The sequence below is a fragment of the Patagioenas fasciata genome, chromosome 1 (genome assembly GCF_037038585.1).
Source record: "Patagioenas fasciata isolate bPatFas1 chromosome 1, bPatFas1.hap1, whole genome shotgun sequence".
NCBI lineage: Eukaryota > Metazoa > Chordata > Aves > Columbiformes > Columbidae > Patagioenas > Patagioenas fasciata.
This window is the reverse complement of record NC_092520.1, coordinates 146,559,154-146,703,332: the sequence shown is the minus strand read 5'-3', so window position 1 is coordinate 146,703,332 and position 144,179 is coordinate 146,559,154. Positions and strand designations below refer to the sequence as shown.

Here is a 144,179-nt window from a genome sequence, read left to right as displayed (position 1 = left end):
TTCCATCTTAAATCCTGAGACCCTCAATTAGCTATTCCCTCTCTTCTCCTCTGGTCTTTTGATGCTTCTACAACCATACAGACCCATCATCCTCATCATCTCTATTCTATACAATCGCTACATCTAAACTTTCCTTGGATCTCTGAGGAAACATTAATTAATTAATTAGTTTTATACATATACCTTTATAGTCAATTTTTCTCCCCTTTTTTTATAAATAGTCCGAACTAGGAATCTTACTTTTTGTTTCAAGCCAAAACATCAAAAGACCCTGATTGTCACAAAGGAAAACTCTTGCTGTCTTTTTACCTCAGTTATGCTTGCTCGATCTTTTGTGTGTATCCATAGGTACACATGTGTACAAGCCCTCACATGAAAATAAGCAAACCAAACTAGTGCTTCCAGAGAGCAATCAGATGTGGAGCCTGCAGATTTAATTTTCAGGCTTCAGTTGGTCCAGACTACTAAGTGACATCTCCAGTTGCATTCACTACAAACCTAACTCACTTTTGAAATTAGACAGTGATCTTCTGGAATCAAAAGATAGGCCTTCACAGCTGTCAGGAGCTGGTTTTTGCCACATTACATTTTGATGTTGATCCACATGGATTGTACTTGACGTTTTGCAAGTCTGGATGGTATGGTCAGGTCAGTGGTGCTGTTACTTGTGAAATTGCTGACCGTGTACTAACAGCCTTGCTGCAAATTCAGCCACGTGTTGTTAAAGTTTGTCTGAACCTGGAAATTATCTTCAGATGAAATACAGATGTTCCAGAAGAAGGTAAACATATGTGCCGAATTCCTTCTATTTCACACTATGCACCTTTGCATTCAGAGGTTGGCTATGAACTCAGGATAGCTTTCATCTGGTCAGCTCTTCACAGTTTCTTCAGCAGTGAAGGAGACAGAAACAGAAAGTTGGAGACAAAATGTTTTCAAGCCAATGAAGATTTTTTTCTCCAATAACAAAAAAAATGCAATATTCATTTCAAGGGATTTGTTTCGCCTTATTCCATTCAGGTTTCAGCCCAATCTTTTTCACTTTTTGGAAATAAATATTTCATTTTCTGTTATGAAATAATTTATATAATTACAAACTAACAACAAACATTAAGAAAATGAATCACTAGGAGTTTTCAGATGGAAAATGGCCTTATGCACCTGAGATTACATTTTCTCCGGAATCACAGGACCTGGAAAATTCTATATTGTTTGTTTGCATTCATTTCACTTTGGAAAGGAAGAAATTTTTATATTCCCCAAAATAATATTCTTTCACAACTATTCTTGCTTTCAGTTTCTTCCAGAGGACTCTGACCAGTTGTGAATGAGGAAGAGCATTTTCCAGAGCTGTCCATGAGTAACATCTATCCATATCCCAGAGCCAAAAGCAGGCTTATGTCTCTGAGCAATGACTTCCAAATCAGATTTAATTATTTTGGAAAAAAATGTTCCCTGATGCTGCCAGAAGCACCTATAAGAAAGGATGCTTGTCTGTATAGAAAGCTTCCTGAATCAAGGTTTTCATCTCCATCTGGATTATTAGTTTAATTCATCTGTAGCTGAAGATAATATTTACATTGACCTTATAGAGGTGTTACAAGGTTCACTTCATTTAAATTTGCCAAATGTCATGTCCTTTGAATCAAGATGGTACGGAATTATAAAGAATTTATTTTTAGTATTCAGAAGTTCATCTTTTAACCTGCCAAAACAGAGGAACAGTGCCTTTTTCTGTGCCCTCCACACTGCTGGACTCCGGTGAATCATGAGTAAAAATTATTTCCAGACTTTGCCTGAAGACATGGTAAAGATTGCATCACACCTCATGGAAATAACAGTATGTATGTTCTCAAGACCTGTTGGAGTAATTTTGAATCTGAATACTGTGTTCTGTGTTGAACAACTTCAAATCTGATTTTGCAGCTTTTCAAAATATTATGCTGTTTGAAAAGTCTTCCACTGGAATTGGCAGCTATGTAGCCCACTGAAATTTTGCTTTGTTTTCTTATTTCTGCTGATTTTTCTATTATTCCCCATGTTTGGAATCAGTAATTTTCAAAATTGCAGTTATGGAGTTTTCAAATGAAAGAAGCAAAACTGTAGAATCAACAAGAAAATAAAATAAAACAAGCAAAACCACAAACCAGCCATTCCCTGAAAAACTAAAACTAAAGCCAAAAAGGAGAATGTGCTAAGGCTTTAGAGTATCTGAAATGGAAAAATGCCTAAAGAGAAAATAGGAAAAGACTATTTAAGCTTCAGCTCTTTTTCTTCATTACATTTCAAGAATGCATCAGGTTAATTATTAAAATGAATGGTTCAGTGACTCAGCTTGCAGACCTCAACAGTTACAATTCAACAGCACAGAAAAGCGCTTCCTTCCACTATCTTTTTCTCTGCTACTTTACTACTACTGCTGCCATGTTTCAACTCTGTCTGTGTTACCAAAAATGGGAGTGTTATGGAGAAAAATGCCTGCAAACATTAACATTTCCTTTGCTACATCATGCAGGCCTGCTATGGAAAACACCACATTACCTGTTGCTAACTGTACTGGCCACACTGCAGAAAGTAGCTCCGTATGGAAAACCTGTAGACTTCATTGCTTCAAGCTGTCAGTACTTCTAGCTCAGGAAGACCCTGAGCTGAAGGTTGCCAGGATGACATGATTTGAAATAAGATCACTGTATTCTTGTCCATTTCTTACACTACTTGTCTGAGCATCCACTGGCCTCTACCAGCAACTTGGTAATGGGCAGGAGCACCAGAAGTAGAAACACTGTGTCAGGGATGAGTCAAGTTCAAACCTGGGACATGACCATCTCATTACCAGGATCACTTTGTTCTTCAATGCAAGTTAGTGTCTCTGTGTAGTATTGCACTGCACCAGACGGACACAGCAGTTTACTCAGAGCTAACTTGGCAATTGTGAATATGGAGCTGCACAGTACTGAAGGTGCACATGGATCCATAACTACACTGTTACGCTCTACTGACTGCTGAGGTGCCATGCAACTAAGGAGTTATTATCACCGATAAGGCATTTCAGGTAAAAAAAAAAAAAGGTAATGGAGGCATAGTTCAGAGAAGTGAAACATTTCATTTCAGTTGCTAAAATGTTGCTAATAAAATGTGATGACAGTTTCAGTGTTAATACTGGGTGCACTATCTCTGTGATCAGAAGAAAGTTTATTTTAAAGAATGGTGTTTATTCCTTCCATTGCCTGTCCTAGTCATTCAAGGCCAAACAAAAGATCATTTGTGTAGCATAGAGCTGTGCTTAATCCTACAAAGGGCTAAGCATTCTTGCAGCAGTGGACTTAATCACATGCTTAACTTTAAGCATGTCAATAGCCCCAGCGAAACTGGCAAGACTAATTATGTCCTCAAAGTTAAGCATGTGCTTAAGTGCACTTTTGGATCATAGCCAGAATACTCAGCACCTTGCAAAGCTGATATTTCAGTGACCAAATTTTGTTCTGCAAGAATTTATATTTAAGTAAAACAAAACAAAACAAAAAAGCCCTTCCATCTTTCTGGATGTATTATCAAATTGGATCCAGGCCAAAACTTTACCATTCCCACCAGCACATGCAGCTGTTTTCTTGAGAAAAGGGTGTAATTCCAACCCTGGATAAAAGTGTACATTTCAGTGCATTTACCATAAGCAGAAGTTTGCCATTTTTCACAGTAAAAGCAACTTCTCCTGGTTAGTGGTAGTTTCACTGTCTTCAGTGAAAACTGCCTCAATTTCCTATGGAATGTTTACAAGGAAGAACAGGAAACAGTTCCATTTTATTACACACCCAAAGTGTATTTCCCATTTCATCAAGCCTGGGAAGCATGCCTTTCAGTCCTGCAGGCTGATCTGTGCCAAGGAGAACACTGGTGGCAAGCTTTCAGGTACTGAAAAACTTATATCAAGGACTCAGTAAGCTTAACACAGGGATTCCAAGATGCAACTTTTATCTCCAGAGGAGACAGCACTGTGAGGTGCTACGAGGTAAACTGCCACTGGTGCAACTTCAGGTACTCTGACTGCAGGAAGAGAACTTACTGAAATAATGTAATTCTTGCAAATGCAGCGAAAGATGCTCCTCTGTCCTGGGATTGCCCCTTCCTTGGTGGTAGCTTCCAGATTCTGCAGCACAACATGACTGTACTTTGTGTTATCCAGTGCCTATGTAGTTTAAAAATCCACCTTATGGATCTGTAAAGAGTTATAATTTGCAGGCACAGACCGTTTTGCAATGAAAAATAGAGTAATATAAAGTGAATATACTTTAAATAAGATTCAAGCCCATTGACAGCTGTAGTATGAACATTACTATAGTTCCCCAACACATTGCTTTCCAGATTTGTCCCTAGCGCCTGAGTAAACTTCCTAATATGCCACAGTTAAAATGGCCACAGCACAGAGAAAAAGCAGTATTTGTTGCCATTGACATGAGACAAAGTGGAAGTCACTCTCTTTCCAGTAATCCACCTGCTAAAACACACCACTAGGGAGCTGGGATTCCCCACTACATGGCTTGCTATCTCCTTCAGAGTGAATCCAACCTTCAATTACTGCTCTGCCATCTTTTTTCTTTCACTCACATACCCATTTTTCCAACTGAACACCACAATTTTTCCTCAGATTCCTTAGATTCTCAGCTTTTTTCCTCCTGCTTGATGCCGCTGTTCCTGTTCCCTTATACCTCTGGAAGTGAATGTATGCCAGCAATCAGTTTCTGATAGGTGAAATAAGATAACTGCTCTTGTGGAGAGGAAATGAGAGTGGGCAGGGAAGCAGGAAAGAAGTCAGTCTCTTAGATTTGAGCTCTGTAGCCATCAGTGCATTTCTAGCAATGCCCTCCCAACTTGCTGGAACCTGTCAGTCTAGCCTTCCTATTATCACTTCTACTTTGAATTCCTGCTGGAATTTATGCATTTGCTGATTTCCCATTTACTGTTTGGTGAGGTTAATGAGGAGCAGCTGCAATACCTGTTCTAACTCCTTCATCTCACTTCCTTCTCCCTGCTCCCCTCTTTTAAAACCAGTCACAAATGTACAGCTGCTCTTGTTTGGAAACCCTACACAGAGCTTCCAAGCAATGTTTGTTAAACAGATCTTCAATTAGGTCTAAAATCCCCAGGTTTAGCTCTGGAAACACTCAACAGCCGAGTTTTCAGTTCAGTAACCTATCAACTGCACTTTTAAACCCCAATCTTCTTTAAACTCTCAGCACTGAAGGAGGTTTCACTTTCTATTAATACATCCACCTTTGCTAAATCACACAAGAGTGCATGAGATGACATTTTCTGCTTTCTAAGAGGCCAAAAGACTCCTTTGTTATAATATGTTCAGTCCTGCTTTTAATGCTTGCCACCTTCAGGTTCAAGTGACTTCAGAATTCACCCCTATCCATCATCTGAGTCATTATATTAGGCTCATCACAGTGGTACAGGAGAAATGAGGTCACTTTCCTGGAAGGACAGTAACTGTTGATTTATTTCATAAAAAAGAATAATCTGTAAGTACAGCAAACTGCACAATGGAGTGGGATAGTGTGAGTGCCTCCCTTCTGCTTGCTAGATATTCTTCTTCATTTTAAATGTCAGTGACTACGTTTTTCCCCCAGGAAATCCCTTTTGCTCATTTATTGCTTGTATGTGACAAGACTAAAAGGAAAATCTGAGGCTCATGTTTGTAAATGATTGTATTCAAGATTTTACTGTGTTGTACTGTGTAGCTGTGTCCAAGCATAGGTCTGCTCCAGTCCCATGTAAACAGGTTTAATCTTTTAAATATGGCATACAAATTCAAGCAGTCTGGAAAAAACAAAGCTTTGGCAGTGTTACAGAACATTGAGTGTAAAAGGCAAACTTACTGTAAGACAACATTCTTTGCACTATTTACTTTCACAAATGCCCACTGGCAAATATATTATTTTCCCATACATACATATATATATATATATATATATATACAGCCTAAAATGGTTTCCACAGCCCAAAAACTTGTTTATCTAAGTTGCATAGACTTTCTAGACATTCTAACACTGCTAATGTTGTTTCGAGCAAACTGTAAGGCTTTAATGGTTCCTCTGTTCTATTCAGTAGTAGAACAGTGACTAGTAATATGCAAGTTTGGAAAGGAACAGAAATCTAAAATCATGCTTTGTTGCAAGTAATATTTTCTTATAAGATTCAAAATGATCCTCCCCCTACACACATCAATGACTGTGTCCTCATACGAAGGAGGGTGAAACACTTGCAGTTCCTGGACAGCAGATCCACACAACATTTGAATGCCATGACATATCTGAAACATTCAAAACTTATTAAAAAAAAAAAAATATGGGAATCATCAAGATAAATGCCTGTTTACTTCCCACTGGAGGAATTTGAGACATTTCTGAGGAAATAGAGCTTAATAACAGTGCAAGATTTTTGCAGTCACTGTGATATGAACTCAGTCTTTTTTGAGAAATTGCATAGTCTGGAAAACTATCAGTGCAGTGAGAGACGATACATCTTTTCCTGTTCAGAAAATTGTGCTTCTTGGTATGTAAGAACTGCTGTATCACAGGGATATTTTAAGAGCAGAAGGGACCTTTAACAAATTTGTAGTAACAAAAGTCTATCTATTTTATTATGGAAAGGGCAACAGTAAATGGAATCAAACTTTTTAGAAGTCTTTAGAAGTCTTTAGAACTTTTTAGAAGTGTATTCCATGTGTGAACTTACTTTCTTCCCTTTCTTTATTAGCTAGATGCAGCCTTGAAGACTATAAAAGTTTATTATGGAATTAAAACAAACATGCATGCTTGTTACAGCATATTGTCATCTTCATGTCTAGACAGAAATGAGATATATGCATGCATCTTGAATCAAGATGAACATCTCTGACAAATTCAATAAAATTTTGGTGGCTTGCAGAAAAATTGCAGACAGGAGAGATCAACCTTACCATGCAAATTGTGGTATGAATTAGTTATTAAGCTCTCTCAAAAGTAATATATCTGAAAGGATTTCAATGCTATGCTGTGGGTTCACTCCACTTGAAAGCAAATTCACTTGACTGGGAGAAGGTGCTTTCCTTCACAGCCCTTGAGCCTTCTCAAGAAGAATATTCTCAAGGGCTGTGAAGGAAAGCACCTTCTCCATCACTAATGTCAACTGTGCTTGGATGTGACTCACAGCTTACCCCTTTCCAGGGCTTTTTCTTGTATTCTAGGTTAGATGGCTTCCCAACCAAATGAATTTGCTTCCAAGTGGAGTGATCCCACACCATAGCTCTGAAATCCTTTCAGATATATTGTCTAGAGCATGTAGGTGACAGAAAATTATTGTGACTCCCATTCACAAGGGTTAATATAGATCTGCCAATAATATCCTGCAGTGCTGACCATGGTAACCTCCAAGCTCTCTTTAAAAGCAAGCTGCAATCTCTGTTTTAACTCCCCACCTTGAAAATTGATGTATTATGCAGAGATGTATAAAGAAGAAATAAAAAATGTAAAACACTCAGATACTGCAGTGACAAAAGTGTCAAAAGTAACAAGCATTGATAAATATTTTTGAGAGAACTTAATAACTAATTCATACCACAATTTACATGGCAAGGTTGGCCTCTCCTGTCTGCAGTTTTTCTGCAAGCCACCAAAATTTTACTTGAATTTGTCAGAGATGTTCATCCTGAATCAAGATGCATGCATATATCTCATTTCTGTCTAGGACTTCACACAGTATCTTTTCATTCAAACCTGATAAATGACTACTCTTCCCTGTAAAAAGGCAGCTGGAGGATAAATATGGAGTTACAGTGGTACCTTGCATCTCTTTGCATACAGTAGCCCCTGCCTGAGGGGTTTCAAACTACATCTCCTACTTTCTGTGAGAATGCCTTAATCACCGGTCTATAAAGTGACTTTTGGCAAGTGAAAAGTCATCCAAGGCCCTCCTGTACTAGCTGTTCCATTCTGGTTCATAGCTCTGGAGGAAAGGAGACAAAGCGATAGTCTTGCCAATAGGCTGTGAGTTGCTTGGGAAAGGAGAACTCTCAGTTCCCTTGCTAGCTGATATTAGAAAGTTTCTTGTTACGCATTTTATCTAATATAAAATATAATCAGTAAGGTAATCTGAGCTCAGTGAATCTTGAGTTCTTTGTTATAGACTGGCATAACTTTGCTAAGAGTATTTTCCGTGTCCTTGAAAAACTATATACAGCTGAATGATTAAGATATTCTGCTCGGAAGTTGCAGTTAAGGGTCAAATGCTATAGAGCAAATGGTGAAATTCAGCTTGGATTTTCCACACCTGGAGGGAAGCTCTAAAGCACTAAGGTCCTGAACTGAAACAATAAGCAGCAGAAGTAACAAAATGTGTTTTGCTATAATGGTATGGTTACACCCTGTCACTACAGTGATTTCAGCTCTTCCCACTCTCTGTTCTGTTGCCTTTCAAAGCATTTCTGAACTTATTTGATAAATGCAAATTATCTTCTTTACTTTGAGATATGAACTGGAAAAATTTTAGTGGGATTAGGACTATCCACATCAGATCAGAGCAAGTACTGGTTCTTTTTCTGACTGAGAAGATGAATCACCTTTTTTTATTAGATGATCAAGTGTGCTCTAAAACCCTGGCTTATGTTAGAGAAATCTGAACAGAGGCTGGTCTTTTTCCTCATCAAAACTGGGGCTCAGATAGCACACTTGAAAATAACTTTTTAAAGTATTTAAGAACTGGTGAATAAATAAATATCAGAACAATAAAAAAAAATCAGAACAATTAGGTCTATGAATATATTAGAAAACTTGGAAAATATAATCTCATCTTAATTACAAACTATAAAACATCACCTCTTTGTGGTTATAAATAAGGGTGATGTTTGATCTTGGGTCTGAAAGAATATGGAATCTGCAGAAGACATGGTAGATGTCTGTTTTTCTTATTTATTTTTCTTCGCTTTTGCTATGACTAGTAAATCAGATCTGGTTCATTCTCAGGCTTGGTTCCTGTTCTCTTATTTTTTTACCAAATTTTCACTGTCTCTGCCAGCCTCTACAAAAGTCCTCAGAGACAGTTGGGGGTGGTTCACAATAAATATATAATCTTCAAATTGATACAAATGTGTGTGTACAGATGCGTGTATACATATGATCTGTCTCACTTCATAATTCTGAATCTCACTTTCACATTTCCTGAGTAACATCAGACCATTTGTAGGTACTCCAGTAGCAAAGGAGTGAGAATTTTGCAAGCCAAGGGAAGCTTCAGATACTGTATTTTATTCATGCAGTAAGGCTGTCATTAAACACTGTCAGTAGATTTCATTTCAAAAGTTGTTGTTATTCTGTGTCAGTAAAACTCTGGTGATGGGGAAATAATTTTTTTTTTTGTACTCAGTTGCTGAAAGGAATTTGGTCTGCTAGTGACTGAAGAACTAAAACTCAATATCTCAGGATGCTAATTGGATATGATTTCTAATCTGTCAGGCAACAGAAAAAATATATTTCCCATTGATTCTGGGACATCTATAAACGGACTTTTGCTATTTTAAGTAGTGCTGAACAATAACCATTCAAATTGTTCACTGTGTTAATTACCAGGCTAATATATGATACTGCCAGGCTGATGAACTGGAAGGATCTCACACCACAACTCTACGGTTCAAAAAAGTATCCCAGAAAGTGGAGGAAAACTCCAGATTATAACAGAATCCCCGGTGCAGAAAACAAGGAAAAATGATAAAACATGTGACCATCAAAGAGATGCTTCTGTAACTTAAGAAAAAAACCTGAAAGAATTGTATCATATGTTTTACAAAACAAATCAGCCTTTACATTGTGATTAAGAACTAAGACAGTTTGTGTTTGCGGATAGGGCCATCAAAAACATAGGCATACATTTTCATTCAAAGAAAGAGATAACTGAAGACTTAAACATGAGGTCATAGGAGTGAGAAGACCAGTAGAAGCTAAGGAAGAAGCAGAAGGATGGACTGCATGCCTTTCTAGGCATTCCCGACACTGATTAAGTGTCTGGTATTTTTTTCCAAATCTCATTAAAAGGGAGAATTTATCGTTGTACTAATAGACAACACATCTTTCAGTAGGCCGTGCCTTTTCTTAGATTTAAGTTACATTGCTGTATATTGATTTGTTGACTCTGGTTAGGATGTTCTTCTAAGCAATAAAATCTTGTTTGAATGGGTAGGAGTTGCTGCTTACCTCTACTAATCCTCAGATTTCAGTCATTATTGACATACAAGATTCAACCACTACTAGACAGAATGTGCTGTGACTGTCCACAGTAAGACATTTCAGTGGTTGTAAGACATATCCACTCCCACACAAACTTTTATCTTCTAGCGTAGTCTCCTTCCTTGAACCATGACCTGGAGGAACATGTCCTCTTCCACTGAATTCAGAGGGAACCTGCACTGACTAGTTTCTGATTCTAGCACTTGCTTTGATGTTAGTAACACCACTTCTTTTCATCCCTAATCAGACTATCTGGAGCAAGCTCACACCGACAGTGATGAGGGGCAACCTTTTGTTTCTTTGGCTTCTTTAGCACAGAGGGAATATTATCATTTACGTCTCCAAGGCACTGGTAGAACATCAGTACCTTCCCTGGCCAGAGGGAGGGAGAAACTGTGACTCAGATGTATATCTGAGTCACAGTCCTTTCAGCAAATGTTAGGGTGGTGCCGCTTTCATCACGCTCCTCTCAGAGCTGCACTTGTTCTCACAGCCTTGCTCACTCCCTGTCTGCATGACACTGTTCTCATGAGGGACTGGGGTGCCTGCCCTTGTGTACTCAATTTTAAAATTTGGACCGCATTCTCTAAGTTGTGGAGGAAATGTATAGTCATTTATTTGAAAGAAAAAATGTACCAAATAAATCCTTCTACGATATCCAAGTCAGCCCTTAATCTGAGGCTGGCTAGACTTCAGGCACTAAACAAACATCTCTGCATGCCAAATAATCATATTTCAAGTTGGAAAGAGAATGCCAGAGAGGAATTTCATTTAAAATTGACAGAAAATCCAAAAACATCAGAGAGTTGGAGATTTCCCAACTGTTCTTCTCTTTTCTTATGTTGGAAGTACAGAGTGACATAGTGACATTCTTGCACACAAAATAAAGACCAAGCAGGTGGTCAGTATAAAGAAAGTGGTCATCCTCACATCCTTTCTGCAGTGACATATACGACAGCTAACCTAGTTTTCATAGAAACTAAAGACAAGAACTCTTGCAATTACCCGTAAGATGTTATTTGCTTTTTAGGTCGAATAAAACTTAAAAACATCAAAAAGCTACAGGCCAGGCACACAGGACAGATATACTTCCTTGAAAAGTACAGTTTCTGTGGTATTCTTACAAGCAAAGCTGGGAAGAATTCAGATTCGGATCAGACATAAAAGTGTGAGAATTATCTTCGGTGTGAGAAGATGTTTTCATCTGCCATTGATCTCAAGGCATTGCAATACCTGTGTAGAGGCCTTTACTTCCAGCTTCTCTAGAGCCAAAGCAGATATAAGAGCCTGGAATGAATCTGGGCTTTTCATGAAGATTCAGAGATCTGATAGAAACAATAATTTTTCGTGGGCCTTCTGCAATTCAAAATTTGTGTTGTTCTGGTGGAGTTTGAGTTTATTTTACAGGAAATGTATTTATTTCTGCCTCAGAAGACTTCTGTGTGTGTTTTGAGATCTGAAGAAAAAACCTTTTCCACCAGGCAGCTTTCTAGCCACTCTTTCCCAAGCCTGTAGCATTGCATGGGGTTGTTGAGGCCCAAGTGCAGGATCCAGCACTTGGCCTTGTTGAACCTCAAGCAATAGGCCTCAGCCCACCGATTCAGTTGGTTCAAATCCCTCTATAAAGCCTTCCTACCATTGAGCAGTTCAACACTACCACTCAATGTGGTGTCAACTGCATCCTTACTCAGGGCGCACTTGATCCCCTTGTCTAGATAATTGATAAAGATAACAAACAGAACTGGATCCTACCTGGTCCTATAAACCTTTCTGTGTCTAAGTGGTGTAGCAGGTCACCAACCATATCCCCTTGGATTATGGGTGTTCATTGTTTGCTTCATTGAACTTTTTTTTTTCCCTTTGATTTTGCTGATTTTATTTAAAAAAAAAAAAAAAAAAAAGAAAAGAAAAGAAGAAAGATCAGATTTCTAAGAATCATTCTGCTGCATCATCATCTTCAGGGCCATTATGCGTGGCTTTTCATTTATGCAGTGCAACCACATTTATAATTAATTCATCCCTGAAGTGTGTAGTTATTTAACTATGCCCCCCTTTTTTATTTGAGTAATACTGGTTCTCATACTAGTAAGTATGTGTATTCTGAAAAAGAAGTAGAAACAGAATGAATCCATGTTTGGGCCATTTGAACCCAATAGAAACCATATTTTAAATGAGACTACCAAACTCCTGAATTTCTAAAGTCATCTGAAGAGTATTTTTAAAACCCCTAAGGGATGATATGAAATATTCATCTTACTGAAAGCAAATACAACATCCCATCAGTTACTTTGGAAATCTTGCTGGTGCACAGGAGAAGCACAAAAATAGCAGTGTTGGCTCTGAGTGTGCTGTCTTGTGTAGATGTCATCACACACCGCTGGGAGGGCAAGCTAGCTCAGCCCTGCAAGTTGTGTACCAACAACAGTGCAGCTCAGCGACATACCCATGGCACTTGTCTCACCACAGAGTTTGTTGAAGTGGGGTGCTGCCCTGCTGACATAGCCAAGTTGCTCCAGCTCTGGATGTCCATTAGTCAAAGACAGTTTAGGGGTTTCTGCAGGGCACTCAGCAGGAGGTGGAGACAAGATCCTGGTGCTGTGCAGGATTGTCACTGGTGTGTGTCACCAGAAACATCAGTTTTGACCATATAAGGATTCGGCTTTGGACAACACTTGAAACCCAGGAGCCTTGTCAAGCAACTGGTGAGACAAAATTCAAGGCAAGGGGGGTTGGCCAGACCTAGGAAGTCTGTATCAGATCACATTTGTATTCCCCCTAGTTCAATGACCCACTTCTGACTGCAGGCGGTGCTAGTTATTTCAAAAGAAATTAAACCATAGACTGTTGCAATATATCCCCAGGGGAAAGCTAATTTTATATTTATGACTTGTGTCTTGAACTGAAGATTTATATCTATTTGAATAAAAACTTGATAAACATTTAGGTTTTTGTACAAGACACTCTCCAGTCCCTGGGGAGAAGCATTTTGAAAAGCCCTGGAAGGGGTATAAGGGGGCCTCAGACAGATTGTTTAAGACTCAAACCTCAGGGATATGGGAGGAGCTTCTGCAAGAGCAAAGTCACTTTAGGTTTTGCAGACTTAGGCTAGAAACAGGACAACTTCCAGGGAGATGTGAAATTCACATCTTCTCCCGTGTTAAGTTAAAGGAAAATTTTCTTTTTCAGAAAGCATTTGCTCCACTCTGAAACCAAAGACTGATAACCACCTCAGTTCCCATGGGCACGAGGTACTCTGCACTTCCCAGCGAACACCCCGCAGCTTCCAATAATTTTAGTTCAGCAGTTCACTCCTCTCTGCCCTGTCAAGCCCCATCTGCTCCTGTAAGGCAGCAGACTTGACTAATCCACAGCTGGATGAATGGTGATGAGCCTCAGATGAATCCTCTAAACCTGCTTCCGCCTTCAGAACCACTCAGCTAACTAAAGATTTACTAGGCTGTCAGGGGAAAACAAGACATTCAGGAGACCCTCCTGATCCCATCCTCAATCTCATTAACTTTCTGCTTTCCCAAGTGCCCTGGTGGCTACATGTTAATGAAGAGCTGTAATTGGTAAATTAAATTGATTACACAACTGCTTGAATGAGGCAAATTGTCCATCTCTAGAGAAAAGGTATGATTTTCTATTGTGCATAAATCAAATGTAGGTCTCTTAAAAGCTCTAGGTAAGTAGAGAGCATTTCAAATGGACTACAAAGTGCTGGACAAAGCACTTGGCAGAAGGAAGGGCATGGACAAAAATGACCTTAGCAGCTCTTTTCTAGCTCCAGTTTCTGTGATTCTATGAATTTTAATTCTGTGTTGCACAATTTAATTACCACGTGCAAAGAGCTGCAGAAAATGGATAGCCATTTTCTTCTATAGGCAGATCTTTTCTGTCATACCTTAGCTGAAAGGGTACTTAACTGTTTCTACAGAAATGTGGATGTAAAATTGATTCGTGTCTGTCTGAAGGACTGTTCATGAGGGCATCACAGCTAGAAAAAGCTGCCAGAGCTAGTCCTAAAAAAAAAAAAAAATTATTGAAATAATTTGAATCCAGTCACCTTGTAAGTTTATTCACTATCTTATCCTTTAATCTTTTAATATATTAATTTGTCTGATAATGAAAAGGGAGTAAATTCCATTACCCATTTACTCCATTTATTATAGCCATTTAACTGATGCCTAGCTTTGCCTTTTCGTTCTTAGCTAGAGGATAAATGTGTTTCTGGGCTATTTTTGGAAGCAGGGAATAATGCCCTTTCCTTCTGAGATGCCCTTGCAACAGCATTAATATCGTATCTTCCCCTCTCGGCTATCCTTAAAGAGGTCCTCCAAGCATGATGTCACTTTTGTTCTGAACATTCTGGTTCTTTCATATTATGCAGTTGTTTCTGAAGCTGTAGTGACAGTATAGAGACAAGAAGGTCACAGTGTCTGACCAGGTCAGCAGGAGAGCACCTGAAGAGCGGCACAAAGGAATTCCACCCACTCCACCCAGTAAGTTAGCTTCGTTGGAGGTCCAGCTTAAATGCTCCTGTGCAAACTCATGTAGCATGGGGGATAAACAAGAGGACTTAGAGATGTGCACATACCTGTAGGGCTGTGATCTTACTGGCATCACAAAGGCATGGTGGGATGGCTTCTGTGACTGAACTGTTGGAATGGAGTGATACAGGTTCCCTAGGAAGGACAGACAGGGGATGCAGAGGAGTGGGTGTCACCATGCATATCAATGATCAACTGGAGCTCTACCTAGGAATGGATAAGAAGCCAATCAAGAGCTTATGGGTCAGAATTAAAGGGAAGGCAGGGCAGGTGACATAATAGTGAGGTCTGCTACAGACCATCTGACCAGGAAGACTGAGTGGATGATGCCCTCTATAGACAGATGGAAACAACCTTATGTTCACAAGCCCTGCTCTTCATGGTGGAATTCAGCTGCCCCACCATCTGCTGAAGGGAGGACACATCAGGACACAAACAATCCAGGACATCAAGGGCAACAAGAAAAGGTTCTATGTGAACCTCAGTGACAAAAGAAAGACTAGCGAAAACATGAGTCCTCTCTGGAAGGAAATAGGAGATCTGGTTAGCTGGGATATGGAAAAGGCTGAGGTACTCAAAGATTTTTTGCCTCAGTCTTCAGGGTCAAGTGCTATAGCCACACCACCCAAGTTGCAGAAGGCAAAGGCAAGGACTGGGAGAATGAAGAATCGACCACTGTAGGAGAAGATGAGGCTCAAGACCATCTAAGGAACCTGAAGGTGCAGAAATCCATGGAAACTGATGAGATGCATCTGTGGGTCCTGAGGGAACTGGCAGATGAAGTTGCTAAGCCACTGTCCATCATATCTGAGAAGTCTTGGCAGTCCAGTGAAGTTCCTACTGACTGGAAAAGTGGAAACATAACCCTCATTTTTAAAAATGGAAAAAAGGAAGACCTCAGGAAGTACAGGCCAGTCAGTCTCACTTCTGTGCCCAGCAAAATCATGGAGCAGATTCTCCTGGAAACTATGCTAAGGCACATGAAAAATAAGGAGGTGATTTGTGACAGTCAACATGACTTCACTAAGGGTAGATCATAGCTGAAAAGTCTGGTGGCCTTCTATGACAGGGTTACAGGTTTGTCAGACAAGGGAAGAGCAACTAATGTCATCTACCTGGACTAGTGCAAAGCATTTGACACTGTTCCACACAACATTTTTGTCTCTAAATCAGATAGACAAGGATTTGACAGATGGATCACTTGATGGATAAGGAATTGGATGGATGGTCAAATTCAAAGAGTTACTGTCAATTTCTAGATGTCCAAGTGCATACCAGTGATGAATGATGTTCCTCATGGGTTGGTAGTGGGACCGGCGCTGTTTAACATCTTCATCAGTGACATGGACAGTGGGACTGAGTGCACCCTCAGCAAGTCTGGTGATGACACCAAGCTGTGTGGTGCAGTTGACATGCTGGAGGGAAGTGATGCCATCCAGAGAGACCTTGACAGGCTTGATAAGTGGGCCCATGCAAACCTCATGAAGTTCATCAAAACCAAGTACAAGGTCCTGCACATGTGTTGGGGCAATCCCAAGCACAAATACAGACTGAGCAGAGAATGGATTGAGAGCAGCCCTGAGCAGGACTTGGGGGTGTTGGTTGATGAGAGTTTCAAAATGACCCAGCAATGTGTGATTGCAGCCCAGAAAGCCAATTGCATCCTTGGCTGTATCAAAAAAAGTGTCACCAGCAGGTAAAGGGATGTGATTCTCTCCCTCTACACTGCTCTTGTGAGACTTCACTGGGAGCATTGTGTTCAGCTCTGGCGTCACCAACATAAGAAGGACATGGACATGTTGGAGCTAGTCTAGAGGAGGACTGGAACACTTGTCCTATGAACACAAGCTAAAAGAGTTTGGGTTGTTCAGCCTGGAGAAGAGAAGGTTCTTGGGAGACCTTAGAGCAGTCTTCAAGTACCTAAAGGGGACCTACATGAAAGTTGGAGAGGGACTTTTTGCAAGGGCATGAAGTAGTAGGAGAAGGGGTAATGGCTTTAAACTGAAAGAGGGTAGGTTTATATTAGATATAAGGAAGAAGTTTTTCACCATGTGGGTAGTGATGCACTGGGATAAACTGCCCAGAGAAGTTGTGGATGTCACGTCTCTGGAAGTGTTCAAGGCCAGGCTGGATGGGACTTTGAACAACCTTATCTAGTGGAAGGTGTCCATGCCCATGACAGGAGGGTTGGAACTAGGCAATCTTTAAGGTCCCTTGCAACCCAAACCCTCCCATGATTCTATGATATAATTTTCTAAATTAGTCTGTACATTCATGACTTCATATTGTTTACAGTGTATTGTCTGTGTATCCCTTATGCTTTCTGTTTGCTACGTCAAGATTTTTTGATTTTTTTTTTTTATTTTTACTGGTTAAAAAATTTCAGATGTTTCTCTTTGCAGATGTTGCTTTTTGCTACTGTATATGTGGTCAACATCTGCCTTGTCCATTGTAGTGTTTCAAAAATGGCATATTCTAGGGCACAAATCTGATGTAGTCCATCTGCAGAGCTTTCATTCCTAGGCCAGCCAATGTTTCTGTTACAAGTGTCAGGTTTCTTGATTTAACATTTCTTGTGCATAAATACACATGCTATCCATGATTCTTACACTGCATCTATGCAGTTTCATCTATAAATTCTCTGTTATTGCAAGAATTAAAGAACTGGTGGTATCTTTGATCTTCTGGTAAATCATATTTTGGGGGTTTCGCCTATTCTTATTTTAAGTCCTCTGCAATATGAGTAGTGCTTGGTAATGGATGTTTAGGGTGCTATGTTCTTATCATCTGTGCCAGCTGTGAGATAGGTTTTACAGCCCAGATCATAGGCCCAATTATTATTTTTTCCAAGTGGATCAATTGCTTTTAAATGATTAAACTGTGCTCTGCAATGGATTCTTATATTGTTCTTCTGCTGGTAGTTACTTCTCTTGTCTGCATTGCATTGATTTATTTATGTAGTTTTTGATCTGGTATAAAACCTAAAGTGATCCTAGATATAAAGTCCCTTAATCTTCTGAGATCTTAAAAAACACTTAAGAATGGCAGATATCTGAGTTTTTAATCAGTATTAGGAGTTTAACTGCGTTTGATAATCCTAACAGAAATGATTAATTCAGCATGGTTCATTAGTCCATAAAGGTAACTTCCCCACCATCCATTATAACATGAATTTCAACAAGAGGATTAAGACAGTAAGCACCTCAGACTAACTCACAGGAAGACAGAGTGAATAGTTTTTGCAATGAGGCAACAAATAATCATTTGTATTCAAACGCTCTCACTTCTGGTGGACTAATTTATTCCAACTCCCTGGACCAGAAAGGAAAGCACTATGTTCTTTGAATGTGCTGAATAATGAATTCTTCCTAAAAAAACTTGGCATAACAGACAAACACTTTAGCCATGGGAAGGTAGCAGCAGAAAGGTGTTGAGACTTGCCTAAAGCCACACAGGGTGTTCGTGCCAGAGACAAGATTAAGATTTTGTAAGTCACTCATCAGCAATCTCACTTGACTTGGTATCTGGGAGTTACTGGCAAAGAAACTTGGCAAGTTTTATTGGTGCTCCTGCCATTGGCACTGAGGTAGGATCTAAAGACGTATACATATAGGATAAAGATTCTACCACGGCTTCCTTGTGTATGTAAAGACAAGAAGGACCTGGCAGAAAGGTGCAAAAACTTTAGGTAGAAGCTGTAGCATAGATTTCATGAAACTCTGAAGTAAGTTGTACTGTGGGGGACTATGGTTTGCTGAAAAATCACTATTAGCAGGGAGGTGGCCCTGCAATATTGTACTGCCACCACCCAGGGTTTTGGTTTTGGGTTTTTTGGTCAGAAAAAGGGTCTCCAGAGTCTATCTGAAAAAGGTAAAGTTTGCCAAGCGTCAGACATTCTTACTTTCTTTTGGGAAAGATCCAGAAACCTACTGGTTTAATAAGTTCTCTGGAGCAGGCTAATGACCATCATATCACACTTATCAATACAGTTCCTGTCTCTCATGCCACTCCCGTATTTGGGACTTCTGTGTCACAGTTGCCCTTCAGGAAGAGCCGGTTACCTGGCTTGCTGAACTGATTACTCAAATAATTCCTTCTAACAATAGTCCACGAGCCAAATAGACTCTGTTTTTTTTCTAATTACTTTATTTAACAATTGTGTGCCAGTTAAAATAACGAAGATAAGTATTTCTTAAATGGAGGGCCAGATCCATATATCCTCACACACATATAGCATATCACTCCTAGAATACCTGAAGAGAGTTATGAAGAGAGTGTAGGAAGATACAGCAAAACTCTTTTTTGCAGTTCTTAAAACTCCTAACAGCCTGTGGATTTTGATCAGTATCTTCAAGACAAAAAAGTTCCCTTTTCCATTCACTCTCCAGCATTTGGTAACAGTTCAGTACTTGTAGCTGAATAACATTTGCCATTTTTAAAGCCTGTTGCGATGACATTTGTCTCCCCACACTGTAGCATTTTGTTTTCTGCAGCTCCTTCTGTGGATGAATGGGCAAGGATGGACAGCAACAGTTAGTGTAACTACCAACAGTACCCAATGTTGTACCAGCATAACTTGAGGTTCATGGGGCACCATTCCAGCCACAAGGCTTTGAGACTTGCCAGTTTCATGCTGTTCAATGAATGATTTAGTTCTCAGTAACTGCAACATCTAAAACAATCTTCTCTAACCCAACTGGAATTCATAATTGGACACAGATGTATTCTCCCAGCTGCACAATTCCTACAAAAGCACTATTTAAAACTAATGGGTCAAAGTCATTTTCAGTGTAATTCCACTGAAATTGATGGTGTGAATCAGTCTGAAATTCATTAAGTAGTGCCCAGCTATGGGCATCAAAACCTGTGACGTGATACAGTAAATGGGAAATAGAGACAGCAAAGACAGTATAAGAGCAGAAAGTCTAAATGAGGAAAATCTAAGCCTACTTTACTCCAGGAGGGTTTGTCACACATATATTACAGATATATATATTATAATTGAATATATACAATGCTATTATACTGTTGTGCATACACATTCAGTGGATCTTTTTCTTCCTTTCAAAGGTTTCCAAAATGCAAACCTAGGAAATACTACAGATATGGCAGGTAGATTGGAAGTCACGTTAGTTTTCAAAATAATTACAAACGCTTTTGTGAAACAGATAGGTTTTTTTTTGGCTAGATTAGATGTAGAACCATAACAGAGATTTAAAAATATCAGGTAATCAGATAAAATTTCAAATATCACTTTCTTACCTCTACTTCAGCACCTATGCTTATTGTCAATATTTAGTTAATTGGGAACTAAGTGCATTTTATTCTGATGGCACCTACTCTGCACACTGACATGATGGGCATGTGGGAGAGAAAAATGGAGCCCTTTTAATCACTAAAATACTGCTCCAGTGAGAAAAACAACTGAAGCTCTAGAAAGTGCCAAGATTTGTGGCTCATACTCAGGGAATGTCAGAAGGTAAGCAGCAAATGACCCCAGGAGACATGGTGGGGACCAAGGGGAAATTGGACTTGTTGCCTTTTTTCAGAGTCATCCCACATGTGTGGGTGAGAAATCTCAGTGGCAATTCTTTGATGAAGTGATAAACTCACTGATCACTTATGATCACTAAAAGTCTGCTGTTAGCTTTCGTAAAACTGGAGCTGGCGAAGAGATTTAGAATTTCAGTGTAGTGAATTGCATTATACCTGCTCAGATTACTTGGAATTTTCAGTATTATGGAGTATTATATTTCTGCAAACTGCTGGTTATTAATTTTAGGAAAAATAACGAGAGCTACTCATTGACAGATGACTACAAGTTGCCACTTAAAACTTGAGGATAATGTTTGTACCTACAGTTGGGCGAATACTGCAGGATATTTTCAAAATTGTATTTTGATAAACCATTGTAGGAGCAACCATCTGTTCAAAGAAAGAAAGAATGAAAGAAAGGAAGAGACATAAATTTAATTGTTCAGATAAATGTCAGTGGATATATGCGTTGTTCTTTTGAAATTTATTTATTTTCCTGCTTCTAAGGTTTTCGTTGTCCAACTGGGTAAATTAAGTGCCCTGTTGCACAATAGAAAAAAAAAAAAAACACCAAACACTTAAACACAGCTCTAAGTAGAGATTTTGCTGGTAAGTAAATGCTTAGAAGAATTCTCAACATGTTCATTGAACAATTACGTGCAAATAAAGAGAGCCATAAAAAACAACATGTAAAAGGCTACATTTGTCCAAAAAAAAATGCTACAAGATTCACACACTTCTTTCCAAACATGATATTGCTCTGTTTGTAAAGGCTGTAGGGATCTTATGGGATCAAAGATATTACATAAGTCTGGGGATTTTAGTTAGAAGTAAAATTCTAAGAGTTTTTGTTTCAAGTGCTGCAATGTCTCAGTGACAGCACTAAGTAGAAAATCCGCCACACACAAAAACTCCAGGGCCCTCCCACAACAGTGTCACACAGAACCACAGTATTATTCTCACCATTATGTTTACTGTCTGGAATCTTGCCACACAGAACTGGGCAGACTTATCATTGCCTTAGTTTTGACCTCAGTAACAAAGGTATTTTCTATCACATACATGCTCAGTCCTACCAGTCAATCAACTGAACTAGCAGCATGCAAACTACTGGACCAGTTTGGAGCTCCAAGCTTATGCAGCTGCTCTATTGGATTTTTTTTTTTTCACACTGTTCATAAGTTGATCATTAAATTCTCCTGATCTGGGCCTTTCCTGATCCAGTTAAGCTGTCTAATCTAAGTCATATCATTACATTGCACTTTGTGTTGAACAAACCAGGGCTTTGGTTCAAATAAACATGGACCTTGAGGCTGACCATTCTGTAGAAGGTTTGTGAAGGCAGATGAAACACTGTAGGTTGAACTATTTATTTCTTTCATAGACTTTTGGGTTTTATGTAATCTACAGTGAAACACCAAACAAAGCTGAGCCCTGTGTGGAATCTCTACAAGCCAAATCTGGAAAATAATGCTTTTGAGACAAACATACCTCTGCTTTGATGCATTTAAAACCTACACACAGGCTGCTGTTTCACTTCGGATTCCTTTTTAGAAATGGAAATAAAGTCCCAAGTCTAGAGTGTTGCCTTTTTTCTAACTTCCATTATTTTTTATCTTTGGCTTGCATCTTCAGGGCTGGTATATACAGCATAATGGACTGTTCCCTCTGGGTATTCAGAAGTGGAATAGTTGACTACATAGGCAAGTTGGTAGTAGACAGGTTGTCACATTAGTCAAGATATGCTTGAGAATATAGAGGAAACAGACCAGAAAACTTGCCTCAGAGACATGTCATGGCTGTAAACCACTCAGTTTCTGTTGAATGTAGATCTCTGCCGAGTGTCTGCTTAGATGTTAGGTCCCATAATCTAGGCCTACCTTGAAAAGGGTTTGCAATTAGGAAAAATTTTATCATCCAACTGCCTTGTTTCTTCTAGTCTTTTCTTTTGCTGCTCCAGTCAAAGTTGGTTTTCATTTAAATGTGGTAAACATAACAAGCCCTTTCATGAAATGCTAGAGGTCAAGTACACTCCCCAACTTATTTAGTATATATTTCTTCATTTAAAAGAACAATAGCAAAACCGCAAACTGAAACCAAATAGCATCAAGCACTGGAAACAAAAAGGTGCTTATGGGATTGAAGTGCTGTGAAAACAAACCAAAACAAAACAAAAACCCAAACCAAACCAAGCCAAAACCAAACCAAACCATTTTATTTCACAAGGCATTCCGAAACACACATTTGATCTTCTGATTTCATTCTTTGGTGCCTGATATTTCAGCCATCCATCCTGAGTTTAATTCTGTGTGGTCCTACCAGTAAATCTGCAGTCTGTTCCTGATTGTACAGCTTATTTGCTGTGTGACATGGATTAAAGTACCTTGCGGTACCTAAAGACGCCTGAAAATTTAAAATGGCTGCAGAGGTGTATTTAAAAATATAGCTCGATACCAAAAGTCTTACACATGGAGAGTCTCCTTCTACTCAGAGTACCTAAATGGAAGATGGAATTGATCCACTTTGTCTTAATTGAACTTTGGGGCTTTGTGAAGATGTGAGATATGCTCTGAGACTGTCCAATGTGAGTTACTCTCCATCCACCCTTAGATATTGGAGGAAGAGCTGCCTGATCTGTGAACACCACTTCTGTGGATTCTGCATGAGAGGAGTCCTCACCTCTACTGAGCATGGAAGGCAGAAGGCACCCCCACTGACACCAAGCTTCTTACAGTATCACAGTTACTCTAAGATATTCTGCTCACTCTTTCTTTCTTCCTTCCTTCATTATCAATGCCTGAGCTCAGACCTGCACTTTGATTAAATATTTTATCAGGAATTCCTTTGCCTTAACCTTCCTCATTTCCAAGTCATAAGTATCATTTTTCAATATCATCAATATTTCTGTCTGCAGACTTATAATCTCACACTTCCAATCATTTCTTTTAAACAATAATTCTAAATAAAATATAGAATGCAGACCCCAAGATGGAGAAATAAAAATAAATCCAACCTCCTACACCACTAACTCCAGTCTTTTCTAGTTTTTTGCATCATAATATCTTTATCATATTTGGACTCTGTGTTGTGTCTTGTGATTTGCCCAATCTAAGTCTAAATATAGCATATTTATTTGTTTGAATTTTTATGTCCTAATATTTTTAGTAATACGTTTAATTTAATTTTTGTATTTAGAGGTCCCAGTTCTGGAATGTCCTTTATAACTATTTCAGTGGGAAGAACTGCTGGTCTGTGCTGTTTTCTCAGATCACAAGCCTCTAGCAGATATAGTTACCTCAGAAATTAAGAAAATAAATACACAAGACAAAGGAATTTTTTTTACTATCTTAACTGTTAATCAGCATGATTTACCTTGTTTAATGTTCTATAGTTTTAGTTTGTGAGGACTTGTATGCATTCCTATACTTTATATATTGAAGACACAGATATTTATGGGTTTCTGCTGTTCTGTACTTCTTAATAAAAAGACATCAATTCATAAACATCCATATTTCAAATTATAAAATACCTGAATTTAAAAACATACATTTATGCTTTTAAATAGAAATATAACTTTAAAAACAGAAGCATTTTAATTATCCAGAATGTTCCTTTACAATCAGCCCTAATGGCAATGAGAACATAAAAGACATTTAATCTAAGCCAATTGCAGTAGTTTGCTAAGCGAACATGTATGTTATATGCACAAAATCAAGAATCACACAGACTTTTTGAGTTAATGATGAGGAGACTGAGTGCACCCTCAGTAAGACTGCAGATGACACCACATTGGGTGGTAGTGTTGATCTGCTCGAGGGTAGGGATGCTCTACAGAGGCATCTGTACCAGCTGGATCAATGGCCTGAGGTCAATTGTTAGTGGTTCGACAAGGCCAAGTGCCGGGTCCCCCACTTGGGTCACAACAACCCTGTGCAGTGCTACAGGCTTGGGGAAGAGTGACTGGAAAGTTGCCTGATGGAAAAGGACCTAGGGGTGTTGATCAATAGCTGGCTGAACATGAGCCAGCAGTGTGCCCAAATGGCCAAGAATGCCAACAGCACCCTGGCTTGTATCAGGAATAGTGTGGCCAGCGGGACTAGGGAAGTGGTCATCCCCCTGTACTCAGTGCTGGTGAGACCCCACCTTGAATCCTGTGCTCAGTTTTGAGCCCCTCACTACAAGAAAGACATTGAGGTGCTGGAGAGAGTTCAGAGGAGGGCAATGAAGCTCATGAAGGGTCTGTAGCACAGGTCCTATGCAAAATAGCTGAGGAATCTGGGGTTGTTTAAGCAGCAGAAAAGGAGGCTTAAGGGAAACCTTATCACTCTCTCCAAGTACCTGAAAAGAGGTGGTAATGAGGTGGGTGTTTGTCTCTTTTCCTACGTAACAAGTGACAGGACAGCAGGAAATGGCCTCAAGTTGCACCAGGGGAGGTTTATCTTGGATATTTAGAAAAATTTCTTCACCAAAAGGGTTGTCAAGGAATAGAACAGGCTTCCCAGGTAAATGGTTTTGTTGAAAGACATGTAGGTGTACTGCTTAGAGATGTGGTTTCATGATGTACTTGCCAGTGTTAGGTTAATGGTTGAAGATCTTAAAGTCTTTTCCAACTTAAATGATTCTATGATTCTATGATCCTGTTCCTCTCTCTTGTTCATCAGGGTGAAAACTCATTAGTGAAAAATATATGTGTATCCCTGTAGTAGTTGATTCTAGACACCTAGTCTATCCCATAGCTGGCTATAGGATCCTTGAGTTTTCACAGTTACTAGCACCTGAGCAAGCAAAGCCCTAAGATCTGCAGCCTCACTCCAGCTCTCGGTACTCAGACCTGCTTACATACACACACATACAGGCAAGGCACACCACATATTGATTCAGTAACTGGCCTTGGACAATCTGTGTATCCAGTAGCTGACCTTTGGGTCCCCTTGTCTTCCAACTGCATCATGTAACAGACACACACATACACACACACGTGCAGCACATCTCTCTGCTAGCTTGTCCAGACCTAGTAGCTGGTGTTCCCAGGAGCTGCCTCTCAGGCTTTCTGGTATCTTCATTATCCTGCCCAGACTTATCGTCACTCCAGTACCTCCCCTGACATACATGCCCACAAAACAGGCATTTTCTCCTGTTACCAGCACCAGAGACAAATGGGACGCTGTGTCTCGTGGTGTCCTCTCCAGTGGCTGGTACTTAGGCCTCCATATACACATGTGCACACAGGATGGAGAGTCTCTTATCTAGGAAAATAGTTAGGAACAGACTTTACTACAATGAGACAGAATGTCATGACCAGGATCTGGATACCAGCAGACAAGTTTACTGACCAGCTACCTGTTTAAATGTGACATATGCTTTTATAATCTTTTCTATCTGTTTTCCTGTACTAGTTACCAAAGATCTCAAACCACCTCGATTCCTCCTTTTCCCCATCCCAAAAATGCTCTTCCTGGCATCCCATGATGTCTCACATACTCCTCTAATCCCCTCAGTCTGAAAGGTGACCAGGAAGAACATTGACTCATCTGGTGGGTCTCATATCTGGACAATGCAGCTGCAACAACTCTGCAACAACTCTGGAGTAGTTGGGTCAGGATGCACCATTGGCTCTGCTCAGGTTTAGGGTGTTCTCCACACATCATTGTTCACCTGTGGCCTGCATGCCTGTGACTTTGTCTCTCTTTGCCCACCTGATTTTCCTCGAACTTTTTTTTACTTGCAATTAGAAATAAGAAACATGAACATAGATAAAGTGGTAAATAGCACATTGACTGGGAACCTCATTTCTTGGGAAGCTCTATTTACAACAAGAAAAGCACAAAAGCTGTAACTGTAAATGGGATACAATTAATAAATTTGTGTGTCTGTGTGTGATAGTACTAAAGTAAACCTACATAGATTTAATAAAAATATTGAACACTGAAAAGAGAATTAGTAACTTAGTCTGAGAATATGTTGCATGTGGGCTTCAGTGTCACCTGATAATAGACTAAATAGCAGGTATCTTACTTTGAACCCACGTATAGCAAGTGCAGCTTTTAAAATTAGAATTCTGAAATAGTCAGCCTAATATTTCAGAGTCTCCCTTTCAGTTTGTGTAAAATTATGCCTGTATTTCTGTATTCATTGATAAGTATTAAAATGTACTGTTTTAATTTATGTGCCATCTATGCGTTTTCTCATTTGTTCAATTCACAGTATTTGTAAAGACTGAAGGAAATAGTTCAGAATGACAAGATACTGGGTTCTTGTTATGCTATGTTTTTTCCTGAAGAAGCAAAAATTGCCATAGCAAGCAGGATTACAGGTGACAGAGGTATTTAAAATGGAATTCAGGAAGGATGTGTGCAGGTATGCTTTTATGAGTTCCATTTCAATTAGATAAGTTCATATGCAGGATTATATTGTCTACAAAGTAGTACTTGCAAATCCTCACATTTCAGTGTTAGAAAGCCCCCACAACTCATTTCCTACCACACAATTATGATGAAAAGTTCTAAATATGGTTGGAATGCAATAGATGAGATGAATAATTTTTAACGGCTGCTTGCTATAGGTTAAGTGGGAGAACAACAGTTTTTCATGTTTTCCTTTGTAGATTTGCAGTGAAGAATTCCAGAGAAGGATATAGATTTAACAACAAACAGATGAAGTTGTTGGGACGTCTTGGTCTAATGATGCTTTTCATGATTTTTTTTTTTTTTTGATGGAGGAGTTTATTCCAGATCCTTATCCAAATATTTATTTGTTTGAGCAGTTTCCACAGTAATTGGCAATATGGGACTGCCATGCTGGGCCTGCCCTTAATTTGTAAAAATAAATCATAAGTTAGATGTCACTTTGTAGTTCCATGTAGAGAACTTATAACCAGATGGAGAATGTTAACAATATGATCATTTACTTTTTTTTTTTTTTTCATATAGTGGCAATCAAATTTTTTTCAAGGTTGACCAAAACCCCAAGACAACATAACAACATCAATACTGGTTAGTACAAGCCGATACGTTGTGTCTTCAGTGTTTCCGATGTGGAAATTTGCTTTTGGTGAACAGTACATCACAGAAGTCTTCAGATTGAATATACACACACACAGATTCTGTAGAGTTGGATATCTTTCCAATGTAAAGCTATTCCCTGTTGTTAATTTCCTGAAACTGTATGAGCATTTTTCCCAAAACCGGCAACAGGCACCAAGCCGAGCTGCCTGGAAGACAGGAATTTCCATCTTTATTAACATCTTAGAGGCTTCAGCATTTGTTTTGTCCTGCTGTTTTTGGAAGAAAAAGCACATTGGAACAAAAATTACACTGGAACAAAATATTCCCCTCTTAGGAAAAATAAGAAAAACCAGCCCTACTATTGCAAAACTTACTGAGGGACAGGCAGCACAACTGTGCCATCAAGGGAGACTGTGATTCAGACCCCTGCTTTGTCTCCTTTGACCACCTGGATGACTGCTGTGACTTCTGGGCTACAAAATCAACTCGCTGTCCTCATTAAGAGACTTAAAATTATTTACATACTACTGAAACCAATGCTAACCAAAACAAACAGCCTTTGTTGAAGTAGCAATTTCTAAATCTAATGAAATACCTCCACGATCTCAATAATTCGTAGTTTCTCACAACAGAACTGCAGGATCCATGAACCCTATATTTATACGGTAAAATAAGACAAACTTTATCCAATGCACTAAAAGCTAATAAAAAAAAAAAAAAAACAGCTCTTTTTAATCAGGATGAACTTTTCAATAACAGGTAAAGGATGAGAATATCCATTACTGGCAGAACATGTTCCATTAAATAATAGCTGTATTTCTGAGCTGATAGAGAGGATTTTTCCGGGCAACACACCTTTAAAATGTGCACCTGGAAAACTGACACTTGTAATTCTATTAGGTACTAAAACACACTGGCCTGATACAGATACTGATTTTATAGTTGATTACAATCTTGTTGCTCACATGTTGATTCCCTCTATGTTACATACACTGTAAAAAACCCCTCTCCTCCAGTAAATTTAACTACTATTTTCATCTAATTGAACTAAATTATTTGTCTAAATGGAATAATTTAAGACTTTTCAAAACTTTAAATTTCATGCTTTGACAGACCCAGTTAGATGATTTTTTTTTTTCAGTAACCAGTTGTGGTTTTTTTTCCAGCTATGCCTGCTGCACTACGAAGGTACTGTATTTCCCTGTTACACTTGCTTCTGTTTCTCCTCAGAGCATTAAGTTTATTCTTCAAGTTTAATTTCAGTTTCTGATTGTTAAAAACAAAAGTAAAATCTAGTGTTTGAAGCAAATTATGCTGCATCATCCTCCTGAAAGAGTCTTATGAAGTGTTTCCGTTGTTAGTAGTTGCCGTCACATGTAAGATAGATAGCAGAAAAGGCCATATAACTTGTCTTCTATGTAATTCTTGTGTACTTGGCTGCCTAAAATCTTCCAAAAAAATAAAATTAAAGCAATATGCCCATTCTGTGGGTGCTCCAAAGATGCTGTTCTCAACTGTCTCTCCTCCTGTTGCTGCATGTGACATTCTATTGCTTGGAAGGCACCCAGTCAACACCCTACTTTGACACTTGAAAAGGAGTATCTGCAAGATGGATTGGAAATAGTAGATCTGTGGATTTTTGAGGTGAATGAAAAGGGATATACCAGAAAGCACTGACATAAAGAATTCAAATTTAAAACTGATGAAAGGGCAGGGACATTTCAGCCAAAGTCCAGATCAGTTCTCTTTTTTTTTGTATATTCATTCTGCACAGTTGAAAAGAGTGAAAAACTGTGACAGAATTCTTTGTTATTCTCATGTTAGAAGGTGCAGCCCAGAACATACCCCATATGCAGCTATCTAGAGTAAAAATATATCAGACTTACAAAACTATTATACTTTAATGTTTACTAAAGCTCACTAAGCAAGTTATTAATAGAAGCATTCATTTTAAAAAATAATAATGAATACATATTCAAAAAAACCCACAGCTTGCACTGTTTATAGTTACTACGAAGGAAGAGCTCTAAATCTAATATAAATTTTGAAGTCACTTGTTTCTGGACATAAAATATTCAGAAAAATGAATAGTCAGACTAGTAATCAGTCAAGATAATGATAGTTTGCATGCACATATGTGCATGTAACTGGGAATACTGTATGTGAGGAAACAAAGAATTAGGCTTCTTTCACTTTAAAAATATTTTAAAATATTATAAAGTATTATTTTAAACAATGATAAAAAAAATCACTTGCTCTTTAGTGTAATTGAGATAAAAAAATAGGCTGCCATAGACTTTAAGAGGTCATCCCATCCATTCTCCTATCCTAGGCAGGATTACATGTAAGCAAACTTCAGTCTCATAACTCACCTGGCAAATGTTTGGCTAAATTGTCCTTTAAATCTTCAGTGAAAGACCCCATAGTTTCCTGAAGCAAGCTAATCTAGCACTTCACTATCTTGCCATTAAAAACCCTTTTTTACTAATGCTTACCCTAATTCTGTGGAGGCAATTCAACCGCATCATATCTTGTCCTGTTCATAGTGGCTATTATCATGTCCCTCCACATTCTTCCATTCCTTAGACTAAACAAACCTAACTCTTCCAATTTTTTCTCACAAGTAATGTTTTCTGGACCTCTAATAATTCTCATTGCTCACCTCTGGATTCTTGACAATTGATATAGACATTTTTTGAATAGTTTATCTGGCCTTAGCTGGACATAGTACCCCATATGAGACTTTATTCATGTGGAGAAGTAGTATTACTTCCAGTACTTTATTTAACACACACCCATTTATACAGCCTGATGAGTATTCTTTTTTTTTCTGCAGCAGCAGTAGCATAAATCTGCTAATTCACATTCAAATTCTGTTTTATAGGTTTATTGTCTAGTCATTTGTTCCACATCTTGTATTTGTCTCCTTGACTGTGCTTATCAAGATATAACACTTACTCTTCATCTTTTTCTTCTCATTGGGGTGTTTCTCCGAATTCTTGAATTAAAGAAAAGAGCAATTTCTGACTTCAAAAGATTAGATGCTCCAATCCGAAAGAGGAATTCTACATCAGTTTATAATGATGAACAGACAGAAAAAAAAAAAAAAAGAAAAAGTTGCCATATAAAATTAGATGCAGTTTTACTACTCCAAAGCTATCATTAACACAGTCTCTAATCTCTTTTTACAAATGGTGGCAATAAAGTGACCTCTGGTTCAAATAACTTCCTTCTGGCAACTCTGGAATTTTTATTTAATAAAAGGAATCAAAAACTTCTTTACCTGTCATTCCTAAATAAAAATAAAATAGTATGGGATCATTAAACAAATTAATTAATAGTAGGACTTCAGAGAAAGGTAAATGGATGCATGGGATTTCCAGTCTTGTCTAGAAAATTCAGGAAAAGCATTTTCTTCGCTTCCTATAAGTTTTTACAGTAAAAGTTTAAATACTCTTCAAATGAAAGTATGAAAAAAGTATGTATCTACAAAGAAATACTTTAGTCACAAGTCATCTTTTTTCCTAGGAGCATGAATCAGTCCATGATCAGCAGAATACCTGAAGCCTGATTCCCTGAAGCTCCAGGTTTTGTGGCTGAGGTCTCCTCTGAACAATAAATTCTGACCAAATCTTGTTTCAGGACTAGAGCACTAATATTGCCTTGCTGCCATGTTGCTGTTCTGGTATCTGATACTATAATTCAGCTTCTGCTTCAGACTTTCTCTGCTTTGGATCTTCTTCTGTCTCAGCCACCAATTTATTGAAATTTGCATTTTACTGTCTCTGAAAACTGAAGTTATCTGTCAGTTCTAGCTGAAATTGAGAAAGGGTTTCAAGATTATGAATAGAGATGACAATAACAGACATCAAAATCGAACTAGAAAGCCGGCTGGTGTTTATGCATTATCACACATCTTCCAACAGAACACAAACAGGCTTTCTAGAAATAAATGGGTCCAAAAAGAAGGTATTGCTAGAAAAGAAACTTTTTGAGCATCTGGATGTTAGACAAAACCAAGGAAAAGGCTCCTTTTGGCCGGAGAGAGTTTGAGTAAAACTTGTACGAACATTGAGACAAAGAGTAAAGTGAAAAGGGAAAATTTTTGCTTAACTGCAGTCAGCATCAGTGAAATTCTCTCTCCTAGTAAACTCTGAGAAAGGACAAAGACATTATAATGACGCTGTCATTTAAATAGCAGTGATAATAATGCAGAAGAACAGATACTTTGGAATTTGAGCTGGCCAAAACTTTCAAGTTTTCCATTTTATATAATTCACATATTTCTGTTACTATCTCTTCTTCATTTAGAGCTATTGAGAACTCTCATGTGTCAAAAGAAAACTGGAAAAACTGTGGAAAACACTGCGAAAATTTGTGAAATCTCAGCCTAGACGTTGTCTATAGTCACATATCTGAACAGTGAAGTAACAACCTGCTTGTCAATTTTCAGTTTTGATGTATTTTCTTTTTAAAAGTAAACAAATTACAGTTCTCCTCTCCTCCCTTCCAAAACAAAGAACTGACAGGGCTATAATTACATGTATTTCCACTTAAACATTTATTTCTGAGGAAAAGGATTCTTTTAAAAAGGGAGAGGCAATAAACTAACAAAAGTATCTCTGATCTGTTTTGAACTTGATTGTTAAATTGATATATTTTTCCTACCTTCTTGCTTTTCCAAGGTCCCCTCTCCTTCATTCGGAAATTCCTTGCATTGTTTCAACAGCAGTTCCTAGTTCATTAATTCAGGCTTAGGCACCCAGTTCTTTTAAAATGGGGTTCCCTCAATCATTTTCTGGTCATACAAGTAACCTTCTTCTCAAATAGTATATTTTTTTTCTCTCAGAAGCAAATCCACTAGTATTATATTTCCCTATCAGAGAACAAATATATGAATTACAAATTCTTCTTTCCCCCTCCCCAACAGCCCATTGATTTCATGCACACTTTCCCAGAAAATCCAGCAGCTTCACATTCTCCCTGCCCCCAAATCCATCACGTTTCCCATTCCCATAGCCTACTCCAGCCCATCTGAACACACCATGCTTCTTGTTCCCAAGGACTCAATAAACAACCCAGAAGTGGGGTATCTTCTCTAGCAGTTCTTCCATATAACAGCACCAGCATGACAGTGGCAGCAGATGGGCTGCCTTGCAAGCCTCTGCTAACAGCATGACGTGACAAACCAGTCTTCCTGTGGGGCTCTAATTTTTAGCTGCTTGGCAGGCTAGCAAGTGGGAGAATCCGACTTCCCTCCCTTCTGTACGGTAGAAAGGAAACAAAAGCCTTTCCCTCCCTCACTGATTTCGGTGAGAGGCAGTCTTAAGACCCTCACATTGTGCAGACAACGTAGGCTGCCCCATCCTCCTTTATTGAGCTGGAGAAGGTAAATGCTTCCTGCTGCTACATCACCTGCCTTCCCATATCATGCTGAAAATATGTTTCTCGATGTATACATCTACCTCTCTTGCTTCCAAACCATGGAAAAAAGGCAGATTGCTGTTCCTTTGTCTCAGTGATGAGCAAAGTATAGAGTGTGTGTGTATGAGGGTATGCGTGTGAAGCTCTTCAAATGTTTTGGAGAGGTTCTTTTTGAAAATAATAATGTTACCTTGACTGTAAGTAATTATTGAATTTCCAAGTATTCTGTTTCATTGTTTCTGTGTTGGATTTATTAGGTTCAGTTCTCTAAACATTCAAGAAAGTTTTAATGTTACTAATGTTATCATGTGGAAATCAGTTCAGGCAAGTTCATGCAAGTCAAAGAGAATATGTGTTAGGAAATTTGACTGCAAAAATAAAGGTTATTACAATGAAAGAGAAACTCTTTCATTTACCTACATAGCAGAAACAAAATAAAAATCATCATTTGCAATGTTATTTTGGGGAACAACTCCCAAAAGCTGTCCTTTAATACCATTTCAAAGTAATTAAAATAATTTTTTTATCATCAAAATATGACATAAGGAACTCCATAATAAGCCCAGGGTGCTGTATTCTGACAATAAATATAACTTAATTAGCATTTTCATCATTGTAACACTAAATACTTACAACACAAAAAATTGTTTTACTTAAAGTGATACCCTAAAGCATAAAATAACTGATTTCTCACAACAGCCAATCTATTACAAATACCAATTTGCTCTCTTATTTCTCTGCTTTGGAAACACACTCTAGTTCTGATAAACTGTCAGACTATAAATTAGTTACAAGCTAATCCTTGTAGATTGAAAACTCTGAAGACTTCTGTTTCCTTCTCCCTTGGCAAGAATTAAAAACTTCTTCCTTCACACAGCAAATCTCCTCTTCCCACATATTAGCTGTCAGAGCTGTGTTTCACTAGGCCTTTTATCTCGCAAATCCTAATTCTGTTTTTTTTTTTTTTTTTTTGACTGAAATCCATATGTACTGGCAAAAGCAGTAGTAAGAATACACATGTGCTTCTTCCTCCTGTCCTGCTCTTTCAAGGCACAAGGCACCTGGCTCTCCAATGTCCAGAAGTAGTTGGTTCCTTTCCTCATTTCCTGTACCATACAGGAGAGAACTAAAGGTCTTATGTTTATAAGTTTATATATACCTTGCATACATATAGGAAAAATGCTGCGATTCCTGTCAGATTGCTAATCCATGTCACCTCTTCCTCCATTGATCATTTTACCTCTATGCCCATTTCAGATGCTTCCTTGCTGCTATCCCACAGGAGAACAAACAGTAAAGAGGTGAGTTGCAGAGGCAGAACAGATGTGAAAAAAAAGTGGGGTGGGAGGGTGTTCTCCCTCAATGGGGCAATTACAGGAAAACCAGAATTATCTGTAGTTTTACATCATTACTTCATAGCTACTAGAAACCCCCTTGGTTTCTCAGTTGACACCTCTTTGCATCAATGAGGCTTAAAATTGTGACAGTCCACCTTCCACATGAAATCCACCTGTAAACATTGGTGTTTCTGCATGAAGTCTCATTATGTACAGATCCATGTAGCTGTATTATATGTGGATTCAAAACTCCCCTGTAAAAGTGATAATTGTGTTTCACACAGAATCACAGAATGTTAGGGATTGGAAGGGACCTCAAAAGATCTAGTCCAATCCTCCTGCTGGAACAGGAACACCTGGATGAGGTTACACAGGAAGGCATCCAGGCAGGAGACTCCACAACCTCCCTGGCCAGCCTGTTCCAGTGTTCTGTCACCCTCACTGAGAAGAAGTTTCTTCTCAAATTTAAACGGAACCTTTTGTGTTCCAGTTTGTACCCATCACCCCTTGTCCTATCATTGGTTGTCACTGAGAAGAGCCTGGCTCCATCCTCGTGATACTTACCCTTTATATATCTGTAAACATTAATGAGGTCACCCCTCAGTCTCCTCTCCTCCAAGATAAAGAGACCCATCTCCCTCAACCTTTCCTCATAAGAGAGATGCTCCACTCCCTTCATCATCTTAGTTGCCCTACGCTGGATTCTCTCCAGCAGTTCCCTGTCCTTCTTGAACTGAGGAGCCCAGAACTAGACACAATATTCCAGATGTGGTCTCACCAGGGCAGAGTAGAGAGGAAGGAGAACCTCTTTTGACCTACTAACCACCCCCCTTCTAATACACCCCAGGATGCCATTGGCCTTCCTGGTCACAAGGGCACAGTGCTGGCTCATGGTCATCCTACTGTCCACCAGGACCACCAGGTCCCTTTCCGCTACACTGCTCTCTAATAGGTCATTCCCCAACCTATACTGGAACCTGGGGTTGTTCCTACCCAGAGGTAGGACTCTACACTTTCCCTTGTTATATTTCATTAGATTTTTCCCTGCCCAACTCTCCAGCCTGTCCAGGTCTCGCTGGATGGCAGCACAACCTTCTGGCATATCAGCCACTCCTCCCAGCTTTGTGTCATCAGCAAACTTGCTGATAGTACACTCTATGCCCTCATCCAAATCATTGATGAATATATTGAATAATACAGCCTCCAGTACTGACCCCTGAGGCACTCCACTAGATACAGACCTCCAACTGGACTCCGCATCATTGACCACAACTCTCTGGCTTCTTCCCTTCAGCCGGTTCGCAGTCCACCTCACTACCCGATCATCCAGACTGCACTCCCTCAATTTAGCTGTGAGGATGCTGTGGGAGACTGTGTCAAATGCCTTATTCAAGTCAAGGTAATGGGCTTGCAAAAGTTTCTGCCAAATTCGTTGTATCCTGACTTCTGTGGTGTGAAATGTACAGCCATTCTTTGTACCATTATCTATCTCTGTTATCTTTGATGAGTTGAAGCTGAACGTTGAAAGTTTGCACCTGCTGTAGCTAACCTGAAGAGAGGTTCCAAAGCATCTTTCCAAATGGAACTCAATATACATGTTAAAAGAGGTGTCAAAGGTGACACCTCAGGTGGGAGGTTCTACCTTAGCTGATTCTAAATGCCAGTCCTGATGTGGAACCAGTCTTGCCTTGTGGCATTTTTTCCAGGCTCTTCAGTAATACTTTTGAAGAGGTTTGACATGGTGTTGAGACCATACTTCTTTCAGAATGGGTCTTCATGTCTAAGCTGACAATGGACCTTGCTGTAAGAAATTGCCTTGTGTCCTTCCTTCTGCACTGCAGCTTTAGAGCACCTCAAACCTCCATCTGGCTGCTCTGTCACATCAGAGCTGCTCTGTGGATGTGTCCTGCTACATGCAAAACAGGCTCTACAAACTGAGTGAACTCACTTGTTGATGTAAAGATGTTGACAGGGAAAATCTTCAGTTGCTCTTTTTAAAACACTATGGCTGTGCCAGAGCAGGAGCCTTACGATGGACCACAGTTTAATCCGTCTTTGAAATGTTGTTTTTAGTCCAGTTGTTTCTTATTAGAAAGTACTTTCATTTCTTCTTGCAATTTATCATCACTTTTGTTTGAAGATAGCGTTTAATAATACACTATTACCATCAACTTAAGACATCAACTTTTTTTCTATTGAAAAAAAAATGCTTGTGTTGAAATATACAGCATGATGTCTGAATCTTGAGGATACATTTTTAAAAGGAGCATTTTGTTTTCTGCATTTTTCTGTGCCAAAAATACATGCACCCTGATTTACAACACATATATTTATATATTTGCGTAAGTAAACATACTCAAATATTAACTCACAGACCTTTACAATGAGTGTTTAATGGTAAGTATGCTCCCTAGCACACTTTTGGCTCAGGTCAGCTATCCCTGGTGTGGTTCAGGGAGGGTTATGTAGGCAAAGAACTGCATTCAATAGGCATTTCAGATGCAGCCACCCTTGAGGCACGTAGACACAGTGTCAGGTCCTGGCACTTGACCTGTAAGCCAAGTCTGGGGCACCAGTTTGGGGCTGTTTTGTTACGTAGCACAGATGAAATCTACATTGCATGCAATGCATTTTTGTATTTCTCCTGTAAAAAATGACATATTGAGATAGATGACTCTGATTAAAGGAGCAATTTAAAACACATAAGTTATTCCTTCTTTCCTGCTCTATTCTCCTGGCAAATTGTACATTAGAAAGGAACGAGAAATTTTGAAAATGTCATTTTTCCATTTTTTGGTGAACAGCTGTCAAGAGAAACCCTTACTAGCTTTAAAAACACAAAACAGAAAAGTAGGGGTTTTTGTGTGGTTTTTTGTTTTTTGGTTGGTTTGTTTGTTTTTTTAAACAGTAGTATTAAAAGCAGAAATGGTCAAATAAAAGTAATCTAGTCGTTTAATTATTAATTTTTCCAAATAAAAAAGCGCCTTAGTAACAGGCTGTTACATGCAAATTGTAATTCAGGACGGATCCCCCTGGTAATTATATTTTTCTCATTACTTTTTTGACTCCACTTATTCCAATATTGAATGGAATACAAGACTACATGTTAATGATCAGTTGGCTACATTTTTTCTCTGCTCACTTTCAGAGATTTTTTAAGAGTCTACTTAACGTCCACAAAAAGACTTTTTAAATTTTTTTTTTCTCTAAAACAGTTTTATCTCAGTGGATAAGTAAGTTTTACCTTGTATAGAATACACAAATGCTAGGGAATATATTGAGTACAATTTAAAAAAAAAAAAAAAAAGTACTTTTGACAAAATCTCTTGAATGCAAGGCATAACCATATGCACAGCATTTTCTTCAAGAAATAACTTTAGAAAAAGAATTCCCCTGAGTCAAACTGCTTGGGTGGCAGGAAAGTCCTTTGGAAATGTGGTAATGACAAATTGTATGTGCTAAGTTTTCTTGTTTCTCTAGCTTTGGCCCTTGGTCTAATAAAAATATTATCTGTCCCTGCTGCAAGATCTGCTTCACTTAAGGTACTGATGTCATTATAAAAGCAGAACTGATATATACTGCATACTTCAATTAAAGACCATCACTGGCGAATTGATACGATGGCTGAGATGTGAATAATTTAGATTTCATTTAAACTATCTAATGTCTAAGTTTTTTAAACACTAATGGCTTTGAAATAAAAGAGTCAGCTAGTCCTATGAATATATCAGGCAGTCAGAATTTCTACTTCTGATTTCCTGTGATACTTAGTTATGCATTAAGATGTACGATGAGCTTAAGTAAAGGAGCTTTACCTTTGGCTTTAACTGGAAAAGAATAAAATTAGGGGATATCAGATAAAATTCTCAAGTGACACTAAAAGTTTGAATTCCTTTGAGTGTGGTTTGTGTGTTATCAATGTAAGAAACTATTATCTTGCTAAGATAATAGGTTCAGGTAGGATCTCTCAACAAAGCATATTTTATTAACGATTTTGCAAGACTGACTGTTCTACCTAAGGCAGACACCCAGAAAAAGGCTCAAGCCCTTGCCTATGTTCCCCTAGTCCCAGCTGCAAATTCCCTCCCATGTACTCCATTGGTTAGGTACTCCAGTGTTCACAGCCTATCCAACATTTCCTGGATGTCTTACCTTAGTTTACCTCTCTTACTACTCCAATTCTAACAACCCCCTACATTTATTTATTTACTTCTGTTTAAGGTATGGTTTCTTGGCTCTCTGGCTACTACCTGTCCCCCTACTTTAACCCTTAACCGTAGAAATCAGTTGGCACTAGTACATCTCCACAATTAGTACAAAGAGGCTTTGTTTTACATTTAAGATCTGATAGTCCGTATGTCTCTCAGTCTGAGGTTTCAGATTTACAGTTGCAAAAACAACGTTCTTAGTTTAATAGCTCCTTACAATCAAAACCTGTATCAGCCTAAATCAGTGCATCAATGTATACGTATGAGTATATCTGGGCAGTCCTCATTATTTCTGGAACCAAGGAAAACCTTTTAGATTTTCAGCCCCTGCTTCACAGTGAGGAATATGTGTATTCTCTGTGTTACTTGTCTATTATTCAGTTTAACTAACAACCCAGGTAAAAACACTTTTTTAAGACATTTATCCATTAGCCAGGATATTTATTGCTCAAAAAACGCAGCCAACCAAACAAAAAAAAAAAAAAAACAAACCAAAACACACCAAACAAAAAGAAAGAAAAACAAGAGTATTGCCAATAGTTCAGGACTTTTTACCAGAGAGGTAGGGTCTGATTAAATAAGTTTGAATTTCAGTGGCTGTCTTTCTGGGGTGTCAGTGTTTGAGTATGCTTCAGATTCTGCTTCTGCTTTAGTTTTGGAGACTTCCACTTTTTTAAAGAAAGATCATGCGTGCACCCATTCCTAACCCTCTGCTAGATCTCTTTTCCTTCATGGACACACAAATTAAGTTTAGGAGTTCTCAGATCAGTTGTTATATCTGTGTTTGCTGTGGCTTTTCTCCTCAGTCTGTGCTTTGTATGTAAAACAAAGGCTCATCTTTACAATGATTCCTACCTTCTGTTAACTGGTCCATAGAGGAACAGGCCACTTATTCTATCACCACTCACTTTCTCCTATTCCAATAAAAATTCATAGAGGAATAAAGCAAATAGTGCACACACTCTCCTGAGACTCACCACTTAGAGTTTTATATGTGCTGCCTGTTTTGTGGGATCTCCTCATTCACTGCAGACCTGCATGAAAATCAAGAAGCATTTAGCATGGTGGAAGCAAAGCGGTTGACTGCTACTGTTTGTTCATCATTTTCCTACATTCTGCTTCACACTAGTGGCATAGGTCTTCCATTTACTGCTTGTTAGGGTTGCACTTTCTCAACCATATATTTCAAGCATCAGTTTCACACACCAGATCCCTAAAGGTGCTTGATCAGATAATGTATAATCACTTTGTATGTTGCTCTCCAAGCAGTATGTGTCTTCACTAACTCAGGTCTGAAAAGTGAGCCAAGAATCCAACAGAACTACAGGCCTTACTCCAACTCCTGTCAAATTAATAAGGACTTATGTGGATGAGGATCAGGCCACTTTTGCAAACTGGTGAGTAAATTGAGAAGATTATGAAATGAATACATATAACTCCAAAAAGATTTAAAGCTATGGTTGATTTTATGCTTGTAGGCAGTCCTAAAGAAATCAATGGGATTATTCATGTACATAAAGTTAAATGCATCCATAAATCTTTGTGAAGCTCTGACCCAAGGGTCCAGTCTTACCTTTGTCTTCCATATGGATTTTACTACTAGAAGCAATTTCATTGAAAACTTAAATATACTCATGTGTAGGAGTATCTTGTATTCATGGTTGCATGTACTGGGTCCATCAGATGCTTAGATAATACACAGAGTGGCAGAAAAGAGATTTTTCTTTTTTTTCATTCTGATCACTTTCAGTATTTTAACCCCAACTACGTTTGAATACTCCTCTTTCTTTATATTTTAACCCTGAAAAGACAGAAAATACTCGTTAATACTAAGTTAATGTGTTTCTTCAGAAATCCTGATTCTACTACCCATGGTTCTTATATTTAGTTTATAATTAGATTATTAGTGATAATTTACTCTCCCCCTTATGTGTGTTTGGACTAGATCATATTTGAGTCTTTTATTATGGTTGGTTTAGTGTTCACTTTCCTGCAGGAATTTCCTTTCCCTTTACCTTGGAAAATGTGATCTACCCTCATAATAACTCCTTTAATTTTGACCCTTTGACACTCAGTGATGTATATTCAAGCATCTTCAATTAGAGGTAACTGGGCTGAACAGAGGGCTGACCTCATATTTTTACAGCTGTATCACAATATCTCCACCACAAGGTTTTCAAATTCTATTTGTTACTCTTAATCACTTCTCATAGAGATACATCAGAAAAACATTTTTTAATACTTATTGTGGGTCTCCTGAAGTTTACATATGTGGAGAGTCTCTGGCTGTGTGCTGTGAACAAGCCAGGGCTTGATGCGGCTGTGCTACACGGAAGGATTTCCCTGAGACACCAGAGACAAAAGGAATGTAAACAGAAGCCGCTCTGCTCTCGACCCAGGCTGCAGGAGGGGCGTTGCCGCTGCGCATGAAGAGTCTGTGAACAGTGCCCTGCAGCCAATCACCATAGTGGGGGGGGCATGAGTGACTGTGAGTGTAACCAATTGTAGCCTGCGCTTGCCGCATGGCCTTTTGGTATAGAGTATATAAGGCTTGGAAAAACGTGGTCTCGGGGACATTGATATTCAGTGTTGTTTAAGAGTTCATTAAAGAGTACGGATGGTAAATTCACATTGAATTAGACTCCTTACTCTCGCCCGGCCCGCCCGTTCGATCAAAGAGCTTATGCCGGCGTCTGGATTCGTCGAATTTGCTACCGCCACATTTGGTAGCAGAGGATGGTTCGTTAGCAGAGCATCACGCTTCGGATCTACATATGGTAGCAGAAAGATGGATCGTTAGCAAAGCATAATCGCTCCGGATCGAAATTACTGCGGTGAGCAGCGTTCATAAAAACGGAGCCAAGCCGGGGTGTGGGATAGTGTGCTTAGTCCGGTATCAAAAGACGGGCACCAGTCGAGCTGGCCACTCGCATCCTACGTTAAGACCGCGCTGATAAGATAATGGATATTGAAACAGCCGCGGCACTGCTGACGACTATTCTCTCTAAGAGAGGTATTGAATCGTCACAGGAAAAGCTAATCACATTGATTTTTTTAGCTCAGAAGTGGGGACACTTTGGGGAAGTTCCACTTTTGTTTTCCCCAACGGAATGGAGATCAGTGGGGGACACTATGTGGGACAAAACTATCAGAGGGGAAGAAGAAAAAGAAATTAAAGCTGTGAGAGAATTGTGGAAAACCGTATTAGAATCATTAGAAGTTATGAAATCGGAACAACGTGCCGCCTTAAGAGCCGCGGAGGCGCTTGTCCCAGAACAAACCTGGACTGATAAAACTTGTCCAAAAGAAAAGAGGGGCCTGTGGGCTACTCTGTGGGGTCTGCCTGCCGTTCGGGGTGGTCGCGGGGTCCCGGCTCAGCCAATACTTTCACAATCCGATCTGCAACGCGGATTAGAAACCGCGCGGCTCGTAAACAAAGAACCGGAAGTTTCCCCCTCCGAGTCTCTGGGGCAATGTCCCAAGAAGGCGGAAGTGCAACTAGTCGACTGTCCGGACGTGGGAGGCCCTGAGTGCCGCCCTCCTCCTACCGCTCCGCCTCTGCCCTGCCCCGAGCCGGACGCCCCACCTCCCTCCGAGAAAAGCGCCGGACCGGCCGCGGCGCAGCCGCCGGGGCCGGGGCCGCCTCAAACTTTGCCTCCGCAAGCACCCGCGGAAGTTTTTTGTGAGCCTCCTCCTACATCATTGGGCTCACCCCAAGCAGTAGAGCAGTTACTGCAAGTCATTACCAACAAGCTTGAACAACTTAACTTAAGAGTGTCAAATGTAGAGAAAAATAAGGAACAACTTGAGTTTCAAAAACCAGCGTGCCCTTCACAAACAATGCAATCAAAGGTGCCTATAGATTCTACTGACCAGCCGCAGCCCCGACGTGGCAGATGGTCAGGGGTCATCAAAGATGCCATTCTAGAAGGTGATTGGTCTCCAGCAAAATTAGCCCTACCGGTAATTCAAAATATGAACACTCAGACAGCGGTATGGGAACCACACGATTGGAAAATTTTGCAGCAAGCAAAACAAACAATCACCAACTATGGTATACGTTCAGAAGCGACCAGACAAATACTGCATTGGATTTTTACCGCTGACTTATTGTGTCCCATGGACTGTCAAAATTTAATGCGCCTATTATTAACTCCAGCGCAATTCCTCCTGTGGGAATCAGCTTGGTATCAACGAGCGCAGCAAGAAACAGCAAAACACACCAGTCCAAATGACCCATTAACCAATGTGGTACCTGATGCCTATACAGGTCGTGGACAGTATGCTACCATAGAAGTTCAACTGCGATTTACAGCTGAAATTCACCGAAAAGCTGCACAACTTGCCCTAGATGCCTTCTTAACCTTACCGGGACCATTAGCTCCCTCATTCAGCGGAATACGCCAAGGCACCACAGAAGATTTCTCACATTTTATTGACCGGCTACATAAGGGAGTAATGCAAAATCCGGACTTATCAGAAGAAATGAAAAATCAAATGTTTCGGCTGTTAGCTTTTGATAATGCAAATTCAAAGACTAAACAAATATTAGCAACTCTGCCACCAGGATCATCAGTAGAACAAATGCTGACACGAGTAGCCAGATCAGAAGAACACCGAAGTGCAGAGGTGATGGCTGCCGCTTTCGAAGGGGTCATGCAGAGATCTCTCCGACAAGTTAGCCAGCAAGTCTCATCTACAATGCAACCAGTTGTAGCAGCAGTTCAGCGATCAACAAATAAATTCTGTAAATCATCATACAATTCCTGTCATCGCTGTGGAAGTAAAGAACACGTCCGAACGAACTGTACTGCAGCAGTTTGGTGTGACAGATGCCAGTCTAACACTCATGCTACAAAAATTTGCCAGAGATCGGGAAACGGTCAAGTGAGCGCGAACGGAGTGCGCGTGAGGACACAAAGAACATCTCCGAACCTGTATCACAATCAGCGACCAACTGTGAACCAGGCTTCTTTCACCTCAACAAGCCAAGCACCGCAGGAAGCCTCGGAGTTGATGTGGAGACAGCAGTAGATATAACATTGACCAATACTGCAATTCATAGAATACCAACTAATGCTAAAGGACCTTTATTTCGACAAGATAGTCTCATTGGAGGCCTATTGATTGGCCGTTCTTCTGCTAGTATCAAAGGTCTTATAGTAATACCAGGTATAATTGATGCAGATTTCACAGGAACTGTTCAAATCCTGGCCTACACTCTGCATCCGCCAATTTTTATTCCTTCTGGGAGTAGAATAGCTCAGGTAGTAGCACTGGAAAACTGCCTACCAATGCTTCCAGGAGTTCCTCCAGCATCCTCAACACAAAGGCATGATAAAGGATTTGGATCGACCGGTCCTGCAGTTTGCTTCACCTCGTCAATGACTCAGCGTCCCATGTTACGTGTGCAACTATTTCAGTCTGATTCTACTGTTGTTGTAGAGGTAAATGCAATGCTTGATACTGGAGCTGATGTCTCCATCATTAGTCAATTCAAATGGCCACGAAATTGGAAACTTCAAAAATCAATCTCTTCCACTGTAGCTGGAGTAGGGGGTCAAACTACTCCAAATATAAGTGTTGATCCCATTTCCATTAGCTTCCCTGAAGGTCAATGTGTTACCCTTAGGGTGTATGTAATGGAATTGCCAAGCAGCCTTGAGGCGCTTATTGGCCGTGACGTCTTGGGGCAACTTGGTGCTGTGTTAACTACTTCACCTTTTCCTTAGTGGTCACTGGAAAGCAGTTGCCCAACCCTCCATTGACCTGGCTAACAGATAGCCCAGTTTGGGTTGACCAGTGGCCATTAACAGAAGAGCGACTGCAAAAGGCACGTGAATTAGTAGAAGAGCAATTAGTTGCAGGCCATATCAAGCCTTCTACTAGTCCATGGAATACCCCAATTTTTGTAATACCAAAAAAGAGTGGAAGGTGGCGATTATTACATGACTTGCGAAAGGTAAATGATCAAATGCAAGCCATGGGTGCTTTACAACCTGGATTACCATCACCTGTAATGTTACCAGAAAATTGGCATATTCTAATTATAGATTTAAAGGATTGTTTCTTTACCATTCCTTTACATGAACAAGATACACAGCGTTTTGCATTTACACTGCCTTCAGTAAACAAAGCGGAACCAGCTAAAAGGTATGAGTGGGTAGTGCTACCGCAAGGTATGAAAAATTCTCCTACACTGTGCCAAATGTATGTTGCATGGGCACTTCAACCTATTCGTGCATCATGGAAACAAACAATTATTTATCATTATATGGATGATATTCTGTTCTGTCAACAAGCTGAGTTCACAGAAAGTTCCATAGTCCAAATTACAATCAAACTCAAAGAAAAGGGGTTGGTTATAGCTCCAGAGAAAGTTCAAAAGTCTGCACCTTGGAAATACCTTGGTTGGTCCATTTGTGATGCACAGATTCGTCCACAAAAAATTGAATTACATACTGATTTACAAACATTAAATGATGTCCAAAAATTGTTAGGGGACATACAATGGATTAGAAATTGCGTAGGCATTACTAACAATGATATAGCACCTCTTACTTCACTTCTAAAAGGAGGTGATCCAGCTAAGAAAATAAGCTTAGAGTCCGTGCATCTCAAATGTCTTTCTGATATTATACAAAAAGTACAGACAAATTGGTCTAGCCGAAGACTTTCTGATCGACCAATTTCCCTCCTTATTAGCAATCTAGAACATCCGTGTGCAATCATCTGCCAGTGGCAAAACAAAAACGGGGAATTCCCCATAGATGTTGCTACAGATTCTTCCTTTTGTGCCACTGTCAGATCAAAAACAGAAAATGATTTGCGATTATTAGAGTGGATTTTTCTCAGTGTCCAACCAAAATTCAGTATTCAAACGAGACCAGAAGCAATTGGAGAATTGATTCGAAAAGGAAGATCTCGAATATTAGAAATTAGCGGTCAGGAACCAGATGACATCAGTATTCCGATAAATGGAGCCGATTTAGAATGGTGGCTGAGACATTCGATGCCTATACAGAATGCATTATTAGGATTTATAGGCAAGGTACATTCACGACAACCAAAAGGTAAACTATGGCAATTCCTTAGAACAAATCAGTGGTTAGAGAGAAGCAAAGTAAAAGCAAAACCTGTTGAAGGCCTTACAGTATATACAGATGCAGGAAAACGAAGACACCAGGCAGCATGTGTCTGGCAAGAGAATAGTCAATGGAAACAGCATTTAATTGAAGGTTCAAAAGAGGATTCATTGCAGACTTTAGAGCTCACGGCAGTAATATGGGCCTTAAATAATTGGCTGAAATTTGCTTTAAATGTTGTCACAGATTCTTTGTATGTAGCAGGTGTAATACCCAGAATGGAAAATGCCCTGTTAAGACAATCGAATAATCCTCGATTAGGAAAATTGTTTGTACAATTGAGAGCTATTTTAAATCAAAGAAAAGAACCCTGTTGTGTGATTCACATCCGCAGTCATCAATGGAATCTTGGTCTAGGTGAAGGAAATCAAATTGCAGATAGTTTAGTAAGTTCAGTACAGCACATGCCTCCAACAGATAAATTCCAACAAGCGAGACAAAGTCATGAGAGCTTTCATCAGAATGCCAGAGGTCTCCAAAGACAATTCGATTTAACTTTAAATGAAGCAAGAAGTATTGTACAGGCATGTCCTCAGTGTGGAAGCCAGATGTTAGGTATAGGAATCGGTGTCAATCCTCGAGGTTTAAAAGCCTTAGAAGTATGGCAAATGGATGTGACACATGTGCCAGAATTTGGAAGACTTAAATATGTGCATGTCACAATTGATACTTTTTCAAAAATGATATGGGCTACTGCTTTACCAGGGGAAAAAGCACTACATGTATGTAAACATCTTACAGCTTGTTTTGCTGTAATGGGTGTCCCAGAAAAGATTAAGACAGACAATGGCCCTGCCTATGTTAGCCAGAAAGTTAGAACTTTTCTAATGAAATGGGGAGTGAAACACGTTACAGGTATACCTCATTCCCCAACAGGCCAAGGAATCATCGAGAGAGCACATCAAATGATTAAAGGGTATTTGAGCAAACAGAAGCAGGAAGAGTCAGATTGTCAACAGCGTTTAGCAAAGGTGTTGTTTACCTTGAATTATTTATGTCTAACTGGAGATCATGAGGAGCCTCCTGTGATCATTCATCATTATCAGATCAGACTAGGAAGGAAAAACACTTTACCGGAATTCATGGTGAGATATCGTGATCCCACCACTGGATTGTGGAAGGGACCAGTACCTGTTATTTTTAATGGTAGAGGGTATATGTGTCTCTCCACAGATCAAGGTCCATTGTGGGTTCCAAGCCGAGCAGTAAAGCCGGAGTTGAAACAAACTCAACCAAATCAACTCCCTGCAGCAGAACCTTCGGAGGTCACAGAGTGAGGTGTAACCTTTGCATTGATTTAGCTGTGACATGTATGCGTACTATAGTTATATAAGTAGATCTTTAAACACCACTACCTCTTGAGTAAGTTTATCAACACCCAGCACATCGTTTGTTATAAGTTGAGTATCTTTAAACCAAAGTTCTTGGAATTTGTTTAATCAATCCATTGCGATATTTAAACGGCAATGGAATACCTCAGGTTTATTGCAAAGTGCACTGTTTACGTTGATTGTTGTTGTTATTTATATGTTATGTATAAGTTGTTTTTTATCACATATCAAAGAAGGATTAGTACACACAGCTAATCAATCCTGGCTTGTCCAAAAAGAAAAAAAAAAAGGAGGAATTGTGGAGAGTCTCTGGCTGTGTGCTGTGAACAAGCCAGGGCTTGATGCGGCTGTGCTACACGGAAGGATTTCCCTGAGACACCAGAGACAAAAGGAATGTAAACAGAAGCCGCTCTGCTCTCGACCCAGGCTGCAGGAGGGGCGTTGCCGCTGCGCATGAAGAGTCTGTGAACAGTGCCCTGCAGCCAATCACCATAGTGGGGGGGGCATGAGTGACTGTGAGTGTAACCAATTGTAGCCTGCGCTTGCCGCATGGCCTTTTGGTATAGAGTATATAAGGCTTGGAAAAACGTGGTCTCGGGGACATTGATATTCAGTGTTGTTTAAGAGTTCATTAAAGAGTACGGATGGTAAATTCACATTGAATTAGACTCCTTACTCTCGCCCGGCCCGCCCGTTCGATCAAAGAGCTTATGCCGGCGTCTGGATTCGTCGAATTTGCTACCGCCACATACATACATCTCCCCTAAAATTCTACAATTCCCACTATATTTATTAATTCTACCTATCTTCAAAGAATTAAATGGATTCTGATCACCCTCCTTTGAAGGACTGTTATCTGAAAATTTTCTGTCTTCAACACACTAATTCTGTAAACCTGAAAGATAATTTCATAGCTTCTTCATCAACACCAATTCCCTACTCTGACACTGAGTCTTAACACTGTATAGTACTACAGACTTCAGTAAAATCATGCTGATATGGAAACTTTGTAAAAGTAGAGGAGAAGACTGCATCAATTTAAACATATGGTTTGAAACCATGATTCTAGTTTTTCTTCAGGAATTACACAAAAATGGCATATATTAACTAACAGCAGCAGAATTATATTGGTCCTATGCCCTGTATAAGGTCAGAGTCAGTCCCTACATAATATGGTCAGACAGATGGAAGCTGAAAAAAATGTGCCAATCACTGTATATAACTATGAAAAACAGGTAGCAGCTGTAACCTGAATTTAATCTGTTGATAGACCCCTATATGTGCTTCGGCATATAGTGTCCACAATGTTTTAATAAAATAATATATTCTTTTCAGACTTACCTAAGTTTGACTTTGGTAACATTACTCACCACTTAGTAATACTTTCATCCACCAGGTTTACTCTGGCAAGGAAGCTCCTAGCTATTCTCCCCCATGAAGGCTGTGCTTGCACTGCACTTGCTGTGTTGCAACAACTCGGGGTTGTTACACTTTACAGTTGATTTAATATGTTTTAAAATCTGTTCACTAGCTTGAATTTTCCTGATACTTCTTATCTATATGCATGTGGATGAAAACTGAGCTACCTAGCAATGGTTTCCTGAGGCACAAACTCCACAAAACTCTCTGGATGGTCTACTGCCTTCCCTGTCACTTATTTTTGCTCACCTGGGGCTCAGCAAGGCAACCACTGTCATGCCCAGTCTGTTTCAGCTCTTCAGTGTTCATTTCAGCTACTGCACAGTCCACATCATTTAGGAGATGTCATGCTAAAAGGCAAGTTTGCATTATAAATTCCCAGAAGAAACAAACTGGAAACAACATTTATAGCAAGCTTATGTAAGGGTGTTCCCAGACAAAGTACTAGGCATAATGCCCCTCAGGGTGAACAAGCCACAAGGAGAAGTGGTCTACACCTATCCTGGACTCATACACATTTCAGGGTGGCTTTGCTTCAGCAAGCTCTAGTCTGGTCCCATGGGCTGAATTTGTAGCTGTCATGCAGCAAGTGTGCTCCTGGGTTGCTTCTTCCAATTTAAATTTGTCCCAAAGGAATGTGCTTTATGTATTTGGTGAAAACTCTAAGCAACAAACCACAGCATACTGTTAAATTTACTGAGACCAAGCTTCCCTGGACCACGTACCATAACGTAAGTAAGAGAGGGCAAAGTGTGGGGCACATAGAAATTGGAAAATGGCTGTCTTCCCACTGAACACTTCAGATGCCCAAATTATTGCTAGTTTTGAAGAACAGTATTCCTTTCTGATTTAAAAAAAAAAAAAAAAGAGGGAGAGAGGGACAGAGAGAAATTGAACAAACTGATCAGTGACAAAACCCCTGGCCCTTTGTAAATCCACAGTTCAGTTTGGCAGTTCAAATCACACAGTTCAGCAAAACTCAAGCCCATAAATGCTAGGAAATTCAGACTGATGCTACACAGTTGCCATTTTGCATTTACTCTCTCTCGGTCTTGGTATTGCCCAGACAGTTGGGCACATGATCACAAAGAAGGGACTTAGTATGCAGCACCTTCAATATGGTAATGCAAAACTGTTGTTTGAAAGAAATGTGGTGAGCTGAATTTGCTGTACACTTTGAGCACATTCTCCAAAAAAGAGCTTCTTCATTTTAACACTCTTTCTTCCAGGCTTCCATCTTCACTTGCTCTTTATGTTCCACTGCCTCACAGCTGACAACATCCCTGTTAAAATAATCATGGGCATCACTACTGAAATAGGCACCAACATAACATCAAAACACAGTAAGCTGAACTTCTTGAAGAGCACATGCACCTGTTTCTTTTCATTCAGTAGCAGTGACGGACTTCTAGACATGACTCCAAATAAAATTCTATCACAATCCAAGTACTGTCAGTGTTCTGCAACTAATGCCTCCCTTTGCCATTAGTCAGTTTATACTTCGTGAATGCATTGGGATACATGTAGACAGTTTCTAGTAAGAATTATAGGTTCTAGATTGGAAGAACAGAGTTATGGTTCATGGAATGTTTAATGGGTATAATATTGTAATTCCCTGTCTTCAGAAGGTAATTTGAATTGCTCTGTTTAGTCCTTAAATTAGTATGAAAGAAAGAAGGGAGGGAGTTTGTTTACTTCTTCAGAGAAAAAACTTCTTAGCAGTAAGAAAGACTGTGGAAGAGACACTAGGATTTAGGAGAAGACACTGTGCTTTTCAGAGAAGGTACCTTAATATTTGGTTCTGCTACAGTCTTTTTGTAGCTTGCATCATTTACCTTCATCAAGTCATCCAGACATTCAGGGTCACCATGGCCTATCTTCTGTCTGTTATGCTTGCTGCTCACAAGAAAATATAATTTCGATCCCTGACAGTTAGTCCATCATAGTTCAAAATTTGTTTCAGAATTTCAGTGAAGTTTTAATCTAACAAAACAAAGACTCTGAAAATTACCAAATAAGAAACAGTCTGATGCTTCACCTGGGTAATACCAAATGCTTTCTTCCAAAAATAATCAGTATAAGCACATTAAGATCTGCATTAATCTCATGTAACTCCAGACATACAGGAATGGCATTTAGGGGACACTGACTGCCAATAATTGTTCTACAGCTGATGGAGAGGATATCTAAAGAGGCAGCTCATCCTATTTTTCTGGAATGAATTAATATGTTCCTGGAGGTGTTACTTCTTTAACCACAAGGGTGTCTAGATATCTAACATTGACTGGTTACCTGTAAGATATCAATGTGAAATAATGTACAAGCTACACCAAAAGACCCGAAAACTTCATGAAATGAAACATAACTAGAAAATAAAACCATCAAACAAGAAAATGAAGGGGTTTTGTCTAGATTTGAAATGCCATGGACATGCTTATTTTTCAAAAAATAAATGCTGTTTTTTCTTCAGTCAGGCTGCCAGAAAAGTGTTTGACAAGATATTTTAGCCAGTTGTAGTCATAGCCATTTATGCTGGCTTGACAAAAGTCTCTGATATTTTCCTGCTTAGTGTTTGAAGAGTGCCTAGTCCCAGGAGAGCTATTGTTTAGCATGGTTTCTAAGGCACTATGGTCATTCAGACAGTGACGACTAATTTACAAGCTGTGGACTTACAAATTTATAAGTTCCATGAGAACGAGTTTTACAACGTACAGAAGCTTACAAGCACAGAAGAGACTACTTCCTATGTTCTGTACAGACCCTATCACCAGAGGGGCTAAGTCTTTAGCCAAGTCTATAGTATGCCATCAGTAATTGCCTCAACCTCATCATGGTAGTGACAGGCAACTTAGAAATCAAGGAGAGAGTTGAGTAGCTTGCACACAGGCAATATAGCCTGCATTAGCTTTTCTTGCTACCTGTTGTGAGTATTCTGTAGACATTGAGTGTCTTCAGGAGCTCATGGGCAGGGATATGTCAGTAATACAGTCTAGGAAGCTTTGTTCACTTGATCCTCTACTAACCTTCTGGACTCCAGTGCAGACATGAACAGTACCACAGCAAATTTCTATCATGCTTCCAGTACCCTGGACATATCACAGCTTGGAGCAGCACGGCCCACTCTAATAAGTAATGGGGTACAGGGAAGTGAGAATGGAGGAACCCAGATGCTCACAGACAGATCCAAAAAAAGAACTTTTCAATACCTTGAAAGTCTCTAGTGCTCTGGAAATCACCCAAGGCACCAGAGAAGGGAAGGTCTTTCTTAATCCACTTTGGGAATTGAAACTGAGAATTAAACAAAGGACTAAGCCTAATCTGCCAGAGCTTTGGGATAAAGGACATAATACTTTGAAGTGTCAAAGTGCAAATATGTACTGGAATACTCTACAGTATGTCTGGTCCACTCTTTCTCGTCTGAAAAGGCTGGAAGCCCTTGGTGTTTCCTTTGGTTGCTCCAATACTTCTCCATGTCCAGAATGATCTTGAGGGCAGGCCAAGATCAGACAATCTGCTGGAGAGGGTGATTTTGCAAACCAGAGTACTTTCTGCAAAAGTAACTCTGTAAAAATGTCTGTAAAAATTGCTCACTCCTCAAATCCAACCACCAGTGTATAAGCAAGAGCAAAATAGCCAACTACACACCATAAGATATGAAGTATAGCAGCATCACATCACTTTTGAATTTGAAACTGCTTAGAGCTGCTAGTAGCCCTTATTCCATGTTCCTTAGGCACAGTGATGTTGGAGTTGCTTTTCCAAATATTAGATAAATGCTTGCTTTCTTTTGTTGGTCAAAATAAAAGCAGGACAATAATGCAGCCAAAGCTAATACAAGGTCTTTGTGGACTTCAGTTTATGCAGTACTTGCTTTTAGCAACTGAGAAGACCTGTAAACCTTACCTAGAAAGCTTGCCTAGGAGGAAAGATTTCAAAGAATACTGTTCGCTTGCAACTTCCTCAGACAAGGCTGGCTGCTGTTTACCCTGTGGATGTAAAATAAGTTTAGGCATTGCCTTACAAATAGGACTAACAGTGATGTGCATTACATTGTGTGTCTAATATGATTTCTCCAAAGTTCAGAAGCTGGATTCTGATTCAGAAGTCAATGGAAAAATGTCATGGATGTCTGCAAATGCAAGCACATGCTACCTGAAGAGAATATGAGTTTTTCTAGTTGTATGTGAAAAATTCCAGTCAGCAACAAAATTAATACATTCCAGTGACAAAAGAAGCAAGTATCAGTTCAGTGATTTAAGACAATAAGGAAACCCACAATAAATACAATACACCTGAGAGGAAAAAGTAGTTTCATCAGCTAAAAAGGACAGCGACAACAATTCTATTGGTTGGTGGTGATGATGTACAAAAAGTTTGAAGTAATAATACGCTTTAATCACTTCTCTGATTATGTTGCCATCTCAGTTTGGATTCGGTGTGTAATTTAAGCATCTAATATTGACAACTTTATAAACTCAACATAAATCGGCATAGGCTTACTGACTTCAAAGCAGCAAAATTGATTTACATGAACCAAGGTGCCAGCCTAGCCTTTTTAAATGTATTCACTTAACTATTCCTGCATATCTCCAGCTTTTGACTGCCTATCTGTGTTACATAAAAAATAGCTTTCAAGCCCCCAAATAAAGGTTTATTGAAAGTAAAATGGAAAGGTTTATTAACTTAGAGATTGAATCTGCAGATGTTAACCACAGAATATCCAAACAAAATCAACAGAACTTCATCAATTCGGAACAGTGAAAAGTCTGACAAGCAGGGACCTCTTTACCTCTTTCTTAAAAATGTTCTTTTTTTTAATTTTTTTTTTCCATTGAACAGTGTTTTTGGCTTCTGTTTCTACTTCTTTCTTTAAATATAAGTTGTATGAGTACTACAAGTAGCGAACTCTGTTATGTTAGAGAGATTAAACTTCTTTTTATTTTTTTTTTTTTATTCGAAGTACAAAGGCTGAAGTGCTAAGCTTTACGAGGCCTATAATAGGTCCTTGGCCTGAAAAATAGTAAGTAATAGAAATAATTAATAATCATTTAATACCAAGCACTTATGTCATGCCTTTCATCTGAGGAAGTCAAACCACTTTATAAACAGCAGTGAATTAATAAAGGAATGTTTTGCCAGAGGCAAAAAAATGAAACAAGAAACCATCCCTCTACTCCCTGATGCCTCTTGAACTCCACAAAGTCAATAATTCCGCGAGTGAGAATTATACTGCTTTTTAGTGCTTATATCTTAGCACTTCTGGAAACTTGGATCATGTTGTTCCTCTACACAAAGTCTCTCAGTATGTAAGGACCCACATGGCAGAACTGATTCAAGTAAATGTCAGACCTCCGTAATTTTCTTTTGTTCATTTTTCTGTTGTGCCATTGAATATCAGGGAAGGAGATAAAAATCTCTGATGCACTGATTTGTTACTGGTTTGCTCCCTTTTTTTTTTTTTCTTTTAATTGCACACAGGTAAATATAACAATTTCATGCTCATGAAGAAGTAGGGGACAATGGGAGAAACATTCTGCATTTACTGTGAAGTTTCCATTAGGGGAAATTCTTCAGACTAGACAAATATTTCCTGTGAGTGTTACTGGCACTGCTGGTCTGATCTTTGAACAGGAGAATGGCTCAGGTGGCCTCTTGAAGTCTCTTTCAGATTCTGCTTTCTAGGAATCAGCTTTCAGGACAATAGCAAATTTTGTATTCAAGGTCAAACTCAACACAATGACTCTAGAGGCTGTACTCCTCCAGTTTCACAGTGCCGAAGTACAGGAAACTTAGATGGTAAGTCATTAGAGAGAAATTTTGAGAGATCTGCACCTTTTTATCATGAAAGTGCTTAAAAACACCAGAAACACTTTTTAAAATGTTGAACAAGTTTATATTCAATTACAAAGAAGAACAGTGTCTAAGTTTTTTTTTAAACTAAGTATAGTTAATAGTTTAATAGCAAGACTCTAAACATACTGTGACTGTGCACCTCCCAGGCACAATCAGTAGAGTATTCAGCACATTTTGTTCAATATCTTGGCAAACACAAATAACTCATACCTGGGAAGATGTACCAGACTCACATTATGATATTTCGTTCTTGCACAGGCAGAAATACAAATCCACCAGTTTCACAGAAATATGACTATATTGCTCTTAGTTCAAGTGAAGTGAATTTTGCTTCCTTGCATTCTCTATATGTAGCGAAGGCTCTTTGAGGGGCAGGCAGTGATCATCCTGGTAATGCAAGTGAAACTTAGGTGCAGTTTTCACTGGAGACAATATACACCAAAAGTGTTGCAGGCACCTAATCATACTGTTAGATTTTTCTCTTGAGAACAAATATCTAAATGATGCCTAATAAGCCACTGTGCTGAAGCTGAGGCAGGGTGTGAGTATACTCACTGCTCATTGTATCTGATCTATGTTAGATACACCACATAATTTAGAAAAGAAGAACAAAAGGAATAGCACAAGAGAATCTGGACATTGCCCTTATTGTTCAGCCACATGGGGAAAAGTAGGACATGATATTAAGCTACTTTGGTAAATATACAGGATTCAATTAACTGACTGACTCCAGTCCTTTTCCTCCACTCTGCTTTGAGGAGGACAATGTGGCAAGAGATTAACCGAAACCTGTGACTGTGGAGTGTGTGCTTAACCTGTCAGACACCAAGACAGTCTTGTGTAGCCTGCATGAGGCAAAGTGTTTAAATAAATGCCACTCATTTCACCCTAGGCTCTCTGTCTGACTAGAGGACAGAATAATAGCAAAAAACAACTTAGAATATATAAGACAAACAGTTGATCTGAGTCATCTTTTGGGAGAGTCTTTTATTCTTTTAAGTGACCATGGAAGAATTCTGAGATGACCAGCTTCCTATTTTATATTCTTGAATGAAGGAGATGCCCTAAGTATAAAATCAACTTTATTGCTGCAAACATGATGTATGACAAATTTGCTTCTGTATTATTAAAAGAATGAACTAGATACAAAGATTAATGTTTGCTCCCAGATTTTATGAAAAGCTTTTAGCCTCCACAAACTTGGGACACCAAGCTGCTCACAACACATGGAACCAGGCCTATGATAACATACTTGTATTTTAGGGAGTTTCCAGTCCCCAGATCAAGCCTACTCTTTTTAGAGTCTTTTATCAGCTTACAAAAGAAAGGTGAATTGAAAGCTGTATTTTTAGAATATTTTACCCTGTTCAGAAAGCTAAATGTGCTTTCTTATTTGCCACTTTGTGCTGTGCTGCATGCCATACACAGACATTCATTAAATTGCAGGTACAAACCTCAGTGGGGCAGAATTTTTTTCTCCTTACTTGTGAGAAGTGAGGCCCTGATCCTCTTTTTCAAGTACACTAGCTCTTGACATATAAACTAAAGACAAACCTGTTTAGACATTGATAGCCCACAGACTGTGAAATGTTAATAGAATGTTTCCATTCAACAGTAGATCACATGCTTTTTATCTAAATAATTTCCATCTTACGTAGCTTCTCAGCACATTGAGTTTTTCCTTCAACTGATTCTAAGAACTACTTGACTGTTATTACTAGCACTTTTTATTTACAATGCATGAATCCCAGCACTTCCTACCTGCTCAGAGATAGTAGCTTTTTCAAAAATCCTTCTAATTATGCTGACACATCCATATTTGCAATATAAACTTCTATTTTTTATTTCCTCTGCCTTTGCATGCCTCACAGTTGGCACATTTGAGCTGAACTGTCAAGGCTAAGACGTATTCTAGACTGCCATTACTTTCCGTGAGTAATGGGTAAAGTTAATAAGGGAATTGCTCAAGAAAACTAACTATATATATATATATATATATATATATAAATATTTAAGGGATTTTAATTTTGTGTAAAAACTACATGATAAAAATTTATTTTGGCAGGCATGGCAAGAATCCCTTGTAACTTGAACCTGAAGATGCATTTACCTTTTCCTTTGAGTGGCCATGCTGAAAACAGTAAGAAGATTTTCAGATCTAAATGTCAGTGTTATCAGAATACATAACTTGTACAAAGCCACTTTTTTAATAAAAGAAAAAACTCTCTAGATAAGACAAAACCAAAATTTAGGAATGTATAAACAAAACACCCTTGGCCAACTCCAGTTCTTTGTGTAGTTGTCTCCTTCCAAATACTATTTTTCACAAATGCTTCTCAGACATGGATTCTAAGGTGCATTCTGTCCTGTTTTCAGAATTGTCCTTGTCTTTTGCCAATTGCATGTTCAATGTTGATAGAAACCATCCATTAGCTAGACCCATGTATGACCACAAGTCTCCAGAGTCTTGTTCCCTCTTTTAATTGCACTGAAACCTATAAATTTCTGTACAACTACAGAGCTTCAAGAAAACAGGAAAAACATTCCTGCCATTGCTTATAACCTGAAAAAGGTGCTTTGCTGAGTTTGTGTGGGTTTGTGTGGGTTTGAATCTCTTACGTCGAGTCAGGTCTTGGAAACAGGTCTTTGGCTTCCTGAGTCAATGTGCTAGTCACCTGTCTGTAAAAACTGAATCCCATACCACCGCCTTTGATTGACATAAAAATTTGAGAACAGACCATCCACTCCTGTCAGTGTTTGGAAATGTGGGGTGTGAGATCCACACTGCATGTTAACTACAACTTAGTAGTTCTCTGATGGGGCAACTCCAGCTCCATGTAGGCCAGCCATGTGTTGAGGGTGTCCAGGAGATCCACACAAGTTGGCATCTGGACACCTACACCTGCTTAGGGTAGTTGTGTTTCACCACAGCCAGATGAGGTTAGACAAATACACAAAGGCATCTCTGCTGATATCACCCTTGTAAGCACAGAATATGTTTTCTAGCAGTTCTATTCCTCCTTCTGGCTCTGGGCCCCAAAAAAACACTCTTCATGCCACAGAAAGATAATTTTATTCTGCCATTGATAAGTGGGGTTTTAGTTGGTTGGTTGGTTGTGTGTTTGGTTTTTGTTTGTTTGTTTGTGGGTTTTTGTCTTTATTTGTGGGGTTTATTTTGTTTGTTTGTTTGGTTTTGTTTTCCCCAAGAATTCTAAAGCCTACGGGTCAGGAAGTGAACAGAAGTGAATAGAGGTAAGATCTGAAGTAGAGTATGCAGAGTACAAGATAGCTCTCATTGAAAGACAGCCTTAACATCACCCAGACAGAACTGGCCTTGAATTGACTAAAGAAAAAAAGATATTTTAACTCCCCTCCAAATCTTCTTCAAGGTTCTTACTCAGCAAAGCACTGAAGCACACCAACAAACTTAGGGTTGCACTTGATCCCATTGACTTCACTGGGATTATTCAGGTGCTTTATACTATGCATATGGTTGAATACTTTGATGGATTGACACTTAATACCTCTTAAGCATTTTAAGAGCTCATAAAATGATATTCTGAACTGGTGGGAAATAGAGTGTACAAATATCTTCTCTTCCATGAAAAGCAACCTCAAATGATTTTTTAAATTTTCTCCCTCCTCCCTAAAAGATGTTAAACTACTTTAGTTAATCTAAACTGCTCCGTTAATCCTGAAGTAAGTGATTTGGCTTCCAGTTTGGATAATTAACCATCTCAAAATCTCAATTAAATTCGATTTTTAATGAAAATGCCTCTCAAAAAGCCAAAAAGTTGCCTATTAAAGCAATCTTAGCATCAAATAAAATTTTTAAAAAATTATTTAATTTTCTTAACTGGAAACTAACTATTATGTATTATATTATTTATATGTTACTGTTTATTATATTTCAAGGAAAAAATACCTTCTTTGACATATTTTTGTATGTAGTCTGCATTCTAATAAATAGTAATTTATTTAATGTTATTTAAATACCATATAAACAAATATTTTCCCCATACATGCAGATATTTACAAAAACAGAGGCTGTCTTTTTAATCTTTTTGGACTGTTTGGATGGCTTTTAGAATTCCATCTGCCACTTCAGTCTCTACAAAAGAATTAAAACCTTTTTGTAGTATAATTATTATGACAATATTACCTATTGTTCATGGACATTCAGATTAAAATTGTTTTTTTATGAATTTACAATGGCATTTTTTGAACTATAAAATTACTCAGTCTGCAAAATAACACTGGTATTACAGATACAGAATATGTTTTATCAGTTTTTTGCTCATTCAAGTGATCTCACTGAGGTTAGAAGGGACTATTCATACAAATAAAAACTCACAGTACGTAGCTTTTATGTGTAAAGCACATATAAATCGGTATATTAATGTGAAGAGCTAGGGAGGCTATTTGAGGTGAGTGGAGGATTAGTAATAAGGCTGATCTACTAGACTTTTTTTTTTCCCCTTGTGTCAACAAGTTAGATAATTTCAGCATAGGTTCACAAATGATCCAGAAGTGAGAAGGTTGGCTGGGAGAAATGTTGAAATGAAATTTTGATAAATGCAAAGTCATGTACATGTGAAAAAATATATTCAGGATTGATAAATCAAGATAGGCTCTTCCTCAGTGTGGCTGATTTCCTGTGCTCCTGACCCCCGTAGGATGACACTGGGAGCATTAACTTGAAAACATTAGAGAACATTGAGAAGGAAAGAGAAATCTTTATTGTGCTACTGTATATGCATCTGATATACTGTGCACAGTTAAGGTCGCTGCACCTCGGGAGGAACTCCACAAGGACATGGACAGATCTGGAGAAGGCTGGCAAATGCCTTCCACATGTGTAAAGACTGAAGAGACTACAACTCCTCATCTCGGAGAATGAATGTCAGAAGGAAGCTGTGATTGAGATTTATAAAGTAATGAATGATGTGAATAAGGTGACGGGGGAATGATAATTAATTATTTCTTGTAGAACAAGAACTCAGAAATACAAGAGGTAGGATTCAAATGAAAAATAGTAAATGTTTTTGCACATAATACAAAATCAAATCACAGAATTCAGTATCAGAGAGGATTATGTACACCAAATATTTAGACACACTTAAACAGGTACAAGAGAAATTCTTGGAGATTAGGCAGATAGTAAACACTGTCTTAAGCTGTAAGCTTCAGATCTGGAAGATTTTATTAATGATTGTAAGATAATACAGCATCTCAGAGTACAGATTACTGTGCACATCCCTGTACTTAAGGTCTTTCTCTGTATATCTGGCCAGATTACTATTTGGTCTCTGCTAGCACATCATATCTCATGTTTCATTATTATCTATCATCTAATATCCATTAGCCAAAGTACAACTTCTAAGCTTAGCTGATGCTTGAAGACCGGTTACCTAGTTTTAGAGAGAATATATTTTATTTGGTCAGGAATAACATATATCCTTTTATAGATTTAATTTAATCTCTAAAATATTCCATAAAACCTTGTATGAAAATATCTTATTAGGTAAATCCTCCTTTCTGATAATGTATCTGTCGTCATAGGATTTTTAGGTTAAATCATTATGCAATAGATGGACAATTAATATATCTTTCCTGCAAGATAAAGTTGTGATTCGGGAAATTGCTTCCTCAATATATAAAGTTACTATTAACAGTGATACATCAGAAATTAAGTCTGCCATTTCATAGACTATCACTCAGATGGTTAGCAAAAGAAAAGTCATTGCCATGTTAAACTCTAAAAAAATAAAAATAGCTAAACAATTAGATTGTAAACTGAAAGACCTGAAGTCTGTTCAGCAGAAATTGCCTAGTATTAGAATCTGAAAACAAATGAACAAAACCAAACCACAAAAAAACCTAACAACCAGACAACCAACAACAAAAAAACACCGGGGGGCAGGAGGGGAGGCGTAGGGTAGTGTGGGGGGTGGGAGGGGGCAGAACCACCACTCAAAATAATTGTATTCCAGACTGAACAGGCTGAACAGGAACTCACTTTTCTGCATGGTTGTGCTTTGATAAGTGATGTGAATGATGCTCAGCTTCATTTTCTTTTAAAAGACCCAAGATAGGTGTAACAGTAAAGAATCTCGTAAGAGTACTGCAGCTTCTGATCTAGTAGTATATGATCTGGTATTTTCAGTATCATTGTGCACAACTGGGGCCACCACACAATTAAAGATAGTAAATCTGTCCGGGAACACCAACAGCCTGGGCTTACCTAAACAGAAGAAGAACTATGTCTCCTGACAAATTGGGATCTAAGGAAGATCTTCAGCAGGTTCATTATGTGCCTGCAAAACTGCTATTCTAAACAGCTGCAGGCACAAAACTGCATGTGCAAAAATGGAAGGAAAATTAAGAAGTTTTTAAAAAATAAAAATGAAGATGCTGAGACAGGCTCAGGCCATTTGATGCTCCCTAGCATTGTACAAATCATTTTGAACAAAACCCATACTTGTACTGGGAGTGCTTCGCTGGCATAAAACCAGCATCTTGCAGCTATGCGAGAAAGAAAATAGATTTTTGATGGAGAGGACAAGCATAGGAAGAATTCATTTGTATGTCACATTCTAGGTTATATGACAAGGTTTGGTAACAATTGCCTAGATGACCTCCAAAGTCAAGCTGAGTTAGAACTGGTCAAATGAATTAGGAATATGAAACAAAGCCACAGAAGAAGCTTACGTAAAAACTGATTGAGATTTCGAGCCAAACTATGACCCTTTGTAAAGTACTTACAATGTATTTGAAAGTCACAAGAAAATAAAAATACACCAAGAAGCAACATATTGTAAGAAAAAAGAATTTAACATTTTTAAATGATGTGAATATAATTAGTGTTATAAACTATTTCCCAGTTTCTGAATTATTCAAGGAATGTCACTTCCATTACCATTTATTTATTTATTTTGTGAAAAACACATTGAAATGTAATATGTCAAATCTAGCAGATATGTTCATTTCACACATGCAAAATTTACAAAACCTGGTGACAACTTGCACAATTATTTATCTTTACTTATATAAGTAATCCTAAGGAGTTTGAGGGAATTACTTTAAGGAGTGAAGTTAAGCCCTGTATGTTTGGATGGGAGAGGAAAATTTTAAACATCCTGCACATAAGGTAAGATACCATTGCTCACAGCAATCCTTAGGAAAATTAGTCATCTCAGTCTGTTTTTCCTAATGTATTCCAGCTGCACAGCATTTAGATATATTTACAAAGTTGCAGTTAGGCTCCTTTGTTGGTTGTTGGAACCTCAGTATAAAAACGGAGACAAACTGGAAGGAGTTCAGAGGGAAAAAATCACATTGATCAGGGGACTGAAGGAACTGACACATAGTGAAGAGAGAGCTAGCTTGGCTAAGTCAGGGGGAAGGACTGCCTGAAAACACAGAATTTACCAAACGGAGAAAGAAGCATAATTCAAGATGCTCTAACTGAGGGGAGCATTCCACAGAAACAGAAGTCAGTTAGGTTTTCTATTGCTCTGACTTTGTTATCCAGTGATATCCAAGGTCTTTCAGACATACAATTTGAATAAATACTTATTTCCTAATTTTGGGTGAAATTTCTTTGCAAAAAAACTTGCAATGATGTATCATTCAATTAAGAAGTGAAACCTCCTATTTTCTTTGTGACTATCAAAAAATCTGTCTTAGCAACTGAATTTCAGATAATTTTATCTTTTTTTTCCTCTCAGTTTTATGCTTTTCCATGTACAGTCTGCATCAAAAAAATTGCATTTGGGGAGAAAAAAAGGCAAATCAGAAAAAGGCAAAACAAGAAAAGTCAAGCTGTTTTTTCTTCAGGTTAAACAGATTAGTAGAGATATGCATTTAAACATATACACTCACACACAAAGTGAAACAGGAACTTTAGAAAGACACTAGAAATGATATGACAAAACCAACTTTGTACTGCTTTCAGTATAATACTTTTTATTTCAATGAGATTTTCCAGTTTTTGTAGAATCAATTTTTGTTCTACCCCTGACGTTATACAAGCAGAGTTGCACAGCTGTGCAACTGAAGCTGACAAAGAGCAGGTTCAGACTGTTTAGTCCCAGGTCTTCGTCAGCTGTGATGGGCAAAGGACTCAGCACATTACTGATTACCCTGCACATGAAGGGATGTGCACACACTTCCTTCACAAGACAAGCAAAGCTTTCCTGTACCGTAATTCCACATGATGTCCAACATCTAGGAAGCAATACAGTATATACAGCTGGATTCATTTTCCTTCCCACACTATACTGCCCAGCAAGCAGTAAGAAAATACTAAAATACAAGGAGACTCTAGTAATCACATTCTGTGAGTGTCTGATATTGACATTTAACTTGGTTTATGCAGACCAGTGCTGTATTTTCTCCTAACCATGAGCAGAAGCTGCACTACCAGCCAGCAGAATGGCTTAAACTGCCATAGGAAACCATGACTTAATTTTGTTATGAGGTGTAAGTCTATAAGACCAAATTCACCGTTCAGTATTTTTGAGAACCGCTTGTTCCTTGAAAAACATGTGGTCCAGTAATAACTCAGACAACAGCATGCACAACAAAAATAAAAAGAAAAAATGCAAATTAGGTCTAAAAATCCAAAATAGTTTATTTAAAAAGGTGTCCGCCTTTTGCTTAAAATGGAGGTGCTCAAGCAGTGATTTTATTGTTTTGAAGCACATAAAGCCTCTTCTTTAAAATGTAATTAATAGGGAGTAACCTAATGTATCTCCAATACAGTATTCTCAGCCTCTCTCACCCCTCAGCTCCCCCTCCCCATGGCTAAGTGGATCTTTACAGCTCCAGAAGAACTTTGGTTGTTATGTCGTAGGTGGTCAGGTTAATGGAAAAATCAAAGCCTGATATATGACCAGAGGGCACAGGAGTGACGCTGGCCAAGAACTTCCTCCAGCTGCAGACAAGCAGTTCAAGCCAGCAGGAATTCCTCCCTGCGGCTGAACGTCAGGACTGAACTCTTCCCTGGGAAGCACCTTGCATAAGCCACTAGCCTGATGATATGGCTGTTTCATTACAGCTTTGCAGCATTTACAGAGTATTTAATGACTTTCCTGCGTCCTGTCCCTATTTTAAGATTTGTTTAATCATTTGTGTCTCTACTTCTAATGGGGATTTCAGTTTCAAATGGGCTTAAAGCCAGAGATGTAATGGAGGACACAATATATTTCTTCCTGAAAGATGACATGGGAGGAGGAGAAGAGGAGAGTGCAGAAGGAGTAAGGAGGAGGGTTAACATGTGGGAAAAAATGTGTTCTTAAGATTAGGGCTAATTGAACAGCAACAGGAGAAGATAGATGAGGCCCCTGGGCAATTAGCAGACTAGGCAATATTAATAAAAGAGTATCTTAGAGGAGCCCTTCAGCAGAGATAAAACAGCTCTGGTGGAGGAGCTGAAAAGAAGAGCTATGGAGAGTGATATGGGAGGGAATTGAGATGCACAGAGCAGCCATTAAATCAAAATAGCTAGACTTGCAGCATTAGAGCTAAGTAAAGCAAAAGATGATGCTTGATAGACAGGGTGGTCCTTCTGAGCTTTAGAAGGATGCAGCTCAGGAGGGCTTAGCTTCCTAGAAATGAGCAGTTTCTAACACGTTGGGCCAAAATACAGTGATAATGGTAGATTCAGAGTCAGTATTGAGTCCCTTTACTAAGCAGTTATTTCAGTAGCGTTTGTGCCTGCTGCACTCCGCTGGTTACTGGCACAAATGACCCATCCTACAAGAAAGAAGAGGTGAAAGACTGATGAAAGGTTGACAGGTAACTTCTGGAGTAGTCTTTTGTTGGTTTTGGTTGTGGGTTTTTTGTTTGTTTTTTGTTTGTTTGTTTGTTTTGGTTGGTTGGTTGGTTGATTTGGTTTTGCTTAGTTTTAGTTTTGTTTGGTTTTGCTTTTAAATTTGTAATTCCCTTTATTTAGAACCATAGAAAAGAAGATTGAAAGGGATTTTTCAGAGTCACTGACCCCTAACTAGTGTAGTTTCAGGGAACATCATATAATCTTGGCAACAAACCCATAGAACTCCACCCTAAAACCAGTTTGGATTATTGCCTCACTTCCCCTTTGCTCCTTCTGAAAGTTTGTTGCAAGAACCTCTGTGCTTGAAAACTTAGGAATGCTTGTGAAATTTCCAACCTAGATGTATTCCTGTCTAGGTTATACTTGTTTGTTCTTGTGCCAATATTTTAATTTAGTTTAATCACTCTTCTCCTTCCCTGGTGTTTACTTAATTGCTTTTATCTACTTGATTTAAGAGCTTGTTAGGAAGTGGGTTTAACTGCCTTTTAGTTTGTTTCTAACTAGATCATACAATGCCCCAAGGGGTTTGGTAGGGGCTTTCTGTTCTTCTTAATCCTGTGAGCCATTCTTCTATCAGGGATGGTTTTGACGTAATCAGAAACAGTCATGGTGTCACTGCTTGGACCATGTTACTCAACCAAGAGTATTCTGTTCTCTAAAACCCATTTCCATTTACAGCTGTGAAAATTCAGAATGCAGTCTCATTGGTGTCTATGGAGTCCCATCAAAATGATGCTAAGACATTTTTCAATTTAGAGCAACTGAACTATTAATACTTCTTGGTCCAAAGAATAATTAACAGGTCTAATTAACAGAATAATTTGAACAGGACACTGTTCAAATGGCTATGGATATTATTAAAATATGACTGAGGTATAAGTAAATTGTTAGTTTTCAAGAGATACTCTCAGAAACAAAATATATATTCTTGATAATATTCTTGCACCTATTTAAACATGTCTATAAATTAATATACACTTAGATCTTTTAGTGTGTACAAGAACGCCTTGCTCTTTTCTCTCTCCAACATGTTGCCATTTCTTTACCAAGCAGGCTTTGTACCAGAGAATAAATGCTGTCCCTCCTATTCACTCATATTTTGAAGTGTAATTCCAACAGCTAAATGGAGATGACTATGTATTTGCACTGTGAGTACCTAAAGCAACAGTAGTTCAATGGAAGAGTTTTACAGGTGGGAAGCATCACACCAGTGATGTGTCTGCAAGGCTGATGTTAGAGCACCTCCCTGCACAATAAATCCCTGGTTGCCTCCTCTTTTCTGGGACCCTGCAGCCTGACTGTGCTTGGCTGAGCAGTACAAACAGGTAAGAGATAGCTGCAGGTTTTCCACATACCTGTTTTGCTACTTCTGAGCCAGTAGACAGCATATGTGTTTGATTTATTTAATGAATGGAGAACTGATTTTAACACAGAGAAAATCACCAAAGAATGAATTTATGGGGTCTCTGAGAATACCACACATGTTGGCAGGAATTAATGGTGAGAGTTAATGTTGTGGCAGCAGTAAAGGTATAAGGAAGGTATACTTGTGGACTTTCTGTGACTTCTGAGTAGAGGAGAAACAGAGTTGAGAATGTGCCAGCAACAGAAATGGCTCAACTGGTAATAGCTTGCAAGCATCTCCTTGAGTCCACAATGTTGTGAAAAGCAAAATATGGAGACTTGGATAAAAAGTCCAGCATTTTCTGACAGCAGCCTTTCCCTCTGTTTGGATATAACATGAAAAACTGAGTCATAAAGGACTGAAACTATACAGTGCAACTTTGTGCCCATTTTTGGCTACATCTTGAATTACAAGAATTACAATGACTTCTTAGAAAGGAAAGCCTTGCCTTTCTGCTAATACGCTGTAATATTCCTGGAAGGGAGCCAGTGTGTCAATTTAAGTACCCCCTCAAAGTGTGAGGGACTGTGATATTTCCAAGTCACAATGCCAGCTCAAACCCTTCTGGAATGTGTGCCAAAGTCTTTCCACTGAGAAGAATGCCTCACATTAAGCGTGTCATCCTTGGGCTGGTCCTCAGCTCCCTCTCCAGCCCTGGAGTCTCAGCTTTAACCTTCCTTCCTGTATCCCATTTCTCAGCCCCGTGGAAACAAACGCAGTGGAAACAGCCCCCATCCTCTTTTTACACATTAACGTGAAATGAAAAATTCTCATATCTGGTTGTTTAAGAAGAACAAGGGAATCCTGCATGGGAAATTTTAATGCCACATTTTTTTCATAACCTGGATGCTGTCAAGTGTGTGCAGATCATACTCATCAGTATAGCTTGGAATTTGTAGGTGTCTAAGGACACCTTGCAGTGATGTTCTCAACTATGCAAAGGTTCAGATTTGAGATGTCTTGATGGAAAGCAGCAGAAATTTAGTCTGGGTACAACTCGTTTCTGGAAGACTTGCTGAGACAGGATATCTTTGTCCACAAGACCATCTCCAGGCTTGTGCTTCTTCCATTGATATATCAGGTATTTAGAAACCCAGCCAACCATCATGCACTTGCAGTTTAATGGGAAAAAAAAAAAAAAACCAGCCCATTTTAAGGCCTGACTGATTGAAACTCAAGCCCCTGGATATGTTTTCAAATGATGCTGAAATTTTTATGAAGTCATAACGCCAACCATTGATGAAGTCTGATTTGAACATCAAGAAATTTTATCTACTTTGTATTTGTTTTGTTTGGGTTTGGTTTTCATTTGTTTGTTTGTTTGTTTGTTTGTTTGTGGTTTGTTTTGTTTTGTTTTGTTTTAATGCAGCAGGATTTAGTCTGTATCTTGACTTCTTTGAACCTCAACTGTTTTCCATTTTTTCAAAAACATTGGAACCAAGATGGGTGTGTGTGTCAGAATAAAAGGAAAGAAAGCACAAAAGCAACATCAGAAAGGAGATTTTACGCTTTTTGTGTACAAAGGGGAACAGCAACTGCCCTTCCAGATCACAGAGGAGGAAAGATGGAAATGCACATAGAAAAGAAGCAAAAGCAACCAAATGAATTCACTGTCACAACTGATTTTTCTACAGTCTCCTAATACCTGAGCTGATCCTTGGCCATTGTCATTACAGATGCTGCTAATTTCCCTGACATCCTGAATGTCTGTTATAGTTAGAAGATGAAGTTTAGAATCTTTTCACTCACAATTAATTTTAAGTTACTTTTTCAGTACTAGAGTGAGAAAAAACAACACAACACCACCACCACCACCACAAACAAAAATAACAGCCTAAATAATTAAAAGGCAATTACTAAGAACAATAGGTTTTTTAGAAAATACATTTTAACTTAGTTTACAATTTCAGGAGCAAAACTTTTAATATTTTTCTTTGACAATGCTGTGAGGTCAGTAATTCCAGAAGAGAAGAAAACCTTAATCATTTTTTAATCTAGATCTTTCTTTTTAAAACAGATTTGAGCAGGAAATTATTTTTCCATTCCTACACATCAGTGTAAAAACAAACAAACAAACAGACAAAAAACCAAACAAACAACTAAACAAAAAAAAAATCCCAAATCCCTTCTTCTAATAGAGGAGAATTTCAGCTATTTTTAGATTAAGGTGAACTGCATTACTCACTGACTTCAATTTAGGATACTTATTTGAAACACAGAAGACCTTCATCTGAACTCTCTGTATCTCCCAGACTCAAGGAGGGTCCCCTAACTAATGGACTATAGGCTATATTACATGTTTTCATTGTTTTGATTGCATTCCTGTTTTATCCTTAAAGATAGTCACCAGTAAACTGTTTTTTTAACTCTGAACGTTGAAATGTTCATCATATCTCACCATTCTAGGCTTAGGCAATGATATTGTAAAGAACTCCTGTTTGAAAGTAGAGTATACAGTTGTAGGATCAAGGTTTCTAGCATACATAGAGAAACAACACCTGTTTCCTTGGGCAGTTTCAGCAGCCTTGCTGCCAGATCATAGATTTGAAAAGAAATGCAGGATACCACAACTTAATGTCAATGGGAAATTCGCAGGACTTCATGTTGGTGTGAAATTTTAGATAGGTAGAAGTCTTCTAGGAAAACGGGTCTAATAATCCTAATCTTGCAAAAAGTAACAGTTTAATGACTCATTTCCCACTCCCCAGGGTACCCACATACACACCGTGACACAGAGTGATTACTTTCACCATGAGTATACATGTTCTGAGATCCAAAAGGTGAGATCCACAATGGTCAACACCGCGATGTTTCACCCTATACTTGACCATAATCTCATTTAAAAACACACATACCGTATATACACTGTCATATAGTTCACACATTCACAGAACTCACAGCATTTTTACCACCTCTGTTGAAAGAGCTGTGAAATCCAGGCAAGTTGCATTGCGCTTTTCTTTTTTGTTTTGTTATGCAGTACATCACTTTTCTTTTACAGCTAACATGCTAATATCAACATTTCTGCCTACTTAGGTATTTGGAGGTTGTTTCATTTGGTTGGTTGCTTGGTTGGTTGGGTTTTTTTTGCTTTAATTAAGAGTACGGTGAAGGAGGTCTTCCACTGTTGTGATAGAATAGTGCCACTGATTTAAATAGCCTTTTGAGACTGAATTATGATCTAGAGTTTAGTGTATGTTTACTCTTTTAGCTGGATGTGGGGTAAATTAACACAACTTGATTTCTGTAATTGCTTAATCTCATAGAAAGGGAATGGATTAGGCTGAGAAAGAATATATGTATATATAACTAAGAAAGAATAAATATATGTGTACATAATTTAAATGTAATCTATATCTGATAAATGTTTTTATTTTAAATAAATATAATAAATGACAATATGAATGAACTATCAATACATTTGAATTTGTTAATATTTCAATTTAATTATTAATAATATTTAAGTTTATTAATATTCATATTTAATGTTTTATATCCAGAAAGTTGCTTATTTGTTAATTTTTGTAGCACTTCAAAAAAAAAAAAAGTATTTGCGCTGACTTTACAACTGGGAGAAACTAGTCAGAATACCACAGATCAAAATTTGGAAACCCACACAGACACAACAGGCTGACCATGAATAACCTTGGCATGTCTTTTTGTCGAACTTTCCTCAGGCATAATTTGTGGTCTAGTGATAAAATTGAAAAGTTATGTATTGTCAACTAACTCTCTTTGCTTAGAGAGAAAAAAAAGTCTTCCTTAATGACTATTTCCTCTTCCTAAGGAAAAACTGGTGGGGACTCATCCCTCAAACATAATGTAGTCTCAGAATTAGGGCCTGTGCAGTTGAGGGTCTGGGATAGTCTTTTCTTTTCTTTGCAAGTGAGAAGAGTAAGTTGCGTGGAGCATCCATAAAGAAACTCTGAGTCCATTTCCCTCACATTTCCTTTGTTCCTATGCTAGCTTTAACCTTAGGTTGTCATGGACATCTTGTAGTTCCTCCAGAGAGAGTCAAGCTCTCTTCTCAATTATGCTGGTGAAAATCCAGAGACTGCTTTAGAAGTATCCTGGGCTTTAATCTTTGTTTGGCCTTGGCTAGCATGGGAACTGATCCCATACGATGCTGGGTCCTGCTATTAAAATTCAAGGTCTTGGTTGTGACTTTATGCATACTACTTTTGCACTACCACAGACCCATTGGTTTAATTGAGTTTGCTACTGGTTTACACCTGCTAGGGACCTTTGCATGGCCAGAACAACAGCTGAATGAAGTGACCTCCATGGAGGACTGGGCCTGCGGTTTGTTTTGAGAAACCGATATGGGGCTGGAAAGCTGGAGTGGTGATTGCACAAACCACTCACGTGCTTCAGCACCGTCCGCTGTGCCAACAACAACAGTGCAACACGCTTTCAGAATCAAACCTGCTCGTGGAAGCTGGAGATGAGCAGAGGCAGCAGTCAATGAGCAGGACTCCTGCCAGCTTCCAACCAGCACAGTCGTTTTGCTCTTTTTTAATTCACTCAGTAGCCAGATTATGCTTGTCTCTGGTATTGGGTGCAATTAAGAACTGTCACAGGAAATCAATGGAAATATTTTGAGAGCTTTGGCACCATCCCCGCTGGCAGCAGAAACCATCCACTCGGTGTTATCTCGTTCCTTTGTTCATCCCCATGACGTTTCCCAACTCCTCCCAGCTCCTAATTTAATTTTACCGCTGAATAATGTACTGCAGCTTATTCAATTGTGTCTTCAGTTTTAAAATCAGACACCTTGCATTTCCTTACTTATATCAATTAATGGACTTGAGACACAGTTATTGTAGGGGGAAGAGTCAGGAATACAAATAGTATAGATAATATAGATGGATAGAATTAAACACAGTTATCTTTAATAACTATACACATATGTATTTGCTTTAATAACAAGAGATAAATGTATACATACATAAGATTCCAATTAGTACTGTCTAGAAAAATGAATGCTTTAAAACATATAAATGCTTGCTGAGGACCATACAACACTTAGTTCTTTGTCACTGAAGGATGTGATAGAAATGGAAATGAACCTTTGAAAAACACAACTAAATTTATATGCCTTACCGCTCACTGCTAAAAGAAGGCCGAAGTCATTACAGTAACAATGAAAAGGAGTTCAGAGGCCAGCATGTTGGAAAAGCAAAGATGATAAGACCAGATTTTCACCTGCAATAAATCAATATGCCTTTGATTGAATCAACAGAGGTTCTTTAATTCCGTGCTCTTCCTGTGAAGTAATCAAGTGTTTCTTTGTAAAAAAAATCCAATGCATTTAGGGAGGGAAAAGATTAGATAGTTTTTTATTTAGAGAACACAAACAAAAAAGCATAAATTTTAATGTTATAAATTCTTGTAGCTCCAATGAAAAAATAAAAAAGAAACAGCTGCCTACACATGCTGTTGATCTAACACAGCTTAGCACCTTTCTAAAACATTTTCTAATGTCTCCAAGCACTGAATTGAAGTTTTCTAATTTTGTTTTAAGTACATAGGAGAAAAAAACCTAAGAGGGGAATGTAAAGATCTGTGGACTAAGAAGAAGAATCCAAGTTTTAGACAAAGACGAAAGAGTCAAATACTGAAATTTAACTTATGGCTATATTGAAACTATTCAGAAATTGCAAAACACTTTATGTGTAAAACTCTGTAAATTTTTGAAATGATCCTAAAAAGGGATAAAAACAAATATATATGGAGGAATGCATCAGAATTACTACTATTTGTAAGTTTTAAGAGAGTATATGGTTTTATAAAGGCCATATTTATAAGATTTGCTTTACACTTTTTACAGAGACAAAACAGAACTCACCATCTCTCATGCACCTAACTAGAAACTAGAGGCACATAAATGGCATTTATTGTGCCTTAGATCCTGTTCAAAACTGAAATTCATATGCTAATATTGCAAAAATATTTGTCCTACATTGACACACAAAGCCAAAATATCACTTTTTTCATATTTATTTGTCATTCAACTTTTTGGCCAAATAGAAATAGTCCTGATCAAATTCTTTGGGAACATATTAATATTTCTTTTCAACTTTGTTCAGCACAATCTCTCTTCACTCAAAATCACCTTAGAATTCACAGGAATTGTATTTTAGAGTCTTCCTTCCAACATTCTTTTACAGTCTTAGGTTGAACACTGTTTCCTGAGATACACTTTGCTCCTCTGATATATGCGAACAACACTTTTTAAGCCTTGGGCTAAATGCAATCCATCACACAATGAGTTTGGCCTGCATGGGAAACAGGTATTATGAGATAACCTGAACTGCAGTTCCCAGGAATATTGTAGAAGAAAGGCAGAGCCTTATTATTGTGAAACTACCCCAAAAGAAACAATTCTGCTTGAAAAATATTTTAGAGTAACTAATATCAACCCAAAAGGAGTTTCTTACTTCCCCTCACCCCACCTCCCGCGAACAAGCAAAAAGTTTGGGGAAAACTCTAACTTCCTTCCTAAAAAGGAATACTGTGGTTTTCATGGAAACTCAGACTACTAGTCCAGGGCAGCAGTCCAATTTACACTGCGACCACTTCTACATCACTCTTCTAATGAAGAGGAGATATGACTTGAGCAAGAAATTACCTTGGATTCACCAGTTTTATTCATTCTGTTTTCAGCTGTAGGTAAAGCAATTTTATTCTCAGTGGGTTTTAAACACTTTGACACTAACTTTGGAGGATAAAGAGAGTTTCTGTACTGCCTAAACCTGATAAAGAAACCATTTAACCTCTCTGCTTGTCACAAAGCAGTTAAAGGATCAGTACACATACTCAATTCTCACAAAGCTGGAAGACTTTCTTAATCATATCTAGTGGAAGAAAAAGACTTTTTTGCTTCATGTTGTTCAGCCAACAACCCAGACCAAAAGCAAGGACATTTCTCAACAGGACAGCCACCCGCCAGCAAAGGATTGCAATGTTTATCCACCTCCCTGGGGGCTGAAGTGTGCTTTTCCGCTCTTGTTATGTTAACCCCTAATACCAAATGTTAGTCTCGCCTGGCTTGTGTATGACATTAGCAGGCTCAGGGGAGTTAAAAAAAAGAATTGGCTCTTTACGGTGAAAAAACAAACACAGTCCATTTGTGCATACTTTCAGATGTTGTCTTGTGATCACTGAATATTTATCTGGCTGTGTTGTCTCAGTCATATCCATCCACAATACAGCAGGTCCAGTACTTAAGTCTGCGTTTGCAAAGTTGTTGACATTTTGTTTGAATAGTAGATATGGAGTGCCCAGGAAGAGACTTGCCATTACCATTCTGCTCACTTACAAGGAAGCGAGTTCAGAAAAATCACTGTATAAGCCAGCAAACCCCAACTCTACTTTGGTAGAAGTTATTAACAAAATATTCAGGATCAGATTTCCTATGTCATTTGTACTGCAGTATGCCAGAAGAGGATTGTCAGAGAGTCTTAATGTTTTCATGCATGTTTTTATTACAATAAACACAGAAATATTATATAAGGTAAGTATTGCAGTAACATGTCATTTTCTGATTCTTTAGTTTAAGATACTCACTGAACATTTTTTTTAATATCTGTTCCATATTGATTTTACTGATACCTTGGTTTTAAAATGGACTTTGAGAACTGAATCCTTTCAAGTACAAATGTTTCAAAACTGAAATAATTTTTAAAGTAGAGATTTCAGTGTTGTGTTTTTTTATTGTTTTTTTTGTTGTTGTTGGTGGTGGTTTTTTTTTACTTTGTTTTGATTTGGTTTGGTTTTTTTAATACGACCTAAACCTATATTTTTTCCTCAGATACTTTTTGTTTGTTCGTTTGTTTGTTTTTTAATCACAGAAACAAGATTGTTGTATGTTTTTGTTAAAACACGGTGACAAAATGGACACCTTTTGAGACACTGGAAAGATTCAGTACCAGCACCAACTGTTCATAATAATCTGGGACTAGTAGCAAAGGACTATGTTTTCATGTCAGAGCTAGAATATGGATGCATTTTAGAGTATAGAGGGTGACTATTCAATAGTAGCTTTTAACAACTGACCTGAGTAGGTGATAGTGTGAAATAATTGCAAAAGTGATTGTGCCTCAGGCCATTGTAGAAGCAAAGTCCTGTCTCATCACCTCCTCTGCCTGTTGTCATGATTTTGTAGACCAAGTGTGCACAGAGTTAATTTTGTTTCCCTCAATTCCTCTAACTGCAGTTATTCTTGTGCTTTTCAGTACTCTTTACTTCTCCAGCTAGCTTTTTTGTTCACTTGTCTTCTTGTTGCCTCCCACTTCTTACACACTATCACTGTACTTCACTTTTTTTTCACACGAAACCCAGAATCAGTCTTATGAAAAGGTAAGTGATGTGTTAAGTATTTGTTTGGGACCACATAATATGTGTTACACACAAAATTCCACATGTACAGAGAGCAAGGAGGTGACATTTTTCTATAAACAGGGGTCAATGATAGTAGTCTGCACACTAAGCAGCAGTTGCAATGATAGACCAGCACTTTAGAAAGATGTTGCTGTAGATCACACAGTATTGGCGTATCCAGCTCGTTTCTGTTGGGAGATGAAAAAGAGTAATGAACTGAAAAACAGCCAGGAGATTTTAGCCCAAGGCACAAATTATGTGCAAGCTGAAATTCATAAGAGTGGTGTGCACTGTAGGCACCCTAAAGACATGCAAACAACCCCACCAAGTATCTGGGCAGAGAAGACCTCTCTGTTGACACATAGTAGTGTAACTTCTTAATCAACTCATACTTAAATGAAAACCCCAGACTTTGGATCTTTTTTCTTTCAAAGGGACAGCATGACTTCCTTCTTTTCCTGTCCCCCCAAATCAATCTATGCATCCCGCACTGTGACACTGACATTAATTGCTAAACAAGCTCCACATTAGTCAGGGGTGTTTTAACAGCACAAGCCATTTATGTGTGAGCAGGGACATGCCTAACTGTCTTTTAATAAGTAACCCAAGGATAATTCTGTAGAAGTTTTGAATGTTCTTCATTCTATTAAGCTGATTCAGAATACCATCCCTGGGAAAAACACAGTGAAGCATGGAAATTTCCTTAAAGAACTTCAGATGGGACTGCAACAGAAATGACATGTGGCATTTCTCTCACTGTGGAGTAAGGCATGTTGCATGGTTATTTTTTTCCAAGTGAAACAATTACAACTTGCTGCAGGTATCACATCACAGGACGAAAGCCTGTGTGTGAGAGTAGGACTTAAAGTTGCATTGCATGCTAGGAAATCTTTTGGTTCTAGCTGGGCATTTTTAGCAGGATTTTCTGAAATTTAATCACTTGCTCAGTCAGAACCCAGATCTGCTGTCTTTTTAGATACCATACAACACCCATTCCTTTCCTGAGGTATTTAAAAAAATAGAAGTCTCTGTATGGAAGAAGGGGAGAGGTTGCAAAAAATTAAGGAAGATACAGGGAAGGTATCAAGTTAAGATGAAGAAAGTGAGCTAGCCACCGAGTATGTGAAGTTTGGTATGACAAATTTAGATGTGTGATTACTTGTTTAACATTCTGGGCCTAGACCAGTATAGTCCTGTTTCCATAAAGAAATCAGGGATTCCTGGAGTTTTGCTTTATTTGGAATTGATAGGATCCAAAATACTTGCCATTATCAGCTGCATTCTGAGTGCAACACTGACTGGTGAGTTGCTGCAAGAATAATATCTAATTTCAGAAGAGCTAGACATGCAAAAAAGTTTCATTTGTTCTCAGGATAAAAATTTCATCTTATTCACTTCTTGATGTCTAGGCAGAGAGCATGATAATTAAGGGAAAGCCAAGATGCGTACTTAGGCTATATGTACTGTAATAAAAGCTGACCTTAATACCTTTAGATTGCAACTACTTACATTTCAAGGCATTGTACAGCAGAATTATATCATGCTTTATAGTAAAAGCAAAGCCTGAAGGGATAGAGCCTGTCTTTAGCAAATACCACTGGCTGCTTAGAGAAGCCATCCATGTTGGGGAATTACCTTCAGAAGGAATTCCTCAGCAAGGAGAAGAGGCATTGAATTAAACACTAAAGCAAAGATGAAAATCAAACACAGCACGTGTATTAGAGAGAACATACATGCAATAAATTTATAGCAATTGTAAAGCCCCATAAAATTTCCTATTATTGCTTTTGTGACCAAGCTTGCATGACTCATGAATTAGGCTTTGCCAGATGTGGACAATAGTGTGACCATGCCCATCTTGCTGTAATAAACACTCTTTGTTTTCCTCTGCTTAACACGTGGTTTCTTCATTTTCCTTCCTTGCGGGGCATTAATCTCTGTTGCTATTCTGGTCCTTGTGGTGCTTGATAAAGAAATGGCTCATCTGCAGAACTGGAATGAGACACATGACAGAACAAAACATGTGAGCAGGAACCTTTTATACAGTCACAGACATGGGTCAAACAGCGATGATATTTGGGGAGAGAGATTTGCCACAACCATGTAACAGAACATTATTTGGAATAAGCTGCTTTAGAGGGCAGAGAGAAGTACTATTCAGAGTTAGTTAGTTATGAACTAAGAACTTAAACTTAACTTCAGGCATGGAAAACCAGAAGCACAATCAGCCTCAACTGTCAGTAGTATTATTCAACCAAAAGAACATGCTGGATTTTTCCACCCAGCCTCTTTTTTTAGCTCCTCCTCCTCTGATTAGAGCTGGGGTTAAAAACCTAGCAATGCCACACCATGAAGCCTTCAGACTGAGAAGCAATTATAATTTTAAAATCATTTATGTCTTTGCTTCTTTCCTTATTTCCCCTGATTTCTTATAGACTGAATTTTTCCCTCGTCTCCTTCCAAACTAAAATGGGGAAGGAAGGATTTTTCTGTTTACTTGGTTAAAAAAGAGACACATGACAATGAAATAAGGTATTCTCTTTCTTTGAATTGAGATCAAAAGAGGCTCTGAGCATACAAAAAAATGCCTGTTCATACAGTTCCTAAGGAGTACTCTTCACTGCAAGTCTAGTGCAACCTCGATGAGCTGTTTTCATGGGTGTCTCTCACATTGCATGCAGACCAGAAGCACATACCTTGATTGAGCTCAACACGACGTGGTGCCTCCAGGCTCTGGTCCTTGGAGCCCCACATGTCCCAGAGGGCAATCTGTGTCTATGCTAGAAGCTGCCTTTGTGAGCTTGCTTTCTATACAGATAGCAGATCTAAGATTGAGAACAGGCTCTGGACTTGTGTGATGCTATTGAAGCCCATACCACTTGCTCAGTCTGGACTCTTCCTATATCACACCTGAATGAATTCATATTGGGGTCCTGCTCCTACAGTGCATGGAAGACCCTCTTGAAATCACTGCTTACATCTAATACCAATAAACTAAACGTACCTGGGCACTGAGGTCAACGACCATGGAGCAGCCCACGTCCATGCTAACAACCTGCTTACAAGAGGGTAGGGGCAGGCTGATGGCATGCTGGGGGTGGTCCTAGAATGGCCCAGCTGCCAGACCTGCCTGGTAGCTGCTGGGGAGACCATCATTTGAAACAGTCCCAGTTCAAGCTGGGAACTTCCAAACAGTTGACTAGTACACAGACAGTCGCAGTGAGATTGAACTTAATGCTATAGACAGATGCATTAAATGTGTTATCTGTAGACTCTGAAACAGTACTTAGGCAGCTAGATGAGTGTGCAGCCTAAGTTTGGGAAATATCTTATTTAAAAAAAAAAAAAAAAAAAGGCCAGAATTGAGAGCGAGCGTAGTTTGGCCCAAAACTGTTTAAACCCCCCCCACCTGTACATCTGCATTAGCTCAAACAGGACATTCAGTTTTAGGCTGCCTGAAAATTGATCCATGCTGTGTTTGCTGCCCTGCCCCTCTTGCAGCAGATGTGATTTCACACTAAGCTTTTAGAGAATTAAAATATAGAAGCTCAGCCAAATGGACATCAGTATCTATCAGATAAAAAGTTTGAATAAAAATTGCTTTAATTCAAATAAAAGTAAGGTCAGAAAACACAAATACCAACTACAGAGTATACGAGCTAATGCTCATAAATGTCCCACTCACTTCAAAAGGCAAATACAGATATTAAACACACCTGGTCAACTGTACTTTGGATCCAGACTTTTCCTGTTTTAGCAAACATAATCCCAGGAAAAAACAAAAACAAAAACAAAAACAACAACAAAAACAAACACACAAAAAAAACCAACCAACCAAACAAAAAAATAACAAACAAAAAAACCACACAAAAAAACCCCAAACAAACCCTAAAATATATATTAGTTTATGAAAAATGTAATTGCCCAATTGTATTACACTAATTTTTGTTGCTGCTTACAGGCGAATGAGCAAGGCTGGGGAGCACTTCTTTTCATGGAGTGTTTTACTATTTTACCTTCCCTTCTTTGCTTTGTCTTATTTTATATTTCTTCCAGTAGGAGAAACTGACAAATGAGAAGAATATCTGTATTTGACACCAAGATGGGGAATGTAAGCACAAATGTCAGGACACATTTCTCAGTGGCTGGAGTATTATCAGATATATTGCTTGGAACTGTGCCTTTCAGTGATGAGTTACCTGCTTGAGCTTAATAGACACAACTGATGCCATGTTGGCAAACCATCAGTGCTCTGAGGCCCTTCACTTTGGAACTGCTTGACTTAGTGATTGATATTGTTATTTTTATTTTTACCTTTCAATTTGGAAAAAAAAATATATTTGTCTTCTCCTTTTACTTCATTTTCTTTCAACTTGTTTCAAATAGTATAGTTCCACTGGACCTCAAAGATACAGAAGCATCAAGTCCAGGAGGGAAAAATAGTATAGATGTTTGCCTCCCTGCTGGGGAAATTTCGGTGTATACTACTATTGTTTGAATAAGCAGTTCTGCTGTGTGTAGCATTCAATTCTCCCAGTAATAATGTCCATTAGTGTCTCAAACCAAAGCACATAGATATCTAAAAGAAACTTCCCGAAGGATTTCACAGGGGAGTTTTCTTCAAGAACTAGGCCAGAGCACTAAGTACATGATGTTTCAGAGAATATTTGTTTTTAAAGATGATGTAAGTCATACAGTCATGGAAAAAATGAGCTGACTACCTAGACCTACGCTTGCTCTAGTGCAGGATCAATTAGAGCCTTGTGGGTCCTGACAGATTTCTTTACCATGTTTGTGTGAACCTTCAATGCGGCAGGTAACACAGCAGCCCCAAGCAACTAATTCTGGAGCTTGGGCTGTCAAGTTTTTACTCACATCTAGCTTGAACCTGTCTTGCTGCAACTTACCATTTCTTGTCCCAGTCATTCAGGGTGTGAGCTGGTCTCTTCTGTGCGGAAGCTTTTTATGAGCTTGAAGTATTCAATCAGAACACCTCTTTTCTTTGGTGGGCAATTCCAATTTTTTTGTTTTAATCATATGTTATGTTTTTAACTATATTACACATATGATCATTGTTTCTCTCATTTTCCAGATCTTCTCTGAGTTGAACTTGGTCAGAATTGGATCCTACATCCTAGCTGATGTTTTAATAGAGGACTTTATGTGTCTTGCAGGTTAAGGTACTTCTTCGTATGTCTCAGTGTGGAATTTATCTTTCTTACAAAAGAATGATGCTATGATTCCAGACATTTTCTTCCTCATATAGTATCATTAAAAACTGAAGATGCCTCTTTCTGGTTCCAGTGTAAGTACTGGAACCAAACTTCTTCATGTAGCTCTAATTTGAGTTTTTTTCTTTACATTTATCTAAGTAAGAATTTTTTCTTTTTCTTTTTTTTTTTTTGGTAGATAGTTGTGCAAGTTCTGTTCAACTAATTTGGAAATCATAACAAATGACTGGAGGCTGAAAGTATGCCTATTATTTAGACTAAGAATTTTTTTTTTCTTTCCAGAAATGGTACCTATCATCAACGAACCTTTTTCAGCTGAAAAAAAAAATTAATTATTCCTGCAATAAAGACTGTCTCCAGGAAAATTAGATACCATCAGAAAAAGACAAATATTACACAAGTTCAAAATTTGTGCTAAACTGATAAGTGATGTAACACATCAGTATAGTAGAGAAGATTTGCAATGATCCATAGCCCTATTGCCGAAACACAGCTATTTGCTGGCAACTTGGAGTCCCCTCCTGTGTATTACTTAATATGTAGCTTTATTTTGAGATATGGGATAGATTCCTAGATTTAATTACACAGGGAAAGCTAGAAATGAGAAGTATTTGTAAAATACTTAAATCTGTGGTTATGTTGTGTTTGTGTAAAATATTTCTTATAAGAAAATGTCAGTAGTTGCACTTAGTAAGTATAAAATAGACCGTAAGATATTATTTTAATTAATACTATATTTATAATCCCATTTCATCTCTCTGATAATTCTCAGATAAGAAAACAGGTTTACAGGTGAACTACATGAAAGCTAACTCTGTAAACTACATTGCTTTTAGGGATAGCTCTGAAGAACAATGACTCCAAGGGTGTGACCCTAATTCATGGTTATTGCCCTGCATTTCTTCTGTCCTGCCTGTTGGCATGTCTACAGCTCTGGGTACACATCTTTCACTATGTCATCTTCGATGTGTCATGTTAATTGTTATGACAGATTGTAATTATTTTAAGCATTTATCAAATTACTTTTTAACGAAAAAGGAAAAACTGCAGAATACAACATTCCAATAAAACTGTATCAGAACAAAATTTGACCTTGTTTGTGAATCTTACTTGGAATTTCTCTTTAATACTTCTCATTTCACTAGCCTGGGTGAAAGAATGTAAGGAGAACTCAAATCTGAGCACACATGGTTGCTCAAGTTCAGCATTAATGCAAGTGTATGGAAGAGCCATGTCAATTAGGTTTCAGCAATTCTTGCAGCTCTGAAATGGTACCATTGTTATTCTTAAAATAATATTTAAACAATGTTTAAATAAATAATTTCTAGAAGAACCTATTCTATCCCACTACCATTTTTATCAATTAAAGAGAACCATATCTGGAATAATTTTTACTTTTAAGAAAATATTTACAACACCTGCCATGGAAAAATCTTTTCTAGAGACATTGTCACATCCTTTATTAAATTCTAGAAACTTGGATAAAAGTGATTTTGATGTTTGAAAGGCAAACAGCCTCTTGAATTGAAGTTCTTAGTTAAACAAAAAGTTCAGACCTGATCTTCTGCTTCCATTTCTTCTTCTTTGTCTTTACATAAAAACTACCATCTCATAAATGCAGGACCATATCTCTGGAACATATTTACATCTCAGGTAAGTGTGTTTGTCAATGTGTATCAAAACCAGCATAGGAACAGCGCAAACTTGCTGAAGCACACGTGGTATCCCTGCGGGCATTCCCCCTTTCGGTATCTATTCGAGATTTCAACCACAAAGTGGTGCTGTTGCTGAAGCTAACGGTTAATGGGGAAGACCAGTTCCCTGTTTTCATAATGACCCAAGGCATGCATTAAACCCAATTAAATTGTCATTCATTTGCATACTCACATGCATATCTTCTCTATAAATATTAATTTTTTTAACATCAAAGGCAATAACAGTGGTATCTGTTAATGTGTAGAGAAAAATATAGGTCTTCAAAGTATATAAAATGTTACATATTTTGAAGTCTGATCAAGTGCCTAATTAATGAGATCAATGTCTAGTAATTATTCTAATTAAAATCCACAGAATTTAAAGATTACTTCCTACAGCACGCTTTGAGCAATATTTCAAATTCTTCAAGATAGAACAGAAACTTGTTAAAACTAACTTTTTTTTTTTTTCCTTTCCATGTCAGAATCTCAGATCCAGGGGCTACATGCAAAATAAGGTGATTACTTAGGACATTTATTTTTTCTCATAAAAAACTCAGAAACAAGCTTAAAGTGTAAAAAAAAAAAAAAAAAATCCACTTGTGCTAAGGGTTAGTACTAAAAAAACAACAACAACAACCAACCAACCAAACAAACCAAAACAACAAAAATCCACAACCAGAATAACAGATGAAGATGTTAAATTATCTAGAAAAGAAACCAGCTTCAGAACAACAGAAACATCTTCAGAGGAAAGGTTGGAAAACTGCAAGGACCAAACATATCTCCATTTTCTATATCTGTGAAAACACCCTGTCTACAATGCTTTTTACAGTGCACACATATTTGGCAAGATTAAGGTGTCCAATCTCAAATTACAAGGCGTCTGATTGCCCACAGACCCAGACACGAGTACAGGACAAAACCCCTCAACTTCTGCAAACTGCCTGGCTCCAATAAGGTAGGCAGCCCCTCTGCCTAGGACATTTACTTGTAGCTTAGGTTTTGGTTTTGTTTTGTTTTGTTTTTTCTTTTCTTTTCTTCTACTAGCTGCAAATGCAAAGTTCCCGGGCTTGGTCTGCCTTCAGATGCTTAACCCTTTGCCTACCTCTCCAGAAGCATTCACCAGCCACAAGAAAATTTTCTATTCCTAGCACTGTTTTTCTACTTCAGGAGATTAAAAGCTGAGTCATATTTTAGGCATTTCTTAGATCTGACTATGGTGCTGGGAGAGACAGGATTTAATTCTGATTCCCTCCTCTTAGCTGAAAAAGCTCTGAAAAGGATGGAAAATGCATTCAGCCAAATGAGGAAGATAAAACCACTCCAGAGTTATTCAAGATTTGAGTGGTTTTTTGATTGACAAAGCAGCAAGTTTTAGTAGAAAATTCATAAGAGGCAACGGTGGAAGACGACTCTTTCTGCATCTGGACAGTAAGAGGGAATAAGGGACTCGAGTAGAATTTATGAGACAGATACAATTTGTAGAGTTTAGAAGTCCCTAAATAGGATTATTTTATGGTTGAAAAAAGGTCAGATAAAGGAAAACCACAACAAACAGCACCAACTGTGTTTAATCCACAGTGGAAAATATTTCAGTAAAACAGTGACAACTATCTAGGTAGAAGATAGCACAATGATTTGACAGTATGAGAGGGCTAATCATCATTACACAGGGAGTGGAAAGAGGAAAAATTCCTTGGTTAAATAACAAAATAAAAAACTTCATGAGTTAGCAAAGGAAATATTCTTTGAGGAAACAATCTGGTGACTCTTAAGACTTGAAGAGTTGTATTGTATCTTATATGACCATGTTCTTATGGTTATGGCTAGCTCAATTATGCTTGAATCAAATAGAAAAGAAAGATGACTTAAGCATGTAAATTTAGAGGGAGACTTAGAGGCATGCAGCTAAATTTATCAACCATCTCTGTGAGCGATCATTCTAAATAAAAAGTTTGGAAACCAGTCACTGCTGGTTGCTGATGAACTTTCCATGTTTTTGGCACTCACCATCCTTTGCTTAATGGACTAATCTGCAAATCAAAACAGGAGGAATATCTGGACACAAATCCATCCTAAGGTCTGTTCTTAACAAAGGATACTTCTCCTGAAAATTATTTTTGTATTGTGAGGGGTAACTTGCTTGATGGAAATGCTAACCAAAAAACAAAATGTATCTAAGATTTTGAAACAATAAAGAAAAAAAAAGGAAAGTAAAAAAGAGGAGCCAGAACAGAGAGAGAGCAGAGCAGAGAGCAGAGGCTTATGAAATTCTAGTTCTGTGTCTCTATTTCACCTGTTTTACATGTCCTATAATGACTTCTGAATATGGGTAAGAATAGCAACACATGCTGGCAGTTTGACCAAAGGGTGTGTGTGTGCATGTGTGTGAGTGTGCATGTGGGAGGCAGAGAGAGTATGGGGGTGGGAGGGGAGGAGGGGGGGAGTGGATGGACCATTAGAGTGCAAACACAGAGACATTCCTGCAATAAAATACTTGTCTTCTGAGAATCACAGTCCGGAAGAGATGGTTATGATTTAACAAAAGAATTCTCTAAAATGTTCCCTGGTGCTAATACTGTTCTTAATAATACGAAAAGATTTTGCCAGGATGAGGAATAAAATCACCAATTGGATTCAAAAAAGAAAATAGGCACATGATGGGATTTTAGAGCACACGGGAAAAAATGACCTTTATGATAACTTTGTCATTTTCAATAATATGCCTCATTCTCTGAAATTCCCTAACCAGGCAAGGTTATTATAAATGGTAGGTAGGGAAAGCAGAGTGTGGCAATAAAGGGGTTAATCTACAGAGCACAGAGCCATCTGGCTGAGCTGGTTTGTTATAATCGAGCAGATTATGTTCACGGGACTCAGAGTTTAAGGCTCCTCTCCCATAGAGCAACTCTGCACAAACCAAGCAGACCAACTTTGGGACTTTGAATGAACATATTTACATCCACCTTTCTCTTCATGTCGACTTTTCTGGAAACATTCACACGGATGCCATGGTTACTCCTACCACGGTAAGGGAAATTTGACGTTTTCTAATAGGGTCCTAAGAGGGCGGGGAGGGGGGGGGGGAGAGGAGTCCCTTAAAGAAGTATAATGGGGAGGAGAGGGGGGTCTTGTAAGCGGTAGATCTGTCCCAAATGTTGCCTTTTCCATTGTGCCTCTTCCTTTACTCACCCGTACTTGCCCTATAGCTTGCTTTAGTCCTGAGGTTTCTCTCTCCTCTTCCTCTGCACAATATTGTTTAGGTCCCTGGCAAGAAAACATCAGAGGAAAAATATGAGGTGCTACAGGAATCTGATTTGAGAGGCAAAAGCAAAGGAGACTTTTGGTTTTATTTTAAGAGGGAAACCAGCAACTTCAGATATAACAAAAGCGGTTGCAAATCTAAAGCGTGGATTGCAAGAACCAGCCTCAGCATACATAGCATGCTTGCCCTCAGGGAAAGTTAGAGCCCATGACAAGCAAAGTCAAAATTCCCAATTTCTAGACCTTGACTGTTTCAAGTAATAAACTTCACTGGAGCTTTCTTTTATTTTGTGTACCAGACACTGGAAACCCTATTCATGACCTTCAAATCAATCCCTGTTCTTCTCAAACCCAAACACTAAATTCTCTTGGAGGAACTGGAGATCAAAGGATTCTCTGCACATCTGTGTCTAGGTGAAAAAGATACACTCGCTCTGTGCTAGGATGGCAGGAAAACTATTCTTACGCTGCAATTTCCAGTGTTTGGTAAGTGCCTTCTAGGAATGCAGCACACAACTAATCAACACAGGCGCAGATATAGAGAGCAAAATAGAAAGCTGTTTCTCATCTAAACAGCTGAAATGCAGCTTAAAGCGTCAGTTACTGGCGAGTCCTTATGGAGACACCAAACTGCTATTAGCCAAGAGGGGAAAAAGTCCTTGAATGGTTTAGATAGTTTTCTGATCAGTTCTTAATCCTTCATTAAAATAAGCAGGAAAGCTCTGTGTTGGTCCTATATCTTGAACTATAAATATGCAGTGTCCAGAGAGATGGGTATTTTGGATTGAACAGGGCAGCTATGCACACATTCTCTGGTTCCTATATTGCAAAACTAGTTATTTAGAGATGACTCTGTGTGTGTGAGGGTGGTTGCTTCCCCCTCCCCCGCCTTTTTAAATAGACAGAGATGTGTGCTGTATGGTCCAGTCAATTGTTATGAGCTACAACCTTTCAGAAAGCACTCTTTGCTCTTAGGCTCATGTGATTTGTTGCATGAGGAGTGCAAATGGTATGTTAATTTTACCTTTACATTGTGTCTTCAGGAAAATACCCAGACAAATAGGAGAGACATTCTCAGGCACAGAAATACCTGATCTGTGCAAGCCTGTAAGTGGGGGAGTGGTGCAAGAAACACCTATAAATAAGATGTAAGAATGAGGAAAATCTAATAATAGTTAAAAAAAGAAAACCTCACTTTGTGGGAAGGCAGACAAAACAGTAGAGAATGGAAGAGAGTTCGGCATGGTTCCAGCTGCTAGTAGTAAAAAGTCTGGTCTTAGATACACGTGTCAGTACCAGGAGCTCTGAGCATGGCAGGGGGAGGGAAACTAGACACAATTGCAGGTGGTGGACCCAAAATATAGGGAGAAGAGGATATACCAGCAGAGCCAAGAGAGGAGTGTCTTATGTAGAATTGTGTTATGTGTCGAGGTATGCAATACATGTAGATTAAGGATTTTTTGTTGTTGTTGTTCCCAGGGAAAGAAGAACTAAATGGCACATAGAAAGAAAAATATAAGGAGTTTGGAGGGAAAGTGTTATATACGAATAATAATCTCCTATGCATTATATTAAGTGTTGTGTATTGAGGTAATAAGGGCAGGTGAGCCATGCAAAGGTGGTCAGGTTAAAATGGGGACTGCTACAGGTCAACTGTAACAAGAGGATGTCTGTGGGTGGAAAAAGAAGGGGGATTGGAAAAGGTGCAGACTGGAAGCTGGGTGAGGATATGAAAGGGACATACAAGGATGCTGGGGTGTGCAAGGAGGAGGTAGAGTATGGAGTAGGAGTGAAGGGAGCAAGGTGAAAGCACAGGGCACAAAGGATGTTTGGAGGAGGAAAAAAAATGTGAAGTGTTGTCTATTTGGAGAAAGGTATGGAAAATAATCAGCTACATGATGCTTGTGGGGGATGTCTAAAAGAGACACCTTTGATTCTGTCAAGAAATAGATACGAGGAAGTATTTGTGAGGAAGGTGTTAGAGTATGAAAGGAAAGGCTTGCATGGTGATGGAAACACATGCCAAGAAGAGGAATGCAGAGGAAAAAATGAGCTGGATGGAGATAGGGTGTGGTGATGGGAAAAGGGTATAGGGACTCATAAAGGTATGTGAGGGGGTAGTTGCTTAAAAAAAATTTTAGAAGAGACTGGACGCCTGCTGCAACATGCTGCCTGGTTGCAAGGGAGGAATAGAACTGGGGAAAAAGCCACTTGAAGGTAGTGTGAGGAAATGCAAAATAGTAAAAATCATGGGTGCAGTGTGAACTGTGACAGGAATATAAAGATGTGGCACGTCTCGAGAAGTATGAGAATGGGGAAAACGACGAATACAGAAGGCATGAGGATGCCTAGGAAAAAGGTGGTTTGAGGAGGCTTAGGGCAAGAGGACACAGAGTGAGAGGAAATTTAGTTTTGTATTGTTTTGTAGGCAAACAGAAAAAGTAGTCCAGAGGTGCAGGAGTGGCTTGATGAGTGGAAACAGAGGATGCCTTCTTACTGAGTAACTGGGATAACACAGGGAAAGAACAGGCATTACGTTATAGGGAAGAAGTTCAGGAAAACAATGGAAAGTAGGGAATAATGGGGGGGTATGGGGAGAGGAGAACAGAGAACACAGAGGAAAATAAGTGATTTTCTGTTAAGAGAGACGTAACAAATGTGCTTGTATCTCTGTGGCAGGTACTGGCTAAGTGAAGCAGCAGAAGGGAATGGAACAAACGTGCTAAAGGAGAAATGACTAAAGATATAAAGAGATAGGACGAGAAGGAATGGGAGGAATAACTACCTGGAGAGCCATATAAGCCACATGGCTCTACTTAGGTCAAAATAATATAGTGTAAAGTGTGTGGGGACGTGGGTGCAGTTGGGAACTATAGGGCATGAAGTGGAAGTGAATAAGAATGACAGTTCACGTTACAAGGGGTTAGAAGCTTAGCATAGATTGACATACAATGGTGTGTAAGCGAGAAAAATACCTGTCAGATTATGCCTGCTTGCAAGGGCTGTGGAAGGGAAGGTGAAAGGAGTGAAAAGTTGTGTCTGATAAGAGAGAGTTGTACACATAGCATGCTCAAAGTAAATGAGGGAAGTACAGGTAAGGATTGCAGATCTGGGAGTGGGGCCTGGGAGAAAAACAGCTTATGGGGGAGGAACAAGTGATGAGGAGTGGGAAAATGTTTATGATGGCTTAAGCCATCTGTAGTTATTTGCCTCTTAGTTTAAAGGAGGCTGTCTAAGTGTGCAAGGGGCCATACACGTATGCATAGGATGACAGCAGGTTGGGAGTTAAATGTAAAGGGAAAGAAAGTGGGAGGCACAGGTAAATGCATATAGTCAGTGAGGACAGGTGCACAGATATATGAGATATTGGGTTTGTGTGTGGGTAAGGGACAGGTGTGTTCAGTGAGTATTTTGCTTACGTGACTGGCAGAGTTGTAGAGAGAGACGTGATGAAAACAATTCAGCTGGTCTGCAGGAAGAAGCTGAAGTCCTTGAGGGGTATGGAAGAGTCCTGGATTGTTGTAACTGTCTGTGTGGAAATTACAATCATGCACCCAGGAAACCATGCTGATGTGTAAGATAGCTATTGGAGGCCAACTGGAAAATCATGTGTCCACTGTGATTGTGGCACAACCTTCTGTGTTGAAATAAGTTATGTAAGACACACAACAGAGGTGAGTTTCGAGAGTGCTAAGAAGCAATGTTTGTGTTGAGCAGGAGGGTAGGGAGAAATGACTAACTGAGAAAATGGTTTGGTGTGTGGGTAGCGATAGGACCAAACATGTGCTAGATGTGCTTGCCTTCTGCATGACATGCACAGCAATGTAGACTCTCTTTCAGAGATTTTTCTGGCTTTTTCTAAAGAAATATTGAATAATCCTGAGAAAATCCCAGGACGTCTAACTAAAATAGTTACACTGGCTTCACTTGGAGGCATATCAATGCACCTTATTTTCATACCTTAAAACTTGAGTATGCTACTGCTGACACAAAATGACCAAGAGATTCCTCTAGGACCAGTTAACAGGGCTACTAGGTAGTTAACATGGCTACTAAGTAGTTAACAGGACTGTTGGATGAACAATCATTGGGTTGAAGTACACATAGGGAGCACAGGTATCAGTCAAAGGAAACGAGAAAGTACTAGCTTTCTTCATGGCTTGAAGTGGTACTGGAGTAATGTGCAGCTGACTGAAGGCTGAAAACATAAGGTACATCTTAGGTGTGAGAGAGAAACAATCAAAACAATCGCATATACTGACAACATATGTTCTTCAAATCTGTTCTCTAAACGTCTTCAGATTGTCCAACTTGCCTTGGGCTTTTGTGTCTTCTTAAGTACTGTCCTACATTGAGTAGGAAAGTGCTCAATTCCATCCATAGCTGGTTAGAAAATTGTGAGTAATCCTGTGAGACTTTCAGTGGGAGTAGACAGTTCTACCACACTGAACTGCTAGCCGTGAAGGCTGAACCCTCTGGGCCCAGACCTTATATAGCATCAGTCACATGAAAGTTAATGGATCCCTTTTTGGTTTATTCTGGGGATCGAGTCCTGCCAAAAAAATAAGTAGCCTGTAAAATGCTTAGCTAATAAGCAGTTAGTGTTTGTGTGGCTATGGGCTGTGTTGGAAACCTGTTGTACTACTTTATGCACTGGTTTCCCACTGCAGAGTCTAGTTCAAACTCTTCAGCAGGATAATTTTTCATGATGGTGCTTGGAGCTGGTTGCAGTCAGCAGAAAGCCCCTTTCTTCTCTGGTGGTGGTGAACGTCCCACCATGACAGATTACGGGAGGTAGGGACAGTGAAGTGATTGTCCATGAGAGGGAGACACGTGATTGCAGCCAGTGGTCCTGGCCATTGGGATTCAGCTGGTCTGAAACCACAGACTGGACCCTGCTTAGTCCACTGTCACCAGCATAGCCCAGGGTAATGCCCTTGCCTCTGGCCACTCTACTTCCTCCCCAGCTAAACACTGAGAAATAAAAATCAAACAGTGGCATCAACCTGTTGGCTGACTGGGAAAAGAGAAATGGACTGATGGGTACAAATAGAGCTGTATTGTTGCAGGCAGGGGTTCATAACATGAGCAACTGAGCTGTGTTGAAGAACATGGGGTATTTGTACCCACCTGGACTCTGTTGTAGACATGACACAGCTGGAGAAACATGTTTGCAAGTGGTGGAACATCTGAGTGTCCCTGCAGATGCTTCCTAGTTTGAGACCATGTGTGTCTTCTCATGGTGACTAGGAGCAGACAACAGAAAGAAGCAGTGTGTGAGTAGGGATGACAGAGGTGGATGGCAGCTGTTTCTGTGTGGGAGACAACCACTGCTGTTTATACGTCTGTCAGGGAATAAGATGTTTTCTGAGGGCACAGATGTGATGTGCATGTGAAGAGAGAAGTAGTAAGGATGCATATGGAGGAGTTTAAAGATTGTGAAATGGGTACTAGAGAGAATATATAGAGACAAGTTCCTGATTGTATCATGAGCCGTAAGTCCATAGGGGAAGTGGACTCGTCTGCAGAAAACCTCAAGGAAGATCATACTTCCCAAGGAATTAAAAGAAAAACATACTCAAGCATCCAGTTCAGTTAAGATTCTCCTCTCTCCTTCACATGGTACAAACATCTTACTGAATGAGCAAATTAAGCAAGGTGGCCCTTTACTTTGGGGCAGCAGACATTTGGAAAGATGAGAACAAAACCATATACTCCTCCCTCTCTTATCTTTCCCTACTTCTCTCTCTTCTTCACCTCTTCACACAGAGCACAAGGCTCTTTCCCAATTTGGCTTCTAAGTTTGGGTTTGAAATTTTCCTCTGTGGAAATGTGCAATAGAGATATGTATGAATGAGGACACTGGTGTGTTGGGGAAGGCTGTGTGTCTGTATGTGTTGAAACAAAGTTCGTTGGTGGTCATCAAGAGCTCAGAGAATTAATGTATTGATTGCATTTCAATGCACATGGAAAGGATAGCAGGTAATACCACGCTTCCATCAGACGGTGCTGGGAAACTGGTGTGCATGACTCATTGCCACTCTGCCTGTACTTCAGAGGGAGTCACCACCTGCCTAGCCATGTAAATATACAGATTCCACAGAATAACCTCCATTTGTGTTATCTATTACAAACCTGTACCAGAAGTGATGAAAACATTATTGGAGGACTGTATCCTGCAGGATAAAATTTGCAACACTCCTCCAACGTTTTCTATGCTTCAGCTGCCTGTGTTGCCCATAATGGAACCACAGCAATAAACGTGCTGCTTCTCAGTTGCTCTTTCATACCTTCTAGCAATAAATTCCTTTATTTTGGGTTTGTCCCTGCAATAGATTTTACATGTTTTATCTTACATTAGCTGAGTTAGCATGAGAGAAAGTGTTAATCTTGTTAATTCAGAAAAAAAATATTTCTAGGCTATGCCCTATAAAAATTCACCCACATTTGCCGGAAGTCTAAATCAATATCATCAGAGGTAACTGGCAGTTAACTGAAGAGTTACAGAAGGAAGAAGTACATTGTACTCTACATGAATGTTTAAAGTCTCATCTACATTCAGAAGTGAATTCAGGTTGTGAGCGTGAAATTTAAATCCAGCAGCTGCTTCTGAATAGCTTTATGGTTAGACAACTTCTAAGATAGCATCCTCTCTTGTGGCCTCTGCCTTAACCAGGAGGTGGACAATCACACTCGCAAGATGAAAGCAGCTTTTGTCCTCTTGAGAGATGGGATTTGAACAGTATTTAGTTTCTGCTACAAACCAAGATCAGATGTTATGACTTCTAGTTATCAAGTACAGACCTCATAAATCAGATGAAGACATTTAACCAGTTTTCCCAGTAGGATGTATTTGAAGTTAACTTGTAGTACAACTGGATGCTGAGATCTGTGATGAGCTTGGTTTCAGAAATACTAAATAATAATGATAAAACTGATGCTTTAGGGGAATAAAGTAGTGTATAGTCAGTTAAATCAAAAAAAATGTTCCTTAGACGCAAAGGCTACAGCAAAATTGTTTAAGAAAGGCTTTGGAAGAATGTGGAAACGTCTGTGTGTCCTCTCATTACCATTCCCCACACTTTCCTAACCACTCTTAGCACATAAGTGTTATGCACAAAAGCAAACTCCAAGGTAGCTGCAAAAATAAAGTCCACTGACACCATCTTAGAGAAATGACTCTGCTTTGGATTAGGTAACAAAACCACGATCATGAAGAGGGGCATGTTATTTGATGTGTTGGAGGTCTTTCCTGTATTTGTACATTCAAAAGTTAGAAAATATTTATTAAGTTCACTGTTTTCAGCTCCTATGATAAAAGTACAAAACTATTTCCTCCACTCTTTTCTCAAGGTACTTGCACAGTCTTATTTTGCATTATGAACTTTCCAAATGGATGATGCAGAAAACTCCATAACATAAAAAAAAAAGAAATCTTCCTGAAAGGACAGATTTTCTTTGCTGTTTATTGATATTTGCAGTGGGAACTTAGATACTCCAACATCTTGAGCAACTTTGCTTGATCGTTACTGTTTACTAAATATATTCCTCAAATACTTGACATGAGCTACCTCTTGTTTAGTCCCATCTTTGTTTTACAGAGTGCATATTATTTTTTTTCTTTAGGATTTTTCCTCTATTTTTTTTATTTACACTTTTTTTCAGACTTCTCTCAGTTTCATCCATATCTTTGTGGCACTAGAACGTTCAGGAATAAAGCTGACATTCCAAAAGCAGGAGACTTCTTTAATCTCTTTATCTGCCTTCTGTAATTATACTGACTTTTTACACTCTCTTGTTCTATCTTCTCTTTCTCTCTTCTACTGTAAGAGAATGTCTGTGTAATAATCCACAACTGATTTATTTTTTAAGTCATGGCTAGCTAATTTTCGATATTATGTCTTTCCAGCTTCCTCCGTGACATTCAATATATGTGTTTTGAATTGATTTTCCCTAGATGTATTATCTTAGGCTTTTCCCCTCTGAGTCTCTTATTTTCTGCCCATTTTTCTAACCACTCTCTGTCCTGTAAAACAATTTTTTTCTAGCCTTTCCATCCTTTCTACCCATTTGCAGCCCTTTCCTTCTCTACTGCTCTATTTTTCCACAGCTTTACCACTTAATGCTTTCAGATTGCTCAAAGGCACAACTGAAAAGAGTGGTACATCACCTGACAGTATCCCAACCTTGATAGTCATCATTTACCAGCATGCTGGTTTATGGATCACATCCAGTTTTGAGGCCTGATTTGTTTTTTCAGAGTAGATGGGAGACATGTATAAGCTGAAGGTATATATGTGTGTGGATGATTGCATGTGTGTGTTTGAACGGCAGAAGAACAGTCAATATGTGACTGTGTTGCGAGAACACTGCATCCTATTTCTTTGTCCTCCTCTTTCTGGACTTCCTAGCACTGTCCTTGACTTCCCTTTAGGCCATGTAAGACTGACAAATAATCACCCTTTGTTGCATTGACCAACTCATTACCCCTCTTGGAATTTTTCTACAAACTGGTGCCCCCTTTCCTGTCAGGGAGTCAGGCATCTTGTCATCATATTGGCATGCTGAGTAACTCCTTCTTCACCTCAGCTCTGCCACGCACACAAGTGGTATCTGTTCAGGGGCCGGGATCCCTCTTGGTGCTCCTACCCCGTCCTTCCTGACCACCATGGATCCCACCCACTTGCTGTCTACTTCCAGTTGTCTCTTAAGCACCAGTTTATTTTGAAACACAGGAAAAACAGCAGACTTAGACTGTAAGGAGTGAGATCCCTCCAGACTTCAGGCAAAATAAACTTATTTCAAAAAAAATACAGAAAAGAAGTTTTCATCTGATAAGAAATGCATGTTATTAAAATATCTCCTGTTCACAGGGACTACCTAGCAACTTCTTCAGACATATGCAAAGTTGAAAGCAATTCTAGTTTAAAACTCCTTGGCACTGAGGGCTATCAGATTTTTTAAACTGATGGCCCTAAGGCCCAGAAAACAGGATTTTCAAAAATGGAGTTGACACTTATTTTTCAGAAGTGAATGGAAGTTTTAACATCAACAATAGAAGTACAACTAATCCAGTACTATGAGGATCTGAAAGTTCTACAACTGGAACTCTTTTAAATGTTATCACCCTTGTAAATAAGAATATGAATACTTGTACTTTACACATCTGTGTGTTAAAGAAGAGTCACCCTTTCTACTTGGGGATGTGTGGTGAGTACCACCATCTGCCAAACACATCCATCAGTTCTGTGTGGCACTTGCACATAAAGCAGCCTACATGAAGCAAGCTTTGCATGCCAGTGCTTGACACTATATCCTGGCCCTGCTTTATTTATTGATATAGGTGCCACCTGGAAATCAGTCCTGGAGAGACTGTGTATTAGTGGTATAGAGTGGCTGGTGTAGTCTGGCTGCTTCTGTTAATAGGCATGATTTGCAACAGACAATCTTACAGAGTAAAATCCTTTCTGAGAGAGGTGGCAAACATCTCACCATATCAGAACACATTTAGGAAGTAATATCTTAATGTATTTTTCCTTCTAGATGGACTCTATGTGTACTTCGAAAAAACTTCAAATCCATTTATTAACACAAAAGCTACTCATGAAGCAATTTGGAAAGAGATTTTATTTTTCTGCTGAGAGGTTGTATTTTCTGTATTCAAACTGCTTTTATAAGTCTGAAACACTCAAAACAATGTTTAGCTTTTCTGTTGAAAGAGTAACTATTATAAGCTCTGAGAAAAACAAAACAATCTAAATAATACTACAAGATGATCTGAGAAAAAAATGTGGTCTCCGTTGGAAGAGTTTACATTTTGGGGAAACAGATAAGTTTTTAAAGTCCATGGAAATATTCTGATTTTTCTATTTTTTTCCATCTTTCCTCTACTAGGAAATCTTCCTGTTCATTTTGCCTTTTTTCTCATAGTTTTTTTTCATTTGCTTCATTCCTCTCAAATAAAAGCTGGTGAATTTTCAGTGTTTGCTGTCCTTTGAACAACCATTAAGCAAATCTGATTGTTTTAGTTGTTCTTTGGTTAGTTCATTTGTTTATCATAGTAGAATAGAATATTTTTCTATGCTGGTTCAGATTGTGCCTTTACTGACTCAGCCACTGATGACAGGTTTGACATAGTATCATATAGAGTCATAGAATCATACAATCATAGAATCAGAATCATAGAACCATAGAATCATAGAATCATAGAATGGTTTGGGTTGCAAGGGACCTTAAAGGTCATCTGGTTCCACCTCCTTTGCTATAGGCAGGGACAACAAACACTAGACTAGGTTGCTCAAAGCCCCATCCAACCTGGCCTTGAGCACTTCCAGAGATGTGACATCCACAGCTTCTCTGGGCAGCCTGTTCCAGTGCCTCACTACTCTCATAATGAGTTATTTCTATCCTCTTTCAGTTTAAAGGCATTTCCCCTTGTCCTATCACTACATGCCTTTGCAAAAAGTCCAACTCCAGCTTTCTTGTAGGTCCCCTTTAGGTACAGGAAGGCTGCTCTAAGGTTTCCCTAGAGCCTTCTCTTCTCCAGGTTGAACAATCCAACCTCTCTCAGCCTGTCTTCATAGGAGAGGTACTTCATCCCTCTGATCATCTTTGCGGACTTGCTTCAACAATTCCATGTCTTACTTATGTTGTGGTCCCAGAGCTGAATGTAGTACTCCAAGTGGGGTCTCATGAGAATGGTGTAGAGGGGCAGAATCACTTCCCTTGCCTTGCTGGTCACAGTTATTTTGATGCAACCCAGGATATGGTTAGCTTTCTGGGCTCAAGTGCACAATGTTGGGTCATATTGAACTTCTCATTGACCAGCACCCCCAAGTCCTTCTCCTCAGGGCTGCTCTCAATCCATTGTCAACCCAGCCCATATTTTTGCTTGGGATTGATCTGACCCATGGTCAGGACCTTGTGCTTGGTCATGGCATTCACCACATGGGCCTACTTATCAAGTCTGTCAAGATTCATCTGGATGCCATCCCTTCCCTCCAGTGTGTTGCCCACACCACACAGCTTGGTGTTGCTAACAAACTTGCTGAGGGTGCATCCAATTCCACTGTCTATGTTGTTGAAAAAGATGTTAAATCGCATTGATCCCAATACTTATCCATGCGGAACCCCACTCGTCACTGGTCTCTACTAGGACATTGGGTCATTGGCTGCAAGTCTTCAAGTTTGACCATCCATCCAATTCCCTATCCACCAAGTGGTCCATCTGTCAAATCCTTGTCTTTTTAATTTAGAGAGAAGGATGTTGTATGAGATAGTGTCAAATGCTTTGCACTAGTCCAGGCAGATGGTGTCAGTCACTCTTCCGTTATCCGACATTCTGTAACCCTTTTGTAAAATACCACCAGTTTTGTCAATCATGATTTGCCCTTAATGAAGCCAAGCTGGCTGTCACCAATCACCTCCTTATTTTCCATGTGCCTCAGCATAGCCTCCAGTAGGATCATCTCCATGATCTTGCTGGGCACAGAGGTGAGACTGACTGGCCCGTATTTCCCTGGTTCTTCCTTTTTTCCCTTTTCAAAAATGAGGGTTATGTTTCCCCTTTTCCAGTCAGTAGGAACTTCACTGGACTGCCAAGACTTCTCAGATATGATGGACAGTGGCTTAGCAGCTTCATCTGCCAGTTCCCTCAGGACCCACAGATGCATCTCATCAGACCCCGTGGACTTGTGCACCTTCAGGTTCCTTAGACGATCTCGAGCCTGATCTTCTCCTACAGTGGTCGATCCTTCATTCTCCCAGTCCTTGCCTCTGCCTTCTGCAATTTGGATGGTGTGGCTAGAGCTCTTGGCGGCAAACACTGAAGTAAAGAAGTCCTTGAGTACCTCAACCTTCTCCAGGCTCTCCCATTTTGTTCCAGAGAGGACCCACTTTTTCCCTAGTCTTCCTTTTATTATTGGTGTACCTATAGAAGCTTTTCTTGTTGCCGTTGGTCATAATTAATTTCATGAGGACTTTCTCTTTCCTAACCTGGTCCCTGTCTGCTCAGACAATTTCTCTGCATGTAGACACTAGTACCACCACTGAAATCAATGCATTTATTTCTGATTTTCATAAAAGCAGGAGTCCCCAGATGAGCAAATGTGGAAATCCACCTGATTGTGGGCCAAATTTTGACCTCTCTTGCATCCAGGCAATTCTACAAAATTTAGTAAGACTGTAACCAAACATTAAATTTGAGACTTAATCTTTAGTTCTGGGATATTTTTTGTCAGTGGTGGTGGTGTGTTTGTTTTTTAACCATGGATGCACATCCAAAGCATTTTAGTATGTTGAATCATAGAAATCAGAGAGGGGAAAAGAGCATGCTCTTATTAGATGACTGGTATACTTAATTAGAAAAATTGTTGCAAATCCATTTCTTTGCTGGAATTTGCCAATTTCTCAGAAACAAACTATTCCCTTGTTCTACTAAACCTCAACTAAGTCCCCCTGGACACCAAAGTTTAAAAACCTGTCAGGTTTCTCCCTTTTTCAAAACCCTGTCTCCTTGTTGACTCTTCTGTTGGCTACTAGACACACCAGCCATCTACAGACCAGGACACTAATGTTTGCAGCTGCAGGGACAAAGCCAGTGAAGCCTGTTGACCTGGAGCACCCAGGATATGATTCTGTCCCCTCACAAGGGACTCTGAAAGCTGCAGGGCTTGGGAGATCAAGTAAAATTCCTCAGAATTGGAGATTTAAAACCAACAAAATCCACCTCCTACTACAGTCCAATATCTCCTAATATGGTCTGTGATCCTAAGAATCGTGTGAGCCAGACAGCATATTCTTCAAAGCTCTGTCATGTCTAATTTTAAAATGATCAAGTGACTGGGCATCCATCACTCCACTTAAAATCTTCATACCATCCCCCATTCAACTTAAGTGCCACTCATTACTACAGTATTGAGTGCTTTTCCATGTAAAAGTTGTTACGACACAGTCCTGTGGCAGTAGGACAGCTGGCAAGAGACAATTTTAGAGTAGAATTTTGGTTTCAATTTTATTTTCTCATTAGTTAACTTCAAGTGGTCATTTTTATGATGTTATTCTTTGAGAAAGAAGTGAAAATAAAGAGCATAACTGTTGAAAATAACAGCTATATTTTAATAAATAGTGTTAGAGAACAGCTCTCTTTTTTTTTTTTTTCCTAGAGAAAAGTTTAGCAGATCCTCACAAAGATAATTGAGGTATGTCTATTGCCAGTCAGCAACCTGGACAGAGATCTAGAAAGTAACTTTATACATATTGACATGCCTATTCAATACAACATTTGCTCAAGGAGAGTCTCCTGATCCTCCAATCAATTAGCAAATCTGCACCAGGATAAGCAACCTTATTTCTGCTTGGATGGCATTGTAAATCTCTCCAGACACGAACCGCCTGAAGACACTCTGTAGGGTGGTGTTAAGACATCCTGATGTGTAAAGAGGTTCAGGTGGAGTGTAAGAGACAGAATTTTATGTGCCAGCAGGTTGCAGAGCCTGCAGCATGAACACAGGCTCTACCACATAGAAGAAAGCCACTTGCTCTGCCATGTCCCTGCAAACATACTGAGGCTTCTCTCAGGCAATCAGACTGTTTGATGGGACATGTGAACTAAGCTACCACTTTTTTCCAGTTCCCTTAGGACAACCTGCTCTTTTAAGATGATTGGACTCAGAAATTTCCTTGGTCCTCAAAGGGAACTGTGCCAAATCATTGGCAAGAGAAAGATAGAGACAGCTTCTTGTTGTTTCAGATATTCAAATGTTTGCACACACAAGTACCACAGCCTTCCTTCAGACAAGTCCATAAATTTGATTATTTTAATTTTTATTCATAAATATCCCTAGCAACTTGTTTATCATAAATGCATTCTGAATTTTCTCCTGGTTAACTGATATTTTCTGTAACACATGCAAACTTATAGACTAGAAAGTAGAATGAAAAAATATTTTCTGGTTACCTGGCAGGTTTCCATTGATGGATTTAACTTTGTTTTTTTCTGTCTTTTCCCTTCCATCAGCTTCTCTCATTCTCCTCCTGGATCTTCTTGAATAGTCAGTTTCTAGCTCTGGAGATAACTAGCTTAGCAGAGGCCTAATTTTGACCCCACTTACATGGAAAAAGCCTAATGGACCCCCAGGGAATAAGTTCATCTTGAGGCAAATTTAGACCAGAGTCAAGACCTGAGAGTGAAACAGAGAAACTAATGCAAATAATGGGGGAAATAAGAGTGGCTGTTCTGCATAACAAGTTTTCTTAATGTAGAAACAGTTTTCCAAATCTGAACTGGTAAAACTTCATCAGTAGTTCTGCTCTGACCTGTCCACTGCTAGGTGGCTTCAAATGTTATCTAATTACAAATCTGATACCACTCTTGTTTATTTACTTGCTTGTTTGTTTTGTTTACTCTTTTTGAAATTATGTGCTGATGTAATGACTCCAGGTCTTTCAATTTTTCTGTCCATGAATTTCATTCAGATGAATTATCTTAGGCAAAACTTGAAAAATGAAACCCGGAATTTTACCTTTGATCTGAAGCAAATAATCGTAGGTGCCATCACCAGCCTTTCACAGGAACATGGTCCAGAATGAAGGTCTTGAAAAAAATCTCAAAGATCCCTCTAAAAGCCATTAAATGTTTTAGTTATTTATTTTTTTCCTTCCTTTTTCTTACTGAAAAGGAACCGATGGGAACAGAAGTAAATTCTGCCATCTGGAAAGACTGAAGGATTAGTATGAAAAGGGCCGGGTGTCAAGCTTGTTCAGCACCAGCCCATCTTTGCTAATTATCAACATCAAAACCTAGTCTCAACAAGGACTAAATTACACTAAACATAAATGATTTTGGAAAGCCATTTTTTCAGTATCTTTTTTGTCATCTAAGTGTTCAACTATTTTGAAAACTACAGAGTTATGCATGGAAACACAAAAGAAATTCTTTTGAATTTTTATCACAGGAAATTCTCAGCCTTGCTGTTTCCTATACTACATTTAATACTGCAGTCTGGATTCCAGTTAAAGTCCGTTAGCTGTGTCATAATATTTTAATATTATGCTAATTATAATGTATTTATGGGTAATTTGGATCTTGTTCTTACAACAATTTGTGATGGAAATATAACTCCTATGAAACTTGTGAGAAAGCAGAAGCCTAAAATCCACAATAGCTCTCTTCAGTCTCTTGATGGTGTCTGACCCACTGATATTTCTGCTTTAGATATTGGAAATTACCTGTTTATATGTAATGCATATATATATATGTATGTATTATACATATATATGTGTACATGTATACATATGTATGTGCATATATATAGGTGCACTGATTGTACACAGAACAAGACGGAAGATGTCCTGTTCCTTATCTTAGTAGATTTTTCTTTTCTTTACATTACCATTATGAGAATTCACAATGCCTTTTGTTTTAATCTTATGGTTGAATAAGTAGGTATTCTTGCTTCAAACTTTCCACTGAAGGACATTTAAGCAAATGGTATACCTTCTCTAATAAGATCAGTAATACAGATCCCCCTAAATGTTTTTCCCAAGAATACACAAATAAAGTATCTGTGGCAACCTTGGACGATGGATTTAATTTGTGGAAAATCACCATCATTGGTAGTGTGAATTCCATTTTTCTAAAGCTTTTTTTGTTTGTGTTTTGGTCGTCTTACACTCCTTTGAGGTAAACATATCACACCTGTGTCTCACTTTTTCCACTTGTGTGTGCTTAATTCTCTTAAAAAAATAAAAATACAGTATCTCTTTACCTAAACTTAGGGACAAGCTTGGAATAAAACACCTTCACATAACACCATAATAGTCTTTGATATTTTCCCAACATTTCAGGTTTCTCTTTAACTTGGGCACAAAACCAAAATGTTTATGTCAGAAAGTTTTCATTTGGATTCAAGGTAATGATCCAGATAATATGTTAAAGCTATTCAGCAGTTCCAACCAACACTTCTTCTCCACAGTCATGCAGAATGCATGTATACACACTCAGTTTCTTGGTAAATACCTTTAGTTCTATTTTGCCATCTTTTACAGAACAATTCTTTCCAAAAGCTGGAGCTGCATAAGTTGGTACTTTTTTCCATGCATAATGCAATCCTTCATGCTACTTTTACAAGCTGGTTCTAATTGCCTTTTGTCAATTTTTGCTTGTAGTCCTCAATTCTATCCTGTGTCTGCATGTTCCTATAAGCTTGTGGTTTGGTAACCCAGTCAGCTGTGGTCTCCTGCCTTCCCTCCAAAATATGCAATTTGTTTTGTTTATGATGTGTGGGGTTTTGTTTTGTTTGTTTGTTTGTTTTTGTTTGTTTTGGGGGGTGTTTGTGTTGTTGTTGTTGTTGTTGTTGTTGTTGTTGTTGTTGTTGTTGTTGTTGTTTTCTTCCTAAACAGGAATTTCTGACTTTTTAACTTCTCAGTTTGACACCTTTATGTCCCTCACTATCTGAGCAGACAGGGTTCACAATCTCCCCTGAAATTGCTTTTTTAATTCAAAACTTTTTAAATATGTTGTGTAAAAAAGTTTTGTTCCCATTGTTTTTTATTTTTTTTTCTTTATATGATTCTGAAACCTTTCAATATATCCTTCATTTTTTATCACAGTCTGGTAACTGTCTTGACCTTTCTCTCTTAATACCACAGTATTCAGCAAATCTCAGGCCTCTAGACATCTTGTTACTCATATTCTTTTTCACTAGTGTTCCTTATTTTTGTGAGGAGACAAGTTCTTGCTTGAATCTCTTCCGCTTGACTTCAGCAAAGGTTAGGCTATTTGGAGACCTTTGATGTCTCCATTTTCTGACTCATCATCTTCTTTCTGCTCTTGGTATTCTACATATATCCTTTTTTTTTTTTTCCCTCTAATTTTTCCTCCTGCTACAATATTCTGTGTCTTGATGTTGGTTAGACAGAACTCAGACAAGAAAAGGAACTAAAGGAAAAGGCACCTCTGCATCCCTCTCCCAGAAAGATAGAAACTGAAACTAGTATTTGATTATTAAAATCAATATTTTTGAAAACATTTAGAGGCATAGAAAAAAAGGTGGCTGCTTGAGATTTCCAAACTACATCTTCAGACTGCAACCCTACAGTCATGATTCACCAAACAGTTTGATCTGAGGGATGTTACTAAACCAGTTCTTGGAGGTGGTATCCTTCAGGGGATTCTGCCCAGAAACAAAAACCATGTCTGTGAATAAAATTGCTACAATAGCAAGATGAGTACACAGAGAACTGTTGCATATTTTGTTATTGAGTTTATGGAAACAAAATGTGTTGACTTTGTTAAGAAGATACAAAGATAGAAATATCTCATTTGATGCAAATCACATGGACTGAAATGTTTACTGTTAGCATCTAAGGTTTAATGGTGAAAATGAGAAAAATCTTGCCAAATATCTGATGGAATATCTGATGGAGAATATCTGATGGAGAACACACATTGTACACAGAGCATGTTTTATGTAAGGAGAATGAGAATTTTTCAGCCAGTTCCATTTCTAGTATTGCTGACTGCACCTGGCTGCCCAACCTTAACCTCTAGTACATAGTTCAGTCTGTATTAATCCACACCACATCACTGACAGGCAGTGTGGTTGTATTGCTGCAAATAGTATCTTTGCTGTAGTTGTGGAGGAGAGTCAATGAGCTTCTCAAAGTCAGACTCATAAATTCACCTTCTATGAATGTCGCCTGTGTTATTTTCTTTGGTGATAGGGGGCAGGAAATATATGGAAAATTCCCCCCTCTCACTGTTTTTGCATTGAAGAGTGCTGTAGATGATACTGGCATCAGCTGTACCATCACTGTGTTATCTTACCATATTTAGAACATGTGGAGACAATCCAGTGGTGAAAACAGCAATGGCTGGTCTAAATTAGTGTTTCCCTCATTGTTGGCACTGCTAGAATTGCTTCCTCTCTCCGCTACATTAGGAGTTTTTTTGTGCTTTCAAGAAAATCATCTTCTTTCTGAGACATGTAACTGTGTCTGAAATAATTGATGCCATTTCAGTATAAAGTGAAAAAACAAAGCCAGAGCAAATGTCTGCCAATTTCAACCCTTTAAAGTTGCTGTCAGTTAAAATCAAAACAATTAAACAGTTAACAGGAAGGGATTTTTATTTGGTTTGGTGTTTTGGTTTGGTTTGATTTTGTTTGTTTGGTTGGTTTGGTTTGGATTGTTCCTTTTTTTGAGGGAAAGGTTGTGAACTTTGTTGGGAGATTAATGGTTCATATCAACAGCACACTGATGCAGTATCACAATTTATATCAAAAGTACGGTTCTAAGAACAAATGTGAAAAAATGCATCTTTCACAGTTCCTCTCCAACTGAATGGGTTTTTCCAATTAACATAATTTCTTTAATATATTTATCATTTTCTTTATTTCTTGGCAGAACCAAATTTTCAAGAGAGTAACTCCTGCATTTATAAAGGTGATTGCAATCACGTTTTTTAAGCAGACACAGTTCTTACTGATACTCCCACCTTTCTTTGCTTCTCAGACATGTCCACATTTAATTTATGTCTCTAATTTCATATTTCATCTAAGAATGCAAACAGGTGGAAGATTTTATACGTGCAGACACCTCTTCATCTAGAAGGGAAAAAGACTTGCTTGGTTTCAAATTCAGTGTCCCACTGCAACATATGCTAGAGAAACGGAATTTGCAATAGGAAAGCGAGCTGCAAAATTTAGAATATATGTCTCACTGATAAAAACAAAGAAACACCCTTCATAAAATTATTCTAGCCAGTTATAGGGAAAGACACGTCTCAGTAGCAAAGGTTTGATACTTCCAGCTGTCCTGAATTAAATTATATTGAAATGTGTTCTGAATACATGACCTTGATGTTATTCAATAGCTTTCCAAACAGAAGACATGTAGAACTTCATGAGACGATGATTTAACCATTTTGTTTACTTATCTTCTAGTTTCATGAGAGGCTTTTAACAACTCTGGCCCTTATTATATTCCCTCCTAGATGTCATCATTCATACAAATTTAGTATAATAGTTATGTCTTCAGAATTAGAATAATTTATCCACAATCAAAATTGTGTCCATTTTTCTTCAAACTTTTTCTTGGCAATATCGAATTCTCATGAAGTCAAAGCTCTTGTTCATGTAAAAAAAAACAGAAACAAAACCAAACAAAATTTTTTTTTCAAATGTTTTATTAGAGCCTAAAGTATGAATTTAAAGCAAGCTATGAATTTACCAGCATGTTTACGTATTCATAATCTGATTCTGGTATATGGGTGTCTGATTTTGAGTTTAACACAAATTATTTTCCAAGTAACAAAGACTGAATTAAAACAAGTAATTTGCTACATGAATGAAGCCTGGTTTCTTATGAACTTGTGTCTCGTGCCCGTATTCCTTCCCTGAGCTTCATTCCCTTTCATTCAGCAATGCCTCAGCTTCTTCCTACTCTCCTACTCTCACCTCCCTGTCCTATAAGCAAGTACACAGTGTTTTATCTCTTTTCCATGTTCTCTGACTACCAGATTGGCAGGAGTCAGCATGTGCTTTAGCTATTTTAGAGCACTACGTATGCTAATGCACAGCCTAAAAGCTACTGAACTTGCAACACTTCACTCTTTTATGAGTGAGACAGTCACTAACCTGAGTGTCTTCTTCCACCAGTTATCATGAATCTTGTAGTAACTTGGAGAATTTTGTACCTCTGGAAAATTTGGTTAAAATAAACTTGCAAATTTAGAAATCACTGGGAGGGATTAGCAGGCAAAGCAATAATGCAAATTGTTTTCCTTAATAAAACAGGCTAAAAAGGCATAGTGGAAGCGCACAGAGTGGCTTGCAGGGTAAAGCAATACCTATACTGATAAAGAATATTTCTCTTCCACTAAATATTTTTATGTTTATTTTGTGATAAAACATAATTTTTAACAATTATTTAGGATCAACTGGGGTTTAGTCCAGACTGTGTCTGTGTTGGGAAATTCTGAAAGAGCAGTCACTTCTTAATTCCTTTTCTGTTTTCTGATTGTTACCTGCCTCAAAATAATTCAAAGATGGCTTTACCCTCTAGTTCACAAACAACGTCAGTCTATTTTCCTGTTTCATTTTATTTATTGTACATCACCGTACTGGAAGCATTTGTTCACAGCCTAGACCAAGTGCTTCAGTGCTGGCGACCCAGCTCATACTGTTGTCTTATTTAGTGCGTCTGCAACCCAGTGAATTCAAAGGCTTATAGTGGTGCTGAATATTGCCCTGTGTCCTGGTACTGGTAAAGAAATATACTTGTCTGACTTCCTGATCAGTGTAGCTGTTTCAGAGGGATCATCAGTCCCTGAGAGTTCATAGTCATGCTATTGGAGAAAACTGGGAACAAAGCTTTCAGGTCCTTTCCCCTACAACAAGCAGCAACTTGCACTAGCATACAGCTTTAAGTTAGTGTATTCCTATTATCACATGATTGTAGATGACCGTGCATGTGAAAAATGCAAGCCTTCTCACTGGACATGGGTATGCCTCCAAAAGAAAAAGGTACTACCTGAGAGGCAGCACTTTGCATCACATTACAGTGTGAGATCTTGTCATAGCACTTCATCTGCCAGACAAATGCCAGCTAAATATCCAATATAACTGGGTGAGAGCCTTCAAGTCATGGACTGAAGACATAGTTGACAGATTGTGTTCACTACAGAAGCAGTCTCAGATTCTTTAAAAAGAACTGGATCAACTTGTTAATGTGTTTTTAGATCCCTAAGTTCTATTAGTATCAACTCACTGGGATATGGATTTTCATAATGAACTCTTGCATTACAAACATTTTGGGGTGGGAATTTGTCAGGCTGTAGTCTGCCAATGTCACATCCCCACAAATGCATTCATATCCAAACCATTTTGCATTAACTCTTTAAGGAAGATTTCAGGAGCTGTATTTAGGAATGCATTGCTAGAACCTAGGTATTGCATGTTTTAATACTCGTCCATTGCCTCTTATTCACAACACTTTACTAAAACCTATCACAGCCTTCTGTCAGTCAGTCAGTCAGCCAGTCAGTCATTCTTGTTTCTTTTATTCTTTGGGTAGGTTGATTTATTTTCTTTATATTTCTCCATTAATTTGTTATATACTCAGCTTTGAGGGTATAAGCTGATTCACTCAGATGAACAGAAAATTTTTGAGTTATTTCAGTTGGAACAGACTTCACCTTTCATGCATCAATCGCAAGACTCTCTTTAGCTTCCATCTCTAAATATGAATATGATATGATCTTTCTTGGTTTTTAAATAGAAAAATGCCATTTATACTGACTTGTATAGTTTCAGATTATAGGTGGTATATCTATTTCTAAATAAATAAATAAATAAATAAATAACACAGTGAGAGAACAGAAACATTTTTTATTGAACAGAAAAAAAAAAACTATCAAAATAATTTTGCCAGTGTTCAGTAAACATTTTTGTTTGCCTTTCCATAATCATTTCTTCAAGTTTGTTCAGTTTTAAAGGAATTTTGGACTTTGAGTCCAGAGTTTGCGAATTTGTAAAATTTAGTATCTTCATGGGGACTTCTTGAAAGTGGAGTGTCTGTTGGAGAGGATGGGACAAACCCATTCCATACGTGAGTGATGCATCTAGCAGCATAGTCTGACATTTAAGCAGTTCATATCTAACCAAAGCAAAAGATAGGGTAAGCAGGGCTGTCACTTCAGGGAGGCACCAAAAAGGACATATGCTAGAGCAGTTGCCCTTCTCCAAAAGTAGCGTGTGGAGATCTCTGGGAACACAGAAGTCTTTGCTAGCAGCAACTGGAAGGAACCCAAAGAAAGAAGGGTGACGGGTTGTCAAATCAGGCTCCAAAGCGTCTTGCTGTGACTCTGACCAAGTGTTTACAACAAACTGTTCAGGAATGAGTTCTAGCTCAAAAAAAAAAAAAAACAAAACACTCTCTTAGTGGAGGTTATTTGACATGCCTGCCTGAATAACAAATACACTGGGGTGGGAACAGAGGTGTTCTAATCCACCTAAAATGAGTTCTCAAAGGCTGAAACTCACATCTTACAGAGAGTCAGTGATGGGCACTTCCACCACATTGGTTGCGCTTACGGTCTTTTATTCCCAAAGTTTAGCCTGAGCCCAGACTCGTCATTAGTCTTCTAACAGAGTGAGTTTCAGACAGAAGAAGGGAAATTCATTGAATATATTCCTTTTTTGGACATATTAATTCCGTTCTCCACACCTTAATGCTCTGCATTGTTTCAATAATTTCTTGGCCGTGTGTGGTGGTGCCAGCAGTATCTATATTTGTGCAAATACCCATGAAACATGGCTTGTTATGCATAGTTTGGCAGTTCGATATAGGTAGTCTGCCAAAATGAGACAGGAGCCTTATCAGGAGACAGGAAATTCTCAAGCAAATTTGGGAGTTGACTTTTGAGTTAAGAGTGTTGACAGGAACAGATCCCTCTGTCTGGCAACTATCAATTCTTCTCCTTATAGCTGCAGAGCAAATTCAAGAGTCTTCAGATTTTGGCTTGGTAAGAGGCGTGTTCCAGACTTGGTTGTTCAGAGCCATTCTAGCTCTTCAGTTCTGGTTCTGACTTCAGCCCAAAATTGCAAGGGTCATATTCCCATGCTCCAGAAATCTTAGAGAAACATCTGTTGCTCGTGAAAAATTTCCACTCAAATTGGTAGAAATTTCAAAGCACATCTGACAAGATTGTGACATTGTCAAACCAGAATATAATTTCAACACTAGACTGCATTTAATCCATATCTAAAACACTGCCCAGGAAGTATTAGTGGTGCTGCTGCAAGGCAGCAGACTGTTTTCCCTCTCAGGTATCTGTGGGCTTTTTTGTCTTTTCGTCATCCATGCATCACTTGGCTCTGCCAGATAATAAAGTAGATGTGATCAACTCTAGCCATGAGGATACTCCTGCCTTTGTGTTAGTGTCTGGTATGATTGCTTCAGCACCAGACAGTACATTCAGACGTCAGTATGAGTATGATTGGACACAAGGTGAATGACAGTTTTTCTTGAAGTGGAAAACTAGTCAATTTTCTACTAAATTATTCTGTCCCTATTGGCAGTTTGTTATTTCCACAGACTTGGCTCATAAATATTGGATGTCTGCCTAGCTGGGAAATTGCATTTCCATTTTCAACACCTGCTATGTGCTAGACTTCTATGAGAAGGCTAGCTAGTTTTCTGCAATGATGGGATACTTACAGTTAGTATTATTACCCATGACTATTGTTAAAAAATTGTTAATGCTCATCCCAGTTTTACCTTTCCTCACAGACGGCTTCAGTTTGCTATGAATTTTGAAGTATGTTTGGGATTCTTATTTGTCTTTTGTTGTTCTTATGATGTAACCAGGTAACCATCTCATGCAGACATAAAAGATTCTACACTCTTCCTTATAAAACCAGGATATTATTTCCTTGGCCAATATCTCTCTCCACATCCAATGTTTAATTGTGTTTGTTAGTGGTTGTTTAGCAAGGCATTTGCATTTCATGGCTCTGTATGTATAGTAGCTGCAGAGAATTCAGCAGATCCACTGAGGTGTTATGCAAACAGAGGACATTTCTGATAATTGTAATTATACACGGTTGAACATACAATTATTCATGGAAGCTCTGAAACCATCATTATATATTTTATTTACCAGATCTCAACAACTATTTTAGTAAAACAGACAGATCCAGGGCTAAATCTATGCTCTGTCAGGCTGGCAAACCTGGATTTCTGCCTGTACGCAACACGGGTACAGAATCAGTACGACATCTTGGGCTATTCTTACACAATGATGCATAAATATGTAAATGCTGAACTATTTCCCCTTAGCCTTGCCAGAGCACACTCAGTGTCCCCTTAGTGCTATACACCATGGATATATTCTTCCCTGTCTTTTACTTACCTTTAACCTCAGGCTGAGATCTGTGAGGACTACACAGGGGCATTCCCTCACAGCCTCAGTAGCCTCATCTGGATAAACAGATGCACACAGGCATGTATTATATCATTAACAGATCAGTGCATACCTTGTAGCCTAATGCAGCCTGAAATGCTGTTTTCATTTGCCATAGTTTAGGAAATCCAGCAAACTTAAAATGGTTGTTTTGATTGTTAGGTTTGGAGATTTTTTTAAGGATCTGTTATCTTTTGCTTCCCAGTGAGTTTACAAAGGCAGTGAATTCAGAAATAGACATCTATGCATAACTTGAAATAACATATCACAACATCTCTGTGCAAGTTGTTTCATCTATTAACCATAAATTTGCAAACACGTTCTCATACATGAGACACACTCTTGCAATAGCCTTAGAGTTCTCAAAAAAATAAAAAGATCTAGTCAAGAAAATTGCACACACTCATAAATGGACATGAAGAGATCACCTTTGTCTTCCTCACAGACTCCTCCCTGTAAATAAGTATCTGTTTATTTATCCTGTTCTCAGTGGCCTTCACTGATGAAAACAGTCCATGTTTTTTAAGCAATCTGTTGTTGTGCCATAACATCCATAGGTGTTAGAAGGGCATCCTGTGCAAGTCTGATCCTTCAAGCTAAGCAGTACTGACCTTGCTTCACTGTCATGTAACACGGTCAAAAATCTGTTCTGGCAATTTGTGTTCATCATCAGTGGAGGAAACCTACATGGCAAGATCTGTAAAACATGAGCTATGTCTTCTCTTACGTAAAATACCTTGTCAATGACATATACATATGCCATTAAGCTATACAGAAGGAAGACTAGCTACAGGCTGTCCATTGTAATCTCACAGGCCTTCATTTTCATAAACAAATAGGGACAAATTCACTTTTCTTAATGTCTTAAGAGCCATTTGAAATGCCTAAAAAAATCCATGCAAAGCTTGTCCTAGACCCAAGACCTTCTAGAGCAGTGTGCCTTATTGGAGGCTACACAAAATTCCTTTGGGCATTTCAAATGGGAATAGACACCAGTGGGTGAGCACCTGAGTAAGTGCCTTAGCTCCCTGTGACAGTTACAAGGCATATGGTCTTCACCAAAGTGTCTTTTGTGCTGAGAGGATTCTGTAAATATCTACACTGATTATCATGTTTTCTTGGTTCATATATTATTTTTTCCTTATGAAATAGCCACTTAGAAACACAGGTATAAGTACAGATTTTAGTCTGTAATCAGGTTATATTTGTAACAGGATTTGGCTGGAAAAATAACACAAGTATGCTGGAGAGGTCATTACTATCTCTTTCTGTATCTTGTAATCCCTTATTCTCAATTGTAATGTTCAGCTTCTTCCTCAGGTACGTGTTTGAGGTTCTTCTCCATTTCTCAAGGCTTTGGTAGTGTTAGTATCGATAGCACTGTGCAAAGCCTCACCTGTTAATTCTCACATTTGCATCATGTAGGAAAGGCTTTTCATCCATATAGTACAACTGTGGGAAATGGAGGCACAGAGTTAAAATGACTAATGAGTACAGTGGCAGTAGATTCCTGTACTTAATGGATTTGTTGGTACAGCCTTCAAGTAAGGATTTAGCTTACAGCTGGTGGTAGAATAAAGATGAAAATGCAATTTCCTGCCTCCCAGACTGAGTGAAATACACCTGGGAATGAACAGGACTAGAAACACAATTGTCTGGAGTCCTTGAAATGGAGGCTGGGTGGCGTATAAGTTTTGCTGTGGTGTTTTCCATAGGACCACATTTATCTGCTGTGTTCATTCCTCTGGACTATGCTAAAGGTTATCACTGTTCTAGCTTTTATACTGGTTTCAAACATTTATGCATTAATCAGCAGAGATATGGCACTGAACATTTCCTTGGAACTTCTGCATATTTACTGTCTTGCGTGACATATGTATATATCATTACTGGATGTTGATAAGAACAAAAAAGAAGGAAATATTTAACAGACGCAAACAAGCACTATACTTAGCATATGATTTATAAGTTTAAAAAGGAGTCCAAATGCTAGTGGTAGGAGCCTTGTAAACTGCATATGCAGTATTCCGTTCTACATCATCACTGAAAAATGAAAAATTAAACATTACTTCCATTTACTTAGGCTACAATTAATATCTTCAGTGCTTTATGAATTACTGAGATGTGCTTTCATGCCAAACTGAAAGCAAAAAATAAAAACTCTAAACACCCACAAGAAAACTCAAGTGTCCCCACTTTACAAGACTTTTCAGGTTGGAGACCAACATGTACTTATGCCATCATAGTGTAGTCTGGTCCAAGACGAGACAAAATGAAGCTTTGCAGAGTACATGGGAGCAAATTAGTTTGTTGGGGAAGTCCTTTGCAGGTCACTCCTGGAAGACAAAGAAAGTGATCTCCATTCTCAACCCTCTCCGAAATAATCACTTAGCAGCATTTCTGAAGGTTGGGTCAAGTGGTCTCAGTAGGAGATGGAACCGATAGAAACACTTTCCAGTGTCAGATTTCTCTATGACAGCTAAACATGGTGGTTTAAATGCAGAACAGCAATGAAGGAGATGAAAAGGCAGTTTTCATTTAAAAGGAAACCATAAATAGAGAGAACATTCCGTCAGAGAAAGCAGAGCAAAGAAGTAATCCATTTTTTCTGCCCACTCATAAAGTGAAAACATCAGGACCCCATAGACCAATCCAAATGAAGTTAATGCAGAGATTCCTAAGGACTTTGGTGAACTTTGGAGTTACACTGAACTCCTGATGTTTCATGGACAGGTTGCTGGCATGTAGGTAGGAGGGATCCAGTCCTGTCCACCTTATTCCAGAAATAAGGCAAGCAGGTGATTACAGACCTACGGGGTGATGCTGTGCTTGTCCCATGAAAAAAGATAGGTTGGTTTTTGTGGTGGTGGCAGTTTTGTTTCTCTCTCCCTTTCACAATGACTGTGAACTGAAAAGCAGGCATAGAAAACAAGACAACGCTGTTTAGGCAGACAGAAATCAGGAGGTAGAACAAGCTATGCTAGCTGGTGAAGTTATGGTGCTTGGAGAGACACAAAGCATTGCTGAGATGGAGTGTTTACAGAAAAAATCCTGTGGCTCATATTTGTATTATGTATTTATAAATTCCTGGAACTCAATTTTATAGGGTTTTTGATTAATGGCTGTACTGCAGTTCAGCTCCAAGCCTATTGAACTTACTGTACTGGAACTGAGCAAGACATATACTAGTCAAATATGAACACTTCTACTAGGCTGTGATTTAAAGGTGGTTCATTGCTCAAAGGCATTGCTGTGGAGGTTCTGTTTATTGTACATGTAGAGCTCAAAGCTAAAGGAGGGTTCTCAGAAGCCTTCTTAAAATCAACATCAGATATGTGTTTGTTTTGGATACCTTAATTGCAAAAGAGGTGAAGAACTATGAAAAATGCTGTGATTTCCCCATCACTTCTACAATAAAGTGGGTGCAGCTCATGTTGATGTACGGATTCTTCCTAATTATATATTTCTGTCACTACAATCACACTATCTTCCAGGAGCATGGCCAAATGCTTGATTTTCTTATGCTGGTGGTGTATGCCAAGTGTTCCCACACTGTGGTATTTGACATTAGCACTGTTTCTTCCACACTTCAAAGAAGACATCTGTGGTTATGGCTGGCAAATGCCGACTTAATTGTTGATTATCATAATAATGTAGTAAAAGTAGTCTCATTCTGTTGAGGTGAGACCCACTTCATTAAATACAGGCCTTATGGCTACTACAATTTCTGAGGTGGAACTTGATGCCTGTAATCTCTTAGTGTGCCAACTGGAGTCAAATGAAGGCAATGTCATTAAAAAAAAAAAAAAAGAGAGAAATCTGAAGATTTGCTAACATTGAGAGAAATTTCTACAGTCCCTTGGGTTATGGTCTTCTCAGACAATGCAGCTTTTAGCTGCAAGATGGAATCACATTAGAAGGTGGAAACTCTTTGATTCCAGAGCTGGTATGTGAGAGTAGAATCACTGGGATAGGTGACCCACCATCTTACAATCACTTCTTGTGAGAAGTAAAACAGAAGATTTGCAATCATGGTTGATAATACAAATCATTAGAAAACACAAGGAACATTTGTATTCCCTTTGAAAGCACAGGTGTTAAGGCAATTAAATTGGTTTCATTTCACTTGTTTCTGAGTATAACATAAATATGAAGCTGCATGTGAAATTTGGAAGCACTCATACTCTCTCTGTTAAGAGAATAGTCTCTTATTCCATACACTGTGTAACAACTGCAGCAAAAACCATTACACAGAGTAAATCCTGGAAAACTGAATTTGTAAGTAAAAAATCATACTGAAGGATTGTTTCTAAGAAAGATTTTCTCCTTTAGTAGTTTGGTTTTGTGTTTTCTAAAAACACAAAATAGTTGCAATGATGCTGGCTTATTAAATAGCCCTGGTCTAAACAAATGAAGAGGTATAGAATTGCTGAAATTCATTTAATTACAATTTTGCAGCATAATGGACTTGACATGAAGACAAGGCTTAGTCTGTTTTTAATGAAAATGTTACGAGTTGTTATGACTGCTTGAATTTGGATGAATGTCCTTTGTTAAGTCCAGAATATTATACACAGATATTTAACATGATCTATTTATGGCAGAATTACATCCCTTTTTGTTTTGTTTGTACTGTGTTTCTTCAGTACTCATTTTCAGTTAACTTCATTTTACTTAGGTCTTCTTATTTTCTTTGAGCTTTGCAAGGCATCGTGACTATCCTTTCTTACTCAGGGCACTATTTTGAAAGATAATGGTTTGGAGTGGCTCCTGTGTTTCTTGTTAAAGAGAACTTTAATTCTTGTCTGTTGCAGTTCTTGGTTTCCATATGGTTCAAATATAAAACAGCAATTTTCTTGCTATGCCACACTGTCTCTTGCACTGTTGTGATGGTTTAGTCACAACTAACGGCTGTCAAGCAAATGAGATTCGGATTTTTTATTTCAAAAGTCCTTGCTGTATGATTTAAGGGTGAAAAGTGGGTCAGCCACCAGTCACACATTGCAACAGACAGTCAAGCTCCAACAGGAGTGACAGGACAGTCATAAAGTTGCCATTTTAATGGGAGAACACTGGTAAAAAAAGTAACAGTCTGAGTATGTTAACTCTGGAGAATAAGGAGTGATGTTTTAAAAAAGAAAGGCAAAGACTTCAAGAGTGTGTTCATATATCTATAAAATGTCAAGGTTTTACATTCCCAGGCTTCCCAAGCTTTCAAAGTAGGAATGGTGTGAGGTAGCGTGAGCTAGCATAAGTCTATTTGAAAGTGCTAGAAGTTAAGAGTTGAGCCTAAGGATTTGGATGAATGTGATATGCAGAAGACCATTCACACTGGATAGTTACCTTATTCACAGACTGGTGATCCATGCCATCTTGGATGTAGACATGTCTGGGAGTATTAGGACCAAAAGTGTGAAGGAACCATGAGTGACCTCACTCTTCAACTCCCAGAACTAACATCTCTTTGACACAATGCTTAGATGAATGATGTAAGGTGATGACAGCCCCCACTGTTTGGTATAGCTGTGGGTATAGCGGCTTTAGAGGATAAACTCTGGTTTCCAGTATCCTGGCATACTGTATTACTGAAAATATGAAGGATTAGGGAATACCAGAGGGATCATGTATTTTCATCCTGACTCATTAAGTAATTTTGAGTAAGTATTCCCAAAGGCTTCCCCAGTGTTTCTCACAGCTTTATCAGTCCAATTCCATCTCACCGAAATGAGACAGACAGACTCCCACTGACTTCTTTTGGAGCTGGTTTGGCCCTGAAATATGCTGCATACAGTATATACCACTATTCAGTTAGAAGCCTGAAAAGAGCTATAAGCGTGTTAACGAAGTGCATGGATGCTCATTAACTGGAATTCCTTTTGGATAAATTGCACGCATTTTGTGGTTCAGGTTTCTGGCTGTCAGATTATAGGCCAATCACCAATATGAAAGGCATAAAATATTAACAAAGCACAGGATCACAGCCCCCGATTATGTAATGTATTCAGTGTGAAAGTAGAACAAGGACAGTCTGCCTTTAGGACCAGTGAAACTATGACAACTTTACAGTATTCATATTTGTAATTCACTTCTGCATGTCCACTTATTAGAACGATGCCTTTTTTCTTCACTAATATACTGTAATTCTAGCAACTAGAAGACAGTTTCGTGCTTTCTCTTGTGAATTTAGTGTGAAAATCAGAGGAAGGAACTTTGAAACACATTGCAGTGAATCTATACACTAACCAAGAAACATTTTTGTTTTTTGCAGAACAAAACTGTTAGCAGAAGGTAGTTCTACATGAACTTCATGTACTAAACCTCATATTCCTGTGGTTTATCTGTGCAGAGAAAATCATACTGTATTCAGTTTTTATCAATTCTGCATTCCAGGAAAACTGCGTCTTTGTCAGATAACACAGTAGCAGGACTTGTCCAGATGGTAGATGCAGAACATAAAGACAGAGCACTCTTCTCACTAATACTCCCCGAATATCTATACTATTTTAAAATATTAAGTCATTTTTCAAAGGGTATCAAAGGACAGGGGCTCTAACTTTATTCTTAGTTCCCAGAGTGTTACAGAGCTCTTTGATAATCAATTCTGCGATATGCAAAGGCACCAAAAGACTTTTGGCAACTGAAGGAGTGAGCACCTTTAGACAAGTTTGAAAATCCTACTCATGATGCTGTTTTTTCCTCTTTGTTTCCAGAGATTATGACTCACTGAAAGGAACTGAACAGGTTTATATTCTTTCTTGAACTCACATTTTGACTAAGCAATCACTATGAGGTTTCACTATGTGTAGGGGATGCAAATCCACAAAAATCTTCACTGATATTATTGTAATCATCACAAATATTTTCTCATCAATAACAAAAAAGAGTTAATACACATTGTTTCTAGTGCTTGCATGTGGTCATGTAAGTATTTTTTGAGAATTAAGACAATCACATTTTGATTTAGTCGAAATTGATTCAATATGGCCTTATGTAAAATCAAATAAGTATCTGTGATCAGAAATTAGTATCTGGAAAACTCTTATTAGCAAAATCAGTATCATGGTTTACATAAACAAGCCCAAATACATTATCTATCATACCATAAGCAAAAAACACTTAGTATCCCTCTGGAGGTGAGGGGTTAGTGGGTTCACACCTTTCCCAAGCACTGTTCAGGCTACTCACAGACCATTTGATCGCTATCTACAAAAATCATGAGTCTACCAGGTCTGCGTCTAGCAAGATGTTTTATAGCTTATTCATGTAAATCTTTATTACAGATTTTCTGCAGCTAGGAAAATAGTGGCAAGCAACAACCTAGCTTTCTCTAGGCTTTATTTTTAGTTTTTGTGACTCAGATAAGCACAGTTGAGACAAATGTCTAAATGTATTTTTGCCTACACATGAATAAATGTAGGGAACCTTGGGTACAAGAGCTGTCTTCATCTGCCACAGCAGTTCCCACGACAAATACAGTCTGCCCGTTTTTACAGTGTACTCAACAGTATCATTGAGATAAAGCTAATCAGTACTATCACTCCCATTTCACAGGTAGAAAAGTTGCTTTAGAAAGCTACATTCTTCTTTTACTTCAGAACCACTAAAAGCACTCTAGCTACCCAAGGTCAAAAACAAACAAACAAAAAAAGTCAACTCTTCTAGGAGTCGACTTCAGCAAATACATCTCAGCCTAAAACGAATATGTTTTGTGTTTACTGATATAACATTGTGGCAACTACATATCCATCAGTAATATCACAGTAAAAAAAAATGAAGTTAATTTTAGCAGTGTGAACAAGTCCTTAATGTCTTTCCCAAACTTATAAAGGCAATTCCCAAGGGACTTAGGAACTGAACACCGGTTAGTGACCTTAACCACTGGACACTGATTACTGAATAGTTGAACACTGAGAAGAAATTCTGCAAAAATTTCTGGGAACTGCTAGCTTTCAGTTGGCATCAGTAGTACTTGAAGTCATGAGGATTTGGAAAGCCGCTAACATTGTCTGTGTGATGCTGAAGGCCAGTTCTGATAAGAGTGTAGCTGCTTCTTTGCAACATTTTTTCTAAAACTGTGTGAAAAGACAGATTTTAACTTTATCGTACCTTTTTCGTTTTGTCATGGTAGATTTTTAATTGTTATTGCTATTACAATAACATCTGGAGGCCTTCATCAGGATCTGGCCTCACTGCCCCAAGAGTGTGTAAGATGCAACTTCTCTGAGTTATAGTGAATGAGACCCCGCAGACTTCATCATGTAAGAGGAGAGGAAGTGGGGACATGCTTCTGGCATCTGGGACTGGCAGGCAACCAAGATGCTCTGGGATTGTCCGATGGGCACATGTCCAGTCAGGAGAAGGGCCATAGCACTAGACTGCAGCTGAAAATAAAATCTTCTCCTAAGGCTGCTTTCACACGCAACTCCATAAGGTGAAATACTCAGCTGCAATGCAGGCACATGACGTTTCTTCTGCTCTGTGACCTCAGCTAATCTAGCGTGTAGGTTCACAGAGCAGGATATAGGCCACAGGGGTGTTCAATAAAGACAGAAGGTTTGGCCTTCCCTGCTCGGGAGTGATAGGAGCCTCATGCTTACTGCTCAGGATCTGACAGAGCTCATGTACAGACATGAAGACATCAGTCTCCATCTCACAAAGCTCAAAATCTGACAGAAAAGATTTAATACACAACTTAAGAAAACAAGGCAGGGAAGGGGAAGGTCTGATGAGAGAAGAGGGTATATTTATGTGTGTAGCTGGGTGCTCAATTCACAGACGTGCCCTCAGGCAGTCTACACCAGCAAACACAGCACTAAGCTGTACTTGTAAATATATATTTTTGCTTACTCAAACTGTAAACAGTGATGACAGCTGAGAGAAGAGCAAAGATGTGTAGGAGGGAGGAGAGGGGAGATTTTTAAAAATATCTTATGAAGAAATAAATTTGTTAATATCAGAACTGCTGAAAAAGTGCACTGGCATTAAACCATAAAACAGCTCCTGCATGACACATGCTGACAATCAAGGTTTGTTGATTTTTTTTCGCTGTATTATATTGTTCTACAAAGCATTGGAACATTTTCAGTTAAGGACCAGATCCTCACAATGATGCAAGCCAGATTAAAGACAGTGATGCTATGCTACAGAAGATCTGGCCATCTATGCAAAATTCAGATGCCAGTAAATTAGACATAAAGTGCTCCCAAGGCTTTTAAATACTTTTCCCTTGTGTCTTTCAGACAATACTGTTCATTCTTATGATTCCACTGTAATGATAGTATCCCTCAGTTCATTGACTTGCTAGCATCTAGCAATCAGATGAGATTCTCACTTTGTAACAACCACACCATACATCTCTGTCTTCCCAGATTCCTGAAAACATTTTGAATCAGGAAAGTCCAATCAATTAAATTCAAACTGTGTGGAAGGAAAGTCTGTTCACTTCAAACAATTAAACAATTTGAGTTTCTAAACATAATTTTTGTTGTTTATTTCTTTTAAAGTTCAAGTCAAGCAATCTGTTTTGATCTGTTGAACTCAAAGTATTTTCAGATGGTCAGCTTGTAAACTTTTTGACATTGAATCATGCTTTTACTTACTGAATTAATGACTTTTAACTCTTTGAGACTCCCGGAGATTTTGGGATTCTTCTCCTCAATTTTAAATAGCACTTCAAAGCCCATTTCATTTTATCTTTGTAACTGAAACACGCTCCAGTGATTTAAAGCATTTTTGACCATTTGCAGTCCCAGGACTTAGTTTTATGAAGAAGTTACCTCTTGCTTTGTTTATCTGTCCTATGTGTTTACTTTTGTTTCCTTCTCTATTACAATTCTACTCAATATAGGTTTCTTCACTCTCCTCATCAGCAGAGTATGTGACTGCACTTTGTCTTGGTGGGATTTTTTGAAATTTTTTTGTATTTCAAATGCATATTCTGCCCTTTTTATGCTAAACAATACTGGTCTGTGAAGTAATCCTTTTTCTGGGCTGAGAGAGTCCTGCAGTATATGCAGAAATGTTAACATTAGAATAGATATTTCTATTGAGTGTGAAGAGAGGATTTCTCAGCCCTTCATGAAGGGCTTTGCATCGAATGTATTATACAAACTAATCAAGATAATGATATAGAACAGAAATACGCAAAAAGCAGTTTGTCCAGGGTCTGATTATTACACCGTTCAAGCTGGAATGAAAGTGTTAAATCAAAGCATAGGTTCTCCATGGCATGCTGATTTCAAAACTGAGATTTTGACACAAACTTCAACTTCATGATCTTTATTTATGCCAGAGAGCCAATTTGCACTTTAATGCAAGATGAGCACTATTCCTGAACACTACAGATGTAGTACGTCTGAAATTATGTTTGAGGGGTGCCATCCTCTCATTGCCAGAAAAATTCTAATGCAAGTAACTAAGATCCTTACACCAATTTCTTGTGCACACCTTACACAGCACCATTGCAGTTTTGAAATGCTCTAAATGCATATACCTCAACTCAAGAATTCCAGTAGATGTATAAACCTCAATTGCTCCCTGCTAATTTGCTTCATTTTCTGCATTCAAAGCCTGATCTCCTTTGTCCACTGGGGCTAAGGTTTCAGAAACTTCTCTGGAGTCAGACAGTACCTGCTTAGCAACACAGGAAGAGGGGCCTATATCTTGTAGCTCCTATCCCTCCTGCTGGAAGTCGTTCTGCGGAGATGGCAAAAAAGGACTATTGGTGGAGTAGACATCAGGAAAAACTGGGGCCATGGCAGAGAGAATGAAATAGCAATTGTGCCCTACAGAGACACAGTGGATACAACAAAGATAATAGGGTAAAAACCATAAGTTTGCCTCCATGTCTCATCAAAAATTTGCCCATCTCACCCAGTTTCTGGCAATCTCTGTACTACATGAGGCTTATGTAGTAATACAGTCTGTGAGTCTGTTCATAAATCCCTCTCACAAAGTTCAGAGCACAGCCATTGTTGAGAGAGAATCTTAAGGTGTTTGGCTTTTACAAAAGTCATAGAAACAGATAGCCAGAAAGAGAATATGGGAGTACAATGTTAATGCTACCACCGAGGGAAGTCCAGCCAAGAAAGAGAAACTTCTAGACTTTGGTTCCAGACAATCCACACAGCACAAAAATTTAAGAAAAATTTCAGTTGCAGTTTGACTTTTTTAGAAGATGAAATAATCCAACCACAAAACACTAAGTTATATTAAAAGAAACTTCATTATTGATACTACTCAAGGAAGTGTACTACTGCAGATTGATTTTAGTCACAGAGAGCTCAATGTGCAATATCTGAGTAAGTCCAAACCCAGAAGCTGCTCTGGCTACTGCTTACATTGTCTCATTTCAGTCTAACTCTCTGTCACACCACAGACCTCCTCTGGGCCTTGGACAGGTCAACTTGCCTCTTTGCCAGACAGTTTTTCACCTGTAAAACAAGAATAATTGAAGCACAGTTCAACTCCATGGGAATATCATGAAAATAAATACTACAAAGATACCAGATCACAAGTTTTATAAAGTTGAGGAAAACAGAAGGGGTTGTCTAGAGCCACTATTATGCCAGGTGCGTCTACCAACAAGGCCCTCTAATGAGAAGAGAGGAGAGGACATGACAAGAAAAAGGATTTTGCTGCAGACAGAGCCGTGCCCTTTCCCAAGTATAAGCCACATAATGCAAGGACTTTGTAACAGCATATCTATGTAAGTACTGTAGAGCTAGAGCTTGTTTTACAGAGCTTTTTTCTTGTAAAAACAAAAGAATTGTGCAGGAAAAACTCTAGTTTTCATCTGGCTCGGGACTACAGTTGAGTGTTTGCCAGACTGACTCCATCAGGCCAGTATTCCTTGTAGGCAACAACCACCAGAGGCATGATCATGTTTTGTACGGATATAGCTACCTTCCACAAGCAAAGCAGACTAAAGGAATAAAAATCTATTTTTGCCAGACGAAATTCATAGAGTCTTCTCCCCATATAGCTGTGTTGATGGCAAGAAGAATTAGTGCAGTCCCTAACTGATCCTTCTGTAAAACAGTGCATCTTTGAGATAGGCTCAGTCAAAATTTCATAGTTGAACTGTTGCAACTTTTCAATGTGATCCATTTTAAAAATGTTTGATCTTTTTTCCACCTGTAGAACAAGCACAAGCTAAACTGATAACAAGCAGATTAATCCACTGAAAAGACATTGCATCAGGATTACAGATTTGAATGTGTGAAGAATACCAACATTGGGAGAACAGAATCAGAAAGAGAGGGGACCCCTCTTCTGTCACTTGTGATTGGTTTGAATAAGCTTAATTGCATCAGCTGCAGTGAAGTTTTCTTCAGTGTAAGCTGGTGCTAGAGAGAGAGGTGAGGCACAGGGAACAGCAAGAATCCACAGTGAGAATTTTTGAATTAGCTAGTGAATGGAACAGCCTGGACGATTTTTAAGTGCATACATTTCTTACACAGAAGAGTGATGGGAATGCATAAAGAAAATAATGCCTGTGAAGATGTTACATGCAATTTATTCCAAGAAAAATGTATCAAAGGGAGCATTTGCCCAGAAAGAAATTTATGTTGTCTGCAAAGCATAAAAAATACTTGGGAAGCCACTGTCAAAAAACAAAAAAACCAAAACAAAACAAAACCAAACAAACCAACAAACAAACAAACAAATAAACAAAAAAAAAACCACAACCAAAACCCTCTCTTTGGCATCTACTCCAGAGAATAACAACCAAGAAAAAGGGAGGTAATAAGATTCTGTGTTGCATTAATTTAAAAATTCACTTGAATGAAAGCAAGTAGTATAATAATGATCTGAGTCAGAGAGTACTGTTCAATTAGATGTAGCATTTCAGGGAATTCATAATAGCAACACTTAAAAAGAAAGACTTGGGCTTATTTTTATGGAAAGAGGAAAAAATGCTGTGGTGAGTTAAATGACATTTATAGAATAGGAGGGTCTGATCAAGCTGATCCAGATTCATCCTCCACAGCACTAAGACCTTAAAATTAGGTCACAGGGATGAAAGGAAAATTTAGTCTAAGCTTTCATAAAAAGGCTATGTGACATATGGAACACGTTACCCTAAAGAGTAACTAAAGCAAGGAGCATGGAAGTTTTCAAGAAAGAAAATGACAGAGAACTGCATAAGGAAATTTCCAAACATGGAAGCCTCAAAAGGAATACAATTCCTATTTAGTTATGGATTTATTTAGGGTAGTCAACCACTGTCTTCATTCTGAAGGGAAATTATGATAAACATTTTTCTTCTCCTTTCCCCCTTCCTAACAATGGTATTTGTGGGATTTAGTTTCTTTTGTTTTCATTAGAATGGTTGCATTTTTGCCTTCCCAGAACACAAAGGACAAGAGCTAGTAAAGTAGTAATGGCTATGCATTTTCTTTCAAGACATAATGGTTTAAAATATTCATTCTTTGTATTCTCTTTTACTTTCACTGGGGGTTTTATGAGTGTGAAGATTTTTTAGTACAAAATGAGTACTTTCAGTCCTTTTACTTATCTGGAAAAACTTAATGTTCTGAAAATGTTCTCATGGCTTTGGCTAGAATTAGACACTGGCAAGCAATCACCAGCACAAACAAGTGGACAGTCTGTGATAGCACTGCTGATGCTATTCTGCTGTATTTGAGTTCCTTGAACAATTTCTTACCCAACCTCCCTGCTAGGTATCCCATGTCTTCTGCATTACACACTGGAGTAAAAAGTTGCAGTGCTCTTTAGATTACTGTACAGAGTGCCAACCTGTAACGTAACATTTTAAGACAGATGCAAGCAGAAAAAGAGAAAAGCCCAAACCAGACTAAAATTGCAATCTCTCATCTGAACCCTTTCAGCCTGTAGGGGAAACAAGATTTCAATCACAGTCTCAGAATGGCTAATTCACTGTGGTGCAGATTTACCTCACCTAAGACAAAGTGTATCATTTAGACAACCCAGCACATGTAGGCAGAATGAATATTTGCCTTCCAGGTGAACACTGGGAAGGATTTAAAGTTAACCCTCAGTGATGCAAGGAGGTTAAATCCTTTAACGCAACTGTGGGTGTTTGGAACTGAAATTAATGGAAAATATTGAAAATTAATCCATAAACTTAATTTCAAACCTTGAACCTAAGACTTTACTGTAGTATGGACATTTCTCTTCAGTTAGAAACAAATAATAGAAAATTGAGACACCATTGTCTTTATGCTGTGAATAAAACTACCTTTTCCACTGCCAAAAATTTGTAGATTAAGAAAAGGACAGTGAAATTACAATATATTTTTGTGGAATGATACTTACTTTTTAAGGTATTTCTTTCATTAGAATGTAGAGAAACTAGACCCCTTTCTTACATTAATGCAATTTTCTTCATTTCACATAGCTGTAGACCACCTGAGCTAACAAAATGGATGACTCCAAGTTTCACAGCATAGACTCATGTCTTCTCCAAATTTAAGGGAAAGGAAATAATTCGAAGAAATTATGACCTTAGTTTCAGCTTGTTCATAGAACACAGAAAAGAGGACAAGAAGGTAGTTTGGTTTTACTACCTTGTTTTTCAGAAGTATCCGTATGCTTCCTTCCTTCACTTTTGTTACAGATGTGATGTGGAAAGATCTTCTGAACACTGAATCACATTTTCTTCTAACTTGTACAAAAGTAAATCTGAAGGAGCACCACTCAAGTCAATAGAGTTATTTTAAGTCTAAACAAGCAACTTGATCATAAGATACAGCATTGTTTCTTAAATTCCTCCAATTTATTTGAAATTTTGTTGGTTGTGAGTATTAACACCTGACCCATTCCCTATTGGATTTCCTCATAACTGCTTACCAGTACTGACATTAGCTCAATAGAAAACTGAGCCAGCTCAGACACTATGCCAGATTATGACCTCAACCATATGCAACTCAGTATCTTTCTGTGTGACCAAAAGCAGAATTTGGCCTTGAGCTTGAATTTTGAGTTACATATACAAAATTGCCTCCAAGTATAATACCAGTTAATAATTTAAAATGAGAATAAATGTTCTTTGCAATTTTCCTTAATTTCTAGCAGTCCCAAAATATGTGTCTTATCTTTTCCAATTAACTCTAGCACAGTATTTTGCTTGTAAACCCAACCTCTGCACAGACACCTGAGTTCCACAGTCCAGATGATCTGACTCCCCAGCCTTGACCTGACGGATTCCCTCTTCCTTTGCGCTCATCTGTGTCTTAATTGAAGATATACTGAAAGTCTGAAATCACAAACTGTACCCCCATATGTATGCTAACAAGAAAGAGGTTTTCATGACATGGTCAAGGAAGACTTACCTGAGGCTTGATATGCTTTCAGCCCAGAGATGTAGGTTTAAGGTGAGATGATGAGAGCATGGGACAGAAAAGAGTTATGTGTGTGCTTTTGCTGTTTCCTGGGAGGGCATATGAAATATTTCCTGGGTATATGTAGGCTTCCCATCAGTGTCAGTCACAGGAAAAGTTGTTTTCCATTGGAAAAGTCCTTTATTCCTGCTTGTAGCTCAGCACGCTCTTTGTATTTCCATTTTCAAAAAGACCTGAGAACTTATCCACTTTACATCCAGTGATCCCAAGATGTTGACTGACCTCTCACCTTTAGTGAAGAATTTCCGCATATGTTTGCCTTGCAAAAGTTCCTAAGGATGTGATTGTTTTGTGTTGTTTTCACAATGAGCTCACTTCCATATTTTCTAGTAACAGACTGAGATAAGGTTAGGAAGATACTGGTCTTCCAACAGGTTTCAGTGAACATGTTCACCTGCTTTCTAGCACTGGTAATATCATATATCATCTTAACATGGGCCTTTAAATTGGAATCTGTACGGCATACATTTTCTAGGTTAAACTCACCATGCATTGCCAGGGCCAGTACCTTGTCAGACAGAAATATAAGAGGGAGGACTAACTCTCTCTCTTCCCTCTGGCTTTGTTGCCCTGAGTGTACAAGTCCAGGCTGCTCAATGTAAGGAGTCTGCTCACCCAATACTCCCTGCTGAGAGGAAGTAGGTGGAGAGGGGGTGTTAAGATGACAGAAGTGCAGAGGGCCCAAGCTGCACCCCATTCCCCTTCCTCGCTAGCCAAAGTAGCTGGCTGGGAGCATGGGAGAGTAAACTACACCATGAAAAAAAAAAAAGAAAGTATGAAGTAATTGACTTGTAGCAGAGCAAAGGGAGTACGTGTGGTGGTGGAGGGGAGATAGGGAGGAACTGTGACTCTTACAATATATTTTGTACTCTGCTCCTGGGGAGATGCAGCTGTGCATCTCCCCTTGTACAGGCTACACTGTAAGGTTACACTGTCATCCAAAGTAAGCATCCCTAATTCTCCCGCTTCCTGAAGCACAACAGCATTTGGCTCCTTTTTAATCAGGGATCTCTACTGTGCAAATTGAAGCTAGGACCAAGTTTTTCCTATGTGCAGAATTAAAAAAACTCTCCCTTGATTTTTTTGTTGGTTCATGGGGAAAAACTACTGAACTGTTATGGTCAATTTACATTGGCCTGTTCCTTTTCCAACATTGATTCCAAGTAATACTTAATTGCTCAAGGCACCTGAGATCTTCGACATAAGCCAGCTATGGACACCTTTGGCAATGTTTTACATATCCTTTTCCCTCCCTCTGCTTGTTTCTCAGTTACTTCTGACTTCACTAGCGTAAGGACTGTTTCCTTTTGCTACCGCTTCAATAGGAAGAAATATGGCATGGAAGTACTTTTGATTTTGGTCAGTTGACTTGACGGACATTGCTTAGGGCCAGCAGAGTGCTGAGAAGAACCAGAAAGAGACTAGTTCAGCGGGCAGAACCAACCACGGCCTATACCTCATGAGAGGAAGGTCTGAATACTCTCTCTCCTTCTCTTCTCACACGATCTTGGGCTTGCAGAGCCTTGGAAAACTCATACAACTTGTCTGGGCTTTAATTTCCAAACCATAAAACAATAGCAAAAACACTTAATCACAAATGTCACTCTTAATTATGAAAAATCTGTATGCTGCAGCATTGCCGTGTCTGCAATCAGATGTCTGTAGCCTTCACTTACTCTCTGTCAGCTCTCATGCATTCACAGGACCTGCTCTTGCAGTGGGGGTCGTGTGTCCAAGCCTGTAATATCACAGGACACCTGATCTCTCATAAAAGTAGTAAACTCCTGCAGCAGCATCTCCATAGGTTGTATCTTACCTATAAGTCAATTATCCAAAGATATAACCAACCCTTGTGGTGATCAGATGTTAGCAGGATTCTTTCATGAAATGTATAGTGTGCATGCAGCAAGAGATGGAAAAAGGTCTATTAAAAAATTACTTTTTCTATTCCTAGTTCCCATACCCTGCATATTACTTATTCCTGACCTTTTATAGAAAATATTCTTCATAACCAGCATTTCTTCAGTAAGAAGACATCTAGAAAGCCATCCTAGCTGTTGACTGGATAGCTATTTGCTGGATAACGAGAGGCAAGGCCAATGTTTAAGCCAGCTACTCTACATCTCAATTGTGTGTCTCCCATGCCCAGTGTAAAACCTTGCTTTTCTATCAAATATCTATAGATCATATGCCTGACATGAGACAGCATATGTTAAAGTACTTTCAGTTCTAAAATTCTTATTTCATAGATTTTTGGCAAGGAGTCAGTGGGAGGCATTGGACATGAACAGCAAAGTGGAATCTGGATCGCGAGATTAAAAAAAAACCACAGTGGTTTCCAAAACCCAAGGCAGTTTTCAGATGAGTTTTGGATCTGCAGAGGTGCAGAGCCTGCATTATCATGTTAAGAGAACACAGAGATCACGCTTTGACTTTGTAAGGGAAGGTTGAATTCTGCAAATTAGCAGACACTCTGGGTGCAGTTTAGCAGAGCATTCAACGGGTAGGCAATCTACATTTTGTTGAGACAACTCACAAACTTGAAAAACATGCACTCTGTTAGATGGGATCAGAATTCTCTCACTATCCTTGAGCATTAGCTCCCAAGTATAGCAAAACTCACAGTAAAGTGTTAACTGAGAGTTAAAATTAGAAAACTTCTGTGTCTTGAGGAGAACTGCATACTGGAAATTTTATCCACATGAACATTGATGAACTAGGGGACTCACAAACAAAGTTCCACTTCAGGCAAATTTTTACAAGGAAAAAAATGCAGAGCAGCTAGACTTACCGGAACAGTCTTTACCCCCAGGACAGGCCTTCATGTAAGCAATTTGCCATAAAGTAATGCAAATTAGTAAAATTACTTTTTTTCTCTAAATGGGCAATGGCATTTTTAAGGATTCAAATGCAATGCGAAAAAGCACAACAGTCTTTCACGGGCACACATTATATTTGTGAGCTCTTCTCCATAAGAAGGATTCAGGAGTCTCACTGTGCAGCTGTTAGAAGTTCTAAGAGAACTGCCTTTTCACAGTGGGAGAAGTGATCTCTCACATTAGACCAGATATTTAGCTTGTCAGAATAGATAAGATTTTAGACGTATAAACTCTTTTTAATCCAAAAGTGTATATTTTATGCAAAGAAACAAACTTCTAACCTTACATTTTTCTCCAAAACCTTTGCCTGTATTTTATCAGAAATACAAGACTGCTTCTCTCTGAGAATGACTTTATATAGATAGTATTAAGCTGTTTGTGAGCGAGCTGCTGCACCTATGCAAAGGCCATGGAAAAAATATTAATTATATACTGCAATGTTAATTTCTCATTATGCTCTTAATACAAACAATTCAGGTGCAAGTTACATGTATGACAAAATAAGGATCAAACATGAACTGTCTCTAGTCATATTGTGATTCCCTTACGCCCCTTACTGTGCAAAAACTTTGTCCAATTCATGCTGAGTTCAGCAAGGTTGTTTTTAAAGAATTTGTACCAGACCTGTAGTCTTGTTCTTGAGAACTCTGCATCAGATACTTTACACCTTTGAGGAGCAGGCAGAGGCAATTCAGAAAGCAAACTTTGATTCACAAAGTGACCATGGATGTATTTCTATACAGATTTAAATAAACTCAGAATCATGGGCTTTTGCAAAGCAAACACAAGTGCAGTTTTGACTGAAATTAAACAGGGCTTCCCCACCAAGTCTCTTGTGCCATGGTTTTCCACAATCCCAATCGCACGGGGCACACATGGGGTGGCAGTGCATTGTGTGTGGAGGTGCAGTGAGGTTCATCTCTGGTGCTTGGGAGAAACTCTCAAGCAGCAGTGTTGTTCCTTCTAAGCAAACGGTAACTTAAAAATTTGACTGGGCCTCACAAGAGACAGTGTTGCCCTAAGAGCATCACTGCTCTAAAGGCAAACATCTGTATTCAAGGGTGGCAGTAAAACCAAAGAAATGGTCTTTTATCAACAGAGATATCACAGGTTCTCTTAAGGATTTTTTTTCTTTTAGTTCAAACCAAACAAAAGCTCATTTCATTTCTACTAACTAGCATTCCCTGTTTCCTTCCTTTCTGTTTCCTTCTGGATGTGAGGTTTGTCTGTACCCATAAAACAGGTTTAGGATGTAAGAGTTTTTCATACTGAGACATTTTTGAAGCTGCAACACTTGTTTTCTTCTGCTTGCTTGCTTGATTTTACTGTTTTCCTTAGTTCATAAAAGAAAAAATAGATTGTAAGGTATGAAAAAAAGATGGAAAAGGAATTTTTCAGTTTCTAAACCAAACCAAAACACAAACCCTTTTGTTTTCAATATAAAATCCAGGGAAATAATTATCTTGAAATTCATAGTTTGAAGCAGTTTTCCTCTTGAGTTTCTCAACATCAGAAAAAGTAAAAAATAGCATTTTAAAAATGTCTCAAATTGTTTCTATGGTTTTTTTTTTCCCTTCAAAATGAGTTCTCCAGTAGTAATGCAAATGTCAAAAAGTGCCAGACCATTCTACACCACAAGGTCTCTTAGAAGGTTGTTTTTCACACCCTAAGAGGAGACAGGCAAAATTCTGATCATCTGAGAGCAGCTTCCCTTTCTCCTCCTTCTACCAAGTTAGATAAAACTCACCTCTGGTATTTGAAAATAGAATAACAAGAGCAACTTGTTATAAATGTGGAGTACTTCACCTTGAGCCTTTGCATGGCTTCCCTCTCTCTTTCTGGAAACATACAAAAATATAGTCATGCCTCTGATACATTCAGAGGCCAGGTTTGAAGCCCCCAGAATTGTGGGAAAGTAAAAGATCTGAGTTTCATCTGGAAGACTGCTCTCAAGTTTAATTGTGGAGAGAATAATCCCTCAAAGCATCTCTCTGACGAAAATAAGAGGAACTGCAACTATTGCCTGACTTTAATATAAAACAATTAATCAACCCTGGTTGCGCCAAAGTAGGTCCAGGCAGACTTGAAAGGTTAATGGATCTTCAAACTATTTCAAAAAAAGACTTAGATGGAGTTTCAGGGCTGCAACGAAACACGAAACCAGGCCTCTTTGGTGTGGCTTTGGGCTTGTTACAAACATCTTGCAGAGCTTGAAAACTGCTTTTGATGATCAGCCTAACTTCCTTTTCCTTAGTTTAATCCCATTTTTCCTGATTGTACTCCTTTGCACCACCCTAAAGTGAATGCTCTCGTTCACTGGAGTTTACACTTTCTAGATCTTTGCAGTGGGTTTTCTGTCATACCTTTTCTGTCAGCTTGTAGCAAAGGATTGTGTGTTCAAGACAATTTCCTCAAAGGTCAGTCATACAACTTTTCTAGACATTTTTGCTGATTGTTCTTAATTTTTCTTCATATGACAATACATTCCAACTTTTTCAACCTCCCAATTTTTCTGCTGTGCTACAAAAAGCACCAATTCCTTCCTTGCTCTGCAATACAATGCCTTAGTATTTGCATTTATTAATATTCTGCCTTTCCAAAGTTTTACAGCATTCCTGGGTCTGATCAGGTATTGCTCCTTTGCAGGTTTCTTTACTTCTCTGGATATCATTGCTCAATACCATTATTTGCCCAGCATGCTTGCTTGTAATTTCTACTTTGACTTTTGTTTTGCAATTTTCTACCAATATTTTATGTCTCCATTTCTCCATCAGAGATTGTCTTTCTCTTTATTCACTGCTGTCTGCATCACCTCCAAATTCATCTGCAAATTTAGTTTGCTGCTTGGCCCTGACACTATTAACAAACAGTAATGAAAAGATTAACTGACACACAAACTGTTTATCAGCTCAAATTATGCACCACCTGGTTCTGGAAAGTGCAAAGCTCTGGGAAAATCTGTTTTTGTAAAATTAGCACAGGTCTAGTCAAGTCATTGGAATTTATTGATTTAGCTAAGCACATGACATTTAATTTTCTTGTTACTTTGGACAGTTTTCAGTGCTACATTGTGAATAGTATGTAGAAACACTTTTGCTTTTGTGGAAATTGTTTATCCAACTACACCTTTAATTCTTTGTCATAACTAAGATTAAGCTGGCTGCTCATCTCAGATGGCATTGTTTTTATTTCCTTGCATTTCACGCTTCTCAGTGATCAATCAAGCTTCCGTAGAGCATTCCAGATGAGTTTTCCTGATCCAGGGAATGCTACAGGAAAACCCAGGGGCTGTTCCCCAACTTGCAGCAGAACTCCTGTATGACCTTGCAAACATCATCTTATTTCTGTATATTCCAGTTCCTCTTTAAAATGTGAACAATGGCAGCCCTATTACTTTGTTGATATTAAACCAGATAAATGCTTATGGACAGCTCAAATTTCAGTGATATGAGAATGATAAATGAAAACAGAGGATAATTTAGACTGAGAACATTTATGGAAATGTATTTGTTAAGATGTCTCATTACTCTCAAAACAGGCAGGCACTTCTCACACACCATGTAGGATATCATACTGCAATGCTATTGTGCCTTGTGTGGAGAAAGGAAACTTTTACTTCTGATCTCTTAGCAGGACCACAGCCATCTCTTTGATGGAGAAAGCAAAGCATTCCAGGGTATTTATCTAGGGTGATAAAACCCCAATACCATTCAACAGAGTTACTTATTTTGCAAATACAGAAAGTAATGAACGGAAATTTTGACATAACTCATCCAACAAATCAGAGAAACCAGGATCCCAGCCTCCCAAACTCTTTCCCTGACCTTCTCAATACGCAGATTAATTAGTCAGCAGGTTAATACAAAATTATACCATGGCAGTCAGGGCAGAGACAGACAGGTATAAATACCGTGTCACAAAAATATCAGTTGGGAAAGGAATTAAAACAGACCTAGCTGTGACTAAGGAAAGCCTGCCTACTTCTGTGGTTTATTATAGACCTGGGGATGTAGCTTGTGTGGTTGATGTTGTATTGGACGTTATTAATAGTCAAGTCCCTTGTTGGGATTGCTGGAGGATGCTGGGGAGTGTTTAAATGCCTCCAGGGGGGTCTTGAGTGCCCTGAACTCCAGACAGTGTTGGTGGTGGGGGAGAAAGGTGTGGGGCCAAAACCTAACAGTATTAACTTTGCACAAGGTGTGAGAAGCAGCTGCTATTCCAAGTAGTGAGGTAAGCACCAGGGAACTGCTCCTGACCTTTCTCTTGGAAATGGGCAGGTATGTGTAAGGTGATCACATTTTGATCTCAGATACATTTGTGGAAAGATCAAATGTAGACACACATGCCGTTGCAATCATCTGTGTCTGAAATGAACCAATATTGCCACAGTTCTGCATAGCGCATTTAACTGTTCAGAAACAGATTGTTCCACACAGCAGATGTATTATCACAAAACTATCCCTCAGAAAAACGTTATGAGTCAGGAAAACTTTCTTCAACAACCAGTAGGATCACAGTCACAATGACAATTATAAACAGTATTGTAGATTGGTTCAAAATGCAGGTGAGTTTTTGATACTTGGGTGTACATCTGTCTTGCCGTGCTTTGCTCAGCCAGTCATTTAGAGCGGAAAAGGAAATATTAGTGTCTCAGTAGGATGAACTCAATTTCCATAAGAACTTAGGTATATATCATTCACTGGAGGCTATTTGGGCTCAGTGGTCAGATGTGTCTTCTTTTCAGAAAATGGCCTTGAGTAATGCATCACCAAAAGCAACTGACCTGCTGCAGAGACTTAAGAAACTTTGGTGGCCTCATCCTCAGTCACGGTGTATAGCTACACTCCCCAGCCCATCTGCAAAAGGAATGAATTAGTTTAAAATTCCTTCACTCTAACTTACAGTTTGGTTGGCCTCGAGGACGGAAGAGTTAACACTTGAAGCTGCCATAACTCAGTTCCACTTGATTTTGTATCTGAATTCTTAGGTTTCTTAGTGGGTCTGGCTTTTGTGAAAGCTTTAGCTTCAATTCGTATGTGTTGAAATTTCTGCATCTTGAAAAGTGGAAATGTTCAGGAGGGTCATAGCATCTCTCGGGGCATTCAGCACTCCACAGAAATCTACATTAATAAATCCTACTAGAGGTACATATTGTACAAATAGCTGATTACTATTTTGAAATACAGTGTAAATTTTCATGTGCAATTATTTCATACCTTTCTGAATAATCAGAATGCATGATATTTTTCTTGTTCTGTACCTTTTCACTGTCCCCATAAGCACAAAGGAGAAGGGCTGCATTTCTTCTCAACACAGTTATTAGGATGAGGGACTTAACAGAGCATTCTGCTACTTGCGGCTTTCTGTGAGTTCGTGAAAACAGTGCTTAGCAAGCAATGAGAATAATTACACTGTCATCTTTGGCAAAAGCCTGACTTAGCTGTCAGCCACCACAAATGATCATTAGTTGCTCAGTCTGAAGAACAAAAGCTGCTCTTAAATTTTTCAGAAAGTGCCAAATACTTCAAGTTGACTTACATAAATCATGTTGGGCATTATACAATGCTGAATGTAAAATTCATTGGTCACTTTTCTTTCTATTCCAGTTTCCCTTAGCAATGACTTAAAAGTAAATAGGCAGTATCTCACAGTACTAGAATTTCATTATTTTCACAGAACATATTAAATGACACTTGGCTCTTCAGCTGTGTAGACTGTTCAGAGACTGATCAAAATGAAGCAATACAGATTTTTTTTTTTTAATCACCACAAACAGAACAAAGTAAAACTTTCCAATACTACATAAAGTGTTGCATCTGAAAAGAACAGAGAGTTTTGTGACAGAATCTATTGGGGATTTAATTTATTAATAAAGCAATAGGTAAGCTTATTTATTTCTCATAATTTTAAGCCTTCCCTGGGACACCTAGATTAGGCAGTATTAATACCCTGCTACCACCACAGTGATAGGCAGGAATAATAATGGCTAAAATAGAGCAAAAATAAGCTACAGATGAAAGATCAAAGACCTTTGCAATGCGTGAGCTTTTCTTTCCTATGGTGTTCATTTTTACCCACTGTACCACAAATGTCAGCAATCTCTAAGTCAAATTTGCTTGTGAAATTTAACAGCTGGCTCTGTATTACCAGGATTTTCTGGTTTTCCTGCCATGCTGTGATGTGTGCTACCACAGACCCTCTGGACCATTCATAATGCCTTATTGTCACTTAGTTTTATTCCTCATACCATGTTTGCAATCACTTTTGAAAGCTAGGGTAGTATCTCTGAATAAGAGAGCACTGTCACTATACAAAGGGACCAACTTAAGAGACCAGTCTTCCTACCTCGATTTCCAGTGCTTTTTCCAATTTGCATAAAACAGAGTGTTTTCCAGGGACATTTAAAGACTGATTTGAGATACATGTGCTCCCCAGCCCCTTTTTGATTACCTTTAGCAAGAGCTAAAAGCATCAAAGATACATCCCAACATCTAGAAGGGCACACAGAATAACAGCACAAAAACAGAGCTGAACCAAAGCTTCTCAACTACTCAGGAAAAACAGCTTTCTGGAATATGTCAGCAGCCCTTGCTGAACTCCTAATATACAGAACGGAAAAGGAATTGGGTGATACAGAAGCACAGAGACAGAAAACGTGGTGGATACCCCAGCAGCAAGACTGTGTCAAGCTTCTAATGCCTACCCTAGCTAGCTGCCTACTCTGTTTGTGGTACAGGCACAAAATGAGATGAGTAATTCACTATTACATCCAGCCACTGCGTCCCCAGGCAAACGATGAGTTCAACATAAACAGTCAGGTCAACAAGGGTTAGCCTTTGAGGTGAATCCAGAGAAAGTACTGGATCAATTAGTCTAGATTCACACTACCTAAACTGTTCGACAACCACATAGCTTTATACATTGGTATGTAGCAGGTGCTGCACAGTAAGATGATTATACTGGTTCAAATGGATGTGTCGTTTATCCAATATGTACTGAAGGTCCATTTAAATGATGTGCCATCACACACCTTAAAGTTGATTAGTCTGAGTGTTCCAGCTGACCTGACAGCCCATGGAAAAAGAAACTGACCTCAGGTACCACTGTTAATACTCTCGCACAATCAGATATCAGACAGAAAGGAACTGAAGCAGTCACTTGTTACGGTCTCATTTGTTTGTATCCAACAGCATTACTTCAGCTGATACCGGACTAAGAAGCATGATGCTGGGCTCTGCTTTTATTTTGAGGTCACCGTGGAAATGCTTGCCTACGCCTAATTGGCACTCAGACCCATGCCGTAAATGTAGTGTTCTAGTCTGTACTGCCTGTAGGATTGTGAATAGTATTGTGTCAATTTCTAGGACCATTCATCACATTTACTTGACTGCAAATAGTCTACAAAGACAGCTAAAATGAAACTTTTCAGAGATTTACATGTGGAAAATGTTAAGAACAACCCTGAAGAATGACAAAAACTTCTCATGGTCATCAGTTAATTAGGAAAAGTTTGACTTGAACAAAATAAATCTTTCTTCCTGAAATGATTTTTTTTTTGAAATTTTAATAATTTTTAATGAGAGAACAGAAAAAATCATGTCAAGGACTAAATTATTGGGGGATTTTTATATCATTCTCCGAAAGGCTGAAGAAGGAGCTGTTGCTACTTGTGCTGGAGTGGCTTCTGTTTAAGTCCATACAAGCCTGTGCCCCAGGAGCCTGGATGTTAGGTCAGTCTTCTCTTACACAGGATAACTCTGTTGAAATCTTTCCTCTGAATGCAAGTCTCTTCTATAGATAACTTGTTCATTATACACTCGCTCACTATACTGAGTAAGCACTTTTTCTGTTCCGTGAATTACATTGTGTAATTTTTGAAGCATGTCCAGAAACATCAGAATGATTTACTTTGAAAATATGGAAACATAAACATCTAAACATTTTGATATTTTACATTTTCCTCTCATTTGTATTGGTTTAACAAGAAAAAAAAAAAATTGAAAATTATCCTCAATTTAGACAGGCACATAGTTCCATTTTAAGCAAAGAGCCATTTATCAAAAGCAATATTGCCCAGCCCTGCAAACCAGTACACCTTTAAGGTGTCTTATACTCAAAATAGAGCCAAAACCATAAAGCAGCTGCAGTTTCCCAGAGATGTCCATCTCTCCTAGCTAGAATAGCACTTTACACATATCCTGGATGGTGCTGGACTGTACGGTAATCTTGACAATTTCAAGTCATGGACTGGAATTTCTGAACAATCCATTTATGAACCTCCGGTGTGAACTGTCTTCAAGAAACTCCATAAAAAATTTGTCATTTCACCAAGCATTTGCATTTTCTTTCCAAATTTTGCACCCTCAAACATACCAGAAAAAATGTAAACATTGGTTCTGAAACATATTTACTTTTGCAGCAAATAATTTGCCAAGTACAAATCAAACTACAAGCAAAATTTCAGATTAGTTAAATACCCCCTTATCAAATCCACAAGATATTTTACTTTAGGTTCAGAAAAATACTTCTAAACATTTTTTCCATCTCGACGGGGTTCCTACATGGACGAAAAAAGTAGTTTATTTGAATTGCTCTAATTCTGAAGTCCCTAGCCTTTTCTTTTTGTGTGCAGCATGACATTAAAGAGCCTGCAGGAACTCCAGTCTTACTTTTCCCACCTCATCACCTGCTCTAACTTGTGTATTTTGCTAGTGCCACTTAGTCTTGAAACTAAGCAGACCAGTGATTACATGCAGCTGCATGTTGGCATGAATAATGCTTTCAGCTTTTGAGCTGAGCGTTGTTAGAGTTTTGCTCACCATCCTATGGACTTATGTGTCATACTGTGTGTGGGTTAGCCCTTCTGAGTGCTGTAAGAAATCTACTGAATGACATCTGTTTTAGAATATTTTTAGTGTTTTTAAAAGCACATAATTTACTGAGGGAAGACTAAATTGCACAGGAAGATGTCTTTTTACACAGCATGGTCTGGGCTCTGAGATCCATCTACATTAAGTTAATATTTGTTTACGTATGACAGTAATTGTATGGTAACTGAAAATCTTAGATTTTTTTTCTTTTCCAAAGCATAACATTGCTGCAAGCAACAGTCTAGATTTAGGTGAACTCATACTGTGACAAACTGAGAATGGAGAAAACACATTTCTTGTCCATAAAAGGACAGCTCACACATCCACAGAGGGTAGCTCTGATTTTGCTACAGTTCCAAACTATGAAGTGGGGACTTACTGTTGCTAAAGGAGTTTTGCTTAGAGCGAATAGAAGATTCTCCGAGAAAACATTTTTCTTTTTTTTCCTTTTGCTTTCTTCAATAGAAAATGGTTTGCTTTCTTAACAAGAACAATGGTGATTTAAAGAAGTGGAAAATGTTCTCTTTAAGATGTCTAATTTCTCCACAATTTCTTCTGGGAAAAACACAGGGTACTCGAAGAGTCACCAGCAGCTTAAGGGAGGGGATCTCTCCCCTCATCACAGAACTGGTGAGGCCACAACTGATGTGTTATGTCTAGTTCTGGGCTCCCCAGTACAGGAGAGACATTGACTTACAGGAGTGAGTGCACAAAGATGATTAAGGGACTACAGCATCTGTCATATGAGGGGAAGCTAAGAGAGCTGGGGTTCTTCAGTCTGGAGAAGAAAAGGCTCAGGGAGACCTTACAGAAGTGTAGAAATACCTGATGAGAGGGAATAAAAAAGATGGAGCCAGCCTCTTCTCAGAGGTGTCCCAAGAAAGGACAAGAGGTATCGGGTACAAACTGAGATACAGGAAATAATATTGAAACATGGGTGTTGGGTTTTGTGTTTGTTAATGTGAGGTTGGTCAAACACTAGAACAGGTTGCCTAGAGGAATTTGAAGAATCCAGGAGACATCAACACTCAAAAACTGACAACACTTAGTAAAATCAGAACTTCTCCATTTTCCATCATTACGTAATATGTTACTCTGCATTATCTTGCAGTTTTGAAACTAAACTACTTTGTAGAATAGACTTTGTGAAAGTAACTTAGCCTCTTTCCTTACAAGACCTGGACATACTATCACACCTCTGCAGAGAGAGGACCTAACTGATGTATATAAAGAGGAAAAAGGAGGCCATCTTGAAAAGTGCATGAAATACAGATGAAACACTGTAAAAAAAATCAGAAGACAGTTACATTAATTATAAAATATAATGACAAATTATCTTAAAAGAAGCACATGGCCTAACTATATTTATAACATGAAGAAAATGTATGGCAATTAAAACAAATAAGAATTTTAATGTCTACAGCGTCTAGTAAACTTCCCTATTTAATTGTTTTCATGTTGACTTTCTGTTTCTTTGCAGATCTTACAGGTGAACAAGGTGATGTCCATCTTCTTTTATGTGATATTTCTCGCTTACCTTCGTGGCATCCAGTCTACCAACATGGATCAAAGGAGTTTGCCAGAAGATTCAATAAATTCTCTTATTATTAAACTCATTCAGGCAGACATTTTGAAAAACAAGCTTTCTAAGCAGATGGTTGATATTAAGGAAAACTATCAAAACACGGTGCAGAAAGAAGACACTCAGCAAGACATGGATGGAGATGAAAATGTGAAATCAGACTTCCAGCCAGTTATCTCAATGGATACAGACCTTTTAAGGCAGCAGAGACGCTACAATTCTCCCCGAGTCCTCTTGAGTGACAACACACCGCTGGAACCACCGCCACTGTACCTCATGGAGGATTATATTGGAAATTCGGTGGTGGTGAACAGAACCTCACGCCGGAAAAGGTACGCGGAGCACAGGAGTCACCGAGGGGAATATTCAGTTTGTGACAGTGAAAGTTTATGGGTCACAGACAAATCATCTGCGATTGACATTAGAGGACACCAGGTAACTGTGCTGGGAGAAATTAAAACAGGTAACTCTCCAGTTAAGCAATACTTTTACGAAACAAGGTGTAAAGAAGCCAAGCCTGTAAAAAATGGCTGCCGTGGCATTGATGACAAGCACTGGAACTCCCAATGCAAGACATCCCAAACTTACGTTAGAGCACTGACTTCAGAAAACAATAAACTGGTAGGATGGAGATGGATAAGAATAGACACCTCCTGCGTGTGCGCATTGTCAAGGAAAATAGGAAGAACATAAATCTGCATCTCTTTGCTATATAAATTATTACTTTAAATTATATGATATGCATGTAGCATATAAATGTTTATATTGTTTTATATATTATAAGTTGACCTTATTTATTAAACTTCAGCAAATCTACAGTATATAAGCTTTCTCTCTCAATAAACAAGAGCAAAGGGTGTGTACCTCTGCTGTGGGCAACTCCGGGTTTTTTTAGACTATGTTTGTGACACTGCTTCTTGGCAGCATACTGTAACCTTGCTGTAAAATCTGTGTAAAATCAGTATTTTTCACTCAGTATTGTCAAGCCAGTGACTGTCATTTAGTAAACTTACTAAAAATCAGATCAATGTCAAGAGTTGTGTACATATTTATATTCCCCACTCCATACATTGACATTTAATTGGATGCAGTGTTGAATCCTCACTGGCAAAACAAAAATGGACCAAAATACTTGTTGTAGCCTGCAGATGATGTCAATGTTACAACCATCAAGAAACCATAAAGTACAATTTCTGTGTATTATGCCAGTTTTCTAGTGAAATGACCATTTTCTCTTCTGTTAGCATTTCAGAATGACTGATAATAATCCAGCAATTTTTGTTTATGTTTTTGAAGCACATTTGTTTTGCAAGTGTTTATAATGCTGCCAGTTCATTGTAGAAAAAATATGAAAAAAAAAAATCTAAAATATTTGTAGCAGAAACTTACTGAAGCCAAGAAACAACCTAAACAGATCATTAATATAATGCATAAAATATGATTTCTTCAGAATTGACTATTTATTGTGATCAGTCTCTCCCTCTTCACATGACTCAATTATCTTCTGTTTGTATTGTTGCATCATTCCACTCTGTCTGAGTTTTTAAAGTAGAAACAAAGCTGGTGGTGTCTTAATGTTTAAAGAACCCTTGGCTTGCAAATTGTAGTAAGGAAAGATATGATATCCTGGTGTGGATATGAAAGCCACACAACCATATGAAGTTGTTCTTTTCCTCAGGAATCCATTCTCCATTTTCACAGAGGGAAAAATGTGTAGAACTGCTCAATAAACCCCATAGTTTTCATAGGAACATGAAACAATATATCTTTTTGAGCAGCACGGTGACTAAAATCCAGGTAGTCCATAGTTACAATTAAGTTATTCGATTATACAGCTGAATTATTACTTAGGACAGACAAATGTACTAGCATATATATACCTCAAACTCTTCTTTGTATTGTCACGTGGCTTCACTGGGGACAACGATAATTACACTACTTGAAGAGACAATCTATTATACACTAGCTGTATAATGCCCTGGATGGGATCCCACTCCCATAAAAGTAAATGAGAGTCTTGTCATGGATAGCAACAGAATTAAGTCTGGACAGCATATTTTGTCTGTATCTAGCTAGACCTTAAAACACGGTCAGGGTTGAAAAATGTCAGCCATTTAAAAAACATTACAGCTGCAGTGGTCTTGTTTTTTTACAGTACAGCTTTCACTGTTGTAGCAACTTCAGCATCACAAATGAGAATGAGATCAGGTTGCAGGATGTCTTTTTCATAGAGTTTTCACTACTGGAAAACCAACTTCAAATCTGCAACAGGTCATCAAAGACAGCAAATTGTGTGGTGTCCTGTAATTCCTTACAGAGAGTGTTGCACATCATAAAACCACTGGAGAACCAGATAGGTTGGTCATAAGACCAAGCACTGGAGTAGCAGTGACTCTGAAAGCCAGGTTGGAGCATGTAGGGATAATTCTGTAGGGGAGGCCATAAACAAAGGTTTTGAGATCCATATCAATTTTCAATATGAGGCCAGGGTATTTACCTCACAGGAGATACTGTCACCTCACAGAACTAAACCCTGGCTCTGTTTCAAGCCATAACTTCAGACTTTGTTTCAAGCAAGAACTTCAGAAGTTCAATAGCAAAACAATTGTTAAAGAGAGTATGTTAAGAGAGTATGTAATATAATAAGGAACTCAGTATCTGATAGATCTGACTAGAATTTTCCCCAAATTCTCTTTCCTTGGCAAACATTTTAAAAAAAAAAATCAATAGAATTTTTTCTAGTTTTACTAGTAGGAAAGTTTAAGTTTCAACACACAAAAAAATAACCCCTACCTATTAATGTTTCATCTTGGAGGAACAAGCACATTTTTCAGAGTCCTATCTCACTGAAAATTTTTGGAAGTTCAAAACCTAATTTTACACCCCGATTTCCCAAATAAAGATCATTTTCAGATGCTGTGAGTAATTGAGAGCAGATATTGACATACATCGTTAACTTTAGAGGTGTCCATGCTTCAGTATCTCAGATAGGTCTATCTCCATATGAGAAGTAAGAAAACTAACAGAGCTGGGTAGTCACTGTTGCTTACAAACCTTATATCCCATTAATTGAAAACTACATTGTTCCTACAGTGTGGATGCCATGTTTCTTTACAGCACTGTAAATCCGGAGAAAGTCTATTGAAATCGGGTTAGGAAACGCTGGTTTAAAGCAAAGTAAGCAACATCAGGGTTGATCCTAATGCCTTTATTTTTGCTCCCTCAGAATCAAGGTTCATTCTTTATAGTTTCAAAGAAAACAATTTGCATTTTCCACTGTAAATCTAGTAACAGTAACTGGTCTTTGACTCTTAACTTTACCAATGCAACAAGTATTTTACAAGCGGCCAGCAAAAATGTATCAGAGTAAATACAACATCCGTCATCTGAAATGCATTAAATGAGAAAGAAACATGGTACGTAAGGTTATTAGATTGGCTGCCTCTTTCCCACCTCAGTATAACAATGAGCGGAAGTGTTACCCTCTGGATCTGATCCAATTTCCACTAAAGCCAAAGGAAAAATTCTCACCTTCTCCAGTGGAAGCTGGATCAGGCCTCAAGTGAAGAAAAACCTGCAGATCTCAACCAGGGAGTGGAGCAATCGCACACATCAGTTACGCGTTCTTGTAAATCCTGTGTACGCATAAGATGCTGTATAATTTTGTAACAAGTTTGTAAACAAAGCCTGTAATAAATTTGTTAAGGCCTAATCCTTTTTTCACTGTAGCCGGGGATGGATTTATTGTTAATTTTGGTCATGGCACAATTAATTCAAAACTCCTATCCAACTTTTTTGTATGTATGTTAAGTAATTAAGCAAAATGTTCAGCTTACAATGTTAGTTTCATTTGAGTATTCTAAAACTCACTCCCAGTAGGCAGATCAGATGCTCTATCAATATTGTTTCTACCAATAGATCATTATAAACACACATTTTATTTAACTTTTCTCCCAAACAACAAAATGCTCTTCTGAAATTGCCTGTGTCAAACTGTATTTTCTCCATCTTTTCCCTAGTTTTTTACAGTCCATTTAGTAACAGTAAAAAATGTTCCACTGAGGTTTTGGGAAACCATCTGCATTTATTTTATCACCTTTGAACATGTGTTCAGGAATGAAGTCTGTGCAGCGAGTTTACTGCTACCAAGAGATTTGTGTGGCTGCACCAGGAAGAAACTTTGACTGGACTATACAGAGTGTGTGCTTGAAATCACTCTGCTCATACTCTGTTATGTCGATGCTTTAGCAATCAGGGTCTTTCATTCAGCTACATGTTGTGTATCTGCAGACAATACCAAACAGGAAGCAAGTCTGATTGGGAGTTCCAAAATTAAAAATTTAATGATAATGACCTGCTATTTCTGACCTTTCAGCGAACACATTTGTGCAGTGGAGTAAAGTGCATAACCATTTATTTCATTTAATAGAAACATTGTGGCAAAATCAATGGGATTCTATGTTCTCCACGTTTGGTAAGCGTATGTAATTCATCATGCATGGGGGGGGGGGGGGCAAGGGAGGAGGAGAAGAGGATAATAAGCACTACAGCTTGTGAGAAGTTAAGAGCTGTGCTCTGGGTTGGAGCATTTTAAAGTGTGGAGGGGTTGTTTTCTGAAATGCTTTGCCTGTATTTTGTTACAGCAGATGGCGGAATGACGAAGCAAGCACAGATGTGGTGTAAAAAAGTCAAGCAATATAAGAATAACAAAACCTTTCCTGGGAGAGTCAACCATTCACTACCACTGTAGGTCCATGCAGTTTTGTGCAGGTTATCGCAGAGTTCAGCAGTGGCATTCACAGTTAAATTATTTAACTAACTTTTGTGACAAAAATGTATTATTTTCTGAAACTTATTACACTCATGAGATGAATTATTTTTTTTTTTTTTATTATTTTCTTTTTGGTAATTGCTAGCTGCTTTGATACCTCTGATGAACAGCAAATGGCAATGCTTTCCATGAAAGTCCCCAAATATGGATTCTTCCTTTGTTATACTGCTGAGCTTTAAAGCCAGCGGCACCTGAAAGCTATACTTTCACTACGGAACTGGCCTTTTGATGTCATGACCTAATGTTTCCGGACATGCTGATCACAAGGGCCTATTTTGGAGCTGTAAGACGCACAATTAGGTGAGATCATGACCAGGCTGCTCTAAATCATGCTTGAGAATCAGTTGTGTGCACGATGACCAAGGACCATAAAGAGAGCAAGTAGCCCTACCCCATCTTTACATCCACGTTTCCAAATCTCCTGGTCTGCTTTCAGTCTTGAGCTGCAAGTTGCATGGTTAAGGGCTCTGCAACCAAGGGTTGCTTCCTGCATGTCCATGGGTTGAGAAGTCAAGTAGACCTTTAACAGAATAACAGTTTCTCAGTTCACATATTTTGCCTTCCCAGAACTGTACCTTATGTGAATTTGAATGCACCTGCTGTAAAAGGGTGATGTGGTTGCAGTACGTCAATTACCCCCTCTTTAAAACACAGTGTGTCCTTACTATTTACCTGTGTCACATGGGGGAAAGAGCATCATTGGCAGACCAGCTCCATTATTTGCAAATTACATTGAGACCATTTGACAGAAAACACTAACATGTCCAGGGGAGGTTTCTAAGGGAGAAAGTAGGATGATTTTTTTCTCAAAGCAAAAATAATTGCATGGACGGTGGGAGTAAAAGAAAGTAAGTACTGAAAAAAGCAGGGACTCATAGCTGTTGGGTGGCAAATATCTTACAGAAATTAAGTAAAGCAAGGGAGAGAGATTGCTGAACTATAACCTCAGATGAAAGACTCTTTTCTGCTATGAAAAGGGTTAAAAAATACTATTAGATCATCTGAAACATGAATTCAAAAGGAAAATGAACCTCTATTAATTGGGTCAATCCCACTGTGTTGATTAAGAATTAGCTGTGTTCACTGAGCATAGATGATGAAATCTTGCTCTCAGTTAGACCTATGCAACCCCTGTTGTCAGCACTTAGGATTACGAAGCTGTTAAGTGAGGGCAGAATTTGGCTTGGAAGTTATTAAATCCAAACTGAATGCTTAAGGGGGAATCAAAGTTGAAAGCACTATCCACCAAACAAAACAAGCCAAGGTTTTAATATTGGTGTCATAAAAATTGTTCATTGCTTTGTTTAGTTCCAGGGATTAAAGTTTTAAAATATGTTTTGAACTATCTGATGTGACCAGTGCACATATATTTAACAGCAATTTACAAAAAAACAAAACAAAACAAAACAAAAAACAAACCTGTAAATGGAAGTATGCAGTAAAATACTGTGTTGAGCATGTAGATAACTTCTGTTGATTCCCGTTTATGTTTTCATTGTCTGAGAAAGGAATGTTAATACAAATCTTGGTTCTGCTTTACACATGGTATTTTGCATAATAAGCACCTCAACCTTCTGGTCATAGATGTTTGCAGTATGCAATCTTTGTGGATAATGGAGCAGAAATATGACTCTAAAGTTGCTGGGCAATGTAAAATTTTAAGTCTCACATTTGTACAGTAGATTGTTAAACCAAACGTTTGACAGTGACAGAATCTACTTCTCAGGCTCAGAGATTAAATATGTTTTAACATATTGAATGGCAGCTTTTGTCAAGTAATTACAAATACTCTGAGTCACATTCATATGCAACACAGCCCACTGCTCATATGGAGTACAATTTTTTTTTCTATTCTTTGTTATTGTACAAAGCTACTAAATGTGATTCTCATTAAGTTCAGAAGATAGAAATTTGCTCATTTCTACACCGCTGACAGAGCATACACCATAACCCCAATATACGAGACAAAACACAGGTCAGAGAATGATCATGGAATTTATGTTGAGGAAAAAAAAATCCAGGAAGGAAATTTTTCCATTATGCACAGAGTGAGAGCTCAGCTACCACAGCCACAGTGTCTATTCCATGATATCACAAGTAGCTATGTTTGAAGTCTCAAGAAGGTAGGAACTGTCTGAATGGAGAGCTGAAGGGTGAAGAAGTGGGATGGGTGGGGCAAAAATCAATACATAGGTTCCTTGAAAATTAAACCGCTCAGACACGTAAAATAGATTGTACAACCATCATGATCCTCCTGATCCCAGGATCTGACTCAGAGGAACATATTCCCTAAGTCAATAATCTTGGCTGTCTTGGATTCCTGAGACTTGGCGTCAAGTCATCGTACTTGTCCTAGGCAGGGGTAAGGGTGAAACAAAATAACCTTCTCCCACCATAATCAGATAACAGCAATTATGCAAAAATGAGCTCTCATGGGAACAGTTTTGTCTCAAACTCTCATGTTTTTTTCTTGTTTTTGTTTGTTTGGGGTTTTTTTGTTGTTTGCTTGTGTGTGGGTTTTTTGTTTGTTTTGTTTTTGTTTTTACACAGAAATAGAAGATATGTGTTCCTGAGAAAGGTCTACTGCATGTAGTTCTCTCAGAGGGATACAGGGATCCTGGAGAACAGAAGTAACACAGAAAGAGGAAAATTCTTGTTAAGTAGAGTCATTCAGTGATCTATTTTCCCTTCAGGTTTCTTCTTACTGTGTTGGTAGTTCACTACAGAAATATATGGTGAAATCTTCTGCTGTAGTTCCTGCTACAGGGAACATTTATATGTGAGTGG

The 144,179-nt window shown here is 38.5% G+C and overlaps 1 protein-coding gene and 1 long non-coding RNA gene across 3 annotated transcripts; one reads left to right on the top strand and one right to left on the bottom strand.

Annotated features, from left to right (window-relative positions):
- Window positions 1–74,097: 74,097 nt before the first annotated feature.
- LOC139829460 (uncharacterized) lies at window positions 74,098–85,195 on the bottom strand. The gene is made up of 3 exons (XR_011741930.1): window positions 85,075–85,195; window positions 83,808–83,882; window positions 74,098–75,679 (listed from the first exon to the last, which is right to left on the bottom strand). It is a non-coding gene; the product is annotated as an uncharacterized lncRNA (long non-coding RNA).
- NTF3 (neurotrophin 3) lies at window positions 83,099–137,583 on the top strand. Of its 2 annotated transcripts, XM_071817022.1 has the most exons (3): window positions 83,099–83,644; window positions 84,179–84,365; window positions 136,460–137,583. In XM_071817022.1, exons 2-3 carry the CDS (start codon window positions 84,324–84,326, stop codon window positions 137,252–137,254), a joined length of 837 nt encoding a protein of 278 aa, XP_071673123.1. In that variant the 5' UTR covers window positions 83,099–83,644; window positions 84,179–84,323; the 3' UTR covers window positions 137,255–137,583. The 2 variants fall into 2 exon arrangements, with proteins under 2 accessions (XP_071673123.1, XP_065700155.1); XM_065844083.2 differs by lacking the exon at window positions 84,179–84,365 and having other exon boundaries at window positions 83,101–83,644.
- The last annotated feature ends 6,596 nt before the right edge of the window (window positions 137,584–144,179 follow it).

Excerpts from the sequence above, each read along its gene's own strand:
- NTF3 (XM_071817022.1), top strand. The coding sequence starts at position 84,324 with ATGGCAGGAAAACTATTCTTACGCTGCAATTTCCAGTGTTTG. Across the intron at positions 84,366-136,459 it reads GCTGCAATTTCCAGTGTTTG|ATCTTACAGGTGAACAAGGT; the intron begins GTAAGTGCCTTC and ends GTTTCTTTGCAG.